This window comes from Haliotis asinina, chromosome 4, assembly GCF_037392515.1.
Source record: "Haliotis asinina isolate JCU_RB_2024 chromosome 4, JCU_Hal_asi_v2, whole genome shotgun sequence".
In the NCBI taxonomy this organism is placed as follows: Eukaryota; Metazoa; Mollusca; class Gastropoda; order Lepetellida; family Haliotidae; genus Haliotis; species Haliotis asinina.
The window spans coordinates 25991088-26135266 of NC_090283.1; the positions used below are offsets into that span (position 1 = coordinate 25991088).

General features: G+C 40.4%; 1 protein-coding gene and 1 pseudogene across 1 annotated transcript; both read right to left on the reverse strand.

The window, feature by feature from the left end:
* Window positions 1-5143: 5143 nt before the first annotated feature.
* On the reverse strand, window positions 5144-5808 carry LOC137280885 (fibronectin type 3 and ankyrin repeat domains protein 1-like; annotated as a pseudogene).
* A 1669-nt stretch (window positions 5809-7477) lies between these two features.
* Window positions 7478-88204, reverse strand: LOC137281423 (uncharacterized). The gene is made up of 16 exons (XM_067812638.1): window positions 88047-88204; window positions 35138-35286; window positions 28282-28412; window positions 23364-23496; window positions 22898-22966; window positions 22092-22186; window positions 21349-21430; window positions 18564-18731; window positions 14377-14463; window positions 11476-11570; window positions 11011-11094; window positions 10623-10791; window positions 10045-10109; window positions 9365-9436; window positions 8686-8855; window positions 7478-7786 (listed from the first exon to the last, which is right to left on the reverse strand). Exons 1-16 carry the CDS (start codon window positions 88165-88167, stop codon window positions 7569-7571), a joined length of 1908 nt encoding a protein of 635 aa, XP_067668739.1. The 5' UTR covers window positions 88168-88204; the 3' UTR covers window positions 7478-7568.
* Window positions 88205-144179: the final 55975 nt, after the last annotated feature.

The window sequence follows — 144179 nt, forward strand, 5'->3', positions numbered from 1 at the left end:
TGGTTGGGCGGTTGGTTGTTTAACCCCACACATAGCAATATTCCAGCCATATGGGGGCAGTTCGTAAAGAATCGAGTCTGACCTGACAATCCAGTGATCAACAACATGAGCATTGATCTATCCAACTGGAATACAATGACATGTATAAACACCTAATCCCGTTAGTCTCCTCTAACGACCAGTATGGGTTGCTGACGATTAATTCTACTCTGAATCTTTACAGGTACAGGTCTATGCTGCAGTGATGTGAACTATACCGTTCTGTAATATACCATGATGCAGTATATTATTTAATGGGTATGAGCCATGTCATCATATGTATACGTTATCAACGCTATGAGATGCATGGCAAACCATCCAATGAGACGTAATAAGTTTTGAGCCTTGCATAGAAAAACACAAAATATTGGTATGAACCACATTTATTTTTCAACATAGTCCCCTTGTGAGTCAAGACACTTGTTCATCTTCTCTGCCAGGCGCCATTTTGGTCCTCAAACCAAGCCTCAGTAGCAGCAATAAGCTCATTATCATCCTGAAATCTACGACCACGCAAGTGTTTCTTGAGATTTGGGAACAGATGGTAATCACTTGGTGCCAGGTCTGGAGAGTAGGGGGGATGCGGCAAGATTTCGTACCTGCATTCATGGACAGCAGCGGCTGCAACGCCAGATTTGTGTACTGGAGCATTGTCTTGATGCAGAAGGATACCTAGTCTGATCTTGCCCCAGCGCTTCTCCTTGATTGACTGTCGCACTTGCATCCACAAGTTAGCGTAATATTCCCCATTCATTGTTCTTCCTTTTGGTAAGTAATCTATGTGGATGACGCCTTTGCTATCCCAGAAGACTGTCGCTATTATCTTCTGCACTGATCTGGAGGCTTTGAACTTTCTGGTCCTGGGAGAAGTGACATGTTTCCATTCCATAGATTCATGTTTGCTCTCAGGATCATAGTGGTGGATCCAGGTTTCATCACAAGTTGCTAGCCTAAAGTGAAAATCTTCTGGATTCTTGTTGTATCTGGTTAGCATGGAGTTGCTTATGGTGACCCTTGTTTGCTTCATTTCATCTGTAAGCATTCTTGGTACACATCTTGCGCACACCAAAGACATGACGAGATGTTCATGAAGAATTGTCTCGATGGATTCGTGTGAAATGCCTGTGGTCTCCTCTAACTCGTGGAGTGTGATTCGACGATTTTCCAGCACAAGTCTATGCACTCTGTCAATGTTTTCCTGACTAGTGCTTGTTGTTGGGCGACCTGGACAGGGGTCATCTTCAAGACTCTCTCTACCATACTTCATTGACCCATCGTTTGATGGTAGCAGATGAAGGGGAAGACTTCCCATCAACTGCTGAAAGACTTTCTTCAGTGTTCTTCGCCGAGTTTCCTTCAAGAACTAAAAACTTAATTACTGCTCTATACTCAATTTTATTCATTTTCACTGCCGTGAGGGGGGTCTCTTTCTGTCAATGTGAGCTGTTCAATACCTTCTGAGAGTAGGATACCAAAGCTTACATATCGCATCAGCTACACCCCAAGGTTCAATGTCGCACCATAGGCTGTGACACCTGGGTATGGAAAATGCTCAAGGCTCAAAACATATTGACATTCCCTCGTAACATACAATGAACGTTAAGTTACCCCGTTGCTACTGTCAGTGTAAAACGTCACAATCTCTTTCTGTCATCCCAACTGTCTAATCGATGTGAACGGATCCTGAAAAGGATTTTACATAATTCAACTGAACACCAGTTGCAAAAGTTCATGAATTTGCAACCCTCTAAAACGAGTTTGCAACAAGGGAATATATTCTCGCCTATGGACCAGATGTTTTCACCCAGGGGCAAAGAACAAAGAAAAATTAAATCAGAATATATAATTATTATGTATCACACCATGATATCTTTGCATGCCAAGAAATTTTGCCAAGTTGTTTTTCAACTTATCATCCTTAGTATATATCAATCGTCGAATAAGAAATGAACAACGTTAAATCAAAGTAAATTGATGGCATGCCATGATACTCCTCGACATGATTTCGATTAATTGTTAGCTGAAAGACTTTCTGAGCATGCAAACGTTTCCGTTTTCGATAAAATGTTACACTCGCTACAGACTAGATATATCCATGTGAAAATCATATTGTATTTCATAAGACAGAAAGTTTAAGAATTGGACAAATGGGTTTGTAGAATTTCAATTGTGATGTGCTAAGATATCTTACAATAAATGTTGTTTGTGTCACTGATACATGTATGCAAAGCGAGGTCGTTATTTTCCTCAATGGACTGGCTTATACGAGCTTCAACATAAAACTCTCAGGTCGGAGATGTCTGTGTTTGACAGCCAGTAACACCTCAAAGCACAAGTGACACTTCGTTATTGACAGTTATTGTGCAGCTCATAATACAGTATAAACAAGATCCGGTTTTCAGAACCACGAGAAGAATTTTTTGTGAAGGAACTGTGCACAATGCTGATTCTTCAGTGCCGACACACGTGGACACTTGTAATTGAAAATGGTTTGTCAAATTCAAAGCGTAAAATTTATTGAGGCATTCTTCTGCAAGTATGAATATCCTCTAGTCTGACAGGAGTGTTGGTTGTGCAAGAGGTGGTTAAAGGTTTTGCTCGTTCCGCTGAAATTCCGGATTTAGTTGAGACATAGTACAATGTGCGATTATACATAAACATACACATACTCGTAGTAAGGTATACATTCCAGTAGTTTTGAGTTTCAATCTTACAATGAGGCACCAATTACAGAGAGGACGACAAAGTACGCTGTCTAGACAATCAGTTGTCCGACGTCCTTGTTTATGGAAGCCTCGAAGTCTGCCCTGACGGGATCGTTCACTAATGTGCTGGTGATTGGGAGTTTCACTCTGTGGATGGCGGCTCAAACCCCTTGGATTAATATACCATTCAAAAAGTAGGGGATATTGGATTACACGATTTATAAAATGCAAATGATGAAGCCGGAGGGAAACTGACGAGGACTAAAAAATAAGGGAAAATGTGACAATGTATTCCTTTTCTTTGGAAATGTTTCGTCTGTTTCAATATATATTACGTCTTGTCATATGCATTAGCTATTGGTTTGCTTGCAAAATGGAATATTCACTACTTTTTAATGGTATGTTTCACTGAGAATGTGTAATCCAAAATATAACATATGATGACATTAATAATGGTTGAAACTATCAGATTTGTTCGGGAAAACTTATAGATATATGTTGTCAGACGAGTGTGTTTTGGGATGGTTGATGTTCTGCAGTAGGAAAAATCCTATCATTTAGCAAGCCTTGGCGAGCTAAATACATAGTGTCTATTCCTAATACAGGATATTAACCATCTCCAAACACCCTCGTGTAATGAGCTATTTTATCATACAATGGATAGTGTTCTCGGCAGGACAAAGCCAAAAGGACATTTTAGGTACCGGTTGGGATCTTATATAGATATTGCTGCAAATTAAAGAATTTTCATGTGAAATTTTACTGACTACTTGTACAGAGGGAACCAAAATGGCTTCAAGAGTCGGCGAGTGTGTCCGCATTGACGACCGTCGATAAGGTACCCACCGACTGTCCGTGTTAGTTAGAGAACGGTACAGGAATCAAGGTCACCGATCTTGTGACGTCACATATTACTACGAACATATTTGTGACGTCATAGATATGCGGCACATCCCACAAAGTTTAGTTTCATGAGCTGTAGGAAATGAAATCGCACTTTTTTAATTATAAAACAAGAATGACGCTGTATGATAAATAGGTCCTCACCTTCGTGTGTTGTTCCGATGGTTAATATCCTGCATTAGGAATAAACACAATGTTTACATTATTATACAACGTCATTCTGATTTAAAACAGTGATGTCAAAAGCCACAAATCATAAAACTAAACTTAGTGGAATATCTATGACGTCACAAACAGGTGCGGAGTAATACGTTAAGTCACAAGCCGGGTGACACATTTTTTTCTCCTGATCACTCAGCTGACTGCGTTAGGTCATCTAGTTCCCAGTAAGCGTTTATGTTAACGCAAGTATTGATGTCAGCAAATCTTAGCATACGTTGAAAAATAACAACAAACTCAATGGGAATTTCAATAACCTTCTGTTATCCTTTTGAACAATAAATACCGTTCGCGTGACATTGTGTACCTGGATTCCTGTGTGTCCTCTCGCCAATGCTGACAGACGGTCGAGGAACTAAAGTTGTAATCTTCAAACGCCTGTGAATTTCTCTCTTAGCTTTGTAATCTACTTATCTATTATTATTCTCAGATAAAAGCACTGACAGTACCGTAACCATGGTCGTCAATCCGAGCACCACCGCTGATCCTTTACACTGCGAAAGTAGTTCCTAAAATTTGCATATGACCGTTGTAAATTGCATTGATATCCTTATATGAATGACCCCAGCGGATATAAAAAATATCCACCGACTTTATCCTACTGAGAACACAATCCCTTATATTTAACATACACAGAGAGTTAAATATGCATGATAAAACTAGAGTCCTGATCAGCTGAATACTGATTAATGAATAATGGGTATTTATAGCTATACCACAATGACAAGTTGAATTAAAAGAAACGCATTGTCTCAACTATTTTCAAGAATTGTGAAATGTGATTGTTTGGTTTAGTATACCATGAAAATAATGAATCGTGGCGTCAGTTGTCTAGTTACAAGACATTACAACACTTACTGAAACTGAGACAAGGTTCAGCGTGTTTGCACACAACATGGGTGTATATTAACGTGTGGACATAGAAGAACTGACACATATCACCCTTTGCCAACGTCACTGAAGAGGATATGGGTGGTCCATTTGTCACATTTCGTATTGCATGGTTGCGTCCCTTGGATACCCCAGGAATATATGATTCAAATATGGACTATTTTTAGGTTTGTCAGCACAATACACAAACTAATCGGTTTCTCCAAAGGGCATTACTTTAGACATTCCTTCCATATTGAGTCGGGAATCTGTGATGCATCTGGAATACTCTTTCGAGGTGCTAAACTCAACTCACTCACTCGGTAGCACCAGTTTCCCATATTAGCCAATACAATATCGTCGTTAAATAATGCCTCTGCACACACAACCTAACCATCACAATGTCCTTATAGTGATTTAGCTCCTTTGTTCTGAAGTAAGTTCACCATTTCTCTGTGTCTTTGAACAGTTGCTTCCATCAGTGCCGTGTTTCCGAAATGGTCTTTGCTGTTGATGTCGAAAATATACTTGGACAAGACACGCTTCACAAGTTCCACATTTCCTCCACGACAGGCGAGATGCAGTATGTTCCTACTGTTAGTGTCATATCTCCTCCTTTGCTTACGACTAAATTAAACACTTGCTCATGACCTTTGACAGCTGTCTCCATCACTGGAGTCCTTTCACACACTCCTCGACAGTTGATGTTAAAACAAGTCATGGAGAGGACATATCTGACCACTTCAATATGTCCTCCCACACATGCCCACTGTAGGACGTTGTCGCCACCATCATCAACCAAGGACATATCAGCCCCTTTGGATGTAAGCTGCTGTAACACGTTTAGATGCCCTGCATATGCTGCCTCCATAACTGGAGTCTTCTCATAGTTGCCTTTACCATCGATGTTCACAAGTGTGATGTATCCATCTCCTCCAACACAAGCAAGGTGAAGGATGCTGTCATCACGACCATCAACCAGACCTACATCAGCTCCTTGACGCAACAGAAATTCTAATACTTCTCTTTGCCTCTTCCATGCTGCCAGCATCACCGGTGTCCTATTCAGCATTGGCACCCAGAAACAAAATGTTTTTCACTCGTTTTAGATCTCCCGTCAGCCAGGCGAAATGGAGAGCAGAATTTGTCGGGTGTGTGCCTTTCAAAGGTTCTATTGCTGACTAAACAGACAAACACATGACAGTTCCTGTTGAATAGTTGTATGTTTTCAGTAACAAAGGCACACTGCGCATACTAAATCATTCTGAGATAGCCGTCATATGTCTTGTAGATTGTGAATGTAGATTTCTTGTACATTCGCTCGTTGAACCACTCGGCAAACCGATGAATTTGATTTGAGGGGTTGACTACAAATATAGAACAGTGTTGATATATGTACGGAAACGTAACGGAAATTGTGTTTATACATCAGAATATCAATCAGATGCGAATTTATTTTATCATTTTGGATTCTGGCAACACGTTTATATTTTCAGGGAACCTATTATTCATGTTATGCAGGGTGTCTCCAAATGTTCAGGGAGGTACACATGGAAAGGACAATGATAGGAAATCGGTAGGACACAGGAAAGTTTTATCCATAAACATAACTCCCAGGGCACAAGGTCCTTTCAATGAATATGGATACACATGTTGAATATGGCAGACTGAAACATTGGTTCTATTCCTCGTTATGGGATCGTCTTTTTCACTGAAGCAAGGACTATGCTACCTTTAAACTAAAACGACTTACCCCTGTCGGCATGGGTGTTTCTACTGACGTCCAACGTCGTGTTACAGACGCCGATCGTAAAATGAATGGCGTTAACCAGTCACACAGGTTGTCCTTACAATGGTTCCTTTCTCCTACTTGTAGACATTTATGTCGCAAGAGAGTATAAAGACATGTTCCGATTATTAATGTATTCTGATAGTTGTTAAGAGCTCCAGTCACCAACATGCCAGCTATATGCCAGTCTTGTGATGGCTGGTAGGAGCAGGGACCCCGAATTCATGTGATTTCTGAGTGAGTATTTGGGTCATTATACATTTGTTAATTTTATGTGATTAACGTTCCTGGGCAATGATTTCCTTGTTTCACCAGAACAAGTCCCTGTCGACATTCGCCTTGACAGAACGAGGTACACGACTATAATTCATAGAAAATCCTGACAGCTATCAGGACACAAACCTAGACGGAGTTTCTTCTAACGAATATTTCAACGTAAAACACCTAGAAGATCCCTTCACTGTGATGTCGAAGTAACGGGATCCCATTTGCATGGAAGTCTTCCTCAGGTTGGTTTAAATGCGTCTTTACTACCTGTATCGACAGACCAGTTAGGTTCCAGTGGAACAGTAGAACACCCGTAGGTGGTGGAACAGACTTCGCCTGTTTCGAATGAGAAGTCGACATTTTAAAAGTACTTAGACTGACACTACTTTTTCAACCAAACCTTAAGTTGAAACAAACTGATGAACTTAATTTCTGTTCACTTCGGTATTAAACCTAACCGACGCACTCCCTACTTCTCTTTGTTCTTGAAAAAACAATTATAAACAAAACCATGGTATACAGTGCGATAAGAGTGATCACTCTACACTGGGGAAAATCTCGCAGGGGGAGACACTGAGACTTGACTTCTCAAATACAATTCAAGGTAGAGTTGATCCTTCCTTCTGAAGAGGAACACCTCACTGTAGCTGTAATACAGATAAATGACAACACAGCAATAATCTTCTTACACAACGGACACATTTTATTTACAGCAGACAAAGACTCTCTACCATACAAAACACTGTACACTACACAGAACATATATATCATAAATATTATCTTCTTGCAAGCAATAAAACTATTGTAAAAGTAGCCATGAGGACATTATTATATATACACTTAATGGCGGACGAAAAGACAGGAATGGTGACTATTTTCTCTTCATTGAGCTCGGAGTCGATCCAGTCATGAACTTCTTCCTCCAGAATGTCAAGCGGAACACTCCCTAGTTTTAACACCACGTGATGAAAATCCCGGATGTTGAACTTTCGACCTTTAAATAGAAAATACGTAGGGGCGTGTAAATATTCGAGGACCAGAGTGAGTGAGTGAGTTTAGTTTTACACCGCACTCAGTAAGATTCCTGTTATATGATGGCGGTCTGTAAATAATCGCGTCTGGACCAGACAATCCAGTGACCAACAACATGAGCATCGATCTGCGCAAATGGGAAACGATGACATGTGCCAGACAAGTCAGCGAGCCTGACCACCCGATCCCGTTAGTCGCGAGGACCAGGCAATCGAGTGCCTGACATTATGAGTTTCAGTCTTCCCATTTATGAAACGATGATCATGAATCACTAGATAAGTGAGTCTGACCATTCGATCCGTTAGTCGACCCCTACAACAAAGACAGGTTGCTGACGACCAATTCTTCTAACCCGGATCCTAACTACATTATAGAAACACAAATCACTGAAAGCATGGCCATATTTCTTCCAAGTACAAGCGTTGATGGCAACATGGAGTGTTAGGCTAAGGCTGGAGGACGCCCAAAACAGGTGATCTTTTGCTAAATAATGAGTTTCCTATCATGTAAACATGAACACTATCCGTTAGGACTCGTGACGGAAACGTACGCTCCGAACAGCTCAATGAGGCAGTCCCCGTACAGCCTAGACAACCAGTGACACTCTTCAGACCTACTCCTAGATGGAGAGTTATTGTGTCAGGTACTAGCTTGTCTGATCCAGGATTGATTATGTACAGATGCCACAGAGAGCTGGACTATGGCAGATCATGACTTTGATGGAGCACACATCCATGTAGGATCGTAGTATTTCTGGAGAGTGATGACATCAACTGTTTTCAATGAGAGATCTTTGAAAGAACGTATACATTTTAGGCATGTACCAAACTGGACGCGATTCCGTCACGACTAGTCACCTACCTAGACGTGTTTCTGCTTCCTGCCTCAATTTCTTTATTTTGATCTCCCCGACCTTGTAGGAACAAGCCTGGCCCGGCCATGTGATATACCGATCAACCTCGGACTGGATCTGACTGTCTGGAAAGTCGCTGTAATTGGTCAGGAAGCGGATTGCGCGATCACGTGACCACCTGTCAAAGAAACTTCGTTCCTTTAAACTGCCACAAACAAAGAGAGTTTGATAGTTCTAAGTCATGCAACACCTGAGGCTATAATGACATGGTTTCTGGGGGATCATCGCGTGAGTGAGTGCGGGAGGGAGGGAAGGAGGGATGGAGGTTAAGTTTTGCGCTAATTTAACAACAGTCCACCAATATCACGGCGGTGGACCCCAGAAATTTGTGGGTCTGTGCAGATTACAGAAATACTGTAAGCACTGTGTCATCATCCGCAGCTGTTTGATTATAATTACTTATTCATGATGAGATGTACCAACATTAATGACCGACGGATGGGTTCTACCATTGGCGTAAATATCGGGAGAGCGCACCAATCAGCGAAACGTCCGTAAAATATACACAATTACTCCTGGTTGGCCATTTTACAATGAAAGTTTCAACGTGAAATCGTCCTGAAGGAGAGGTTTCCCTGGGGACTCGCTACATTCATATCATATTTCCGTTTACTGTTATCAACTCACCCAAACGCGTGAATGCCGGTATCCACCACAAGACGACACGCACGGAATATCTCGGAACAATATCTGCCAAAGCTGCAAATAAGAATACAAACGTTTAACACAACCTCATTTGCAATCATCACGTCGGAGAATGCAATATACGGCTCAACGTAAAAGCCAACAAAGAGACAATGGATTATTACAAAATTGTATAGAACTACACTAACATTATATGAAATGCTGAACTGAGTAAGATATTTCACGGGTGTGTTTTCAGTTTCAAATATTCGATGCTATAATGCATATTTAAAGTATACAAGTCTTGTGTTTCGTAAACCTAACGATGACAGTGTGTATCAAACAGTCTTGAGGAACACGCTTTCATTTGCAGTGTTTCATATCAGGGGAGATAACTCCTATGGTCTTATGGGGAGAAATGTGGTTTTTGTTCGGGAAACGATTCCCCTGGATTGGTTCGAAAAATATGAGAGGGATAGCTAATATACATCAACGTTCCATGAGGTGCTCGTACAAGTCATGCTCTAAAAATGAGGCGAATCAGAAACCAGAAAAGGAATATGGCTTTCCAAACCGAACTATCCAACGATTCCTAAACAGAGTTATTTTGCAGTGATCGCTTGTCATTTTTCTGTAATGAAATGTTTCCGTTATGCCTGTGGATACTTTTATTTTGAACCTACAGATCATAGGGCGAGTCATAGAGGCCCATCTCCTCGCCGAGGTATTCAGCATACAGCGCCCAGCCCTGCAACAAGAAAATGATCACATGCAGGTCTGAATACGCCGAAATATTAAACAAAGCTTCAGATTCGTTACGTCAGAAGAGTGAGTGAGTGAAATATGGGTTTTACGATGGTGTAAGCAATATCTTGTCAATATCATGGCGTGGTACGCCAGAGATAGGCTTCACACATTGTACCCATGTGGGGAATCGAACCAGGCTTTTCAACATGACCTTACGCCAGAAGAGGATCATAGTATCCTCAAGCACCGTTAGATCAGACAAGAGTGATTGAGTAATTTTACGCCGCACTCATCATGAGCATTGATCTGCGCAGTTGGGAACGGATGGCATGTGTCAACCAAGTCAGCGCGTCTGACGACTCGATCCCGTTAGTTGTCTCTTACGACAAGTATAATGAGACATTTCTACTATTTATTTGAAAAAATGTTCGTATCGCTACACATCTTGTTGAATATCAGATCCTTAGATCCCGATAACTACAAATTCGTCAATATGCTAGTTAGTGGAACTCACCTCTGCGTATGCGCTGTACAAGGGGAAATGGAATGGTACCGAGTACAGTTTGCTGTTGAGTGTTTCTGCTCTGTAGGGGGGGATGCCATACAGGCTGGAGTAGGCGTCCTGGAAGTGATGCCCTGGATCCGTCTCGTGCAGCGCTAGCGGCAGCATCATGAACGTCGATCTGCAACGGCGAGTGAAGCCATATCAGCAACGGATCATGCAAACTTAGGCCAGTGACAAGACCTTGTATTGAACTGTTGTTAAGGTTGTTTTTGTTCTGATTTGTTTTCGGTTATCTTTATATTTTTTTAAGTGACAATGTACCATGTGTGGTATGGACAAGTCGCAATTAGCTAAAGGCTGGGGGTTAGCACGATTCATCACTCTTAACCATCCTTACCGTTTCTGAGGTTCTTTGAGGTTAGCGTAGAAGACATTCTGTCCGTAGGATCCCCATGGACCGTCCGTGTCAACAGGCACAATGCTGAAACAGAATACGTCCTACGATACAGGTCATGTCATAGAATTAACAATTACAGCATCCACTTCTATCCTTCCGTAAATCATTTCACAACTACTTTTCTTTTTATCTATGACAAATACCAATGTTTGATCGCTTGTATCTTATACGCCCGCATCTAAGATCACTCATCAGTTCCACTTATTTGCTATGCTTAAGCCTCTGTCTTTATTTCACTACGCGTTTTCAGTAATTAGTTGTTTGAGCTAAAATTTATTGCTGAGAGGAATGAGATGGCTTTCTATCTGAACAAATTAAGTTCTATGTGAAGAACACCGCGATCTGAACTCTATTGATCTGCACAGCAGGGTTGACGACGACATTGCTGTGAGGAGCATTACTCACGTGAGTGCCGGAAGTGATATGTTTCTGAACATAAACTGAAGTCGAGGCTGAATCTTCTTATGGATGAGGAAGTGATATCGATGTAACAGCCTTTCCTGTTGAGACGAAAACAGACAGAGATAGAAAATGTCTCCCTTGTTCCAGAATTAGATATATCTACGACAGTGTAAGTGGAAGATAAGGTACATTATCGGACGTTTAGGGGTTTAACAGTATTTTGGCCGAAGGGTCCCATTACCAAAACATTTGTCGAAACGGTTCCTTACCGCATTGCGCACAAAGATTACAGTAAAATGCGTTTAATAGCTGTTCTTCAAAACAGTTCTCTGCAACATTCCATAGGTCTGTGAATACTGAATTCTGATCCACTGACATGCAGTCGGACAAGTCACCAAACCGTTATGGCGGCTCTTACCACAAGAGGATATGGCTAGTAGAATATCAAAACAATATCTTTATATAATGTCAGAGGTTCATGAGCTCAACAACAGGAGGCGGCCTTTAAAAGTCTTAAAATAGAACGGAGCTACATGGCAAAACCAAATGAAGTCAATGTGGTAATTAGGTGAGATTCATTTCCTCGTAAATAGCGTCTTCTCCTTTTTCACATGGATTTTGAGGTTCCAACTGTTAATATCAAAACAGATGAGTGTATATTTCCAAAAATGAATATTTACTAAGTCTGAAAGTGAATTGCTATTCATGTAAGAAACAAAATGATTTTTTCGTGCACACTTGCCCTTTAACTTCAGACAAGGTGTTTCTGCTGGTACAGTTAGATCCAAGAAATTAGAGACAAATGCGTTTTCTTTACACCGGTGAAGATCAGGGTTAGAACTGATTTTCAGTAATACACGCTTATCATATTAGACAACTAAAGGGATTGGGTGGTCAGGCTAGCTGACATGGCTGGCACATTGTCATCGTGTCCCACTTCCGTAGATCGATGCTTATGCTGTTGATCAGTAGAAGTTCTGCGACAGACTAGATTATTTACAAACCGCCGACATAGAGCTGGAATATTATTGAGTGCGGCGTGAACCCAGACTCACTACTCACTGTGTTCATTTCACATATAGTGTACCGACCCGTGAAGGTCCCGGGGTAGAATAGGCCTTCAGCAACCCATGCTTGCCATAAAAGGTGACTATGCTTGTCGTAAGAGGCGACTAACGGGATCGGGTGGTCAGGCTCGCTGACTTGCTTGACACATGTCATCGGTTCTCAATTGCGCAGATCGATGCTCATGTTGTTGGTCACTGGATTGTCTGGTCAAGACTCGATTATGTACAGACCGCCGCCACATAGCTGGAATATTGCTGAGTGCGGCGTAAAACTAAACTCACTCACTCACTATAGTGTACCGTGTTGTAGGAATACCACTATGAACAACACATGGAATACAACTATGACCAAGACTTGAAACACTACTATGAACACCAGGAATACAACTTTAAACAACACCAGGGACACAACTATAAACAACACCAGGAATACGACTGAAACCAACACAAGGAATACAACTTGAACAACACCAGGAATACATCTACGAACAACACCAGGAATACAACTATAAACAACAGAAGGAATGTAGCTGTAAAACAACACTTGAAAATTGCAGGAATACCACTTCATACAACACTAGGAATACAATTATATCAGCACTAGAAATACCACTATAAACACGACGAGGAATAACATTACTTCATATACAGTTCTGCAAATGCGTATGGCCATGGATATGACAAAATAATCAGGAAGGGAAATTGCGACAGTTATTATTCATAACAATAACCCAACCCACGTCCGCCATATTGGACGGGAGTGCACTGCAAGACTCGCAGCGTCTCTGTATACGTGTGCCTCCAACCTTTCTACTCGAGATATTCACCAAATATTATGCCATTAACCTGAAACCACTTAATGGCTGAGATCACTGGGTTTTCACCTCTGGTATCTGAATCATGGGCAAGAACATAATTACCGGGAATAATTGATGTTGGTAAACCGCCGCGCGGCTGCCCATTGCATGACTGAACGACTCTACCAATAACTTCAATGGCAGGGGTATAATGCAATATACAGTGACATGAATAACGGGAAAGTGTCAGGATAGATAGATCGTGATTACATGATTGCTGTGCACACAAATCTGGTGACTTCATTTCATGTTTCAAATATTCAAGGTGGGGGCTTTCATGAATGATTAGATTACGGTGGCTTCTGATTACGAATCTGAATGTTTAGACACGAAAGAGGCTTTCAGGTTTTCAATAATTTCAGTTAATATCTCTTGATAGAAAATGCAATGTGCTTGAATTCAAGGCTGACAACCTAGACGAGAGAGTTTTCAGAAGTATGGATACAAATCAAATACTGTTATTATTAAAATATGGAATAGTCTTATAGCCTCCAGCTTGAAGACATACGCCAAGACCTAGTATATTAGAAAACCACAAGGAACTACCAGCCTGTGAAATATGCACACTTTACACTCAAACTGCTGAAGCGCATACAAACAAAGACGCGTTCGCAAGACAATTCCAGTCCAGGCACTGTATCCCAGAAAGGAGTGAGTGAGTATAGTTTTACGCCGCACTCAGTAAGATTCCAGCTATAGGGCGGTGGTCTGTAAATAACCGAGTCTGGACCAGACAATCCAGTGCCTAACAACATGAACATCGATCTGCGCAATTGAGAACCGATGACATGTGTCAACCAAGTAGGCTAGCCTGACCACCCGATCCCGTTAGTCGCCTCGACAAGCATAGTCACCGTTTATGGCAAGCATGGGTTGCTGAAGGCCTATTCTACACCGGGACCTTCACGGGTCACCAGTGAGGCGCAGATTAAAGCGCATGAAACGATAACTTTTCTATTTACATATGTGAAAATACTAACCTTCGTGTGATTATAAAACTTTGGAATGTATTTGACGTATTGAAAGAATGACTTTAAGTCACCATGGAAATCGACACTCTCCATCACCTGAAAATAGAAAAATATAACTTGCAAGCAAATCGTGTGAATCTGTTATGTTATTTGTTTCAGTTGAAAGAATGAGAGATACATATTCAGTTTCGGTCAAGTAAATGAAGTGATTCATGTAAGCATTATACAGGTTGCTCTGATATAATCTGGTCTTAACGTTGATTTTTACCGCATTTCAGTTACCTTGACTACGAACACAAACCCATACACATAACCAGGGTGACGAAAACTCATAATGACAGGCTCAAGGAAATGTACCACAAATGAGTGATGCTCCGTTAGCTTCTAACTGGATGAACACCTTGGTTGGAGACACACATTCCTTTTTTAACTGCAGATGATAAAGTAAATTAATACTAGATAGGATAATTTCCGTTGACTTGTGAAACCCATCCAGCGAGCTGTTCATTTCTATAAGAATGCACGACACGTTGGTTATAGGTATCCAGCTGTATGTTGTGAAACAGATAATCAACCCTTCAGTCCCGCTGTTTCATCAACACGTGTGCGGCTGACAGTTATGATGTATGAGCAGAAATGATGGACTGGAAACATATCGCAGAGCGCGTTCTGACTCAACGTCTACCCCCCTCCCCTTGCCACTCACACAAAACATGATGGGTGAGGTGGTTCGGGGGAATGGTTGAGTGTGGGGCCAGGAGTTCTCCCGTCTCCTAACCCACCTTAACTCACATTCTTGCATCCTTCGTCCATGGCCACGATGGACGTCAACAAACACAGTATATTATATGATAAATAACACTTAGTCGTGAGGGTACAGAGAGTATGAAGTTCATTACCTAATGCTTTAGTCAAAAAAGATTATTGTCATCCAAAACGCATGTTATAGTTCCAGTCGGATTCATTGAACTTTCAGGAAATACCCTGCAATCGTACTCATATGCAGAATCATCCACGCAAGATATAAGTAAGTTAGTTTTACACTACACTCAATAATATTCCAGCTATATGGTGGCGGTCTGTAAATAAATGAATTTGGACCAGACAATCCTGTGATCAACATGAGCGTCGATTTGCGCAAATGCGCAAATGTCGTAACGGGATCGGGTGGTCAGGCTCGGTGACTGACATTTCATCGGTTCCCAATTGTGCAGATCGTTGCTCGTGCTGTCGACCACTGGATTGTCTGATCCAGACTCGATTATTTACAGACCGCCACCCTACAGCTGGCATATTGCTGAGTGCGGAGTAAAACTAAACTCACTTACTCACCTGATCCACCTCACCCACATCCCTAATCCACCTCACACACATCCCTAATCCGCTTCACCCATCTACCTAATACATTCCCCCCCACCTTATCTCACTGAACCACCTCCCTCATCCCCCTAATCCATATCACCTATCCCCCCTCTTCAACAACCTGCCTTAACGAGCCCCACTGCGCGACGCCACTCCTCTTAACAGTCTCTGATTACAGGGAGGTATTTTGTGTTGATGTTGTTAGTGAACTAATTAGCCACGTTAAACGGTAGGTATGGCTAACGAACATATAAACCCTTGAAGTATTCTCAAATGACATCCAGAGGATCCAACATATGTCATATTTGGGATTTCACTTTCTTAGTAAAGTAAAGTTCTTTAGTGGAAGTCGTGGTGGTTGAGCGGGCTAGGTGGCTGACCTTGTGTGCTGGCGATTAGGTGCCCGACTCTGAGGGTGCAGGTTTGAATCCCGGATGGGACTCAACCCCAAAAAGTACTAGAACTTGTACTTTACTAAGAAAGTGAAATGCCAAATATGACATAATTTATTTATTATAACAGTTGCATTTGACTACTTCCTAAACGGCATTGTGCAATCATACCCTGGGGATCCGCTAAAACTTGTCCAGAAACATCTTGTTCCCCAAATTCGAAATTAAGGGTGAGGACAGGTTAGTATGGAAGAGTTTCAACTGAAATGTACCCATCGATACGAGTAAAGTGTGGCGAGACTATTACTTCTTCAATGAAAATGAACAATTTTGTATCACAAGGACTCTCAAATCGTCTCAAAAGAAATTAATAATTCGTCATTGACCCTATAGTACTCTTTATAGTTGAGCAATCATTTGCTTTGTACTAAAATTTTAATGGCTATCATATCCTCACAGACAATACAAATACACCCCCATGCCTCCCATTGTGTGTACGAGGAAATAGAGCATGTGCTCCCAGCTGGCTGCAATCAAGATCTAAAGAAACGACTTTCTCGTGCTGCACGTGTTGTTTTGACTATAAGAGTGATGCCACCCACCATTGTGTAACACATGATCAAAATTAACCAATCGGCGATACATCAACAATTCTGAATGAGAACATGAACTGTATTCTTAAGCTGATGTTTGGTATAACAATATCATTTCAGGGAACTCATTCATATTGATTTTCTCCTTTCATTATCAACATATTATTTATTATTTGACACAATTATGCATCAGTGTATAAAGAATCGACATTAAAGAGCAGAAAATTCGTTTCAGAACGCTACGCACTACCATAACAAAAATCCGGTTTCTCCAAATAGCATATTTTATACGTCTGTGAGTAGGGTCTTTTGATGGCACCGGAACTTGCACATTTGTTCAAAACTATACGTCTTTTGACGGAGAAACATTCTCGTGTAAAGATGCGATCATCAAAAGACAAGGTGTGAGATCAGATACATTTTCCCTACCACTATTTGTCTTCCCTCGAGACCATCACACGTTCTGTAAGGGATGGATGCCAAGCTAGGGGGGAGGGGGGTTATATGTTCTTATCCTTCCATCGTGCACTGTCACTGTGCTTAGAATCAAAACCACACTTCCCTATCTCGTATTATATCTATTAATAGCATGTTGCTCATCTAGTCGAATCAAAGTGACTTAATTATTATGTTCTCATATCACCTTTCACCATTAAATGCCTGCTGCTTGTCTTTAACAGTTCTATTTTTCAAAATCCGAGGAATCAGATAAACATCTTAAAGGTTATCACATTGGTTTCCTTTTGGGATTCTTGTTCACTGTGTTATTTTATCGACAGGGGTCATGTTATTCTTCAAGACAACCGAAAGGAGGCAGATGCACCGGTTTCATCGATTGTGATGAAATATGAAATAATGGTGGGATAGACTAAACACAGATAGGTACCCCTGATTAATCGCGGCTTGTACAAGAGAAGAGTGATCTGATATAATAAGGAACGAAACTGGACCGAGACAGTGCTGGAGCTTGGGGCTGTTCACCTGTTACACTTCTTTCATGAAGCAACCTTTGCTAAAGTTAAACTTAACTCCCATAATTTAACATTGCACTAAGGTTACCTTGTGACTAACGATCACCTTAGTGCTTCATAAAAAGAGGCCCTGTTGGGGTGAAATCTATGGTCACTTAGGAGTGTTAAAACAGAAACACCCTCCTGTTTGTGCCGACCACCTGGACAAGTGTTCAGGTAAACAGGACCAGGTGGTGGTCAAGAGGGGCCAGCGTCTGCAGAGCAGACGAGCACTTGATGACCCCCGCAGGGCTGGCTTGAGGCACAATTTAGCCTCATGGGAAATGCAACATGACTTTTGATTCCGTTGCAGGGTGCATATTTTATACCACAGGCGGAAAACAGTACAAATACATATATCTTTGATAACCAGATGATATATAGCTTGAACAGTTTTTTCTGCCGTTTTTCGTGAAAGTCCTGCTATGGTGAGCCAAGTCGCACACGGTGAACGTCCAGTCTGGATGAGGCAGTTCTCACGAATGGCTGTTTGAGGTAGACATTCAAGCCACCAGCCATGGTTCCTTTGGACTTGGAATAGTGCATGATGCTGGAGTGAGTGAGTGAGCAGGGTTTCACATCGCATATACCTATGTTACAGTAGTATCACAAATGGACTTCAAACATTGCACCTATGTGGGGAATCCAACCCTGCCTGACGAACGATCGCTACAAGCTTTATGTTATTCCACAGCCCATATTACTGCCGGAATATTGCTGAGTGTGCGTTAAATTGGCCCTTCAACGTAGACGGCCAAGATGGCGCCGCCATATAGATGTAATATTGCTGAGTGCGGCGTAAAACTAAACTCATTCACTCACTCAACCAAGAAACTCACTCTCTTCATTTGCCGCTCAATCCTGGCCACTTCTTTGACTCCAAGCTCAAACACCTCTTCCGGAGAAATGTCATATCCAAGGTACCATTTCAGGCAGGCTCGGTAATACTGGTTTCCGTTCGCCAAAGTGTGGACGCCCTCTACTGGCCGAGTAGCCTTAAGATAATCCTTAAAATAAACAGCAAGATTAACGTGGGATGCCTAATTATGGGATGCAGGGTGTTTTACACCTCACAATCGTATCTAAGAAAATGAGAGACACTATTTCAGGCAGTCTGATCTATGAGTTATTTCACTTAGATTTCCGGATATGCTATACTAAATAACCTGCATGCATACACGTTGTAATACGCTACTCATGAGTAAATAAATTTAACTAAATAGATGTTTAACTTAGACTCCTCGAAATGTCAATGGGACTGACTGGTTTCATTATGGAAACTGACTGTAGACATTAGGGAGGTTGATTGGAGAAATAGAGGAGGCTCATTGGCGGTATTGTTGGGACTCACTGGCGGTATTACGAGGCATGACAGGAACAACTAGGGGAGACTGACTGGCGGTTTCACGGAGATTGGCAGACGAGTTTACGGTAACTTACTGGCGGTATTGTGGGGGCTCGCTGAAGATACTACGGTGTCTGGCAGACGAGTTTTCGGTAACTTACTGGCGGTATTGTGGGGGCTCCCTGAAGATACTACGGTGTCTGACTTGGAAAATTGCAGGCGATATCACGGGTACTGGCATGCGGTATTACGGGAACTGACTATCGTATTGTGGAGACTGATGGTATTACCGAAACTAACATGCGGTATTGTGGAGACTTACTGGCGGTATAACGCGAACTGACTGGTGGTATTGGGGGAACTAACATGCGGTATTGTGGAGACTGGTGGTATTACGGGAACTGACCATCGGTATCGTGGAGACTGGTGGTATTACGGGAACTAACATGCGGTATTGTGGAGACTGGTGGTATTACGGGAACTGACTATCGGTATTGTGGAGACTGGTGGTATTACGGGAACTAACATGCGGTATTGTGGAGACTGGTGGTATTACGGGAACTAACACGCGGTATTGTGGAGACTGGTGGTATTACGGGAACTGACTATCGGTATCGTGGAGACTGACTGGCGGTATAACGCGAACTGACTGGTGGTATTACGGGAACTGACTGGCGGTATTGTGGAGACTGACTGGTGGTATTACGGAACTCGATGACATTACTGGAACCAACATGTGACTGGCTGACGATATCACAAGAATTGACACACTGCATAACTTGGTCTGTGTGAGTTTATTTTACTCCGCTTTTAACAATATTCCAGCAATATCACGGCAGGGAACACCTGAAATGGGCTTTACGCACTGTGTCCATATGGGAAATAGAACCTGGGTTTTCAGCGTGACGAGCGAACGCCATAAACACTTGGCTACCCCCATCCGTCCGCATGACGTGGCGATAGGCGATACTATAGCGAGTGAATAGTGGTACTTCTTGGACTGACTCATGGCCATATACTACAAGACCTGAATTGTGTCTTACTGCCGGTATAACGGGAATGTCTGCACATATACTGGGAACAGACCACCGATATTACGATGACCAAGTGGTATTATTATACAGAGACTGACCAGTGATATATCGAGACATAGCTGGCTGACCCAGTATGACATCGAACCCACACGGTTTGAGTAAAGACTGACACCATCAACCACCTGTTTATCTAATCAGGGTCGGGATACCTCTACGGTTCACTCACTGTGGGAATGCTAAACCCTATTTACAAACGACGTCAGACTGACTCCATTGTGCCAAGAGTAACACAGCCACGTCAGCAATCACGTTTACACAATGACGGTTCTAATCGACACATCGGAGTGGGGTCATGAGAAGGAGTGATGAGAGTGAGCTAAGAGTGTGGACCGACCATGCTTGAGACCGGCTCCCTGTGGAAGCAGATCGCTGCTTCCATTCAAGACGCATCACCATTGCCAGGTGTTCGGAAGATATCGTGGGTCACGTCTTAAGGGTCCTGCTGCTGCAGCCTGCTTTGAAGTCTCCTCGCATTGTGAGAAGGTGACGAGAATACGGTGGTGTGTAAGTAGAACCGTGTGTGAGGGGCGTGGTGAAAACCTGCCATTGTTTTCCGAGAGGCTATAGTTGTCGGGAAACAGAAGTAGTGGTGTCTGGGTGTAACGGCCGACTATCTACCAAGAACATCACGTCAAGCTGTGACACGCTGTATGCAATTGTTAGGCTATATATAAACATGTTCTTGTTTCTCATTACCGCCCGACTCAAAATAGCGACCCGACCTTAAGATTTGTTTTTATTTTTTACACGAGAGAAAAATCTGTTAATTTTTGAATAAGTGATGATAAATAAGAATAAATTTTATGTGGCCTCGTTGATGGTGTGATATACAGGTAGTGTAATATCGTGTTTTAGGCGGATCTTAGCCAAAATAATGTTTAAGCTGTTTCTCGAAATGGCAGCCTTTCATGCGGTGTTTGTGAATTTAGTCATAAAGTGGACTCTGTGCCATATATGATTATTAAATTGGACGAAAACACACCTTTGTCTCCATGACAGATGACGGGTTGAGAATGCTATACAAAAAAAGAAATCTAAAAATTAAAGATACTGAATGTCTGATGCCAAGTGTTTTCCAGACACGGTGTATCCCTATAGAGAGCACCTGTCCCCCTAAATGTAGTGCACAAATTGTGACCTTTCCCAAGACACTGACAAATATTTTTTCAACAAATAAACACCCACCGTTTCAATGAATTTCTGCAGTTTTCTTATTGCTGCTGAAATATTTGGGAGACTCTCCTTTGCTTTGAGCAGAACCAGCTCTCTGAAATATCAAAGGGAAGTGAATGAGGGCGATGTGTTCTGAGGTGTTTAATGTTTTAGCTACAGTAGCAGACTGAACACAGCAGAATGTTCAAACTATAAGATGGTCTGAAAATTACGAAGTCTGAACCAGACAATCCGGTGACTGATCGTTTCAACCAATCCTTTTGTCATCTCTTACTACAATCATTATTTGCTGAAGAACCGGGATCGTTACCTTTTGGGATGTCTATAGGGAGTCCTCTATATTCCCATTTGTCCAGGGCAGTGTTAAGATGACATAAGGATTTATATGTAAATGCAAAGCAGTGCAGGTTTCTGTTTAGGGGCACAAGAAGTTTGATTTTAACGCCGCTTCGGCGTTATGTTATGCATGCACTTCACATTTATCACTTTCCTCAGTGAGGGAGTTTTGTTTTACGCCACTTTTAGCAACATTCCAGCAAAATCACGCTGGCGGGATATTAGAAATGGACTTCACAGATTGTACCCATGTGAGGAATCGAACCCGGTTCTTCGGTGTAACGAGCGAACCTTTTTACCACCAGGTCATCCCACCTCCCCGTTGAAACTGCCGAGTCAGGATATGGTGCCGACTGACCAAGGATCGTAATCAGGACAAATATGGGATTCGAACCCACATTTACAGACGTCACACTCACTTGATGTCCTGAGGTACCAGTTCCAAGGCAGTCTGTATGGGCAGCAGGAAGTTCTCCTCAACATCCTCCTCCTTGAGTATATCTGGGACGCGATCCTGAAACACGAGCGAGCGTCCGTTAATTAGTGCGTGACTGAGTTTAGTTTTAAGCCGCCCCTTTTGTTAGTTTTACTACACTTACATAGCGGCGGTCTGTAAATAATGTAGGGCAAACAATGCAGTGATCAACAGCATGAACCTCGATCTGCGCCACTGGGATACAATGACATGTGTCAACCAAGTCAGGAACCCTGACCACCTTGGCCCATTAGCACGATTCGTATCTTTGGACAAGCATGGTTTACTGAAGATCATTTCGTTAACGGATAACCTGCTCGAGGGAATCAACGATTTCCCTGTTTGTTTCCTCGTAGATTTATTTTAGTGATCCTTCCCATCCAATACAATACCGCAATACATCAAGTCACCGAACCTGATCCAATCTTACAGGCATGGCTCGTCACTCATGCTATCAACCACAAGTTGTCCCAGTCAGGAACTGATTGTTCACAGTTCGCCGAGAGACGGCGTGAGGAAACTCTAGCAAAGGATTTACGACGGTGGGCTTGTTCTCACATACATCCTTACTGCTCAAATTCTGAATAATTACGCTTGCTTCGAATATGTATTGGAACAGAACTGTGAAATGCAAGGCTACTGAACCCGGAAGTAAGTTACAGTAGTAAACGTAGAGCAAGGCTACTGAACCCGGAAGTAAGTTCCAGCAGTAAACCTGGAGCAAGGCTTTCCGTGGCTTCTACAACTTACTACTGAGACTCTGTGATTCGTTCTTTTCAGAGTGATGGCCCGCCGCATCAGGGCGATCATTTCATCTATCTGGAAAAAATAGGTTCGTTATAAAAATGTATATAAATCACGTGTTCTTAATAATACATCGGAACTTATACTTATACTGTAGGTACAGTAAAGTACAACGAAAACCTGCAAGTTGTATTATATTATTTTTTTTAATTTATAGATCCAATAGAGTTTAATTAGTCTTTAGTTTGGGGTACAAGATGTGGAATACATTCAAGAAAGGTTGCTTTATAAGTGCGTAAGTGGGTTTGGTTTCACTCCGCTGTTTTTTAGCGATATTCTAGCCATATCACAGCGGAGAACATCCAAACTGCGCTTCACAAAATGTACTTTTGGGGGAAATCGAACGGAAAAGGTTGATTAACAGATGACTGCATAGTCGTGTTTTCGTGATCGAAAACCTGCTGATACATACCTGAACTGGGAACGCCGACAAACGTTTGAGGTATTTCTCAAAATCATCCGCCGTATCAAACTTAGCATCGAAGGTCCAGTGGCTTCCCTTGGCTATACCCTCCAGGAAGTTGACGGGATTCAGGGCTCCATAGCTGTGGACACGTGAGTCGAGTGAGTGAGTTGAGTTATCATACTGAGAACTGACACCTCAAACTTACTCAGGTCCTACAACCCTTACTATTCATCATAACTACAGTATTGTTGATGGAGCAAACGTAAACTCAATTTGAGGTTCTTGAGAGGCATTTAGAAGTCGGTATTCCAATATACGACAAAATGGTATGAATGTCAACGTCTTCTTTATTGTTTTCACAACATTTCTAGGCTATTCCTTGCCCCTTCGTCTACGTTTCTGGGCTATTCCTTGCCCCGTCGCCATACGATTCAGTGATCAACATCATGAGCATCGATCTACGAGTACAAGCTTAAGTCTTTGAAGGGCATTTAGAAGTGAAATGCATAAGGATGAGGATTTTATGGATATCAACTTCTTTATATGAGAACACAACTTTTCGGAGTTAATGCCACCTGATGAAGGAGTAAGCATTAACTCCGAAAGGTTGTGTTCTCATATAAAGAAGTTGATATCCATAAAATCTTCATCCGAGTACAAGCTTGACCACCCGACTTCTGTCACTCTCCGTCAAGCACGCGGCGCTAAAAATCCATTCTAACTCTGGTCTTCATGGATAACGTAAAGTGTTATGCTGTTAATGCTAAAGTAATAATTTCAATGGCGTACAAAGCTGCAAGGAGACCTATTTACGCCGACACACAGATCATGTCTTGTAGATAGTCATCCTTCTCTGGATAGCATTGAACAGGTTCGATTGTCGACATATCAAAATCTCTGCACGCAAGTCCATCTATTTCTAAGGCGACTGTTCCTAATGTTTCACAGGACGACCTTTAGGATGACTGCGTCATGTTTTCAATACCTAAAGACATTTGATGACACAACGCTACTTTGTATCCTGACGTTTACGGCTACACGTGGTTCTAATTAATACAGCTGACTCACTTCAGTGGAATATACACAAGGGAAACCCCGCGATCAACATTACAAATATCACACACGATTTATGATAGACAGGTTCCTCATGGTGCATATACGTAAAGGTTTTCTTCCAGAACGCTCCAAACAAACAAACAGAATTAAGCACGTGATTATTGTGAGAACTAACCGAAATTCTGAGAGGAGCTTTAGTTTATTTTCATAACAGAGCATTGTTTGAAGAAATGAAACGTTTATGGAGAATAACTTTGTTATTGTTTACAACGACGTTTCCGTCCTCTTGTGCCCATAGAGCTACATTTTTTTTCTCCTTTTCACTTAATGAACAGGCTAAAAGTAACTTGAGATTTATCTGGAATCAAAACAGTGCCACTGCTCGGCAATCCTAAAATGAATAATTTGTAATAAAAAATGTTCACATTAATTTAATCAACATTATCTTCGAACTTTAATATGACATTCAACGCTAAACTACTATTAAATTCTTTTCGTCTATTTTGGTGCCGTGATCAGTGAAAAATGAGCACCATCTATACAACGTGCACCTGCGTGATAATGGTGTTCCGCTATATTCCTATTCGGAACTGCCCACGTTGTCTATCACGCCCATTTCTAAATCTCCCACAAGAAAGTCCCATCTGTACAGTCACAACAATAATAATACATTAGCATTAATTCAAAGAGGTAAAGTCAGTTTAAATGTTTCATCCGGACCGCATATGTGTATACAGAAAATAGCAAAGTTATACCGGTGGAATGCTTTTTAACTAGTGATTGAAAAAAATGACTATTTTTCATATAAACATGTAACATATAAATGTGTTTCACGTGTGGTTGGTACATGGTTGCGTTTTTCTTGAACAGGAGCATATGTCAACCATTGCTAAAGCATTCGTGTTAGAATTCATACAAATATCCCCACGTGTTGATTTTCCAAAAACAGATCCCCGACAAAGATTGCAACAATGAAATATTCACTGTAGTATAATTCTCCTGTTTCACCTTATTTTGTTATGAATGGATTAAAATATTATGTCATAATTTTCGCAACACATTGGCTTTTCTCAAGAGTGCATGAGTTTAGAGTTTAATGTTATACCGTTTTAAGGAATATTCAGGGCGTGGGATATCAGAACTGAGTTTCACACATTATACCCATGGGGAAATGAAATCGGGTATTGACGAGTGAACCCTTTAACCACTAGACTTCCTCATAATCCCTTTCTCAAAAGAACAAAATATTAATATTCAACTTGTGTAGAAGTAAAATAAACATAGGACAAAGGATTTCGGTTACAGTTTGTTGAATGATACATGTCTGAGTGAGTGCTTCCGCGGGGACTTGGCTAAGAATGAACAATCCATTGACCAGCTGCTGCTTGTGAGATTGAAATGTTTGCTTGCCATTTAACTCTACACTTAGTAATATTCCAACTACATGACGATGGTCTCCAAATAATCGAGTCTGGACCAGACAACCAAGTGACTGACGCCATGTGCACGTTATCTACGTTACTGCGGGATGACATACATCAAAGAAAGTCAGCGAGCCTGACCATCTGACTCGGTTAGTCGCCTCTTGCGACAAGCGTGGGCTACCGAAGATCAATTCTAATCCGGTTGAGATTTAAACAGGCACGTGTTTCTCTGTGATATTGTTGATTTCAGGGTTTTTATTCATTGTCTATGGCGCCACTGTAAGACTGGCCAAAATTCAAGCACGAGAATCTATACATAACATTCAATAAAAGATGGGGATATTTTGCGAGAATACAACGCCAACGCTTGTCAGGAAAAGTAAATTTCATACAGATGAAACATCTCCAAAGGAATTGAATAATTTTTACTTGATTCCTCTTCATCATCTGTTTCCTCCTTGGCTTCACCATTATTATCATTGTAACGCCTGTACTCCCTCCTTTATTATATACATCCCTGGATCTCAAACAGGGAGTGAGTGAGTGACTGAGTTTAGTTTTACGCCGCACTCAGCAATATTCCAGCTTTATGGCGGCGGTCTGTAACTAATCGAGTCTGGACCAGACAATCCTGTAATCAACAACATGAACATCGATCTCCACATGATCCCGTTAGTCGCCTCTTACGGCAATTATAGTCGCCTAGGTCTTCTATGGCAAGCATGGGTTGCTGAAGGCCTATTCTACCCTGGGACCGTCACGGGTCCTCAAACAGGGATTTTTAGAGAAGGTTACAAGCGTTGTAAAACATTTTACACTAAAACGAATAATTAGTTTTGTATTCTTTCCGAAAGTCAGCATTCTTTAGGAGCAGCTTGAAACATTTTCTACTTATCACGTTTACGTTGAGTGTATTTAACGCCATGTCGAGATAGCACGGCACATGCTGACACTGTAAGATGGAAATAACCCGTAACAGGATATTCTCTGCATGATTACACCATCCCAGATAGTGATCACCCGGTCATCAAGACGTACCTTTGTCTATAAATCAAGAAACAAATTACTGCCACGCAAAATACAAGTGAGGGAATGAGATATGGGTACTGCTTGAGTCTTAAAACATTTTACCGTCGCCCGTTTTAAACATTTCAACGTTTCCACGAAACTTGCTTGTGACGACTATCAAGATATACTTTCGTCTGTTGACCAAGAGACAAAATAATGCCACACGAAATAAAGATGAGACGAATAAGAAGTGGGTAATGATTAGACCATAAACCATTCAAACTTGAACTATGTTCAATGGTCCACACAGAACTGGCTTGTGAATCGCGAGTGTTTTGACATTCGTTGACGCTGAGTAATGATTTCCACGTGCATACGGCGCCGATGTCAATTTCAGTCCGTGCAACACGAGATATGTGTCCTCGGAAAAGTTGCTTGTATGATGAAACTGTTTTAACACTTGACATTTCAAAACAACGAACTGCACATGCACGTGTCAGTTTAAGAGCGTGCATTGCATGACCGATGAGACTTTGGGTGATGCATGGGACGTGTTTGGTAGGAAGCCCGCAAAAATGATAACTGTTTGTGTGAAAAAGTTATTTAGGAAGTACCTGGTTTATGAATTACTGTGCGAAAGAATTTGTAACCATTGTTTTCCCCTTGAAACCCTCTGGGAAGTGCTCAAATAAAAACCTACTGCTAGAAACATATTAGATGATCCTGCGCACTAAACGCATTTGTGACAAGAGAGGCGGCACAACGAAATGGGCGGGTACACTTGGATGCTACAGGTAGCTTGACGATTATGCACGTGCTATACATGCTAACCGTGACATGAAATCAACACCGCATATTCCTTCGAATGATAAGACTGCAATTTCAGGCATGAGATACTGCTATTCCACGCTAACCTTTAGTCAAGACGAAGACAAATAGATGATTGGGGCATTGACAAGCATTTTAGATATTCAACAATTTTGTTAAAAAAAACACCAGGAAAATGTCATTTGCTTCGGTGGTCCTAAACATATTTGCTCAGTATATTGTGTTGATTCAATTCGTTGGGATTGTACCTGTTCCCAAATCGAGTGTGCTATAACAATTCATGCGTGAAAGGCACGGGGAAAATGAACTTCTCGATATTTATCAGACAACCTGTCTCCCTCTTGTTTGAAGTGGATCGTTCTGTGGGGCGTTCCCAAGTATGCAAATTGGGGTCATTTGTCAGGTCGTGGATCATCTTATATGTGTTTACCAGTAGCACACTGACGATATCGGGTATCAAACGTATGTGGAAACCAACAGTTGCCGTATAGTATTTTATTTTGCTGTGATTAAACCTGTCTGTTTTTCTGCTTCTTTACAACATTGTCTGGTCCAGACTCGATTGTTTACAATTTACAAACCAACACACATATATATAGTTAACTTACTCTCGCCACCTGTAGCCATCAATGTAGGCAGTGAGGTAGGACTTCAGTATTCTCAACTCCCGCTTACTTCCCTTTGAAAGCTGCGTCTCATCAAGGTCGTTTGTCTGTCGTAGAATATCCTCGCAATTGTCCTGAAAATAACACAAATGTACTGCTGAATACACTGTGCTTGTTACCTAACGTAGCCTAATAGCTTGAGTTGGTCGCGTTTGGAACCCAGAGCGAAGTTTGTGACACCTCTAACAAGCTCCGGACCCGTGAAGGACCCCTGACCCGTGCACAGATCGATCCTCATGTTGTTGACCGCAGGATTGTCTGGTCCAGACTCGATTATTTACAGATCGCCGCCATATAGCTGGAATATTGCTGAATGAGGCGTAAAACTAAACCCACTCGCCAAGAGGCTCCGTGGGAGCCATATCAATTTACAATTGTCTCAGGGATACACAAGATTTTTGTAGAAGTCGCGGTGGCTGAGTGGGTTAGATGGCTGACTTTTTGTGCGTGCGACCAGTTGCCTGACTCTGAGGGTGTGGGTTCGAATCCCGGTTGTGACACAACCTTAAAAGTACAAGGCCCTAGATTTTCGAAGCTCTCTTAGCTCAAAGATACTCGTAACTGCCACATCTTATCATTAACTAGGACCTGTGCCTAGGTTTGGAGAGCTGAGGCCCTGGAATCCGACATAGTGTAATCCCAGGCATGTTCCACCTCCACGCGTGTTTTTTTTTATTAAAACTGCATCACAGAATATACTTAAACCAGTCATAAGACATGTTCCGGTCGACGAGGTGTGATAGGTTAATGCAAGTGTTGTAAATATATACTGGATATACCGAGACTTTTGGGTCACGTGGGGTGTTAATACATCTCGTTCGTGTGAAGTGTCTTTCATTTGCTCCAGTAACCCATAGGATTACGAGAAATCTAACTAAAATACATTCGCAGGTATAACAAGAGGGACACTGTCAACATGGCAATTCTTCATTATATATTGCAATCGCTGACATCATAAGCAATGCCGGGAAAACTCCATAATCATAAGCTATTTTCTTGAAATTAAAGTATCATGTAAACTTTCCTAACTATTTTACCCTTTACTCGATAAAAAACAATGAAGTGATGTTCTAAAGCCTTGTTGTATTTCCAAAAAAAGAACATTGAGAGTTTGAGAGGATCCCCAGGCTGTGGTAATTACGCAACATCTGTTTCCAGCATCTCTGTTTATCGTGGTGTCATAACCGCTAATCTCACCGGTATAAAAGTCAGTCAGCACATGTTCATGCAGCTTCACACACTCTTACCATCTGGTTAATTCACGTCCCGTCGTCTCCCACGTGCAAGGCAATAAGAAGCACAAAACACAACAATTAAACACAAATTCCAAATATAGACCCCATCCCTTTGGACATTATTATTCTATGAGAGAGAGAGAGAGAGAGAGAGAGAGAGAGAGAGAGAGAGAGAGAGAGAGAGAGAGAGAGAGAGAGAGAGAGAGAGAGAGAGAGAGAGAGAGAGAGAGAGAGAGAGAGAGAGAGAGAGAGAGAGAGAGAGAGAGAGAGAGATCTAAAATCCTGGATCCGCACCTGTAGACCATCATGTGTTTTTGACATGTACACGCGAAAACTTTGGGAAACTTGTAATAGCAAATTATGCATGTTGAATGTTTTATTTTATGTTTGTTTTCTTATTTTACGACGCATTCATCACAACTGTCTCGTAATCGAGTCTTGAACAATCCAGTGATTGATATCATAAGCATCGGGATAAGGCAACATGCTTCGATCAAGTCATCATCCCTCACCACCCGACCCCTCCGAGTGCCCGTTTACGACAAGCATAGACTGCTGTGTCTAGATTTTCGAAAGCTCTCTTAGCGCTAAGATAAACGTAAATAAAAGTAAATGTACGGCACTTGCGACTATCTTAGCGCTAGGACAGCTTCGAAAACCAATCTTTACGGGTCTTTGTGAATTATAACCTAATCTGTAAGCTCATAATGCATTATCGCTGGCACCACGTCATCGTGGTCACACATGTTCGCAACATCCAACAATGACTTTTTAACAACCGTCAACCAAAACCTATATGCCAATGTCAGTTCCAAAGTAACAGAATATACCTATTCATTCGTGGCGGTTTGACCCAATTCCACTCAAAGCACTTAGCGTAACTAAGTAGATCTTTTTGAAGTTTCAACGAGTTTCCGGTATCATCAAACCCACAGCTAACACGGGTAATGCAAAGTGTAGCCATTAGAAATGCATGTTCCAATTACATGCAACAGACAGAGTCTACCTATTTCCGGGATATTTCTTATGAAACATTCATATAGTAACTTCCTCTCATATAAATACATCCTCACGCACTAAAACTCTAACACTTAATGTTGACTTAACAAGATGACTCCAGTCGAGCATTCAACATTATTCGGGTCATGCCAAAAGAACCCAAAAATTTAACTTCAAAGTAAGTTTGTCCTAACTGAAATATGCTATGCTATGAAGTCCTGACTCTTGTCAATAAGGCCTTATATCACTACTTCAAGGATCGTTGGTACAAATATCCGAGAAACCTTTTGTCCATAGGGTCCCACGAAACTCATTTTAACATATAAAACTAAAATCCTTTGATTGAGTACAGCGTGACCTTGTTACTTTCGATCTTAGTTCTCCGGTTAATTAGGAACCAACTATACGCCCGAGTTAACAGCGAATCCATCAAACGCGATTTCACACTTGCTGGTCTTCGTTCACGATTAATACCCAAACTTTCGCCAACAGCAACCACTTGACAAGACAACAGTTAATTTCGAACCTTTTACATGCTACCCTATCTATCTGGAATTTCTTTTCTGCCAATCAAAAGACGCATCCGTCGCCCACTTGTCATGCGCAATCACGTGTAACATGCTAATTGACCAATCGAATTCCTCGAGGTTTATCGTGCACCGTTTACGGCAAGGTAAGTAGGCTATTTGCGGTCGATGCTATACTAAGTGGCTCTGTTTGGGTCATGTTTCTTGATCCTTGGCACCGTAGGGTCGGTTGAGACGGAATTCTCCAGAGTTCAAGACATTCAGACAAAACATTACTGTGGAATCGGTATCAGTATGATAAGAAAGTCATTTGACAACCCGCCCTGGCTGAGCGGGAGTTTGTGAGACAATATTAACGTGCTGAATTTTGTTGTTTCAAACAAGTTTTATTATCTTCACCAATGACATATGTGGTTAAATACATCTGTTTGTAAATTTAAAAGTAGTGTTCAGTGTTGGCATTTGTTTTCTAAACATATTTTCTTATTCCGAAAACTTGTAATATTTGTAAAATATATGTTCTCAACACCATGTAGTCCCTCGCCACACGGACATGTACATACAGTACAAATCTGGATTCAGATCTGACAAAATAACAAGTTCCGAGGTATTTGTTTTTCCTTACACCTGATTTAGTGAATTGTCTACTTGGCGCATTAGAGACTGGCCAAGTGAAGTACTTGCATGCTTTGTTTTCTTTTTCACTATTTAGAACTGTTTTTTTTTGTTTTTTTGTTTTTTGAAAGATTATCATATTTGTCCCCATTACAACAATTATTTGTAGTTTCCAGTAATCAAACGATTATAAGTTTCAAATTATCAGTCTCATTAGAGTGGTCTTCACTATTTCCCTGCAAGCATAATTATGTCAATCAAGACAACCTAGTGAGTTGGCGACATATGTGTCCATATGCTTCATGCACTCATTCATGCCGGATCAGCTTTGTGGTTCAATTGTTCATTCGTCCCTCCACCCATTGTAACGTTACTGTAATAATTTCAAAAGCGATATATAAACCACCCACTCACTCTCAATATCCCACTGAATATTTGCATTTTAGAAATAGAATACTTTCATTTTACTTTCATGCAGTTGATGGCGCAAATTATATCAAGCATCACAGCCGTATGTATGTATCGATACTTCAGTGAGTACTATTCCCCCAAAAGTCAGGATCATTCTCAATGTCAATCTAAAGCCATATGACTGACACTTGACTACTTGGTCAAAGGTCGTCAAAGGTCATCCAGACATGACGTGATCTCAGATGTCTGAGTATCCGGCACTGGGTCATACTTCCAGAGAGCGATGATATGAACAAAGCGAACGAGCGAACCCTTTTACCACAAGGCCATACCGACGCCCCCCTGAAACAGCCGAGTTCCGATATGGTGCCGATAACCAAGGATCATAATCAGGACGAATACAGGATTCGAACCCACATTCACAGACTCCACACTCACTTGATGCCCTGAACTAAGAGTTAAATATCGATGAATGGGTGAGTGAGTCTAGTTTTACGTCGCAATCAGCATTATTCCAGACAAATGTCAGATGAAAGGACATCACGATGTCTAACCACTACTGTGGCCATATGATACCGTGACGACCAGAAGTTAACGTTGGGATACAATTAGCTCAGGAATCCCTGGAATGTGCCAAATTAGGATCATTACTCAACATATATTAGTTTACTATATAACCTTATGTATAGTAGTTATAAAAGGCGGTCCAGATCCACTTAATTAATCACTACAGCATAGTTGCTTAGCACCTCATTCTCCTTGCAAATTCCAAGCGCCGTGTCGGTACCAAATATATCATGTATTCTGCCACTATGAAACAAGGCAACCTTTCATAATCATTATGTTTCAATTTTAGGAACCTCTCTCCGACTTCAGATATCTTAGCCTTATAATTCGTGTTCAAGTAGGGGCGCTGGAGTAGCCTGGTGGTTACAGCGTTCGCTCATTAAACTCAAAATCAGGGTTCGGTATAGCTTAAATTTGCTAAAAGCGGCGTAGAACCCAAGTCACTGACTCACCCATTTTCGAACAGCTCCCAGGGACACTGGCTTAACATATAACCGGGGGACATAGAGCAGGGTCTACAACATGACCAAACAAGAATTCTGCCCTCCATAAAGTAAGCCTCCTTACAACAGCACAAGACTTGGTTTCATCAACACCGTTGTTCATACAACTCACAAATGTTTTGTTTGACAACACGATCATATGCAGCTGTCATAACTCAGTGATCAGGAATATCGATCCCCATGTGTAGAGCTAAGTGACGCAGGTCCAAAGACCACGGCGATCAGCACCGTTACCATTCGTATCAAGCGCCAGACAAGGCACTACCAACACTATCCCACGCCATACCAACTAATGCCATTCTTACCACACGCAAGACAAGTCATTGTCACCACTATCCCACACCACACCAATCACTACCATTAATAACATACGCCAGACAAGCCAGCGATATCACAAGACGACGTCGTACCAACCAATATCATTTGTACCCTACGCCAGACAAGTCATTGTCACTATCCCACGCATCACCAACCACCACCTTTCACATTCTACAACAGCCAATTAATACCATCAATAACACACGCCACATAAGCCATTGCCATCACCATCCCATGTCACACAAACCAACATTCCTCATGCCAAACGCAAAACAAACCAGTGCCAGCACCAGCATCAGCACCATCAGTATCCCACGCTTCATGACAACACAATGTTCCTGTCCAAACGTCAACCCAAAGTATCTGAGGCTGTCCATAATCTAAGACACCATTACTCATCCTCTGACCACTTGTCAGTGTTTAAGGTTCAAGCATTCCACACTCACCATCGAGAGGACCACAGCAAATGCTGCGCATACTTGTGAAGGTGTTGGGCGCATAGTAAGCCTCATTTATTATATTTGAGCCGTCGCACTACATCACTTACCGATATATCAAGGTCAGATGAGTCTTACGGGAAAAGCTAACATCTGCAAAGGTTTCTGACTAAGCACTTGTGCATCCTTTAGTATAATCAAACTCATGCTTTCCAGACATTGAGTCAGATGTACTAGATAAAGAAGGAATATTACGTTTTAATATGTGGTGAGTTGGTGCCCTAAACAGTCCGATCTGATATCCGGCAGTTCCTTCTCAGCAGGACAGGGGCATTAGGAAACGATTGAATGCTGTAATTTCATTTTTTATCACTTTTATGTATTTTTGAGAAGGAAAAGTAATTTTGATAAAACTGCTCTCTGATATTGATTCGGTTATTGCCGGTATGCTGGAATATGTGAATTCCGAGGAATAGGAAAAATCTGCATGACTCGCTTACTTCCGGACTGGAGGAAGATGGCAAAGTTACGTGAACGGCAAAACTTTGCATAAATCCATGTTATTACTCTGCTTACGTAACAAAGATGAATGATTGAGTAATGTCTAAGGTAATACAAGATAACTAGTTTTGTTTACATTCACAAACATTGCAATAAATATATACTGTCAAAGAAAACGTCATAAAAGTTGCAAAACAAAGATTTGGCTGGCGAACTGAAGGTAGACTCATGGTACTTAGAGACCGATCTTTGAATAGAATATTGCTAAACGACACACAATAATTTAGTCAAAAAGAAGACCCACAAAGTTATCAGTAGATCCAAGGGGGGTGAAGTACCAAATTCCCCAAAAGCGTCCGTTCATTACGCTGAAGATTAGGGTTCGATCCTCCACACGGGTACAATGTGGCGTCCCTGCTGGGGGAATATTGCTTAAAACACTCACTCACTCTCATTTTAACTGGAACGTCAAAAAGGTATCCAGGACATCCAAACAAATATTTTAGAAGTTAAAATAATGAAAACTCATCTACAAATGCGAACACTTTTGTCAGAATTCACCGAGCGTTTTCAATACAATTATATGGTTTCGATCCTTGAAGTTCCTCCCCTGTTTGTACTGAGGTTCACCAATTAGGCCTCCATAAGGGGTGGTCACAAGTCACTGGCGTATGAGCAGCCCCTACCTTTCTCCGTTTAAAGGACTCTAACGTGAAGGATTCCAGGATATCATCGTAAGCATGGTGACCAGAGAAGGTGGCGTATTCCGGGTATTCTTGCCATCTCTGGTCATACACTGTCTGCTGTAGGCGCTGTAGAGTGACGGACGGGTGCACTGAAAAGTGAAATGAAATAAAACTTATAAAAATTCTATTATGAGTTATAATATCCACGTAATAAACTGAGATTAAGCTATATTCTCCATCAACTATTTAAGGCTAAACTACAACTGATTCTACTAAAGGTGACTAATTAAAAAATGTACATATTCAGCCTCAACAACGACTGCCAAAGTAGGTATTATTAAATACAACTGACACCTGAAAATATGATAAAACTCTAAAGACGTTTCTTCTTTCAGTCACTATTATGGGAATCACAGCTTGGCGATTCCGGGACTAAAGCGTCCCAGCATCATTACAGGTTCCGTCTCAAGTATTGTGACGTGGCTGTTTGTCATTATGCCCATGTGGTCAGTATCAATGGCTTGACTGTGTGAGAAACCGTCATAACTGGACTATTGCACACTAAACACAACCACCAACGCAATGGATAACTTACAATTATTCCGGAGGTGGTGTAAACTAATCCTGAAACTAATCCTAATCAACACAACGTTGTAATTGATGTTCTTTCCAAGGCAAATCTGCTTCCTTTGTTTCGTTTGCTCAAGCAACCAGAACTTGAGTTAAGTCAGCAATCTGTCTAACAAGATCCCATATCGTAATTATCTCAACCAACTCAGACGCAGAGCAGTCAAAACATGTAATTCACCTCTTCCTTTTCAGTAACCGAGTAGAACCCTTACCACCAAAATCAAGCAGGTCTCACATCTTAGGTCAGAAGGCAAGCCATTCCTTGACAAGGTCTCTTTAAAATTACCTCAAGAGTTGCATCCAATCATCATTAAGAGCGTTCTTATCTTCAAGCTTCAAACATCATGTCCATAACAATAACAGTGTCTGGAGCTCTGATAACACGCGATCGCAGGAGCCATATTGAAACCCAAACGTGGGGAATTTTAAGTTCAAAGAAAAACGTTTGACGCGAGGCCGGACAAATGTACATCTTCTTGATTCGTGATTTCAGAAGTTTGTTGATTTTGAAAGCTGATATTTATCAGATGAATCGTTCCTGCGACTTCGCATTGCATGTGTTTATGTAAACTCGTCAGTTCTAGGATGATTTAAGCTACTGCAATATGGTAATTTGAAAAGAGACCTTGTTCTTGTTGGCGTGCAAAGACAACAAATTCAACAAGGTTTACCGAACGTTCCATTTTGGCAACAATGTGTCCTTATAATTTTTATCACCGATGATCAATACTGATTTTGAATACAAGGCAGGTAATACCTTTAAAATTCACATAAGAGACTGTAGGCGAGTGAGTGAGATTAGTTTTACGCCGAATTCAGCAATATATCAGACCTATCACGGTGGGGAACACAAGAAATGGGACTCACACATTGTACCCGTATGGGGAATCGAACCCAGGTCTTCGACGTGACGAGCGAGCACGTTAATCATGAAGCTACCCACCGACCCAGGAGGCTTAATGGATATGACATGTGAGAATTAACGGGCTCAAACATCATGTATTGACAGTCTACCACGGTGTTGTGAGGCCCTATCTGGTATCTGCATGATCAGTGCAACAGCAGAACCTGTTTAAATCAAGGTGGGTGGTCGTTTGTAAAGTGGGATAGCCTTGGAGGCAGATACACCTCTTCTGTCTGGGTAAGGTTACTTCACAAGGACCAGCCTGGATCAGCGGCGTTTTTTCTCACAATGTAGCCTGTCTCACAGTTCCTGAACCACATTATTTCCAGTACAGCCTACCATAGTCTCTAAAGCAAATATATCCAAGAAAGCCCATGCAGGTCTAGAAAATCTGGCAAGTCTAGATTACCTTAGCTTCGGGAAAATGAAGAAAGTCTCAGAGCTCCAATTCATTGTAATATTCTTTTTTACTATGAACTATGTTCATTTCAGAGACTAGTTGTTAGTCTAAGCCTAGCCCTCCCTGCAGTGCTAAGTCGGTAGGTTCACTGGTCTCCCTTAGGCTCCTTTTCAATTTATCTGGGTTAGTTTGTTACTGTCAAAATTGTATATATTCAGTGACTAAACACTGGTCTACCTACAATACTGCGAACAAATGAAATACCATCCTTTATAGTTCTGTCCAGATAATTACTTATAGATTTGGTATCTTTAGATACTTGGATGTATTAACATGGTGGAAATGCACAATATTTTATAAAGATTCTATGACAGAATATTTTATTGAAATATCGAAATGCTACACGTGCCACATCTTCAGTCTGCCAAGGGTCACACTGATAACGAAGGTCCAAGACCATTACCTTGTAAGTGCTAACAGATAGAGATAGGCTAATCCAATTTATCGTGTACTTCACTCGTGGTCACACTGATATCGAATGTCCAAGACCAATATCTTGTATGTGTCAGCAGATGCATCATGTCTTTCGCTTGTCAACGCCGTTGTGGTCAAATACGTTATGAAAATCTTTATGTAATTCTGACAGATAGAGTAACTTAACTTCGCAGTAGGTACGTTATCGGTAGTCGAATTAGGCAATAGGATTTAGATACAACAACTTATCAGCAATATTATCAGTAAACCCGATTAGCTATGACAACTGGGAAAGGGTATAAAACAGGGACGACCACAGTCACAAATCATCCTGTGACTGTGGCGTAATAAACTCCTTGTTTATTTACTCAGGTAAGACCCTTTACTTTCTTCTACCTTGGCAAATCGTTACCATTACTGTTCAATGTTTTCTGCAATACATGTTCGCTATCATGACCACATGTTAAGATCCTTGGCAAGGTCGTTATGTTATGTGGAACGAGGGTCGTTAATATATTTTAGACTGTTTTACTCTCTATTGCTCTGTTCAGGAGCGGCTAGGTACCCTAGTGGTTAGAGCGTTTGTTCGTCACGCTGAAGGCCCGGGTTCGATTCCCCACGTGGGCACAATGTGTTAAGCCCATTTCTGGTGTCCTGAGCGATTGCTGAAATATTGTTAAAAGCGCTGTAAAACCCAAATCGCTCCCTGTATTGCTGTTCATGTTTTGTCTGTTTGATAATAGTGGTTTCGTGGCTGTCGTAGAGCGTGTCGTGTATTGTTTCAATTATTGTATTATTATTATTATAATTATTGTGAATATCTTCCCGTGTTGAATGATACTGGTATAATGTATAGAGTGTGTTCGACACTGTGTAGTTCATTATGTACTGCGTAATGTTGTTTTGGATATGCTAGTATTATATTAAGATGTATGAACGAAAATGTGTTGATGTTAGGTGTTAGAAATGTATCTTGATTTATGTAGTATGTGTCGTGTACATCGACGTATGATGATTATGTACTTTGTATAGCAGCATGTAATGATAATGTATCTTGGCAACTGATTACTGATTGTCAATATGTTCTAATAATTATTTGTACCTAATTATGTAAAAATGATCCTGTGACTGTGGCGTAATAAACTCCTTGTTTATTCACTCAGAGGGTCCCGTGTGTTGTGTGGGTTGGTTGTGCCACTGGCACCTCTGCTGAGCGAGTTGAAACTTCAGCTCGTTCTTGATGGGCGGCGGAGGGCCAGTGGTGACCATGGCGGCTCACCAACCCACACATGGCAACAACGGACGCAGGACCCAGACGACCCACCCACAGACGACCCCCTGACTCCACCAAGAACCGGGTGGAACGGACAAGGCACTGGAGGATCCCACAACCCACTGCCCCGGGCCCCAACACTACAGGAACCCCTCCAGTCATGTATGTGGGTATTACGTCTTACATTGTCCACTTCGCAGTGAAGCACCGGTAGCTGGCTGACATGAAGGACGACAAAGACAGCGTCACCTCGATCGTCATCATGGATAACAATAGCAGGAGACCAGACGCAGGAGCCGTTACAACCCAGACATCATCAAGATGTCAGCCGTTTAGCAACAAATCATCAACTCCTTCTGGACCCAACAATCAAGTGAGTGAATCAACGTTCAAGATCAAGTCAACTTCGGCATACCTCAAGAATCATCTCTAAGTTTCTTCCGATGTTTGTGACCATATCTGTGAACTTTGGTTCTGACTCTCACCGTGAACTGTGTACGTGAACTTCTGAAGGACGTTCTTGTGTATGCGAGGTATGTTAGTAGTTATGCTGTATCTTCACCGGTCACTGAATTGTCGTGTTCACGTTTGTCATGGTTTCATATACTGAGTACGTATTGCAATCTATGTGATGTTATCAGACATACATTTTTATCAGATGAAGTTGTTGAAATCGGCTAGGTTCTTACTCTACGGTATGATATGGTTACGTCCTACGTCCTACGCATTTACGCATTTAGTGCAGATCAACGTTATCTGCGGGATCCGAGTCTTACCAAACAAACCAGACTCCCGGTTTCAAGGATTTTTCTCATACGTTGTATGTCTATACCCATCACTTTAGATAATAGCTTTCAAGAAGTTATTCAATACCCTATTTCATGCTTACATTTTCATATCGTTCTTTTTGAACATGTGAGCGTCAAATTTATAAGTACTCATTGTGGACATGATATATTCGTGCTTTATCATTAGCTACATGTAAACGTATACATATGTTGTGAAGACCCATTGCTTGGCATATTCCACGAGCTACCTATAAATATCTTCAGATAAAGTAGATCACGGGGATTTGGGATGTGTCCTTCATACCTAAATTTAATTATGTCAATACCATCTAGATCAAACATAGTTCTAAAGTGCTGGAAATTGTCCGGACAGTTTCACCCAAACCCTACATGTTGTTCTATTTGGTGTACACATTAAGTAACTCACATTTTCTTGTGTTTTGTTTTAAGGAAGGGGGCCCATCTTTAACATCCTCTGTATCCTGATAGTCGCCATTTCCCATCCATTGTTTGTCTCACCACCGCCCTTTGAAGGCTCCGTACATAACAAATGGTCCCAAATGCATTTTCATACCCATTGCCCAACTGACCAAATGCATCACGCAATACAACATAGAGGCTCCGGTGAACATCACCAATCTCCAAATAGTAGGTTGGTTTCGTCCTAGATTATATGTCGACATGACAGGGCTTACCATCACTGACGTTTCTTTAGGTAAGGCTGTCACCTTACCTTCTTCCTTTCTATTGCCATTCAGAATTGCCTCCTGTTTGCATCCAATTTTAAAGCGGCCATTTTGTGCATATATAATGATAGATCATCATGGGTACATACTGCCAGTCGGCTCTGTGAAACGTGCAGGGACACTACCTGCTATCTCTATCTACCCATCTCTGGTTGCGTAAATCTGGATAGCGTCATTCTTCATGCAAAATTTCGGGACGAAATTTTAAAACGAACGGGGGGATATTATTAACATGGTGGAAATGCACAATATTTTATAAAGATTCTATGACAGAATATTTTATTGAAATATCGAAATGCTACACGTGCCACATCTTCAGTCTGCCAAGGGTCACACTGATAACGAAGGTCCAAGACCATTACCTTGTAAGTGTTAACAGATAGAGATAGGCTAATCCAATTTATCGTGTACTTCACTCGTGGTCACACTGATATCGAATGTCCAAGACCAATATCTTGTATGTGTCAGCAGATGCATCATGTCTTTCGCTTGTCAACGCCGTTGTGGTCAAATACGTTATGAAAATCTTTATGTAATTCTGACAGATAGAGTAACTTAACTTCGCAGTAGGTACGTTATCGGTAGTCGAATTAGGCAATAGGATTTAGATACAACAACTTATCAGCAATATTATCAGTAAACCCGATTAGCTATGACAACTGGGAAAGGGTATAAAACAGGGACGACCACAGTCACAAATCATCCTGTGACTGTGGCGTAATAAACTCCTTGTTTATTTACTCAGGTAAGACCCTTTACTTTCTTCTACCTTGGCAAATCGTTACCATTACTGTTCAATGTTTTCTGCAATACATGTTCGCTATCATGACCACATGTTAAGATCCTTGGCAAGGTCGTTATGTTATGTGGAACGAGGGTCGTTAATATATTTTAGACTGTTTTACTCTCTATTGCTCTGTTCAGGAGCGGCTAGGTACCCTAGTGGTTAGAGCGTTTGTTCGTCACGCTGAAGGCCCGGGTTCGATTCCCCACGTGGGCACAATGTGTTAAGCCCATTTCTGGTGTCCTAAGCGATTGCTGAAATATTGTTAAAAGCGCTGTAAAACCCAAATCGCTCCCTGTATTGCTGTTCATGTTTTGTCTGTTTGATAATAGTGGTTTCGTGGCTGTCGTAGAGCGTGTCGTGTATTGTTTCAATTATTGTATTATTATTATTATAATTATTGTGAATATCTTCCCGTGTTGAATGATACTGGTATAATGTATAGAGTGTGTTCGACACTGTGTAGTTCATTATGTACTGCGTAATGTTGTTTTGGATATGCTAGTATTATATTAAGATGTATGAACGAAAATGTGTTGATGTTAGGTGTTAGAAATGTATCTTGATTTATGTAGTATGTGTCGTGTACATCGACGTATGATGATTATGTACTTTGTATAGCAGCATGTAATGATAATGTATCTTGGCAACTGATTACTGATTGTCAATATGTTCTAATAATTATTTGTACCTAATTATGTAAAAATGATCCTGTGACTGTGGCGTAATAAACTCCTTGTTTATTCACTCAGGTTCTCGTGTTGTGTGTGGGTTGGTATAGTTACACCTCCTAGCTGCCAAGCGAGCTGATTCCCCAAACTCGCGAGTTAACAGATGTGTGCCTATTCATGAAATTCCATAAGCTATGATTCCGTCCATAGCCCCATTCAGTTCAGTTATTCTCAGAATTCAAAAGGCTATTAACAAACTAAGCCTGTCACAGACCACATAATGCTCTTATTCATACACCTAATGAACAATAGAAATATGTTCCTGTGAAGGAAAGATGTGCATAGTACGACTCAAATAGACTTTCACAGATCTTGGCACGAACCGTCCGTGCAGTTTGATTTAATTACAACCCGCCTTCCTCAATACGCCCATGTAACCGATTTATTCCCAACTAATTATAGACAGTTACAGACGTTGGCAAAGATCGCTAGCTTTACAACCTTAATTGCTTTATAGACAATATTTCACACCACATCTCTCTAAAAACATATGAGTGCATTTCCCTCATTAATACTATCAGACCCCAGGGAAACTACCATATAATTTATTCCAAGACCATAAACGCATTTAGATTAAAATATGAAATTGAGACGTTCCAAAGAATTCATGAAAAGTGCATCTAATAAACTTCCGCGCCCTCAACCGGCCGAACACTATTCCTAGCGAACTTCATAGAGTGATGTCCCTTGAAGCGTTCTTTACGAATATCCTACACATAGCTTGAAATATACCAACCAGTTCGGCAAACACCGACAACTCCGCGTGTCCGCCGCAACTGTTTGCATTCCGTATATGGCAAGTGTTCTCTTTTTGGAAGTGGTTCACCTCGAAGTTTCAGCAATCAATTTCAGACATATCTTTTATTATATCAATATGAAGCTAAAGTAAGTGGCTTTACCACAATATATGTAAACAGGCAAAACTACTGTCGAAAATGGCATTGTGTCTTTAAAAGTGAACCCGGCAAAAGAAAGCATGCACTCGAGTTCGATGATGGTTAAACATAAAACCAACAAGAACTGGTTATTCTGTGGTGATGTATACAGTATATATGACCGTGACTTCATGGATGTGTGGTGAACTTTGGTTTGCAATGTTTCGGAAGCTGTTTTACCATTTTGGAATAATTTGGTTCAATCCACTGTTACACTTCAAATTTTCTTTTCAGGAACTAAGATCTGTTTCATATAGCAAAATCTATACGATACACACAGACGCTGTCTATCATACCAACCCTGAAAAAAAAGCAAAGCAAGTCTAGAATTTGTGGCAAATCACGATTACCACAGTTTTAAGTCTCTGGGCTCCCTTTCATTATAATATATTATTATAGTTCAGGAACTGTTTCCTCTATTAAACATGCTCAGTTCAGAGACTAAATGTTCGTGTAACGCAAAGACTGTAGTTCACACGAGTAGCGTCCACGGGCGAGCATACGCACAAATGTACAATGAGGTGTATGCGAGTGCCATATTTGCTCCGCAGGTAACAATTCTGTAGCCATCTCTCAGCTTATCGGCATACACTGTGCTTTGACTGTTGTAAGACAAAATAGTCTCTAAAGTTGGATCGATCACATGCACAAGCAATGTGCTTTGTCCCTATACTTTCGCTATAGAGCTATACATACTTGTATTTCAAACGATGGAGTACGTAAACACCGTATGTTGTGTTATCAGGGATATGCTCGTCTACGGAGCAACAATCAACAATGTATTTTTCATCTGATCCATTGACAAACTTGTCATATTTGACCTTCCACATAGTTTGCCTTGACCTTTGACAACAGCATGACCTTGAAACCCAAGGGGTCGCTGATGACCTTTATTGGATTGTTTCAAGTTTCAAATTTTGAAAACAAGATGCGCTTGGTTGATATGTTTGCAAATAAATCTGAGGCTCCATATCCTGGGGGAAGGTGTGTTGGCGTGTTGCCTTTCACCCCTCAGCCCTCGGGCAGAGGCACTTTGCCCCGGCCTGGGAAACACATTCGAAGGTTAGGTGCCTGTATCAGAATAACAGCAGATTTCTCTTACAACGCTTCTAAAATGAATGTTGCGAGTTTGTTTAATTGGTAAACTAACCTCCTTTCGAAAACGTACACGGAAACAAATCGCAAAAACTATCCTTTCGTTACTTCTACATGTAGAATTATGGTTTTGTTGGGTCTTCAGTTAGTTGTCAGATTTCTTATGTTATTTTATTCTATTGTCATCCAACCTGAGATGGAGATGTGGGGATGAAGCTGGGAAAGGGGAAGGCGTGTGGTTGGGTGGGTGCGGGTGTAGTGGAGCTTGCTTTGCTTTGTATCGGAGGTTCGGTGTTTGGCGGGATTATGGCTGATATGAAACTGTTGGATGTGTTTGTTTGTAGTTGGTAGTTTTTGTCGCACTCGGCAATAGCTCAGCAATATGACGCCTGTATAAAAGTATAACCAAGTCTTGACTTGGATGTCAAATGAGTGACTAAGTTAGGTTTAACGTGTATTCATAATAAAATAATTATATAAAAGACGTGGCGTTGAGCTCTACAGTCAAAGTAACTCTATTTCCCAACGGCTTACACTGACTGAGTTGAGATCGTTAACCGACCCACAATCGAACCACCGAAGATGTCGCCTTGCCTAGGAAAAATGTATCCACTCGTTATAATCACAAACAGTTATATGCCTACGACAAACGTTATACTGGTTAGTTCCGTCTTTACAGAACGGTGACATATTTCAAGTGTCGTTCACTCACAGTCCTGATCCATCTTTTTATATCAGAGATAGTGTCATTTTTCTTTACTTTCCCAAGTGGTTTGATAACGGAATCGGAACATAAACAGTCACCACGTAACCTTAAACACGCCATATCACACACAAACACTCACAAACCAAGCCGGATATTTATTATCACACATATTTTGTTTTGTGTTATCTCACAAGTTGCTTTTTCAGTCTATGGTCATCTCGTTCCAGTGTCCTCCATTCTAACATGACGTCTGTTCAAGATGGCGCCGGCTGATGAGCCGTCCAAAGAAAACGTTGTAAATAACTCACCAAAACAGCCGCTTTGGGATAACTTGCGCCCCTCGCCATTCTCTGCATGTCCGATAACCTCGCCCACAGAGGGGTTAAGGTTACTGATGAGCCTTCTAAACAGGCGTTTTTGTCAACACAACGTCAATTGCCGTGAGATCGCACGGCATTATGATGGTTTTCGGCCTAATCGGATACCGTCAGTCGTCACGTGACGCCCGCGGAATTCTTCAATGTTGTTTTGTGTCAGGTGAAAGTTGGGGCAATAACATATGGAATGTTTAAAACAGAAGCGACCTCACATGACCGGTATGAAACGACTGTTGTGTTTTCTTGCAGTTAATAACGTACACTTGTGCCTGGGGGCGCAATGTCTCCAAAAGAAAATGTCACTCTCGTGAATACACAAGGCTACGCAAATAGAAACATGTTATGACAGCTTCATCTGAAACCACGGTCAGAGACAGAATTGATGTATTACCGTCAGCTATTCAGAGTGAATACGTTCTAAACCATTTCACATGCATCTCTCCTCAGATCTCACATGCAGCTCACATGTCGTACAATCCAACTCACCGCACGTACCCCATTCGCACCAGTCATATATGTCACTCACGCACAACACACATAAGGCACTCATGCACAACACATATACGGCACCCACACACGACACATCTCGCACAACACATATACAGCACCTACAAACGATACATTTAAGGTAAGCACACGATACACGTAAGGCACCCACACACGATGCCTCTTAGGCATCAACACACGATACATTTAATGCACTCACACACGATACACATCACACGCATAGAAGACTCAGGCATCATAAAATAAGGCACTCCAGCACAACACATGTATCATACGGACCACACATGCATTTCACTCACAAAAATATCTCACTCATGCAGTGCACATTTATCTCTCATGTACACATATATCTCTCATGTACACATTTATCTCTCATGTACACATATATCTCTCATGTACACCACGCCACCTACTGAGACGGGGCCTTTCCCGAAGCATCATTACTGATTCGACGACCAAAAAACAGATGAAAAAAAACTAAAATTATATTCTGATAAGATAACGCTATCAGCTGTACATCTCCCACAGCCTGTATCGTCCCGTGAAGCAAACGACAACAGCCTAATCACACACGTCGCTATTCGCTGGAAATGGCGTGACATTAGTGGAGAAATGTGCCAATAAAATCCTGGTTCGGATCAGTTCCTCCAGCAAGTGATGAAACTCTATTGCCAGGAAGCGCACACGTTTAAGTCGTGGAAATGTGGAAACGCCAGACTTACGTGAGTGTTTGTTTCTTGTGTAAGGTCGTGCTGCAATAGTCCAGTTGTATGACGGCGATCAATAAATAATCGGGTCTGGACCAGATAATCCAGTGATCAACAACAAGTACATGCCTTGACATGGGTCAACCAGGCACTACATAAGTGAGCGTTACCACCCGATCTCTTTAGTCGCCTTTCACGGCAAGCAAGAATTGCGGAAAACGAATTCTGACCGGGATCTTCGCGGGTTACGTGAGAACCTTATACTACTCACCATAATCATTATCTACTTGTAAATGCGTGGTATTGGCTTTCAGTTGATATTTGTGTATTTGCACATTCCTCTTTAAAAATATTACTCAACACATTTTAGGCAATATAAAAAAGCCCAATCACATTCACAATGGGAGGTTGACATTACACTCGAAAATACGCTACTATTGTATGTCTTCCGATTACAAGTATACAACGGAACCCCGCTTATGAGGAGTCCAGGTAAGCCTCTGTTTCGCCTGTTTGTCATTAATGTGTAAAGGGTTTATCTGAAATATGTGCGGTTGTTCACAAATACTACTTTGTTTTTAACACCGCACTTTCAACGGCGACAATCGAATCCAGACGATCAGGGTTTTGTTGCTCAGAGCAAGGTCCTACACAGTCATAACTACTCGTGTCATTCCGGCAAGCCGTATGGCGACAGTTACCCATCTCGTGCCACCATTGTTGGTAATAATATTACGGGTCTTCTTGTAGGTCACGCAAAGAGACGAGTACTTACGCCTGGAGACCCGTGACGTTCCCGGGGTGGAATAGGCCTTCAGCAACCCATGCTTGCCATAAAAGGCGACTCAGCTTGTCGTAAGAGGCGACTAACGGGATCGGGTGGTCAGACTCGCTGACTTGGTTGACACATGTCATCGGTTCCCAATTGCGTAGATCGATGCTCATGTTGTTGATCACTAGATTGTCTGGTCCAGACTCGATTATTTACAGACCGCCACCATATAGCTGTAATATTGCTGAGCGCGGCGTAAAACTAAACTCACTCACTCACTCATTTACGCCTGGATCCTACAGAGTCTGGTGCGATGACACGTTGTCGAGAAGACTCTCATGTTCCAACATTAAGCAAATCTTTTCTTTTGTCATCCCCCAAAGGTGATTTTAGAGACTAATTTAAGGGAAATCTTCTCGTTAAGTCGCTTCTGGGTAACAGTTGCCCGACTATGACACATTTCGATTTAGTTCACCTATTCTAGTGTTCCACCAAGGACCAGACAGTCGGAGCCGTATATTGATATGGAGGAACGTCCAACCATTATCTTATTAGACCATGAACTTGTTTTGATGTCGTTTGTCTCCAGCAAAGTCGGTGCTGTTTGAGATAAAGACCGTCCGTCCAATAAGACCAACAGACCATTAGAGCTGAGGATTTGTCAATCGGCAAAACATGTTCTTGTTTACGAAAACAGACCACCAAAACGCAAAGTCTACCCAACGATGACATCCAAACTCCGCTTTGTTTTATCGTAACTGAAGTAATCTGTCAAAGTTACATAAACATGTGTAAACACAGGGGCGGCAGTGTTTCCAAGTAGGTAACATTGCAATCCCATCCTCACGTATGAACCATGATAACATTTGGTATACGGGTTGTGTGAACTGCAGAGACAGAGCTCTTTTTACGTTCTCATCCGATTATTGACGCTAACGGACTGACCTTTAACACTGCAACACAGTTATCGAGAAATGAAACCATTCTGAGAGAGAGTGAGAAAGTACAGACGCTGACAACTATGGGGCTATGACAACTAATGATCAGCAAATCCTGTGTAGTCTAAGAGAGGTAACTCTACTGTGATACATATGCTCTTGAAAAAAATGAGAATACCTGGTTTTGTCGCCACTATTGATGTAATGTAGGAACTATTCCGAGAACAGACGTTCGTCTTGACGTCAAATGAAAAGTTTTATTTGTAACAAATTAATATTCGTCTTGTCTCTAGCGACAAAAGCCTTCCCAAATTCGTAAGAAATCTGTGCCAATCGAGTGTACATTTGTGACTACATCATGAGCAGATATTTGTTTCAACAGTATTACAGCGATCATATTCTGTGGGAAGACATTTTAGAATAGATGAAAAAGCGTAGCAAGATTTGAGTCCGAAACAGACAAATGATAGTCTCATTTGCAATTCGTGTTCCCTGAAAGCAAGATAGGAAAAAACCGACAAAAACTAATGGTTTAAATTTGGCAGCATGCTTAATTATATTTCAAGTTCAGTGAACGCATCCAGTACACAACATCTCCTAGAGCCACCTTTCTATCTTACCCGACAGCAGTACACAAACCTAGCGCATGATCATTATACGGTTTCCAGATGGACTATATTTTTGCACATTCGTAAAGGAAACATTTGGTTTTCTGCACGAGCCTGAAATATCGTATTAGATTGTTCCGTGCTATACGAGAAACACGTGTCTGAGTACTGACCCGGATCTCGGTTCCTGTTAATGGGTGAATGATACCATTTCGACTATTGCCCTTGTACATATGTTTGATATGTAACTCATAAGAGTAAAATCAGAGCAACATATTTCTTGTCGTAATGGTAATCTGCGTGGCTTTTTTAACTTCAATAATACAGTGCATTAGCCTATGACTAGGGAAACCAGTTTATCGACTATCCTAGAGCAGATGGGAAAAAACCCACTAAAACCTCGTAGTCTGCATTCATGATCAATATCATCGTTGTAAATATTGATGTTATTATTCATTCCCTCGACACAAACTGTAAAGACAATACAATTCGACAGTACATAATATCGGAGCATGGTATAATGGCAGCAATATAACAGCAGAATGTGATATTTTGTCAGCAATATAACAGCAGTATGTGGTATAATGTCAGCAATATGACAACAGAGTATGGTACATGAATATTTTCTGCAATATAAGAGCAGAGTATGGTATAATGATAGTAATACAACTGCAGAGTATGGCATATTGGCAGCAAGATCAGAGCAGAGTATGCTGCAGAGTATGTCAGCAATTTAACAGCATAGTATAATAATGTTAGCAATGCAAGAGCAGTGTATGGTATAAATGTCAACAACATAAGAGAGTATGGTATAATGGCAGCAATATACGAGCAGAATATCGTATAATGTCAGCAATATAACAGCAGAGAATGGTATAATGTCAGCAATATAACAGCAGAGTATGGTATAATGTCAGCAACATAAGACCAGAGAATGGTATAATGTCAGCAATATAACAGCAAAGTACCACAAACCAGTGAATGGCGGTCATTCCTTTTTCTTATAAATATACGTGGGAAGCAAACCTGGATCTTCTGCAAGATGCGTGCACCTTTCATCCAACCCGTAACGTTTGACAAATCAAACACATTATACGGGCACGTCTCGTTTATACAAATATATCTATCAGGATATTGACCTACAGTTGTTTCTACTGAAATGCAAAACCACATCCATAGGCTAGCTGCACATATATTTTTAATCATTTTAGTTTCTTTTGTCTTATGAGTTTATTTGCCTCTACTTCGTTACATGCACAAACAAAACAAACAAAAAGCTATTGCCTCGTTTTGATATGTGCATGTTGGCACGCCTTCCAAACAGTCGGGGTAATTCGTAGCAATAACATATATCAAGCAAAATGCACGACGAGAAAGTAAGAAACATATTTGGTTGGTCGATGGTCATTAAAAGGTAAAAACTTCATAAAACATTTGTACTTGTGACGGTTTAACAACCATACGCCAAAATACTGTACTCCAACACAGCCGTGCCTCAACTTACCAATAAGTGAGTCTGCGTGTTGCTTTCGGGCGTGGGACTCCTTCGTTTCAATAGGACATGGGTAGTACTACTAAGAAGTATTGGATGGGTCAAGGTTGTACCAAATCCGTAAAGGATCCATTCATCGAGATGTTGTGTGTCTTGTAAATTATCGTCAGCAACAGTCTCATGATATCTAAGTCTCTGAGAAGTCAAACCCTTTGTCTCTGAAAAGGATAAACTCTTCCAACAGCTATACTTACTCCAAGAAGCCCCACTGAGAAGGGAGAAACCTAGCCCAAGGCTGAAAATCTAGACTTGCTTCATTCAGACTGCTTTACATACAGCACTGGTTTGAAGTTCCTAAGTTCAAAAATGTAAATTGATTACAGTTCTTTCCTTAATTAGAAAATTGAACCCAACCTTTGCACTGCACCTCTCCTTCAGACAAAGAAGCGGTTTTCTAACTTGAAAACATTTTGACTAACCTAGTTCCAGTTAATAGTTGGGCTACGTATTCATACAAACATGTAAGATCATAATCAATCATTTGCGCTGTACGTCTCCATTAGAAGGTGATTCCCAAATATGAAAACACCCCAGCGATAGCCAAAACATTATCACTCACATAGTAACACGTGTAATCTCTTGGGCTTGAAGGGGCGGTGGGGCAGCCTAGTGGTTAAAGTGCTCGCTAGTCATGTCGTAAGCCCGGGCTTGATTCTCCACATGGGTACAATGTCTGATGCCCATTTCTGGTGTCCGCCGCTGCGATATTGATGGAATATTTCTAAAAGCAGCGCAAAACCGTACTAAGCCTGGGGGTCGGAACCCAATCTTTTCTAACCAACTTGTTGGATATGTCTCTCCATGAGTGACTGACACTAGTGCCTTTTACTAGCTAAACTATGCATTTCTTATCAAAATGCTTATATCGAAAATGAATTTACGGGGATTCAGTCTTAACATCTGCAAGCCGCGGGTGACCATTTTGTTTCATAATTGTGTGCCCTTGACTGCTGGAGATGCTCACTGTACTGCCGATGTAGGTTCGCACAGGTACACGGTAGATGCATAAGTATGAGTGTATAGAAAAGAACAGATCTCGTCTATAACCGCTGTTTTACCTTCACCGTAGAATAGAAATGAATCACAACGGATGCACATGTTACATCATCATAAAGAAATCAACGCCATAATAACACAAGTTAAGTACTACCATTGCTTTCTCTCATGCAGATACAAATTAGAACACTTTTTTTAAACAAAAACCAAAATGACTTTTCTCGTATATAAATCATGAAACGGGCATTAAGGGTAATATCAAAGCACCGAAATACACCATATGTATTCTTTCTAATATATTTTTATCAAGACGATACGTTTCAACCTGTCGGCACATGCATTTAGGTCGAAGGCACGCGGCATTGTGTTTCACGTTCAGATGGAGAACACGTCATCTACCGCCAGGTGGAGTTGAGTAGTCTTTCTGACTGGGCTCCTGCTTACAACTTACGTCCTGGGAAGCCATTTTACACAGTCCTCTATATTTTCTATTGTTGGTAAAACTGATGTCTTCCCGCACAATAGGGCTATCTCAAAGGATGATGTACAGGTATAATCTGATCCAAGCCTTCCAAAACTCACTTTTTCAGACAAATATAACGGAGACTTCGATTCCCTGTCCTGCGTATGTTGCTAGATTTGTTGCCAGTATTTTGACTTTTTAGAGGTAAAATGATACTCATTCATCGAATGCCGTTAAGAAAAAAAACAATGTGATCTTTTCCCAACATCAAACTTCCTGGTATTGTTGGCTGACGAGAGTTTCGGTCTACTCAAAATGCGGTCTACTCAAAATGGCATCGTAAAATGCAGGTTTTCAAGAACACTGAAACAGAATTGTCCATCTTTTCAATATTTCTAAACTGGCTCCAGCGTTTGAAATAACCGCCGGCCCGGAGGCCCAGAGCCGGTTGTTACTGTATCGGCCCGGCAGTTACAATACGTGCAGGCCCTTATGGCCTTCAGTAAATTATTGGTGGTACTCTGCCCTCTCTGCCATCAGGGGTGTACCATTATAACAAAGCCAGGGCTTACACAACATTATTGCTAGAAAGGTTGGACACGCCCTCAATACCATCTAAATACAAAGCTTTCCAGTCTATCAGGCTTACACGAAAAGAATGGCTTGCTACCGGCCTGGCCAAAATGTTCACGTCTCTCCAATACAAATAAAGCTACATGTTTCTGTTATCATGTAACTGACATTTACATGTACGAGTGCCACGTCCTCCTTACAGTCACGTATGAATAATAATGTTTTGTTCCTCCACAGTGTGGAACCAGATATGCATCAGACTGTGATCTCGTATGTAAACGGAACAAACTTCCACCGCAACAATAGCGGGTGTTAGTTACTCTGACTAAGGGATGGTTTGTTACCTTTCTGCCACACACCATCGCCTTGCGTAACACGATAGGATGTGGCATCATGGTAGCCAATGATATTGTCACGTGACATTCGGGTCTCACCTGGTGGCAGGTTGGCCCCCAGGATTGCAAGGTAAGTGATCCGCTAATCACTCGTGCAACAGAGGAAAGAAAACATGGTCCGTAGACCATAGCCGCACCTCGCCAGTGGCGGTTCCGGAAGTGTGGTTGGCACAAGTCCGAGTGTTTGATGGGAACAGTATGTGCACTTTATTACTCAGTGCACATTACATTAAGTTCTGCTTTGTACACCCAAAGCACTCAACAACAAGAGAAAGTCTAAGAATCTGAGAGATTTGTGTTGAAGTTTTATGAAGACCATACATTCTAAATACACTTTCTCCTCCTTCGTACTGGTAGTAGAAGTAGCAGTGGGTAAGTTTAGTTTTACGCCGCACTCAGCAATATTCCAGCTATATGAGGGCGGTATGTAAATGATCGAGTCGGGACCAGACAATCCAATGATCATCAACATGAGCATCGATCTGCGCAACTGGGAACCGATGCCGTCTGTCAGCCAAGTCAGCGAGCCTGACCACCCGATCCCGTTAGTCGACTTTTATGGGAAGCATAGGTTGCTGAACGCGTATTCCACCCCAGTCATTCGTAGTAGTAGTAGTAGTAGTAGTAGTAGTAGTAGTAGTAGTAGTAGTAGTAGTAGTAGCAGGTTCTTGCTGAATGTCTCTGAACATAGGTTGCTGAAGGCGTATTCCACCCCAGTCATTCGTAGTAGTAGTAGTAGTAGTAGTAGTAGCAGCAGTAGTAGTAGTAGTAGTAGTAGTAGTAGTAGTAATAGTAGTAGTAGTAGGTTCTTGCTGAATGTCTCTGAACATAGGTTGCTGAAGGCGTATTCCACCCAGTCATTCGTAGTAGTAGTAGTAGTAGTAGTAGTAGTAGTAGTAGTAGTAGTAGTAGTAGTAGTAGTAGTAGTAGTAGTAGTAGTAGTAGTAGTAGTAGTAGCAGGTTCTTGCTGAATGTCTCTGAACATCACTAAACACACCAGTACAGCCGAAATGGCAATGTCAGACACCATTGCTAACGTCTTTTGACGGGAATCTGACTATTCCCGTTAGAATACACCAACGTTAACCTCAACAAAGCGTGTTGGAATACCAGCATATTCACTTGAACAGCTGAGGTACGAATATTGAGACATATTTCCATGGCTGTTGCGTCATAAATTAATCATTCTTCAAGTAGAATAAATCCCAAATGTTCAGAACGCTTTGTCTGGAAGGTATTGCTCAAAGGAAATATTTATTGCTGCAATTACGTCATGTGTGGCGTCCGTATCACGTGGCGCGATAATGCATGTGTCTTAAAGGAACAATGGTAGGAATGGCATGTGCCAAATGTAATCTCGAGTTCTGTGACGTAACGCCAGTGGGTAGACAATACGGAAGTGCAGCGGCATGAAATGTAGATAAATCTATTATACCACGACAGAACCGGATTCCACATGCTGTCGGAAATTATCGGCAAACAAAAGTCAGATTTAATGTAAATAGCCATACAGGTCACAAAAACGTCTCTCCACACTGATAAAACTAGCATCTGTGTTCTCCCCGGCGAGGTAAGATTAGAATCAGAGTGCATACTGATCCTATGTAATGATATCATACGCTTAAAACTGGCATACGTTGTGGAGGATTATAGCGTTCCTATAATATGATTACAAACCATGTTCATCACTCTCATCAGTAATGTCCAACATTATAGCTCTTGCGCGGCCGACGACTTATAGCTTCTAGTCTTTTGAATCAGACCACTACTGAAGCTAGGCCAGAGAATGTTTCTAAGGTATAAAGGGACGGTGGGGTGGCCTAGTGGTTAAAGCGTTTACTATTCACACTGAAGACCCGGGCTCGATTCCCTGTATGGAAGCTCATTTCTGGTGTCCCCCGTCGTGGTATTGCTGGAATATTGCCTGAGTGAGTTTAGGTGTGCGATTTTAGCAATATCATAGCGGGCGAAACCAGAATTAGACTTCCCAGAATGCGCCCATGTGATTAGCCTAATCCAAATCTTGGGCGTGTGAAAAGAAAGCTTTGACCACTAGGCTACCCCACAGCGTCGAATTGGTTATGAAACGATAGATGGGTCTTATATCAACTTATGACGTATAGGGCGAAAACACGTCTTGCACATCACGGAAATGCAGGAAGTCGAATGAGACAAAGTGTACTTAAACAAAATTCAAATGGAAGGCATCGCACATTTCTACGACACTATCAGTATTACGTTTGCCATACGATCAGTACAGGGCAATATGTCAGGGTGGCGCCCTCGGTAGGTAATGGGGAGACTACTGGTTCCCATTAACCTTCTGTGAACATGAAAGGGAAGCAATGTCTCCTCATCTGATTATTGTAATTCGGAGATAAACGATCGTGAGATCCCGTTCTCATTGTACCAGCACAGGGTTGCGGTAGGGAGTTTAAAGACAGGACGATGTTTGAAGTTGTTCATAGTGGCCGTCTTTGTTAACGTTGATGGATGGGGTGGAGCCGTTCTAAATGGTAAATTATGTTACACGTGCTCTCGATTACAGGAGGCTGAAATTTTGATACTTAAAAGTCTGCAAATAATTTTTAAGGTTTTCTTATCGCGAGGTAATTGAGCCAACGGTTTAAGATATCCCGGACGTCGGCACGTGTTGTTCCGCTGTGCTATTGTTTGTTGATATGCGAGTGAATGTGTCTATGATCCAAAGATATACGCAGGAGGAGATATAACTTACACATGACGTATGTTTCAACGTAACAGAAGAGAAATTCATTGTTGGATAAACACAGCTGTAAGTAAGGGCGTGAGTGAGTTTAATTTTAGGCCGCACTCAGCAATATTCCAGCTATGTGGCGGTGGTTTATAGAATAATTAGAATTAGAATTAGAATATAGAGTCTGGACCAGACAATCCAGTGATCAACAACATAAGTATCGATCTGCGCAATAGGGAACCGATGACATGTGTCAACCAAGTCAGCAAGCCTCACCACTCGATCCCGTTGGTCGCCTCTTACGACAAGCACAGTCACCTTTCATGGCAAGCATGGGCTGCTGAAGGCCTATTTTACCCCGGGAACGTCACGGGTCAGAAACAAATGAAATCAGTTACTGCCGCCAGTAACCCAGACTGTCTCATAGCGTCTGAACCACACTATCTTCCCTGCTGACAAGCCACTCTGTAATACCATAACCTCAAAAGTAGCAAGTCTAGATTTCCCAAGGTTCATTTTCTGAATCTGTGGTCTCCCAGAGCTCCTTTTCAGTTTATATGGGTTAGTTTGTTACTATCAAAATTCTATAAATTCAGAGACTAAGCATTAATCTACTTATAGCCTTATTCTAGTATTAAGACATGGGATGAGTGTAACTGACAAATTTTATCCTCATAAAGAATCAAACCCGAGCTCTTGTACAGATAGCTCGACAGTTCTGCAAATTTCTGAAACGGGCAGGTAGGTTTAGTCTTGAGCAGACCGTGAAACCGAACCTCGTAAACATACTGAAACCGCACTGCTGTTCTACTACACGAGGGCAGTATTATTATTTCTCGCCTGCAATTTTCTTTCACTACAACATCGCCGACTCGAACCTAAAATATGCATAATGTTTATCTACTAATCAGTCGCTGCCAGAAGTCCAAACAGAGCGTGAAATTGAAATAAGAGTTTCAAGAAATGAGAATCAAGAACATTATTCAGACAATTTTGTCTTTATTAGTTTATTTCCGACCCATGTTCAGAAAGTGGTGGCTACGTGGAACAGATAAAAACACATGCCGCCATGTTAGAGAAGAACTGCCACTGGTCGACAGGTGAGATGCCTAATCTCTCTGGATCCGCTTGTGGGTAAGCCAGGTCCCCCAACCCCATGTCATATGGTCTTCCACTGAAGATAATACCACAGTGCCAAGAGGCCAAAGCAATATGAAAACAGCGAAACTGTAGCAATATTTGGGTTGAAGGTGTGTTCTCTTCCTGTGAAGCCCCGCGTGGCACCACACCTGCAACTCTATGCCTACAGTGGTGTATAATACTCTGGGATGCTCGGCACATGATGATGCCCTGTCACTCACATGTCGGCTCTGCATCCTTCAGTCTGTCAGGTTACAATGTTAGCAGAATACAGCAAGGACATATGAGTACCACCTTTACACTGTGAGACTGAAAACAATCAGACAGTTATAATCTAAAATTCACATCGAAACACATTTAACGTGAGTAAAATGTGCAATATATTCTTTGAACATTACAGAGCTGGGCTTCATTTCCCAAAGCAGTAAGGTGGTCTTATGACACAAAGATAACCTTAGTGCAGTGTTATACAATGGGGGCAAAGGTTAAGCTTGTAAAGGTTGCTTCATGAAAGGAGCCCCTGGACCATATTTACAGAGCTTCAGCCTACAATCAAAGATCAGTACACCAACGAGTTTGAAAGTGAGTTTGGTTTGGCGCCGCTTTTTAGCAATATTCTATGAATATCACGGCGGGGGACACCACAAATGGTGTTCATACACTGAATCCATGTGGGGAGTCGAACCCGGGTCTTCGGCCTAAGAGCGAACGCTTTAAACACTGGGCTAACCCCAGACACACTTACGAAGCATCGTTTCAGCATGTCAACATTTTAGTACTACCCAGGAATTGTTCTACAACTGTTCATTTCTTGGCTGAAAACTCTTTAATCGCTGGTACTGTATTTTCCACAGGGGCGATGGGTAGCCTAGTGGATAAAGCGTTCGTTCGTCCCGTCGAAGACCCGGGTTCGATGGATGCAATATGTGAAGCTCATTTTGGATGTCCCTCGCCGTGACGTTGGTGGAATGTTGCAAAACACGGCGTAAAATCATACTCATTCAGTCACTATTTTTCCAAACATTGGTTGGCAGTTGTGAAGCTATGGGATACCAAGTGGATCGGATGGTCAGACTTGGTCTGGCTGGTCGTTGCTCTCAGTATCAACCTCTGGTTTACACCTGGCAGATCATTTATCCCTGTGTGATTTGATTAAAAAGAAGTTGCCAACATGAAGCTGACACATTACTGACGCCACTTTTAAACAAAAAACACACCTTGCAGTTGTTAAACTATCTATTTGCAACTATTAAACTTGAGTGTTAAAATGTACGCTGAGGCAGTGTATAATAATACATAGCCCGTCCCACCGTCCTTGACGGTCTGTTTTGTGCAGGATGGTGTACTGGATAAGTAGGACGCCCTTAGGAAATATTTGATAAAATAAACTTAACTTTTTTATTATTTTATTCTGTTAGTTTATGGGACTGGTTGCGTTTGTTCAGGATCGGTCACTTTCTTGGACAGGCCACATTTCTTATATTCTTATATATCTTATATGTGGCCAGTAGAAAGACTGCGACGATTCCTTCTTCTGGGTTACATACGGCCAAGGTGAAGGTCACCCATGGGAAACCAGAGCCCTTATAGTCTGAACGTTTCAGTAAGTTCCTAGATGACCCTGTTCTGTTTTACGTTCAGTTCAGTTGAGTGACTTTGTGCCTCATTGATGTCGAACACGACACTTTTAGCTTCTAAACTGGTTTACCATTCGGACTGGGCTTTCGCGCCTCCGCGGAGAAAGAGGTGCGAAATGCACGTTTCATATTACTAGACTGGGCCCAGTCCACCACCACGCCACTTGAGCAAAACCTGTTCCGCTCGAGCTGCCAACACAAGCTCGCAGTAAATATATTATCAAATACGTTTTCAAGAAGACAGCATAGCTTAACCTGTCGGTAATGTCGAAATTTGACACTAAACGATTTTACACGCGTTACCATACGTTTGATCTCGACCCGTTACACATATAACCGTCACATCTTTGATGTTCAGGGTTCGGAGGGTATCAGGCCAAAATGCCTGACAGAGCAGGAAATACGTTGTGTTACAAACAGCTTCAATGGACATCGCCATGAACCTGTTTGTAATCTGGTTCTTGATTTCAAGTAAAGTTAATTGCATTTTGCAGTATACTGAAACTCCAGCCCTAGCAACTGAGCAATGTTAATACACTCCAGATACCAAAATGCTGTCTGTAAAGCATAGTTAATTGTAAAATTATTCTTCAGAAATAGCGAAAAGAACGTTTAAATCCGTTAATTCTAGGAGTGGAAACGTGGGAAGGATATACGCTTTGGTAGCCGGAAAAGCACATGGCAGTAGTACTAGAGTTAATGTTTTATTAAAATATATGCCCTAGGGTATACAAAAGAGACCAAACACGCAATCGCCAAATTCGGCCAGGGTGAGGGTCGTCCAGCTGAAACCGGAACTAAGATGACCTTATACAGTAATAAGGTTATGTTCTTTAACACTACACATAACGACATTGATGTCAAAATGGCCTTCTTCATATGCTAAAAACCTTTTCCCCATTTTTGTCCACAAGCACAAGGCTGTTACTACAAAGGAAAAGCATTTATCAAGAAATAGAATTTTTTCTCCATATTAACTTGAATGGTTGCATGTACTGCGTACACGAAAAGGTCGTACCGTACATAATATAATAATAAAACAATCATTTTATGAAATATGACCATGAAGTATGCTTGAAGAGACTCGTTGGGACTAACAGCGGTCCTCCATGACGGTTACATTTACTGCTAGTATGATGTATTTATAAGTTTAACCTTAGTGAAGGTTGCTTAGTGAATGGAGCCTTTGGACCACATTTAAAGAAGTTCAGGCTACAGATTGTATAATAATCCAAACATCGATCAGTACACTCACCAGTGGGTGAGTGAGTGATTTTGGTTTTACGCTGCTTTTAGCACTTTTCCAGCAATATGACGGCGGGGTAGGCCATAAATGGGCTTCACACGTTGTACCCATGTAGAGAATCGAATCGGATCTTCGGCGTGACGAGCGAACGTCTTAACCACTAGGCTACTCCCGCTCACCACATCCGTCAGTGAATAATAGAGTCTGGACCTGACATTGATACAATGAGTTTGAAATCCGTTAATACGAACATCATTAACTCGATGCGTCGTTAAATCATGTGACTCCTGACGCTGACTCTTACATGTGGGTCCTTCAATGCTGACTCCGCCATTTACAAACACCTCCCTGCAGTTTCAGCAACAGAGGACCTACAGTTAACTTTCAAGATACAAAACATAAAGTATTCATTTTATTCCCTATTTTGAAAACTACGTAAGAGTTAAAACCCCCGACTCCTGACGTTAGAGACGGAATACCTAATTTATCTGTCGACAACCTGCTCTTAACCGGAAGGAAGAAATTAATTTCCGCCGGAAGCGGAAGTGTAAAGAAATGATTAATCCCGTCATCCCCCGACCAGCGAACATGTGCAGTCGACAGATAAATACAAACATCCTGAGAATGGTTCTTCCGAAGAGAAAAATATGAAGAGATGTGATTACTTCGAAACCCCGTACGTTTACAGTCCTCACTGTGTATATATGTCTGTCATGATTCCCTCGTTCTCATTCTTGTCAGATCGAGAGAAGAGTTTGTGAGAGTGTGTGTGGTTTTAACTCCACTTGGAACAGTTATTAGATATATTACGACGTGTCATCCTTATGAATCCGAATTTTGTGAGGGAGCGCTGCGACTAACATAGAGCTAAATTAAAAATGTAAAATGTTTCTCGGGCATCAGCGCGTCACTTTTACTTGTGCGCGTAATATTTATTGCCATTTTAAAAAAATAATTTTGTCTTTGCCGATCGTCTATTTGTCAACTATAAGAACGGGTGTTTGCAAGAACAATATGAACAAGTGTGACTTAATTTACAACTCAATAACACGAGCCAAAAAAGAGTGTGCTCCTCCCTCGTCAATTTTTTTCTATCAATATTTATAAATTCCTATTTTGAAATAAATGAACTCGAGATAAATGTAAGTTTTTGTATGCGGCCTAAGTCTACGTTACAGTTTAGTTTAGGGCTCGGACGGGTACTCGGTTATAGCTGGAATCTAGTCGTATTTCTAGGAATCGAGTATCCGGGAAGGGAGAGAACTCTGTAATGGCAAGGGCATATAATAACTTTGCTTTTTCACTACTGACACACTTATCGTGGTATTGTCCGATTAGTGGAGGTTATTATTAACGATTATACTTTAGTTATCTGCGAATGAGCAGTGAGTAGTCAAATTACAGTACCAGCATTTACAAAAACTTCTGTGTTTTAACGAGAAATGAAGGGAATGGTATTACCCTTTATATTGATTGGTCAAACAGACGTAAACTAAACAGCCTTAGATGATCAGTCTTATGTCTTATTGTCACCCTTTCAATGTTTCTATAATAATCTGTTAAGTCGCGATTGAATATTCAGAAGGTTTGCACGGTGCAGACAAACCCAAAGACATAAAATGAGATCATACAGAGAATCGAACCCATGGTAAAATCGGTCGTCATAGGTTTCTGGCACGCCGAAGGGCCATAACTATGAACAGTGAAATGCTGCCCTTAGAAGTCTCTTCCACATGTGCCCCCTACCCACAATCTTACATTAACTGTCCTCTTTACAGGGCTAACACCTTATATCGACGAAACCATAATATCTAAGTACTCCAATGCAAAATGTCATTGATACATGAAAATTACGATTTATGACGTATTTGCTTCCATTTATCACAGAAATCACGCCAACATTTCGATTTGCACGTGCAATTACTTTGCTTGCTGTTTGAATAGAGCTTATTATCTTTGCCCATTACATGTGTTTAATCGTAAGAGTTGCTGAGCTAAAAGTCCCAGCGTAAAGCACTACCCCCTAATGAAAAACATCTTGGTACAAAATTGCTCCAATTATCAAGTAAATCCTTCGAAATTAGGATAAACGCAAAGTCAGACAGCGTCATATAAATCAATCAAGACCGATGAAAAAACTCCATGAATTATCTTTCAAAGCCTGTTTCAACATAATTAAATTAATTGCAGACCGATTACGCCATGTCACCGTGGTTGATGCACATCAAAATGGATTGCCTTTCTCCAGATCGGCTGACGACCATAATTGAATATCGTAGATACTTTTCCATATCAATATCCACATGTGTACAGATAGGTCGATAAGGAATAAACTGCAGTGTAATAAAACTGATGCTTTCTGCCCGCAGAGATGACAGTAATAGCCTCTGTTCAACGTTTACTGTTGCAGCTGCCATACGGACATGGACAAACGTGTTTGATATGGACGGCTTCAGGATGTCGAAGTCATTAATCGTCGTTGGATAGACAGCATCAGTGATTGGAAACGGACAGCATGCATACATATGCGTGAACATTTGGCTTCGTGTATCCGAATCAATTCACGATCGAATTGGTTCCCATCCTAATCAATCTTGAGTTCAAAACAGTTTCAGGCTATAGGCGCCGTCTTTGTAAAGTATTTTGTCTTGTTTTGTTTTTCTGTTGTTTTACGCCGTACTCAGCAATATTCCAGTTAAATGACCGAGCCTTGTCCACGCAATCCAGTGATCAACAGCATGAGTATCGATCTACTGGCTTTGTGAACAAAGTGCTAGGGTAATGTTGTGGCTTGAAGGTCAGAGTACGTAGATGCGGATTGTGTGATACGGGCGAAGCAGGGTGAAACTTGGCTGGCATCATAAGGTGCGTCCCACACAGTTGGGCTACGAAATTATGCAATCAGTCAAGTGGGGGGGGAGTGAAATAAGAGTACTCTTCATCATTTCTATTGTCACTCACGTCTAACTTGCAACAGGCTAGTTTTGTAATGTATTTTTGAGTAAGTGATACATTTCTGTCATATACTACTCTCACAATATGTATGAACATAATCATTTTCAACAGGAAGAAGCGAGAACAAGTAGTCGCATCTTACGAAACGGCGTTAACTGCAAAGGAACCGGTCGTCAATCACCGACACCAATCCTAAATCTATTCTCCACGGTCTGGTCCCCATTTCAATGCTAAGTCTAGACAGTGGCATCGATGCTTTGAATGTAAATGACACTTTGCCCCTAAATATTCAGGTCATTCGGTTACTGAGATAGACTTCGTTTACACCGTGGTCCGCAAATGAATGGTGGGTTCCTGCTAACTACCGACGGGTCACGAAGGTGTTTGGATATTTGGATATTCTCAAAGAAACATACAGAAAAAAGATACCCATGGTATCTCAAATGGTTATACTTGATAATCCAGACATCTAGGATATTCTGATCCCGAAAAGGCATTTCCGCCATGTTCTGACGTAGCCATGATGTCTTCTCAATCAGTTACAGATTTCTTAAAAGAAGACAAATTTAATAAATGGAGGGTATGCTACATTTGTTTTCTCCAAAGAAAGGTAATATATATAATGTAATAATATAATGTAAAACACCATCTGGTAATTGTGTGTTACAACTGGCCATCAGCATCCTGTGCTTGTCACACATGTCAGACTCAATGAGTCAGCTTTCTCAGACATGGTCACTTGAAATTCGTTTTCGTGCGCAGGACTTTGTTCATTATATCGATCCCTATTTTGTCTTATCCACACTCGATGATTCAATGCCTGCTTTCAAACATTCCTGAATACTGCGTTGAATATACAATAAAGAAACAGAAAGAAACGGGAACCTAACAAATTGTAAATGAATTAATAATAATGAATATCCATGTGAAACTATCTAATTATATCCTAATGACCACATATTACGTAACCCGTGATTAATTAACCAATTACTGCAATTATATATTAAAGGTCAAGTAGACTGTGAAGACGTATCGCAGGCTGGAACCATGCTCATAAACGACCCCCTACCTCGGGAGGCGGCCATTTATTTGGATCAAAGTGAAAACATGGGTCTCATTAAATATTCCTCCCCGTGGGTCATGATGGGGGTCAGCTTGCACAGCATACGGCCCGATACCCGTATCACTTTAATCAGCTTCCTCCCGGTGTCATTATTGAGACACGCATGCGCATCAGCGTCCGTCTTGACGTGTAGACTTATTAATCATAACTGTACATGCATAAATGTCAGTCACTGTCTCCGCCACATGTAAAGCTCATGCATGCACGGGGGGCTGCCATTTAGCCGGGGGTAGGGTGGGTGGGGGATATAGGGGTGGGGTGGGGTGTGTGTACGTAATCGGCCGCAAGTATTATCCTCGTTCTGCAAAGATTAGTCCCTAAATGAAACTTATCTTTGTTTTAAGTTTCAATTTGAAAGTAAATATATTTGTTTACATTACATACATACATACATACATACATACATACATACATACATACATACATACATACATACATACATACATACATACATACATACATACATACATACATACATACATACATACATACATACATACATACATCCGGAGACTAAACGTAAGTGTAATCAGTTTGCACTAGAATCAATAAACTCCCTAATTATGTGCGAAACTTCAATGCCATACCCCTTATTATTGGGTTTACAAAAGTGATAAACGCTCTTGTATCATTTTGGACTTTCCTTCATCGCTGAGCGACAATTCTAAATTAATATTTTCTTCACTCAACGCTTACGAGCTGCTTCCTCGCTCACTCGCTCGCTCACTTACTCACTCCACTTTCTCACAGCCCGTGTCATTATGTCAAGTAATCGATAACAACATTCTCTGATATGTATGTTTTTAAAGCAGCCATACACATTTGCCTTAAAAATCTATATCAAACGATTTCTTTATAATCGCCTGTAATAGTATTGTCCAAAAACATTCTCGCAATACCACTTTAAAAAACATCAGCTATGTTTATGTTCCATAAAGGAAATTGAACTGGGACAAGACTTTGGCAAACTGGAAGTCCCAATCCTTATGTTTTCATCTATATAGTTATTGATCACGATAACTGCATACAAACGCAAATGAGCCCCGAGACATTACTTATTGATCCCAATTTAAACTCCAGCGTTTTAAAACACGTCCATAACACGTCGTACATCTGACGGAAAGCAGTGTTTATCTTGCTAGACGATCATCACCATGATCAGCTTGTGTTGCATATGTAATTCCTTACATAATGAAATCCAGATGGACAGCGTTTGGGGTTAGTGTCAAAAGTACGCACGTTATGTTCAAACGTAAATATTTAATCTGACCACCCGTCCTCCAAGCAAACAGAAACCACTAACAGAACCGAGCGTTTCATCTAATCCACATTAAACAATTTTTGCAGAATTTCATAAAGCACTACCTCGAGCTCACAATTCCCTTGTATACTGCTCAACAAAAGTAGAGGAACACCGCATTCTTTCTTGCTGCCACAATTTCACAGATTCACGAAGTAATACGGAAAACTAGGGCGTTCCTTAACCGCTTCCGATAAGTATATCACATGAAACTCGGGTTTGTCTATTGATTTCCTTTGATTCTATTTGTTGTACACGGGGGTACATATGTAATCTAACGTTTAATGTGAAAACGAAAACTCATTTTAAAGCAATCCCTCTCTGAAACTGTTGAAGAGCTATTTTCGCCTGTGGGCAAATGGAAATAAGATGAACTTTTCAACAGCATTAACACGTAAACGTTTGGAAACGACGAGTTTTACAACCAGTATCTCTGATGAAAGGGGTAACCGAATTTGGCACGAGAACATTACGTCATGACAAACGACATAAAGTCTTTGAACAGACATTAAGACATGCAATAAACGAATCAATTTAACGTTGAGAATTCGGTGCCTATCTCAATAAATGCATTCTTTAAATGAGCGTCCGACATCACTATCTCTCAGACATCAACAATTAGACAGCGAAGACGACTAGATCATAATGCCGCCATGTTTGCTAAGTATGCTGTTGGCAGTATCGCCATCTACTGGCCTAGTTTCACAGCAGGGAAGGGACATAAACCCTCCTGGAACTAATTATCTCTTTTGTAAGATAACATTGGGCATTTATCCCTCTGATAAACAGAAAACCCATGCTGGGCTGGATTATTTCCGCCGTCTAATTTCGAGGAAGGATTCATTGCTGATGTCAAATGAAGTTTCCCAGATCACATTTATCAGGCATTCTGCATCTTATCGTTATCAAATGTTCAACAACATTTCTGTGCAATTGCGCACATGGTTTCAGTGAGGAAATGAACACTAAGCGTTTCATTTCACAAATAGATGTGCTGATTCCGACAGACCCGAGCATCACTCGCTGAATAGTTTATACAGAGCAGCCAAAAACAGCAAGTTTCGAAAGAAACGAAATCTCATAAAAGTAAGCGTTCATGTGTGTGTCTTGTGTTTAGAAACTTGACTTGAGCTACGTTTCTTTTGCTGTTCAGTATATGTAATCCAATTCTACTTCGAATGTAATTATTTGTGAAGAAGATATGAAAAATATCAGTTAGGTTGTGGTGAGCCTCTTTTTCGCAAGGGTCTATTAATATTGTCTCCATTATTCAACCTGAACTGATCAACTGGCCGGTTAATTGTATTTGTAGTCAAAGTACCAAAGCCGAACAATTTCATCACTGAACCGTGAAAATTGTAAAGAATGAGTAAGTGAGTTTAGTTTCATGTCGATTTTAGCACTACTGCAGTAACATGACGGATTGGGACAACAAACATTCACACATTGTACCCATGTGGGCAATCGACCCCACCGCCCCCACCGTGTGCATTGCAACTATGGCCACACCAATGCCCGGACCGAGGTAACGAACCTCGCGAAACGTGGACAGGTTGAGAATGACAGTTATGCAACTAGACAACTAGAATTCACTTTATTTAACCAGAGCAGCATATCCATTATATATTCCATAAAGAAAAGGTAATATATGGGTCCCGCACCACATTCGCATATAGTCCTTTACCGGCACTTCGGTCGTCACGAACTACGGGTAACTCAATGTGTATACTATCATAACTATTCTATGCTTAAGACGAAGCTGCACTCAAAACATCCATGTATGCAGAATTCATAGGTAAGCAACAGACGAATGTGGTTTGGTCTGTCGTTTAACGCGGCACTGAGAACTATTTCAACTATATTGCAGCGGTCTGAAAATAATCAAGTCGGGACCAGCCAATCCAGTGATCAACATCATGAGCACCGGTCTACGTAAATTGGGTACGATATCATGTGGCAACCAAGTCAGTGAGTCTGACCACCAGATCCCGTTAGTCGCCTGTGACAAGTCACTGAAAACCAATCCCAACTCGGATGTTCATAAGGTGGGGCTCATACTTTGCACATTCACTGCTAAAACACGGACTGTTGAACCGATGCCCCATTCTGCCAGTTCTCTGACATCAGTACTCTCCTTAGTACGTAAAGCTTCATGTACCACACGTCTCACTGAAATGTCAGAGCATCACACACCACGTTGCCCAGAACGCGCAACTGAAAAAATAGCCCGCCAAACAAAACATGTTACTGTTTGTAAAGAATTAGAGGGGTAACTTTAGCCAATGATTACACCGGTTTATCCTCAGTACTACTTTCTTGAGGACTCCCATTACTGGTGTTTCTAGTGTAAAGAGTTTCAGGTTTCGTGTGACAGTATTCCCAAATAATAGAACTAGCTTCCTAATGACTGCCATCACTGATGTTTGTAAAATAAAGACCCCCAGCTGGTGCTGTACTGCAGATACCATACTTGCGAGTTATGATTGCAAACGGCAAACAGTATTGACCATTATTGTATAAGCCTTCAGTCGGTAAAAGTAGACCTAGAAACAATATCTTCGGAAGCGATAAGCCCCAAATAAATAAATAATGCAAGATAACATCTCCCAGAAGAGGAATATGGCGTATATCACCCACCACATGTATCACTGAAGGGGATTATTAGTGTGTGTCTTACCCCATATGTATCACTGAAGGGGAATATGACATGTGTCTTTCCCCATAATGTATCACTGAAGGAGAATATGATGTGTATCGTCTATCGTCCTGACATGTATCCCCGAATCCTTGGGCTTGAGGTGGGTGGGGTTGGAGTGTGGTGGTGGTGGTGTCTTCAATACCTTGCGCTTGTTCCGACAGGAATTCTTCATACACATTTCTAAAGTTGAAGTCGTGAGAAATGTCTCTGCTATTTTATCTTGTTTTCCTATCAGTGAAAGTGTTGTGACATTTGCGCGAAAAGTGTCATGATATCTTAATTTTCCCACATAGGCAGGGGAGTAAGAGGGCTTTTCAAATGCGATTGCTGAGTAAACCATATAACCTGGGTATGTAAATGTCAAGAAACAATAAATATCACTTGCCCAAAAACCAAAGCATCAACATCGACATCAGCAGGAGCAGCATTAGCACTGTTGTGGTCATCAACATCGACATCAGCCGTAGCAGCATTAGCACTGTTGTGGTCATCAACAGCATCAGCATTTCCATCATCATATATGTCATCATCGTCACTCTGTATTTGTCTCTTCATACGTATAGATCGGTCGGAACAGCGTCCTTCAGTCATCCGTCATGTCGGATCTAGCGAGAACGGGCATTTTTACGTGCAGTTCCAAATTATTCCACTATTCTTGGAGTAATGGAATGAACTAAATCATAAAATCCCATCTCCATGTCTCCTTGATGTTTTATAATTAGAGCAGTCAGATATTTTGTCTTTGATGATATTCATGGGGACTAAGGGATGTAATGAAGAGAGATATAGATCCGCCTTTTTTAACAGTGGGAATCTTGTAAAATCTCGTCTTTTTGCAAGACCCAAATCATTTTATAATGTTGCGGCTCTGTATCTTGCAGGTAACATACGGTCGTGGTTCGAACCCAAGATAACCAAAATTATTATAGCACACGTGAATTAAATTAGCTGAGCAAGCGGACAATTCAACTTAGTGACCCAGTCTCCTAGTTAATTCCTATTGGAATCTGCTATTACCATGTTCATTATTTACCATATCCGAATACCTGTCACGCGATTTTAAGATAAATCTCGAGTGTGCTTTGCGAGATCTATCATGTTGCATGTCCGCTGTTTTCGAACACAGGCCATTTTAGATTGGTACAAAAACACTTTCTGACCGCGGATGTCCGTGACTTTGGATAACAGACAAATTGTGAATTGTATGTGAATGATTTACATCGTAATAATCTATACTACACAAGCAGTACTGTCGGAAACAGAACTCCGGCAAGACAGGCCAACAATATGAACATTGACAAGGGTGCATAAGCCCAATGCCACTAAGTCGCCTGTTTTATGACTAAGGTATGTCGGCTGTGGGACAATAGGTAAGGTCCGTTTGGGTCAAAATGATAAAGATGAATCACAATCTCAAGTTTTGATCCGTTCATGATCAAAACTTAATTTCAACGTAGAATGTAATGAAAACATGAGACCATTTACTTAAGAAACCATCAACATTTTGGTTCTCCGTGTGACGTTTTACAAGCTAAAAAGGAACATTAGTACCATTCAGTAGTTGTACCACTTCAACTTGCCGAAAGGGACATAGGAGATAGAGTTGATGTCCCTTCAGTGTAGGGCGGTGGAGTAGAAATTGTGGTTAAAGCGCTCGAAGACCCGGGTTCAATTCCCAACATGGGTACAATGAGTGATGCCCATTTCTGGCGCCCCCCGCCTTCATATCGCTTTACTATTGTTAGCTGCAACGTAAAACAATACTCATTCACTTCCTCGGGGTTATCTTCGTTCCATCAGATCCTTATTTTAGTCACACCCGGAATCACCAAGAATCAGCAATCAGGATGGGGTTTGGGGAAGGGAGGCTGTAGCCTACATTACAAAGACACAACAGTTCGGGCTGGTACTCGCGATGTTACAATTCTAAACAAAAAAAATGTGTAAAACAATGACCTTTTTCCTTGTATAAGCGTTTCATTTTCAAAAGATGAAACAAAGAAAATAACATAAACCATAAACAAATATTCTCCATGAATAAATTGTGCAGTCGCTGTCAACGCTTCTTGTCACTATAGCTGATTTATATTAGTACGTTGCAGTTTTTGCTCCCCACCAGTTCCCTAAATCACGCGTGAAGACACGTTAATTGCCCGTGTCTTTTATTACGGTAACATCAGAAAATCTGAACGGTAAACCGCTATGTGTGGCATGTGACACGGAATGGTTCCTGCTTGTTACAGCTCTGTGTAACTGAAAACCATTGCCCATTCAGATCAACTCCGGTCGCTCGGAACGAACCTAGTTGGAAGCTGTTAAACGCTGCAGTTCAAGTTTGCGGCGTCATATACGCTCAAACGACACACTTTCGGTTCGTAGTGGAACATGTTAAGAAAATCGAATTATTGATACGTTTAAACGTTGAAATAATAAACGACAAACTTCAAGATAATGGATGATGGTCGATATTGTTCTTGTCTGAGTCACGTGTTCTGAAGAAAATATGCTCCCTCCGGTTAGGCTTAACGCCAGTATTGACAATATTGCAGTTAGTCATATTTCAGTGGATTGTAACGTTTAAACGTATCATTGCTACCTTCAAGGTCAGGGTGCGATGACACATTACCGCGGCTAGAATAGTCAGAACTACATTATCTTTACTACTTAGTCCTCCCGACAATGCTAAAGCTAAATCAAGCAAGTCTAGATTTCCTCAAGTTTAGGATTTCCCATCGTACTAGGGCTTTTTTTCAATTTAAATAGGTTTACTTGTGACTATATTAAAACGAATGTCAGCCTTGAACTAGGGCTGAAAGCCGTTCTTCCAAGGTAGTGCGAGAATGCAATATCAGACATAAAACGAGGTTCTTGCGAAATTAATGGATGCGGGCCTGTAGAGCCGGTTAAACCAATTTTAGAAACATTTTACGGTCTTAAGAGAAAGCATAAATCGTAATGAAGATGAATCTGTGATTTTAAACCAAGATCATGGGATTCTGTCACGCGTAAGGCATGGACCTCTGCAGCCGCCATGGCCAAGAAGAAGAATTTGCCAAACTAATTAACAAGACAAAATACAAGTCTATCCAAACCTTCAGTACTCGTATTGACATGTGGACCCGGCTTAGACTTACGCGCCCGCAACTGTCTCGGGAAAAGCACTAATTGGAAAAACAATCGTCTGACATCTTCTTTAGGCTTTTAGCCAACAACTCACTATGTCGAAATTGATGTAATGATTATAATGTTGCTGATGGTGATTATGTCAATGCTGATAATGACGATGAATCATGACGAGAGTGACTACAACGATGCTGCTACTGCTGCTGCTGCTGCTGATGATGATGATGATGATGATGAGAGTGATGACCAAGCGCGTGCGCTACCCTCTGTATTTTCTGGAAAATCAGCGTCAACGTTTACTTTTGCAAGCCAACCGTAAAAGTGTTCCAGGTGGTTAAACCTGTCTCCCGTTACAGGCAGTATATACTTTGGAGCAGAACATTCACAAGCGTGATCCTGCCCAAGATCAGCTAAGGCTAGATGCGGGCTGTTTCCTTGCCGTTAGCCACGGATAATGAATAACCGCTGTGGGGCAGAGCGCTGCTAAATTGCCTTGGTGCTGTTCGGGAAGAATGAGCTCTGATGTAATCTCCTCACAAGATGTTAAGTAGCGTTTTAATGAGTTTATTGATTCTCTTTATTTCCATGTAAGAAAAGCGTAATTCACGCTGCCTTGCTCAAATTTATTTTATCTTACGACTACCACTTGCAAGATTGTATGTGATAAGCTGAAATTAGTTCGCACCCATAATATATATGTAGGACTCAAAGGTTATCGTATACACGTCATCAACTCTTGGCGTACACTCCCTTACGTTGTGTATACACACATGGGTGCGTGTATGCGCCTTGCCCCACATCCACATAAACAACAAGAACAACGACAATCTCCTTTCACCAGGAAGAGTAAGAATAACCATTTTCACAGGCGAAGATGTATCTACCGAAATGTAAAGCCCACTGCAAAACGTTTATCAACGTATAGAATAAGAGTGAGTGAGTGAGAGAGTTGAGTTTTCCGCCGCACTCTGCAATATTACAGATATATGGCAGCGGTCTGTAAATGATCGGGTTTGGACCAGACAATCCAGTGATCAATATTTTAAGTCTTAATCTTTGCAAATGGGAACCAGTGTCAGCCAAGTCAGTGATGCTGACCACCTGATCCTGCTAGTCGCCTCCTATTACAAGCATGGGTTACTTAAGGTCAGGTTTAACCTGGTCTTATACGTTTCTGTGTTTTGACATTGTTAAGGGTACAAATTTGTATACAGAAACAACTGGGGTATATGTTGAGTACCTGTGCTGAAAACAACACCTTCAGCATTAATATGCAAGGGGTAATATTGTTTATCTTACCTCACACATGAATGTCTGATTGGCAAAGCGCTATTCTATTATTTTCAATGTACCCCGCTTATAGGCAATGTATTATTTTCAATGTACACCGCTGGGAATGCAGTGATCAACAACACGAGCATCAGTCTGCACAATAGGAAATGACATGTTTCGGCCAAGTCGGATCCCGTTAGTCGTCTCTTACGACAAGCATAGTCGCCTTTTATGACGAGCATGGGGTGCTGAAGGCCTATTCTACCCCGGACCGTCACGGGTTGTACATAATAAGTCTTATATAACAGAATAAGAACAAGCATTAAGGCAGACGTAAATCACTGCAAAACTCATATCAACAAAACATATCAAAGTATATAGGAAAGCCCTCTTTTATAACACACAATATGAATCAGTGGTCAAATGTTAAAACTGGTCTTATAAAAACGACTACAAAACTCATTTCATCGTATACAATAGGATGGTCCTCATTGCTAACACTGAATAAGAATATGCATTCAAGTAGACAAATGTAAAACACATTTCCACTTAACCTCACAACCATGCACCATCGGTACACCCCTTTTCCGCGTCTTGCAGAAGCTCTGGAAACACTTCGGTTAAATCATTCCGAAAAAACACGGAAGGGTGCTTAATTATGAATGTTTACACAGAGCTCGAGGGCCAACGCCATGTTAAACGTATTGCCTTGGCGTGTGTAACTTAATGCTAGATCGCAAATAAATCATTTTCCCTACGAAGAAAAACATAGCAGGGAGATGAAACAGCAATACCTGTGAGTGAGTGTTTTTGCCAGCTGCTCCCCCCGGCTGGCAGCATAGGTCATCACTCAAACACCGCTCAAGGTGCGCCAACATGCACGGCCGTTGCAGTCACGATAACATGTTTGTCTAAAATGCTTCTGTTTCGTGTTGATGGGTGGCATGATGGACAACGCATAGTCGACTAGTCACATTCGCCAACAGTAGTTTCAACGAATAGTTTCTCATAACTAACAATCGGTTTAAATCCACTCTGGTTTGGGGGGTGAGGGGGGAGGGGGTATTTATTTTGTTTTTGTTTTTCTTTTCTTTTCCAATAGGATCCAACGTAGTGCAATATTTCAGGGTTTTATGCGTTCAGTGGTGCAAATATATAGAATGGACGTAAACGTAAATAATTATATATTGGCCCGCGCGGGTCCCACAAACATTCCACGCGTGGAGATCCGGGTTAGAATTGGTCTTCAGTAATTCATGCACACAAGTCTCATTTGCATAGATCGAGTCTGGACCGGAAGATCCAATGATCAACATTACGAGCACTGATCTACGCAGAAGGGAACCGATTCTGTTTATATATCCCGAAAAGCTATTCTGTCTCCAAATACAGTTTTGTCACACACGGTCTGTAACTTCCATACTCTTCAACCAAAAGAAATGATGCAGGCATGGTAAATTCTTTACACACCTACTCGGGTTTGGTTTGGACTTGAAAATTACTTCCTGCAATAACAAACTGGTAGCCTGTCATAAACAGCAGCCCATGTTTCATCTGCGCATTTCCCGTTATTTCTGAAATATTTCGTGTATGAAATTGACTTTACCAATATCTTTGATGTTTGTGAACGAGTGTGTATATTTCTGTCCAAGGAAATATGTTTTTGTCGAGTTTTCGTTTAACACTTTTGGGGAATCTTTCCCTTCAACTCGTAGATTATACGTTTAGTCTAAGAGTATATAAAAACTTGAAACAGACAAACAATTCCTTTTAGATTGATAGATAGTCCCAGGGAGAAGGAGACAGTTCCTGCTGACTGGGTTTCGTCCTATTGCTCAACCTAGTACAATAACCAGTCCAGAATTTAGACCACTACGCTTTCTACTCCTTGCAAACACGTCGATGGTTCGGCGGCCTGGTAATATTATATCAGTCACATTGTACGTGTAGGATGGAGTGGATTCATCCCACAGATGACATCCCTGTCAGCTTGCTGACGGGGTTAACTCCTTTGGTTATGGGGACAAGGCGTCCGACTTCGGATCAGAATGGTTCAACATTTTGTTGTACAAAGTACACTTAGTAAGCGCAAAGGACACATAATTGGTGTAACCATTGAGCCAGATGAATTGTGAATCTTTGTACGACCTCTTCAAACAAGGCCAGCCTGTTATTGATCCCCGGCGAAAACTGGACTTTTTATAATGTACTTAGTCACGTGAAAGTACAGAGTTGCGTTACATGCCAATCGACAAGAACGAAGAAATGTTTGTGTCTCTTGCCGTAACACATAACAAGCATTGCTGTTAAATCAGATTTTGTTCTCAATAGAAAATACTGACATCTGCAGTTTTACGACAGAAGCCTAAACACGTTTCTTCCACAGAGCTGCGAAAGCAGTTTGGGTCAGATATCAGATCGCGATCAGATTACGTCAACGAGCACCTGGCACACGTGCTGCACGAAGAGCACAGGGTAATTGCCCGTGTCGCGGTGTCATTTCGGACAACTAACAAGTGCAAACACACGGATTCAGGGCTTGATATTTGGGTGACAGATTCCTGTCTTTAGGTTGTGGTTCTTTTACTGCTTATCTATCCATCCTAACTTGTAATGGTGTTTGTTTGCATGATCTGGTATGTTTATGTGTAATTTACATATATTTACTCGCGTGCTTTAATCCTGTTTTGGGTTGACCCACTTGTAGAACTTTTTTTGTAAGTAACGGCAGAATGTTCTTGTGTTCAAAACTCTGTAACTCTGGCGTTTTGTCAAGTTTTTACTTGACGCTTACCTTGATGACATTTCATTCTTTCGAAACTTGCGTTCCTTTTACTGTTCAGGTACATGATCAACTGATGGTAGAAAGGTATTGACAAAGGGAAGCAAAGACAAGTGAGTTGGGTGTGATGCTGCAACGTGGAGCTACGTTGAAGTCAGTGAGTAGGTTTTACGAATATATACAAGCGACAGATTTCTTTCCATTTGTTCACAGAAAATTAATGCTTAAATCGATGTCGACAGTTTACAAACAGATGAGTAACTGAATGAGTGAGTTTAGTTATTCCAGCCGTGATGACAAATGATAAAAGGAATAGGCTTTAGTGATAGATAGACTCCTGAACATTGTAGACACCCAATAACAGAGACATGGATGGGGAGATTCGCTCACAAGCAATTGACAAGCACAACAGTTGCACATATACGTACCACCATGAACATATAGACAGCGTCTTTACTTCACCGGAACTGTTGTGCAGATCGATGTGCATCGTGTCAGTTTTGGAAATCGCTGGATTGTCTCGTCCAGAGTGGATGATATACTGACCTCCTCAGTCATGTAGCTGGGATGTGAAAAGCTGAGTGCCGCTTAGTCCCACACAAAACAGCATGAGAACATTCACGAAAAACGTTACAAATGTTGTTACAATTTGTTAAAAAGTAGTTGTTTTTCTTGGCAGCTAATGCACTTGGATTTCCGGGACTCATTGGACCCTTTGTCGCAAACACAAGCGTTCTATTATTTCAGCCGGCGAGACTCAATTGAGCTTAACAGGCTTGCTAATACGCACCATTTGAAAAACGTCTCTGATTTCGTAATTGTTGGAGATTTTGATGACACAGAAAGCACTGATAAAGCTCATTTGGCTCTTTCTGACCTTCAGGAGAGATTAATATTTCCATATCATTTTACAGTAAGAAAAAGTAAAAGTTAATTAGTAGTTAGGAGGAATCTTCAAGAAAAGAACAGAGCTTAAAAGACAGAAGGCGAGGTAGGGTAGCCTAGTGGTTAAAGCGTTCACTCATCACATCAATGACCCGGGTTCGATTCCCCACATGGGTTAAATGTGTGAAAACCATTTCTGGTGTCCCACGGCGTGATATTGCTGGAAGGCGGCGTAAGACTAAACTCACTCACACACAAAACACACAAAGACAGAAGTGTTGAACACCACACTTAATATGTTGCGTGGTGCCCACTAAATGTTCAGATATCCTAACACACCTGACTTGAGGCATCTGTATATCCAGCCTTTCCAGGACTTCTTTCGCATATACGAATAGTCAACACAAGTGTGTTGCAATGCCGCTAAAAGAGCTAAGACAATAGAAAACTGAGTCAAAACCCTCAAGCAGATCACGATAAACAAATCCGGCATTTCACAATCAGAATCCCACCCACAAGTATGTCGGCAAAGTGTATCATAATACGTAAACATGCATAAATAAACAAATAGTTTGCCTTTCAGCAACTACAATGATCCTGACAACGTCAACACGTGGTGCGCATCGTCTTCTCGGCTGCTTCGACTGGGGGTATCCTGCCATTTCAAGATCAAATCAACATGTAGGTATAATTAGGGCAACAGGTGTTCTTGAAGTAGTTGCCACTTTAAGGTAAGCATTGTCCGTGAGGTCCGTTTCGAGTAATAATGAGAGATAATTAATAGAGCGAGTGAGTATGGTTCTACGCCGCTTAGAAATATTACGATGGAGACACCAGAAATGTGCCTCACACACCGAACCCATGTGTTGAATCGAACCTGGGCCTTCGGCGTGTATCACGAGCGAAGGCTTTAACCGCTGGGCTACACCACCGCTCAGATGATTAAGTACAGTCGTGCCTCATTTATCCGAACGCGAGTTCACACATAGAATATCAATTGCAAGAACTATCGTTCATCGTGCCAGAATGAGACGGTGGGGTAGCCAAATGGTTAAATCATCCACTCGCCACGCCGAAGACCCAGTTCGATTTCCCACTTGAGTTAGATGTATGAAGCTCATTCTGATGTCACACACCGTGATACTGCTGATGTATTGCATACATCCATACTCGCTCACTCACCGTGCTAGGTTGTTTAAGGATGTTGGAAAAATGGGTCACAAGTATCACATGCTCTCGATTGAGCGGACTATTGGCACAACAGACACGGAACGGTGTTCTCATTTCCAGTCACCGGTGCGCCGGGTCAAGACCATCAGTAACCAAGGATTGCTGTAATCAGTGACACCAATGGTCTTCTGAGGGAAAGGCAGATGTAGTGAGCATTGTATTTTTTAAATTACCAGGTCTTTTTAATAATTACAGTCGCAAATTAGTTTCTGACTGTTTTTAAGGTGTGGAAAATTCAATTAAAGTGTTGAGATAAATGCTTCACGGATCTTATCAAGATTAACAAATATTCGAACTCAAATGCTGCAAAAAGAAGACATCTTTTCAGCTGTTCGTCATATTTAGTTAATAAATTTATTTTCGGCAGAATGTTAGGAATGGATTTGCAGTGAACTTATCGGATACACTAGTTCGTGGGGTGCACGATCAAAGCCCGTCAGTTTCAGCGTTCTCTGGGGACGGAGGGGGTCGCTGGATGGTTTGTCGCATACCGGCGCATGCTCTGTACGTGTAAATGACAAACGTGGTTTAAAGGCAAGCTTTGTAGTGGAGAATCGCTGCTACGTGGTTTCATTTTGGCGTTGATTGACGCTGTGCTGTGGTCTGGTTTTATATTCTTTTAACGTCTTTCCGGGGTTCGCTGAGGTATGTGTGCGACTTGGACTGGTTTATGTGGCAGCAGTTGTAACACGAGGAGAGACGGGGGATGGGGTACATGTTGAGTTCACTTCATGTCTCCCTCTCGTCATCATCATGAGCATTACTACCACCATAAGTGTCGTCCTAGATCATTCGTGGTGTTCCAAATAAACACCGGTCTTCTTATTTGCCCTTTTTTCACGTCTACCACTGCCCTTTGACATACAGACACCATTGTCAACACTGTCGTCATTAATACCACAAACAATACTACCCTACATGAGGCTAAGGAAAACCTAGTAGTGAGTGAGTGTATTTTTACACCGCTTTTAGCAATATTTAAGCAATATCACGGTGGGGGGCACCAGAAATGGGCTTCACACATTGTACCCATGTGGGGAATGGAACCCGGTTATTCGGTGAGACGAGCGGACGCTTGTACCACTAGGCTACCACACCGACCCTCATTAAATATGACATGGCAGCCATATATTTTATCCACATGAGGAAACCACTACGTTTTACAGACACAGACAGACATATACATCTGGAAATCTAAATATAAAAGTATTTTGCTTTAGAGGATCGAGCAAGTCAAGCTTGCCCTTACGAACCACACAACCACTGCCTCCTTCCTGTAAACGTAAACTAAGACGACGTGGCTAACACGCTCTAAGCCACGAGGCATCAAACCAAACAACGACGGATGTTTCATATTATTTACAGCATTAAAGCCCCAACACATGACCCTACATTTACGCATTAATAATCATCCCATCATCCCATGTTATTTTCGGCTCTGCCATGTCCCTGATCTCGCGATGTTGTTGTATACCTAGCCTACAACATAATCCCGCCTTACACTCAATTTGTCTGTTGTGTTGTCTGCAGAGCTTCCAGATTACAGATCTGTCCGAAAATGCGCGAGAAGCATTCCCATGACTGCTACACAAAGATATGTATCTAATAGCGCGTTACTTGCTGCGCATGTGAGCGGAGGAACCAGTCCAGGGGCAGTGACGGCGAGTCATCTGTTATGATGTGTTAAGACAGTAATCAGGTCGTTAACGCCAATTTATGTCATGGTCATTGTGGTTTAGTGTCCACGCTAGGCCAGATGTGGTCAACAGATGGCCACTCGAAGGATGTTTCTTTGAAGAGGATAACAGAAGCTGCACGAGTGGACGCCTTTATGAAGGTTTGGAGGTTGCAGGTCGATGTGCTCGTAAACCAAGCATGAGGTGCTATAAAATAAGACATCTAAGAGCAGTTGTTAGGAAGAATGAACAGACAGGGTAGGTAAAGATGGTTGCTTACAACACACGTACAGGAACAAACAGTCGTAGCATTAATATCAGTAATGGTGGTAGTGACATCTTCGACGTCGTAGTATCTGAAGTAGTTTTGAAGCAGTATGTTTATCCCCGTTGTTAACGCTGAAGGGGTCGTTGCCGGCACGGGTGTGTACCCCAGGTACGTACCCTAGACAAACCCAGTACTGAAGCATACGCAAAGACGAACCCATTCCGCGAGGTGCCGTTTTCTGTCACAGCGTCTATTACATGCACTTGACAGGATTATATAACAAACAACCACACAAAGCAACTAATATTTCGCGAAGCAAAATACCATTCGATACCAGTTAAACGGAACCAGCTTCACGCCGTTTCGGGATATATATATATACAGGATTATATAGCAAACAACCACACAAAGCAACTAATATTTCGCGAAGCAAAATACCATTCGATACCAGTTAAACGGAACCAGCTTCACGCCGTTTCGGGATATATATATATATATATATATATATATATATATATATATATATATATATATATATATATATATATATATATATATAAAGAAAGTCATGAGACTATGTTTCTGAAATAATTACACGACACGGATCTCCTACATGTTTCAGTTGCATCTTCAGGGAGACGTGGAAAAGAAAAGTGGGAGGACTAAGAATATATATAGTACCAGCGACGACATCGACCCCTTCAGCCTTAATGATGCTTGATATTGGAAAATGTCAGCTAGTTAGATACCCATGTCCAAATAAGTCGACAATATTAGGATGATTTCAGTATCAGTGACAGAGAGTGCATTTAGATTTTAGTTTTCGCCGCACTCCGCAATATCCCAGCTATATGGCGGCGGTCCGTAAATAATCGAGTCGGAACCAGACAATCCTGAAATCAACAGAAAGAACATCGATCTGCGCAACTGGAAACAGATGACGTGTCAACCAAGTCAGCGAGTCTGACCACCCGATCCCGTTAGTCGCTGCATACGAAAAGCATGAGTTACTAAAGGGCAATATTCTAATCCTGTGATTTCAGTATCAACTATAAACGAAGACGACGAAGTGGCCGCAGCTGGCAGCAGTTGTAGAAGCACTACCAGCAGGGATCGGCATGAGCAGCTGTAGTTACAAGTTACCCTTGATATATCTATTATTCACCTACGACCATACATTATACAGCCATACATAAGTGACTATTACATTACGCTCCCTCGCAGACCACCACAACCAGCAGAGATAACCCATATCGACTCTGGAGAACTCCGTGCAGCATTAATACAATATTGTATTTCTCATTGAGAGGAAAATAATCCTGTAAAGACTTCCTTTCGCCCATAACTCAATACCCTAATCTTAGCCAGTCCAGAAGAAAATGAGCTGTTTACTCCGGCCATTACAGTCATATTAACTGAAGGAGAGTAATTCCGACTGCAGATACACCGTTGGCAGTGCGTTCAACATGGGCCTATTCTGTGTCATAGAGCATCTAGTCTACGAGGCTCTTGGTAATGAATTCTGCGTGACTGAAACATCGGTTGTTATTGACTTGGTGATTTAGAGGCAGTAATGGTTGTTTCCAAGTCTGAGTGCATCCTTAAGCCAACACAATTGCTTGCGGTGCTATGCTAATGTGAGGGGTTATTGGAGGGGGAAGACGTAGAGAGACACGAACTCAAGAGAGAGACAGAGAAATACAAATGGAGAGAAAGAAAGTATTAACGACAAAGAATCGTATTTGCCGCGGCCCGTTTGTTTGATCACCGACTAATTATGTGTCTGTCTGTACATGAGATGGTTTACTTTCTACTAAAGTGACAGTGTAGATGACAATTGTTCATTTGACTGTCTGACTTATAGTTAGCAACACTAAGCAATATATAGCCGGTCAGATAATCACTGCGCCCGGACCAGACAATCCAGTGATTGATGTAAAGAACAACCATGACGCGATACTTAATCGGCTATCCTTATAGCTACTTCAATACGACAGGTACTCCTGGCTACCTTCGTGGCACTTTCTCTCAAAGTCGGAAAGTGCGATGATGAATTGCGGTATTGTCTTAAGGATCGGTAGATCTCGCTTTCGTGGTCTCTAATCGCACTGAAGACCGGGATCAACCACGTATTTGCTCTTGTACTCTCCGCGAAGTTTCCTGATACGAATTTCCGTTTGTTGGTCACACGTATTTATATTTAAAAATCTAATGACAGATAGTGCAACCTACATATTTCCATATCAGCATCTCACAGAACAAACATTTAACCATAAATCTTATTCACATTTCAGTCGCCCTAGCTGTCAGCGTTAACCGGAAGTACTAAAGGAGATAATGTCAGCATTTCTATAGTCTGTCTCAGGGTCCCAGAACCACATTATTTTGCCTAATACTAAGCCTTCTCTGCAGTGCTAAAGCCTTAAATGAAACAAGTCTATAGACTTTCTCAGGTTCTGAATCTCTGGTCTCCCTGGGGCTACCTTTCAATTAAGATGAGTTCGTTTGTCACTATCAAAAATATATATAAATTCAGAGACTAAGCCTTAGTCTACCGTTTCTATTTCGAACGTCCCAGTATGTTGTCCCAGTATGTTGTCCCAGTATGTCGATGACTCTGCTAAAACATCAGACTGGTAGATTATTCGTCTGTTCCAACAGTCAAAACACAGACGATATTGAAAAAGCACAATTAAGACGCGATTCCCAGAGTCGCGGACAGGAGTACTGCCAGAAAAATACTTCAAAGACTTTAAGATAGGGATCTGGTCTGGCGAATATCAAGAGCCTTCCTCTTCATTTTCGAGCTGCCATTGTCCATACATCAGACAGGGACTTCAGAGGTCGAAGTTACCTTGATACCATGGTCCGAAACCTCACACCCTAGCAACAACATCTGGTTGGCCTTCAGCATCACATATCACTTACAGTTCGTAATTCGCGACGTGTTTCATCTTGTCACTTGTTAGTTGCGAAGTTACGAAGTAATATCGTTATTCCCGTCCGTTGAAACAAATACACACCAGATAATTCTTGCAAGTCTAAACTGTTAACTTCTGTGATGTGAGAGATTTAGATCTACGCTTAGCCTCTGGATATATATGTAGGGTTCATATCTGTTTCGGGTCTCTAATCATTGGCGGGATTCCTAATCCGTGGCAGGTTTGATTGTTCTATTGTTACATAACGTGTCATGTTTCCGAGTCCTACATATATACTTTTGATAGTTACAAGTAATTCATTTAAACTAAAAAGTCTTGATTCAGAACCTGTAGATTTCTAGACTTGCTTCATATAGAACTTAGAATTGCAGTAGAGAATATTGTGGTTCAGGGACAGTGAGGCAGAGTGTGTGTAATTCTACAGGCTTGATGTTGTTATATATTAATATAATGTTTCTAACGAAACAAACCATACCATACGTTCACGTCAGCGACTTCATGTTAGTCTTGATGTATAGGAAGCCGGTCCGATGCTAGTTATAGTACTGCGTTGGTCAAAGCCACCAGCACATGCATGAATCTGACGATCACCGGATCCCGGTCTAGAGGCAAGCGGATCCATACACATCGGATTATGGATCATCAGACAAATAAGCGATCCCTGGTCTCTCCTGAATTTCAAGAACGAGCATCTCTTTGTCGTGACATGGGCTCTCTGCACTAAAATAAATACCGGGAGAAATCGTTGCGGTCAGTGTTTCAAACGAACGGTTTCTTTATTACTAACAGACGATAAAATCATATAGGGTTTAATCAGATTTACCTCTTCCAGATATAATGTACAATCGGAGCATCTTCATATTAAAGAAAACAGTCAAAAAATGCTTTATTTCGAAAATGACATGTTCTTTTAGAAAAGCAAATCTTAAAATCTAACCCTACTACTTCACTACTACTCCTGTTTTGAATCGGAAAAAACATGTTTAACGATGATACCTTTCACAAAACATGTAAAAACTTTACAACGACAATCACAGTCGTAAAGTTTTATCTAAATGCCCCCTACAACAGTTCCAGAAGCTTCTATCATGGAATTGAAACACCAATGACCTTCATGAGACACTGTAAGGTATAGATGAGTGCCATTGCACCGGTGTATCACCGTTTTAACTCCATGTCAGCTTGACACGTGAAGAACCGGGTTAGAATTGATCTTCAGTAGCCCATGCTTGACGTATGAGGCGACTAACGGGACCCGATGGTCAGGCTCGCTGACCTAGTTGACACGTCATTGTATCCCAGTTACGCAAACCGATGGTCATGCTGTTGATCACTGGATACTGGATTGTCTGATCCAGATTCGATTATTTACAGATCGCCGTCATACGGCTGGAATAGCATTGAGGGCGTTGTGAAACTCACTCACTCACCCCATATCATCTTAAATTTGCTTTTTGTATAATAGTAAACCTTGTGTGGGATATCTTAAATATCTTGAGTCCTCCGGATCAAAGAAAGCACAATATACTCGACTCCTCAACTGCATGGTCTACGTGTATCTGATTAGTCTGGGTAGACCAAGATTTGATTCCCCGCATGGGTAAAATGAGTGATGGCCATTTCTGATGCTGCTGGAATATTGCTAAAAGCGGCGTAAAACCAAACTCACTCACCCAATGTGACCTGGAATGATGCAAACGTCGAGCTCACTGCAGACCTTTGTGCTGCTTAAGCAAAGTCACTTTTAGTAATGAGTTTTCTTTGAGTAAGTTTTGACGTGTACCACTTTGGGTGCCCAATGTGAGACAGTGCTGTCGAACCAGTAGTTGTGATCAGGATCGCATGGGATATGAACAAACCATTGAACGGTCATTGCATTGCCAAGGGTCGCAACTCCGCACTGTGAATTGTTACGACCCGTGCAACGTAACCACCCGCAATCAATTTAATTGAAATTAGTTACGGTGATTGATAACGAACAGTTACACCCATCATAAGCACCACTAAACAGCTACGGTTATGCACCAATGAAAACTAGTTAGAATATCAAGCAAACGACTTGTGAGAATGAATAAAAACGCCTACCTAGGATACGCAAGAGGGAGACAACTGGGATCACTAGTAAGTAGTACAAGAGACCCTAAGTGTTCTGCTTGTCTTCAGGGGCGATAACAAGCTGTACAAAGCATATCCACTTTGGACACTTCCAGCTAGAGTATCACATTTGCTTGCGGTGTGTAACTTCGCCTACAAGATTTTAAAGATAGTGTCACTCATCGATCACGACCAATCTTCCTGTTATTATCTGCATGTTATTTTGTGACAGATATGCAGATTTCAAGATAAAACTGAAATACAACGCTAGCGAGAAATGGAAACTTAAGTCACAACGTCAGATGCCTTCGATGAAATCTCCAGTGCTGTTGACTTTCTTGTTAAAACTCCACATGCGTGAAGGCTTCATTTCATTTGAAACGACCCCTGCTGACTGCAAATGTGAATGTTTTGTAAAATTATCTTACCTTTCAAAATTTAACAGCAAAACAATAAACTCTCAGCGTTTCCATGTCAAATCTAAGGGCAATGTTACAAATATGCGCAAGGTCGATAAACCAGTCAACTGCGATTGTGAGTTGTCCGTCTACATGTCATGCTATAATGATTATTTGATACATGATCTAAATATATATTGAAGGCTTTATATAAGCGGTTAATTCCAACGCCTGCCGTTTCCGGAAATTGATCCCGAGACACGTTCTACTTGGCAAGTTGTACAGTTCACGAAGAAACAATTCGTGTCGATTGTTGAAAGTCAATACCTTGTGAAAGGTGAGTGAACACCATTTGACCAGGTATTGTAGGAACGAAAACGCGATCGACACTTTCCATTTAACTGAGTAAGGCCTTGGCATTACAATGTCTTGTAGAAAGGATACTGATCGTGGGAAGACAAAGCTTTATCTCTGAATATATCATATGTTTGTTAGTTACAAATAATCCCAGTTTTAATTGTAAAGGAGCCCCAGGGAGCTGGTAGATTAATAGCCTGGGGAAATCTAGACTTGCGTCATTTGGACTTTAGCATTGCAGGGAGGGCTAGGCATTGGGGAAAATAATGTGCATGGTTCAAGGACTGTGAGACAGACAATGATCATGGACAAATGAAGGGCTTGGTTGGGGATGGTGTGCTTTTTCCTCCGTTGCTCGTTGTGTTCGTATATTTATTTTCATTCCTCACTAATGTTTATGTGATCGGGTGGGTGTGGAACTGGAATTGGGTCACATCCTCCAAGACATCCCGGGCCTCTCTTCTGACGACCAGAACCTATTCCAATATTAACTGGACGATTACGATTTCCCTCTAACGATTTGAAATAAATCAACAGTGGAAACAGTCGCTTTAATCGTACCATGTTTTAAGACATCCGCACGTACATAGATCCAAGTGAGTAAACGAGCCTCTTTCGTCCAAACATCCACACATGTTGATATAGATGAAAGTTGCCGGTGTTTACATAACAGCTGCACGGACAGGACGCCTCTTTCAGCAGGCGCGCGATGGACATGGTGACAGATGTACATCCCCAGGTGTATGGCGGCTGGCGTTCAGCCTCCACAAACCAACTACAGCTCCCTCCTCCCCATTCCTTCCCCTATACTTTCAGCTTCGCTAGCTAAGTTTACATTTTTCGTAAGTTCGAGACTGTTGTGTGATAAATGTCCTTCACGGCTGATTGTTTCAGCATGCTTGTGGCACTGTGTTGATAAACTTTCGTGGTGGCGAAAGACTAATTGGCACCAACGTTTTAGTAGACACTAGCCTTGTGTATAGCTGATCTAAACACGGCCGTACGTGGCCCCCATTGGGGCGGTTCCTGTCCTGGGCAGTGGGGTAGCCAAGTGGTTAAGGCGTTCCCTCGTCAAGCCGAAGACCCGGTTCTATTCCCCACATGGGTAGGATGTCTGAAGCCCACTTCTGATGTCCCCACAGTGATATTACTGGAATATTGCTAAAAGCGGCGTTGTGAGAGTAGTCTTTTAAGAAGCAAACTTATTGATTTGCTCCTTGTTGTTTAACATTCAACTCTGCAATATTCCAGTCATACGCAGCGGCCAATACATAATCGAGTCTGGATCAGACCAGTGATTGATAGTGTGAACACAGGGACAGGCAAGTTATCACATGGCCATCTGATGTATATAGTTTTACGCCGTCTATACCAGGGGTTACTGAGTGCTAACCATACGGATGTATGGTATTTCTATGTTTCAAAGAGACAACTAGATAAGCGGACAATACAGTGTATTGACCCCAGACTGTTTTATGTCTTTTTTAGAAATTATCAGTTATACTATCAAGTATTACCATAGAGACGTGTGCAGTCAATGAGACCCTGTGAACACCATGTTTCGGTACTTGGTACAACAGGGCTTACCCAGAAAGGACTGGGCATAAGGGGAATGTGTTTCAGGGTTAGGATGACAGCCTGTAATAGCTATTAAGTTCCCCATACCAATTAACTGCCACGACATACGTGGATGGTGGATGATTACTGTCTGTGTACCGCGCGTAATTTAATTTCTGGCTTATTTTGTGGACTGGACATCATCACGACGTGCAGTAGTTCAAGCGTTCGCTCGTTGCATAGAACGTCCGTGTTCGGTTCCCTACATTGCTTTAAGCATGTAGCTCATCTCTGATATCCTCTGACGTGACATTGCTAAGCTGTAGGTGAAATGCCATACTTACTTATGTATCAACTAGTTGTTTGAGTGAGTGAATGTTGCTTTCGCCCAAAGTGCCAACATTTCAACACGACTGCCTCCATATAATCAAAATGTGCCAGTGAGAGACCAGTGTCAGAACGAGCACCTACCCATAACATCAGAATATGACGTGCCCTTATTCCATGGTTGTACTGAATGTTGAGCTCATGCATGTATGGTAATTCTATCATTTAAATAGGCAAGTCTAGGTAAGAGGACATAATTTCTAAGGACTTCAGTCTGTTATTTATGGCATTTAGAAATTACCATTTAAACTATTAATGTATATCTTAGATACTTCATCAAGTCTAGATATGACTAAACAGCAATGGTTTCCATTCTCAACCGTGCAATGCCCATGTATTTTCGCCTGAAACTACATTGTTTTCCCAACTACCAAGCCCTCCCTGCCATGCTGAAGCTCTAAGTGAGGCAAGCCTAGATTTCGTCAGGTTCTCATATTAATGGGTCTCCTTTTCAATTTTTATAGGTTTATTTGTTGCTATCAAAAGTCTATATATGTTCAGAGAATGAGCTGTTGCCAGTGTTTTTACCAACCCACCAGTTGGAGAGGTTGTGTTACAAAGAGAACCAACGTGATTGATTCATAGAAACAACAACAAAACGATCGTCTCCGGCACTCGGGGATTTTATGGAGGTTGTTGTTGTTGTTGTTGATGATGATGATGTTTTAATAGTTTTTATCATCACATAAAAGCTACAGATTGGACGTAACTCTGGCAACAGATTCAGAAGAGCATTACATTGGGAGCTTGAAATTCACCGCGGGTGTCCAAAAGCCTCACACCAAGAGAAGACGACATAAATGTTAAGGGCTGCACAGGGAGATTTATGAGAACAGAATTAAGTCTTATGCAATCTTGCACTTTCATTCATATGACCCAGATGGAGGAATTGGTTTACTGACGCCGATGCTTGCAGAGGATTTTATTATTCAATCAGACAGACGTTTAAGTCTTTTTATGTGCATGATGATCTATCACTCTGACAATAATGATTCGTCTTGCATTTTATTGATGGATCCTTAACTATTTCATGTATATTTTGCGATCTTTAGAGCCGAATATGGCAAATTTCGAGATCCGAAGTTTATTGATTATACAGTGGCATGAAACACACCCGTCCAAGACAACAGTGTGTTAAAGAACACATTGGAAGTAGACGCAATGTTAATAAGCTGCTTATATTATGGTATGTTAATTCTCAGGGGCTTGTTACGCAAAACACTGGCATCTAAGGCAACTAATGTCACTCACTGGGGCAAAAAATATTATTAGATAGTCTTTAGACCCCGTCAGGGACAGTATATACCTTGGTGGTAGTTTTTAACGCCCATTGACACAATCATAAATATCTTAGTCAATGGTAGTTTTGTATTCTAACAGTGTATTAATACATAAGTAAATATTTATCCGTGTTACTTAAACAAACATTTGTTATTTCAGTCAAGGAACTGTCATAGAGGAAATGCATCACTGTAATAACATGTCTGTGCACTAACCGTTGTCGAAGACGTGTTTACATGTGCAACACAAAGCGTTCAGCTGAAAGTGCCATTTTACAACAAAATCCATATCTACTCTTTGGCGCTAATTGAAGCACAAAAAAATGTCGACATTATTCCGATATCCGCAGGCTTGATGCCAGCAGAGGTGAAGTGGGTGCACAACGTGTAATCACCGCTCCTGCCTCAAACCACATGGTTTAATGTAAACGTTTGCACGAGGCTGTAGTAGCAAATTTAGAAGAAGCGAAATGCAGATGAATCACCTACCTTTCGCTGCTTGCACAGTCTGTATTAGCAAGGTCAGTAATACTGTTACAAGTCCACACGGAAACAATCCTTGTCTTTCCATCGCAGACCGTGTCCGAACTTTACAATCACCGAATACCATTTTGCCTTCATTCTGCCATCATCCAAACTACACGTTTGCCAATCGAGGGGCGGGTCTTCCAGCACGTGCTGCCTGTCAGTTATAATTTCAACCAATCAAATTCAGTTTTCCATGCGAAACGGGTAAACGAGAAGTTCTCGCCCCTCCTTCGGTTAGGCCATGCGTTTGCTTCTTGTTCAAGAATATCGGCGCTGAGCTAAAAATATCCCTCCTCTCGTTTCATTCTGTTGTTGCGAAGGATCAGATATCGGACATGTGTCGGTGAAGCTTTCTCGATGGGGCTTCTGTCTCATCTGCTCCCCGCACAAGCTGGTTTCTCGAATTCGTTGTGACATTGCTAATGAGAGCGCACACACACACGCGCATCTTGAACCCAACAAACACAGTTATTTGTGTTTATCAGCTCTTTCTTCTCATTTGACACAAGAATTTGACCGTTCCATACTTTTCTTTCCGACCTGATGACAGTTTGTCTCAGTTTTGTGTGATTTAACGATGTAACCTCATGCTAGGGTATGTTGTTTTCCCATCTTTTTGCCTTTTAAATAGAAAAGACATAAACATAAAAAGAAATTCATTCATCACTGAGAGAAACATATGCACAGAAATCCACAGTGACGTCTCATTGGTTCTGACGTTTACCATATCATAGAAATGTGTAACTTAGGAAGAACAAGACAACATGTTAGCACATCAATAAAATAGCACTGTCGTCCCTCACACCATAATTGATTCTTAATCATGAAACATGAAACAGATGGCTACACAAATTGAATCAACTATAACCCAAAACTGACATGCGTAAATATTTCAACATTAATTCCCGAAAAAGTGAATTATTAAAACATTATTAAATTATGTTATTTGTACAAAATGAAAATATAAAAAAAAATAATTTAATAATCAGAAACCTATTTAAAGGTAAACCGAATTCATATGAGATGTCTGATTGGCATTTTAATTAGCTTCACCTGATGATGGGGCCGGAACGGACCCCGAATTTTTTATCAAAGAATAAATAAAATAAAATCCAGAAAATTTTCTACCTTTACGAAATCTCATCGTCGAAAACTGAATGGCTGATTTGACTTCCGCGAGTCACTGTTCAAAGTAAAACAGTCGCAAATCCGAGAGGACATGTTTTCAATTTAATGGTCATTCCTTTCGTGCTGGCCAAGTGGTTCGGTGTCTCGTTGTCTTCATAGTTCAATGACACACAGTTGTGAAAGCATGGGAAGTGAAATAGCGACCTTAGACCTTTAGTCATTTATTTTCCCTTCCCCGAACACATTAAAAGTGACACTCAAAGCCTTCATGAGTTGCTTGAAAAGTTGGTTCCATATGTGAACATGTTTTTGTAAACCCTTCTCCGTATCCAAGGCGCTTAATGTATGACTGTTGAAGTTTAAGATCCACAGGGCGAGCAACATGGCACTGACCCCACACCCGTGATATGGAGATAAAAGGATATTGAAATAACTTCTGATTAATGTCTCGTACGCGGTGCAGCGAACATTATATATTTATTTATGACTACAAACTTGATATGTATGTTCCTATTCTAGATTGTAGTACACGACCCCGTCCCAAATGTTCCACAAAGCGAAAAACTCTCTCTCTCTCTCTCTCTCTCTCTCTCTCTCTCTCTCTCTCTCTCTCTCTCTCTCTCTCTCTCTTTCTCTCTCTCTCTCTCTCTCTCTCTCTCTCTCTCTCTCTCTCTCCTGCATATATAAATATATACTATGCGTACCCCCTTCTCTGTGTGGGGTTAAGGGTGTATCTAGGCCTAGGAACAACTATTGCTGCCTCCAAGTCAATGACAGCCAGTGTCAGTCTTACATCATGGGGAGCACTTTTCACCATGGGAGACACAGAGAATATTACGGTCGTATATTTTGAGCTGTTGTAACCGTAGTGTAGTTTCATAAACGATCTGTTTGACTGGTACAATACTTTATGGACAACACCTTCTATATTTCTATGATGCGACGTCTCGTTGTAGCTTCTTATACCTTGCTTTGTAACTGTATATGAAGCTCTTGCTTGACAACGGTATAAGAAGTCTTTGCTTGACAACGGTATAAGAAGCCCTTACTTGAATACGGTATAGGAAGCCCCTTGCTTGATAACGGCATAAGAAGTCTTTGTTTGATAACGGTATAAGAAGCCCTTACTTGAATACGGTATAGGAAGCCCTTTGCTTGGTAACGGCATAAGAATCCCTTGCTTGGTAACGGTATAAGAAGCCCTTGTTTGATAACGGTATAAGAAGCCTTTGCTTGATAACGGTATAAGAAGCCTTTGCTTGATAACGGTATAATAAGCCCTTGTTTGACAACGGTATAAGAATCCCTTGCTTGGTAACGGTATAAGAGGTCTTTGCTTGATAACGGTATAAGAAGCCCTTGTTTGATAACGGTATAAGAATCCCTTGCTTGGTAACGGTATAAGAGGTCTTTGCTTGATAACGGTATAAGAAGTCTTCGCTTGATAACGGTATAAGATATATATAAGATATAAGGAGTCTTTGCTTGATAACGGTATGAGAATCCCTTGCTTGATAACGGTATAAGAAGCTATACCGAAACGTCGCCTCATAGAAAATAAAGAAGTTGTTATCACTAAAGTATTATACTGTTCTACTTTTCAAATTTCATAAATACCGTGAATGCTTTCGACATGCTGTATTTAACACCACAGTCGCAACCTCTCTTACATGTACATGAAGAACAGATTTTATCTCCTCACTCTCGGTTTGGGTGGTGGGTTCTTTCCGAAGGATTTCATTCCCCACATGGAAACAGGGTGTGAGTGAGTGAGTGAGTTTAGTTTTACGCCGCACTCAGCAATATTACAGCTATATGGCGATGGTCTGTACATAATCGAGTCTGGACCAGACAATCCAGTGATCAACAACATGAGCATCGATCTGCGCAATTGGGAACCGATGACATGTGTCAACCAAGTCAGCGAGCCTGACCACCCGATCCCGTTAGTCGCCTCTTACGACAAGCTGAGTCGCCTTTTATGGCAAGCATGGGTTGCTGAAGGCCTATTTACCCCTGTACCTTCACGGGTCGGAAACAGGGTGTGACGCACATTCCTGGTGTCCGTGTCTGATATTGTTGGCATATTGATTACTACGGCATAAAACGAAAGTCACTCTCTCAAACCGGAGCTTTGGTTAGGAAAGGGTCCAATTTCCCTTGGACACCATGATAACGAATAAAGTTCTCAGGAAGACAGAGAGATAAATATTTTGAGAATCGAACCCAATACAAATGCTCATTTTCCATATGGCGTGGTCAATACATTGTAACAGGATTTGGTAAAAGAACATCTTTGCTATTGCTTTCTGAGAGGTTATACATACATGCATATATATCGTTAGCCAGAATCCCTTCAGGCGACACAAAATAGTGATCTCAATGCTGTGGGATGTACAAACGATTTAGTTGTAACTTTGCTTATTAAAATTGACATTACCAAGATATTCAAATCTCCCTCCGTTAGATCCCAATAAGTGCAGTCGGCTCGGTAATCTCCGAACGCAAATCGAGGAAGATATCTGAAGTCAGAATGCTGTCTTATCGTGATATTATTCCTCCGACTGTTGATATAACTGATGCACTGTGTTTGGCTTCAATCCCTCAAGCCTTATGGTAATTCATATGTTTGAAAAGATAATTGGGCTGGCCAGAGTGGCAATTGGAGGTTCCGGAGACGCCAAAGACACGCATGGATCGATCTTGCATATCTGTGCGGGATTTGGAACGGTGGAGATTGATCTGAAATCTTTGTTTGGTGAGATTGGTTGTGGGAGAGAGGAAAGGGCAGTGAGAAATAGAGACGAAGAAGAAGAGAGAGAGAAAGAGGGGAAGACGAGAGACAGAAAGAGAGGAAGAAGAGAGAGGGTGGAGAAAAAGACTGGGGATGAGGGATAGAGATACAGTGTGGAGCACAGAAAAAGAGCATTCGTTGAGAGGGACAAAGATACACAAAGTCAAAGAGAGACAGAGACAAAATGCATAAAGACGAAGAGAGGGAGATAAGCACGGGAGATAGAGAAAAAGATAACAGAAACATGACAATGAAATTAACATGACAATATACATGTAACAGCAACATCGCTATGAAGCAAGAGCAACGTAACATCCAATAGCATGTGGCCATATAACAACAGAATCATAGCATTCGATAGAATGTGACCTTGTCATAACAGCATCAATGCATTCGATAGCATGTGGACATAACAACAGTATCATAGCATTCGATAGCATGTGGCCATATTACAACAGCAACATAGCATTCGATAGCATGTGACCTTGTCATACCAGTATCAGGGCATTCGATAGCATGTGGACATAACAACAGTATCATAGCATCCGATAGCATGTGGCCATATTACAACAGCAACATAGCATTCGATAGCATGTGACCTTGTCATAACACTATCAAGGCATTCGATATCATGTGGACATAACAAAAGTACCGTAGCAACCGATAGCATGTGGCTGTGTGCCAACTGGGACATACTAAAGAACAGCAGCACCATCACAGTATTTAGCGACAGTGGCAACGATGATAAAACAAAGAATGATGACAAAAGTACACCATACCGAGAATTAAACCAACAATAAAGTTATATCCAAACGTAACAAAATAAACAATAAGAAGAATGGTATCATCGCCAGTGGAACGTTCCACAGACGCTGTGAAACCATGTCACAGACATATGTCACACAAACCCTGAAACGAACCGTTCTCACTCAGTTCCTGTATAATATGTGACAATGACAAAAACAATGCACCATGGAATAAAATACGATACATCACACTTATAGCACCATAAGACGAACAAGGTGCATATACATAGCACATAGAGTTCGCAGAGGCAAAACAACTCTAACCATCATTTCGGAGCCTAATACTATATGGTACACGAGTTTTTAAATCTGTTCGTTTCAAAAAGTGCCGCTGAGTAACTCCGGTCGGGTGGTAAGTGGGTATATTCAGGAAATAAAAATGTGAATATCGTCAGATAAAATTCTTCTTTTTTTAATAACCTTGGCCTTATAGTAACCTTTTTAGGGTTATATGTGGCCTAGGATAATTATAATACCTAGAACTGTTGTCGGGGAATTAGCCTGGGACCGCAACACCTTCAAAATAACCAAGAGAAGCATCGTCTAGTGGCCAGTCTTTATTCGGTGCATTTCATGAGTCATTACATAATAAGACATTAGCAATATTTCAGGGTTGTACGATTAATACATATGAAAATCAAGTGAATTAATAATTACAAAACCGTACTGACAAAATACCATAAAATGGTCTTCTGTAAATGATACTTCCCAACAGAACACAACTTAAAGGGAGTAATATGAACACACAAATAATATACACATCAGTGTGCTAGTTGAATACAAACTGGATCGTTTAGTTCTATTCTATAAACGCAAAAATATTTATGTAAGACCGAGGAAAATATGGCGTATTTTAGAACTATGATATACCCGTGGGCGTCGTGGAGCTTTTGTCCTCAAAAGCCTTTATGTTGAGAACAGTATACATCATACAAAAGAAGACTATGCGAAATAAAGACATGAATGCAAGACATCAAATCACATCAACATCAGATATCTAAATGACTACACAATACAATAGATACACAATGTAATGTATTGCTCAGATGTAATGCCCACACACAGTGTTGCCTACGCCATGTCTGTCTTACCATGGACATGATAGAAACTGCTGTGGACTTGTAGAATATATGCACTAAAAGGCAGTGATAAAATCTTAAGGAGATGACGACCTTTAAAAAAAGATATTCTTATGTTGTTGGGGGTGACAATAAAAGTTGTTCACTGGTCACGAGGGGTCCATGGGCTCATATACCTCGAGGTTTGTGTATGTTCCCCGAGCCGCAGGGACCAGTGAACAACGTATTTATCTTACCGAACACCCAAGTTTTAATATCGAGCTGTTTGAAGCACTTCTGATGAATGCGAGACGAATCGCCATTTTGCAGACGACACAAGGTAAACAGATTTAGAGTTATCATCCTTTCATCGATTTTCAATCGCAAAACATAGGTAATTTCCGTGCTTGATGCGTGATTCAATGTTATTCGAGTTAAAAAAAAGTACTACCATGAAGCACCAGAAGAGTTCGGAATTCCGAGCGGTGTACATTGAAAATAATACATCGCCTGTAAGCGGGGTACATTGAAAATAATAGAATAGCGCTAAGCCAGTCAGGAAGCGACATTCATGTGTGAGATATACAAAGATAATGGAAGTTGCAGTCAGGTTGTTTGTAATGGTGAATCCTGGCCAATCTACAGACAGTGTAGGGAAGAAATGACCGAGATACGAAGGTTGTCAATGGTATAAGATGGCTGAATGTTCCAATAAGAAGGGCAAAGAGTCAAAGACATGACTGGGACGGTAACACAATCTGGACCTGTAGTGAGTTCTAGCCAGAGACCATTCTGAGAAGCGGATCCTCGGCGACAGAGAATGAGCAAGACAGAAGCAGTTGCTACAGTGAGCAATCCTAAAACGATAGACACGTGATAGTCAGCTAGATCCCGAAGCACAAAGTCAGACGCACCTTCACTAGGAGTAGTTGAAGCAATATAACTGAGATCTGGAGGCATCACAGCTTTGACAGGGGCAACCCGGGTGACCAACATAAGGGCAGCAGTAAGTGTACGAACTTTAAAGAACATCCACAGGGCCAAAATAAATGTTATACCAGAGACAGTACTAGCACAAGTAGCAATGAGGAAGTTTGTATTCAGCCATGTGGTTTTAACGGGAATTTTTCCATCAAGAAGAGGTTCGGCTATTGTTTGAAACATAGTTTCCTCTCTCTTGACACTCTCTGCAACATGCTTGAGACTAAGACGTGTCTTATGGTCATTTGCCAAAATATCGGACACCTTATGTGAATATACATTGCGCGACTTGCAGAAAGAGATAGTAAAATCATCAACTTAAACACCTGAGATGTTCCTGGCCAGTATGAAGACGGAATTTACATTTAGCATTTCGAGTTCCGTACCAACATCGTATAGTAAAAGTTAAAACACTTTCAACAAAACAACGATAAAACAAACAATATACCATGGCATCTTTGCTAACATTAAAAGAGCTTAACCTACGCATGAAATATAATCTCTGTTGGCATTTCTTAAATATCAAGTCAGTATCAGTAGTCCATTGTAGTATGTCATCAATGATTGTGCCGAGATACTTGTGTTCAGTTACAGTTTTCACAGTTTCATTTTTTTAATCTCCAGAGGGGATGGCATATTTTGTTCTAAAATCTATAAAAAGTTCTTTCGTCTTATTAACATTCATGTGAAGTGTGTCATTTCTGTCAAGAAGTAATTGTATAAGTCTGTCCTCTGCATACGTCACTGTCAGGCGATCTGGGTGTCCATATTGATACAAACGGTTACCGACAATGTGTAAAACTCGTAATGTAAAGGTTAGACTAGCATAAACAATGCTTCAACGCTAAACCAACCGACGCATAACTCAGATCACCTCACAACAGGAACAGCAGAATATGGTATCATCGTGGGGAAAGACATCACAGTCTGGTGGGTGGAAAGCCAGACGTCTCTGACATGTGTATTAGTCATATAGTGATCTGGCGTCTCGTATTGTGGGCTAATTTCCTGCAAACGAAGGATGAAAATAGTGGACTAATTGCTTTCCACGTGGATAGCGATTCTCATATAACAAATGCCGTTTCTGGGGGACGATATATTGTCTCACTAAAATACCTTGATAGAGTTCACACAATACTCATCAACGAGATGGATACAAGAGAATCACCTTGGAGATTCCTTCTTGGCCTGTTTCGAGGAGATGTAGGTGTTTATTTCTATACGTGTGGATTTTTATCATCACCCGTTTTCATTTATAGGATTTGTGATTTCCTTTTATTTTATTTCACAATCCTCGGTTTATGATACTAGACTTAACAAAGTATAAACTCCAGGAGGTAATCGAAAGATATGGCTATGAGAATCCGTTTCTATAAATTATAAAGGTGATCCAGCGCAAATGCTGCCACAAACCAGTCTGCATGGAAACCATGCCATGGCGACTGAGCGAGAAATGGTGCTGGCAAATCTGCCTGAACAAACAAAGAAAGCTATCCTGATCAGTAATGTCGGCAACGTCCCGAGCTGTCATGATAAGAATACACGCAATCAACAATATCTCCGTGGTTAACCTCTTGATCTGGTTTGTCTAAGGACAAGCTGCTCGGAAACTGTAACCATGACAAACTGGACTGAACAGATCTCACGAGGCGCTACTTCCGGTACTAAGCTGGCTCCTGGCTGCCTTTTGCATGCGTCAATTGCGATATGCGAGACGGGGCACAGCTTATTTCCGGTACCAGATTCCCGTTGACAAGAACCAGTTCTGGTTCCAAAGTGCGCTACCGCCAAATATGACTTAAATACGGGCGAGCGCACACGCACATACGCAGATTCATTTAATCGCTCGCAGACGTGTACGCACACGCACACATACACGCACACGCACAAACACCCACAAAGACGTGTGAGCTGTTTATTTGTTGTTGAAAACTCACTGTTTCACCTCGAGAGAACCATCTGTAACATCTACTCACTCACTAAGTCTTACATGGCAGCCCTCAAGTTTAACTTCACCGAAGCTGCATGGCTTGGACCAAGCTGATGATTGTGTGGACGCTTCTCCATGCCGTTACCCAAATATTCCTGGATTTAATGTAAGCTATATGATGTGTTTAGCTACCACATGCGAAGGAATAGCATTAAATGTGCTATGAATGCATCAACTTTCGTTGTGAAAGCGGTTGAAAGTGGATGTACTATACAGCCGCTTTTGGAACCTAAAGCATCGGCAACCGGAGGTTTTCGGTCATCAGGGGCGGTGGGGTAGCTTAGTGGTTAAAGCGTTCGAAGACGAAGCCACGCTGAAGACCCGCGTTCGATTCCCCACATGGGTACAATGTGTGAAGCCCATTTTCTGGTGTCCCCTGCCGTGACATTGCTGGAATATTGCTAAAAGCAGCGTAAGACTAAACTCACTCACTCACTCACTCACTCACTCACTTAGAGCGTGTTAGCCACATCGTTTTAGTTTACGTTTACAGGAAGGAGGCAGTGGTTGTGTGGTTCGTAAGGGCAAGCTTGACTTGCTCGATTCTCTAAAGCAACATACTTATACATTTAGTGATATTGCTGGAATATTGCTAAAAGCGGTGTAAGACTCTCAGGCATGTCGATAGATTCCATATTTCGCCGATCAACGCCAGCAGTTCCTGTCCTCACGGTAATAAATGCTTGATCTCGTCACTATATGACTGGAATAATGCCTCACCTCATCAACACCGTTAGTTACCTCTTACAACAGGCACGCTTGCTGAATATCAGATCTAACCAGGACCTTCACTGGTCGATATTAAACGGAACAGGACATGGTTAGCGTCAGCCAGGACAACATGTCCAGCACAAATCGTTTTGCGATCGTTTGACCACAGTGAGAAATGTAAATGGATATTATCTCAGCTTTTGGCCAGACAAACTCTCTGAAATTAGCTTTTAAAAGCGATATTGTGTCTTTTTTTACTGTGGACTGAAAATACTCGAGTCTGGACAAGACAAGCCAGTGATTGATAGTGTTAGCATCGATATACGCTGAATGTTCCCTGAGGGTACGATGACACCTGATCAGTTACATCACTGGTCCAGTAGGTCTCCATATTTGTTTACTAACCTCGAACCCCCAAAGTCCTCAGTCAAAAGGCTTTCTGAAGCATAGTTCAAGTAAACAATTCATAAATACAGCTCCAAACCTAACAAACGTTTTTCGCATCTTTTTTTTCATAAACGACTTGGTTTTTAGTGCAGACCAAAGACACGAGTTACATGCTAAGTGGGTTTTCGTGAACGCGTTTTAATGCATTTGAGTCCCACACCACAGAAAGCACACACTGGGATAAGTCTAAGTGCATGTGTATTTGTAGACGCATTGTTTCGATGACCGCTGACCCGGTCCATGCCGTAAACAAATGCATTGAGTCAAAACAATGGCCGTGATAGACTGACTGGACACAGAGTCTTTGTTTTAAACGAATTACGCCCATCTGTTTCCTGTTAAGCAGGGTCAAGGACGGTCACGTGGGAGGAAGTGTCTATTTCGGAAAATTGCCGTTCAACACAAAACAAACTGACTTTAAGTAAATATCCGAAGCTTGTTTCTCAGAGGTTAATAACAATGTAAGTGCTATGGAATTCTCCAAAATCATTTTGAGTCAAGGTTTCCAGATTTCACAAGGTAAGACGAAACATCCTGTTCCTGACCTGTGTGACCTTTTGTACGTTTTAGGTGCTCATTTTATAACTCTCACGAAGTCGAATATTTTTCTCTGGATACGACAATTCCACAAACCTTAATTAAAATGGGTGATTGAGTGAGTCACTTTTAGCAATATTCAAGCAAGATCACGGCGGGGGACACCAGAAATGGGCGTCACACATTGTACCCATGGTGGGAATCGAACCTGGTCTTCGTCATGGCAAGCGAGCACTTTACCCACTAGGCTACCACCGGTGTTTAAAATTTAAAACCTGGGACCCCTGATCCATGATATGGATTCATATACATCCGGGGATCGTTAAGGCATCACTTGTAAAAGACTAGACTGGCGACAATGTCATCTGTTTATTACCTCAGTACAGGTACAGACCTAAAAAAAATTGATCAGTGTGAAGGCCAACATTATAAATAACACCAAAAGAGTGAAAGAACATGTGGTCTTTCTATGTGGCTCTGGTCATGGCATGGCCGACTTAAATTGTCGGCCGACAGACATCAACGTAGACATCAATCTAGTGATCAACAGCATGAACATCGATTTGCGCAGTTGGGAACCTATGACATGTACACCAGTTTAGTGAGCATGACCACCCGATCACCTTAGTCGCCTCTTGCGACAAGCATGGGTCATTTGACAGACCACATGGTTGTTGGCATTTTGCAATGCACCGCCAACACGTTGTCTTGAATACCATTTTACGCCCGTCCTTCTTGTGCATGTTTCATACCATCGATGGATATTTCTTTGTTCTCTTTTCGCTATTTTTTCTAATACCCTCCAATTTTCATGGGGGACTTTGAAATAATTTCGATACAAAGATCCGTTTTTAATAAATATTGTGCATATCTTTGAAAGGGTTATGAGAAACCAAATACAAAAGGAACAGAAAACGGTCTTGGTAAATACCTCAGGTGAGGAACAAGGTTTGGTTCCCACATGACATTATCTGCAAGTAATATTGGTTTTGATTCATTCATCATTCATTAATGTATTTGTGGCGATGTTTGATAACGCATTGCGATGTATACGTGCGTGCCTGTCCTGTCCACTTGTCCAAGATCGGTATCAATGCTTGTGCTAGCCCACTGGAGAGTAACAGAGCACGACGACCAATGACGAGTGCCAGCATACTTTGGTGTGTTTAAGTATGATGCTGAAGGCACCGCCGAGATTTTGCATTGGCATACTCCTTCCTCCTTCATATCTGAACAACCCGGATGAGAACTGGATTCAGCAATCCATGCTTGTGATCGGCGACCAAAATGAGGTCACTGACCTAGTTGACACGTGTCATCGTATCCCAATTGCGCAGGTCAGTGCTCATGCTGATATATTTTCTACTCTTGTATTTGTTGATACATGAATTAACAGCATTAGCAACAATATCACAGGGAATGACCCCCACATCACCATTTTAATCTTTACTCGTGGAGATCTGGGTCAGATTTGATCTTCGTTAACCCATGCCACAGGGAATGGGGGGGTCAACCTCGATTACTTGCTTGATTCATGTCATCATGTAATTGCGTGGATCGATGCCCATGGCGTCAGTCACTAGATGTCTAGTCCAGAGACCGCCGCCATACAGCTGGATTATTGCTTGGTGCGGCGTTAAATAACAACCAGTCGATCATACCTTAACCAGATAATGGTTGACAACAAGATGACAAGTTACGGGCTTGGTGAGAAATTATAAGCATCACAGCACAGCTTTCTCAATGGCACTGCATGGGAACCTATTCTGACTTGCACTAGAGAATCAAAGTGGCTCAACGATACATTGTTTAAATGCTATATTAACATGGTGGAAATGCACAATATTTTATAAAGATTCTATGACAGAATATTTTATTGAAATATCGAAATGCTACACGTGCCACATCTTCAGTCTGCCAAGGGTCACACTGGTAACGAAGGTCCAAAACCAGTATCTTGTAAGTGTCAACAGATAGAGATAGGCTAATCCAATTTATCGTGTACTTCACTCGTGGTCACATTGATATCGAATGTCAAAGACCAATATCTTGTATGTGTCAGCAGATGCATCATGTCTTTCGCTTGTCAACGCCGTTGTGGTCAAATACGTTATGAAAATCTTTATGTAATTCTGACAGATAGAGTAACTTAACTTCGCAGTAGGTACGTTATCGGTACTCGAATTAGGCAATAGGATTTAGATACAACAACTTATCAGCAATATTATCAGTAAACCCGATTAGCTATGACAACTGGGAAAGGGTATAAAACAGGGACGACCACAGTCACAAATCATCCTGTGACTGTGGCGTAATAAACTCCTTGTTTATTCACTCAGGTTCTCGTGTTGTGTGTGGGTTGGTATAGTTACACCTCCTAGCTGCTAAGCGAGCTGATTCCCCAAACTCGCGAGTTAACAGCTATATGAACGCACAATGTAAATAACCCATACTGCTTCTCTCTGTACAGGTGGCAGATATAAACTTTAAGTCATTTACTTTGGTTTGGACAAAAATCCACGTTTTCATCACGGTAATACGTATGTAATTCCTTATCTTTAATCGCAAGCAAGAAGATACAGATTGGCATTTCCTCTGACTGAGAATACTTTCCTCAGCAATGATACTTTTTTATTAGGCATTTTCAAAATTCTAAAAATTCTACATTCCCACATAGTTTCATAAAAAAATTATCTATATCAAAAAAAAAGTATAAAAAATCATCCGGACATGAAACTGATCACTGATCACTGATCACCATGATCACTGTCTCCTCTACATACAGGAAAGCGGAGATGTAAATATCCGTGATAAAGCGGATGGTGGCACTGGAGCAACTAGCATGTCCCATCTTGGACCATGTGTTCAGAAGGCGATGTCTGAATAGTACGAAAACGTTAACACCACAATACATACAGATTAACATTTAACAAACGTGACTGGTTGAAAATATTGTTTATTACAAATATCTGCCGACAAGCAGACGCGGCTCGGTGAGAATGAGAGCACATCGCGCTCCAGCAGGAGAGAGGGTGCGCAGTAGAACAGGAAGTGAGGGGAGGTGTCAAAAGCCTTCACGTCATTTTCAGAGAACGTCAATTAATCCCCTGGCGATACCAAATTCTACAAACCCGTTTCACAGAAACTTTACTTTGTATTGGCAGTAGGTGGTTTTTCAAAATGAAGGTTCGGCTTTTGGTATACACATATACATGTATTAATTTTCATATTTTTTATGCACATATACACCAACATTAGCTACACACGATCAAAAGGAAATATTACATGCTGTTAAATAGCAACACATAAGAGTTGAGTGAATCTTGTTCTACGCTGCTTCGAACATTCCCTCAGCCTCATTACATGTCAGGTTGGTGAGGGTGGAAGTGATGCAAGTCGGCGTTTACCTTGGAGAAACCTTCGACTACTACGGCCAAAACAAAGGAAGATCAATATAGGATTCGGATCCATGACGATCATAGGTTTCTGTGATCATATGGTTACTGATTCGGATCCATGACGATCAAAGGTTTCTGTGATCATATGATTACAGATTCGGATCCATGACGATCAAAGGTTTCTGTGATCATATGATTACAGATTCGGATCCATGACGATCAAAGGTTTTTGTGATCATACCATTACAGATTCGGATCCATGGCGATCAAAGGTTTCTGTGTCCATAGGATCATAGCCGCTAACGACAAAGGAGCAACTTAGATGGCGGAGCCCGCTGTGCCCCATAAGTGTTAGAATGAAAACAATTAACTTCATCACACAATTTTACCCTCTCCTGCACAGAGTTCCATGCGGCAGGCCAGCATAGTATCTCTGCCACAGGCCAGAAAGATGTGACGATTCCTCACATCTTACACAGTTCATTCGATATAACGTACGAATTTCAAAAGAGTTTCATTTCTGATGAGTCTACACATCTAATTAAACATCTTTGTTAAAATTGTTTAGTTTCACAGAGAAATTACCCTATAACGCGTAACACTATTTCGATTTGCGTTGATATACTTTGTTTATATGGGTTGTACGGCTCCACGTTCTGTCGTCGAAGCCTTATCGAGAAGAAACGATGCAGCTGGCTTGAAATTTAAATATGTATTGTCATAAACCATATTGACGTAGTTATAGAAGAATATTTACGTAAAATAATATGAAAACCTCGCCGAATTGCTTGCATTATGCCAGTCTCGAATATGCGCATTTGTTTACAAACAAGAAAAAATGTCCTATCACGTGATATGCAAATTAGCCTGTGGCAGTGATGTTATGCTAAGCCATCGCTGCGCCGAAGTGTGACAATTTTACAAAACGGTTTGGCTGACATGCAATTGATATATGAGCTCAAACAAAATGAAAACAGACATCATCCACACCATCTGAAGTAATTCACAATTGAAGACGAGAGTCATGTATCCAGGGACTAAAACCTGAACCAGTCACAAAATAATGTGAGTGAGTGAGTATGGTTTTATGCTGCTTGTAGCACTATTCCACCAATATCACAGCGGGGGACACCAGAAATTGGCTTCACACATTGTACTCATGTTGGGAATCGAACCTGGGTCTTCAGCGTGGCGAGCCAAAGCTTTAACCACTAGGCTACCCCACTGCTCCACATAAAGTAGTGCATATACTGAGGGAAGCAAATAAAGGAACATCTCCTAACTGCAGAACTCGTGAAGGTCCCCGGATAGAATAGGCCTTCAGCAACCCATGCTTGCTATAAAAGGCGATTATGCTTGTCATAAGAGGCGACGACTAACGGGATCGGGTGCTCAGGCTTGTTGACTTGGTTGACACATGTCATCGGTTCCCAATTGCGCAGATTGATGCTCATGTTGTTGATCACTGGATTGTCTGGTCTAGACTCGATTACTTGCTGACCGCCGACATATAGCTGGAATATTGCTGGGTGCAGCGTAAAACTAAACTCACTCACTCACTCACTTAACTGAGGCATCCCTTAATGTATTCAGTTTTTTGTTGATACAGTGCAATACAATGCTTGTGAAGAAACTGAAATTCAATAACATAACATTCATATAGTCATGTGTTCCCTTACTTGTTTCTGTCAGTATAGCAACATCTCAAGACTTCTGTTAGACAGGGTGATTCCATATACATCACATTCAAAAGGTTTGGATCAGGATTCTTGAACTCTTGTCTGAATGAAATGGTCACAGTTGTCAGTTCCAAAAACTGATCAATCATTTAGTCAAAATGCCTCACTCCCTGTCAAACAAGACGAATGTACCTTTGCAAAATTCTCAAATACAATTACATCAAATGAAGAAAATTCTTAATACACATTGTGTTCATGTTTCAATATGTCCTTGGAATATGGTATCATAGTTTCAAAACAGTTTCATGTTCAAAAGAATTTTAGGTTGGTCCACCTGCCTCCAGAGACATCTCCATAGCAACAAAGTATTGCTCTGACCCAATCCCTTCTTTCATCACACAGATATGCGGAAAAGCCTAAATATTTGATTCAAGTTTGTCATATCAATTTTCAAAATTTACAAAGGGTTATTAAAATCATTTTTCAAATTTGAATTTATTAATTGGGTTATAATCTTTAAGTGTCCAAACTATATTTTTCCTTGGTGTCTCACACATAATGAATAGCATGTCATGTTGAAACCATCAAAAAGGTAATTAGAAAAATTGCTTCTCAAAAGGGTCTTAAAATACATTAGGGGTAGGCTGGGAAGGTGCAGTTTAAATGTGGGTAAGTCATTATGAACTAGTTAGAAACAAATTCATAAGAATGTTTTAATGATGGAATGTGAAAGATGTGATATCGACACTGGTTAATGTATAGTATTTTGGCTGAAGAGAAGGCTGCAAAGTCTGCAAATCACAGGATTTACTTAAACAGTATATTACAGAATTGGTGGGTTTAACAAACCTTTTAAAAAGATTTTTTTTTTCATACATTTACCTTTAATTTTGATCATCACACACTTTTTGTGCTGGAGAAAAAATAATTTGGTGGTCAAATCTGACCATCTGTAAACAAGTGCAATATATTGATTGAGAACCAATTTAAAAACAGAAAACTTTCATGTTTAAAATCATGGGATTCAATAAATACAGATAACTTATCAACTGTTTACAACCAAGGTCTCCTGTTTTTATCTTGAAAATTACTTTTCATGAATTTTCTTTTAATCCCCATTTACCCACTAGCTTTACTGCTTTTTTTTCTTGTATTTCTTAATATATTTGCAATAATTCTTCATTGTTTCAGAAGTGCTACATCCTGTTTTTCATCTTGAACTTTTGATAAAGAGAGTGAGTGAGATGAATTTAAATCAACTTTGAAGATTACTTCAATTGTCATGTCAGCTTCATGTGAGAGGAGCACACAAAAAGGCACAAATCTAAGACATTACCAGTTTGGTAACCCTCAACCACATGCATGGTGCCTAAAAACCAAGAACCAAATTACAGGGAATATGGCATTCAAATTGTCTTGGATTCTGGCATGAACAAAGGACACAACCCCTAAAACAAAAATGAATCACATGAGAAAGCATGGTTTTACATAGTTGTTAGCAATATTCAAGCAATATCATGTCTGGAATCCCATAGAAATGGGCTTCACACATTGTGGCCATGCAGGGAATGAAACCCGGATCTTCCACATGACAAGCAAACGCTCTAACCACTAGGCTACCCCACTGCCACTTGAATCACATGACACGTTACAAGCATCAACACAGTGTGGAAAATTAATCGTGTCTCAGTGTTAGTAATTACATTAATATTTAAATGAAATAATTTGACTATACATAACTTCATTACAACACACATATTCAAGTTTCAAACAAACAAACTAATCACCATTCAATGTTTTGCATTCCAGTGTGACATTTGTCATAATACCATTAATTATTCGTTGAAGCTGAAATGCATACTTACACAGACGCTAAAGCTGTAAATCTTTAATGCCTCCACAGTGTTACACATTATGACCATAAAATTAAGTATTTCCAGGCAAAATAGCTGATTTGACATCTGACACATCTGTTCTGTGAACACAATGTATCTATGATGAATATATTCTGTGCAAAACCCAACACTTTTCACATAAACTATGAGATGCAATAACAGGACATTTAATCAAGTATCACTCATAGCACAATAAAATGACTACAGTCTAGTAAGTTTATGAATTCTGCTCAGAGCCATGCACCAATAGAGTCAAACTGTCAATAATTAGGGGTGAAACGGTACCCTCTTACCATGGAACTGCCGTACAAAGCCCTTGGTTCAATCTGCTTCAGTTCAGTATGTGAGACATAATCATTATGTAGAAAATTGAAAGGAGTCAATGCAAATTGTAAACCAAAAGTTACTGTGTTCTGTAATCTGATTGGTTGAAAAACATGATTAAATGGTATTAGATTCCCGGAAACTGAAAGACTATTCACCGCGTATTGAAACGTAAACAATTGTTTTGTTGTGTCATCGACAGTGGTGACGTCATTCAAATCATATTGTGACGTAAAGTTAGAGTGACGTCACAAATGAGCAACTCCAGATGCTACCATGAGAACCAGCTGAAACGGCCAGCTGATGACACTTCACTGCTGTGTCCGTATTCGATGTAAACGAGTGCAGACACTAAAACCCTTTGGTTTACTTTTGTGTTTACAATGTCGATAAACATCATGTGTTGGCCAATTTCCGGGTGTTATTGAGTATTTGAAGCACGGGAATATTTCATTTGAAACCTCCGGCTATTTGAAGCACGGGAATGCATTTGGAACCGACATCGTCAGCCGGAGGTTTCAAATGAAATATTCCCGTGCTTCAAATTCTCGATAACACCCAGAAATTGGCCAACACATGATGTTTATCTCCTAAATGATTCAATTTCTAGACATCTTAGAAAAGGTTTAAAAAGCTAATGACGCTGTTGTATATCAAACCAAAGACAAAATACTGTGGTTCTGCTAATACCATGGTATACCGTTTCACACCCATCTATTCAAGTGTGTTTTACAATCAGTTCATCATTAAACAAACCTGACAACAATCTGTAACTTTCAAAAGCAGGATCTGAACAAACCTGTGCTTGATGTAATGAACACACACCCCCTTCAGCCCAATCTCTGTACATTTTGTCATATAACCAGATAACTTCTTTACTACTTCAAGGAGGTCAGTAATATTGAGTGCATTCTGAGGAATTCTGTTATAGCATGAAGATGGTCTCTGTACAATTTGAAGACATTATCACAGTAATTTCAGACTAGAGAGAGTGAGTGAGTTTAGTTTATGCCTCTTTTAGCAAAATTCAAGCAATTATCATGGCAGCTTACACAAGAAATGGGCTTAACACATTGTACCCATGTGCGGAATCGAACTCAGGTCTTATACTTGACCAGCAGACACTTTGACCACTAAGAAAAGGAATGCTTAAGCCTGCAGTTACAAACCAACAGACAATCAGCTGGTAAGAATTACAACTAACAGTTTCCTGTGTCACAAGGCGGTGATTTCAGTCACGATATTCACAGATGTTAAACAGCATGAAAACATTCCTATTACCAGTGCCAAATTACATGACCCAATATGAACCTAATAACAAACACAATCCACAATCCACAATACAAATACTACCCACAATGCAAATATCTAAAAAATTTTATAAAACTTAATACCAGAATGTAACTATATTACCAACAGGAGACAAAACTCAAATTTTCCATCTGTCAAATAATACATCACACAGCATTAATATTTGCATAATAAATACATCGATTATATAAAGTACAACCTAGTAAAATAATTAACCTCAGTCACCTAATGATAGAATAAGAAAGAATAGAATAGAATATTACGATCATATACATGTATAATTAAACCATGACCTACTTTGCAGTTTTAAACTGCAAGACGAATATGACACAAAATACTTGTAAATACTTACAAAATAATGAATTTATGAATTAATTCCATCAATGAATGTCTTCAAGATGTATAAGGTACATTAAAGATTTACCTGATAAGACCCCCTGTCAAGACATACATTCTACAAATTCATCAAAGGAACCACATCCTATACTATCTGAGTGACTTGTAAAAAACTTAAGAATCTTGGAAACACAGAGTAAAAAAGAATTCTAACCTGAATCAAACCCAATGGTTAGAAGAAAATAGCATACAAATATTCATTTATCTGAAACACTGATACATCACACAACTTATTGGTGTTCCTTTTTCATGGATGAGGATGAAATAAACAGAAGCAACACTTCTGCAACACTTTCCAAATCAGATCTTAATTGTTCCTTGATAATCCAGAGACCAATATTATTGTTGCCTCGTGAAAGGTGACCTGAACCTATTGAATACGATACAAAGATGTCAACCTTTATTTAGCCCAGTAAGTATTTTGGCCAAAGCCTGACGCAAAATTAGTTTTTTCTTGCCAAAATTAGCATTAACTTTTCCAAATAAGTTTCCGATTTAATAAAAAAATGTATAGATATTCTTAGGACTTGTTAACAACAGTGTACTCATCTAAATCAGTAGTAAGTATCCACATGTAGCTTGGGACAGAATAAAATGTGCTTGAAATTTATTGTGTATAGTACGTATGCTATAAGATAATTCAACTTAATTCACTTTCTAAAATATTTGTATGTTTTTAATTTTACTATCATAGTTGCATATTTCACATAACTTTCCCCACAGACTACTGGCATCTCTGACCACAGTACCCCTCGATAAGTGATTTGAGTCATGTGACGACTATTCTAGTTTTCTAATGACATGACTGAGGGTACCACAAGGAGATTTGGTCATAGTGATGTTACTTCAATTCGAGAGGTTACTTCAAAAATAAAACCTTTGTTTGTTTGAAAATGTGTCCAGTTTTTTTTTCAAGATAATTGAGGATGAACCATAAAAAATGCAAAGACTTTGACCTACCAAACCTGTTTCATAAAAGCTAATTACTATGTATATCGTTAAAAAGTATAAGAGGCAACAGCTTGAAGACCTTTCTAAATGACGTGTACAGAAAAAGATCACATGAATACTAATTTTGATTTGGACAGGAAAAGCCAGGTAAACTGCAAGCTAATTATACAAAAACTAAAGATATTTGAAAAGTGTGCATGTAGTACCTAGCTAACTAATGACAGGCAGTTCTGAAAACAACTATGGGCATGTAAAAGATTCAATATTTACAATATAATAATTAAAACAATGGTGCAAATTCACCTCTTGGATCTGTTTCATACACATACTGAGAGACAACACTCTGAAAACTTCATTCAAGGGGAGAACACTCTCAAATCTGTACTTTAAAGGGGGAGAACTCTCAACCTATTCTTCAAGGAGGACACTCCCACTGCACACTGTACACAGTACAAAGTTTTTCAAACTAGACAACAATCACAAAAACGTGCGTTAGTTTATACATGAATGTTTCTCTGCAATGGGACTGTTGTGTTTCACAGGATAATATACATTTTTGCATTTCAGAAATTACTGCCTAAAAATCACAAAGCTGCATTCTACATATGCTCATTGACAATGCAAAAGTGCCTTTCATACATGGATTAACAACAAAAGCAGCAGAAGCTGACACCTTCAATGCCATAACTGCATGACAACAAGTAACTGTGAGTTTGGTTTTATGCTGCTTTTAGCAATATACCAGCATTATTACAATGAGAAAGCCAGAAATGGGCTTCACACATTGTACCCATTTGGGCAAACACTTTCACCACTTGGCTCCTACATCTCCAAAGGCAAACAACAACAAATCAGACACGTGTCCACAGTAAATATTTCTAAGTATCACAAGAATTGGGACAAGCTGAAACAGACAACTCATTCTTCAATTATTGAATATTGTTAGCGAGTGGTTATTCATGTGGCACTGTAGCTACTAGTCCTCAGTGACCGTGGCAGAGATTCTACTCGTCCAATACATTCTAATCATCTCTGGAACGCATGTAGTTCTGTCTGACAATTTACTAACTATGTCCAAAATAATGTTACATTGAACACAATGGATAACACAACAATTGCATGACTCGGATCACTAAGTTCAGTATTCAGCTTCCTTACATTCACTTCTATTGTATGTATATACTTTGAAAAACTCAACAAAGAAAAGATGTGAGATTGCACAACGAGATATTATTAAATCTACAACTGATATTTGCCAAAGGGCTCCACCAAGTAGAGTAAGATGCACTGTTTTTGTGAAAAAACAACATCTATCAGAAAACATAATGGGTAATTTCTTAATTCTTTAAACACAAAATTTGGATTAGTTTCATTCTATGCCATTTTCCAAAATATTCCAGCAATATCAGAGGCAGGGACACTAAAAAATGGGCTTCACACATTGTGCCCATGTGTGACATTGAAATCATTCAATTTATGAAGCTTCATGTGAATGCTACAATCATATCATTTCCATGCCTCTCACACATTTTATGATTGTGATTTCTACAGACATATATGCTAATTCAGTGTAGTATAAATAAATTTCATTAATTTAAGCTCCAAGTCAAATTTTGCTGATTTGTGAGGAATCATCTTACCTATGATCATATAATTTCTATTTAATATTTCATTGCTTATTTATAGAAAGGCAACAATTTAATCAACATATGTACAGTGCCTTGAACGCCTTTAATATGGCGGCTTATGAGATTGCGCTTTGTGGAATCATGCTCAAGTTGATAAATGTGATGTCATTAGTTAAATAGTGATCAGAGAATCAAACTGAAATTATGTGCACAGGGCAGAGTTGATTTCATATCTGCCTGTTAAATTTTACAAAGATCCATTCTGAACTCACCTCATGAAAATTATTTATACTACACTAAAATAGCATGTAAGTCTATGGAAATTAAGTCACGTGTCTGAAAATAAGTGACACAAGTCTAAGTCTCCCAACATAATACACAACAAAAAAGACCAAGAAAACGAAAGAACCTTTTGACAAAATAGCTCAACAAAACAATCAAATCCTCAAAAAACAAGAACAAAACAGGATTTGCACCAATGAAAAGTCAGCTGGTTTGAAAGAACATAAAACATACACAGATGAGTCCAACAAAACGATCCTAATTATGCTTAAAACAGAACATCAGATAAAAAAGGTGTGGAGATTTTTGTGCTTTGGCATAGGCTGTGGTATAAAACAAAGCTGATGCATGAAAAAATAAATACTGATAAAATTTCAGTCAATCAGTGTCAATGTTGGTTTGAAACCAAATTAATATTATTCCAGGAATAACTAGATGTGCTGGTAAGAAAACCGAATCAACCCACCTTCAGTACCGTTAACCCGAAGTCACGTTTTAAGTGAGTGAGTTGGATTTTACGCCTCATTTAGCATTATGCCAGCAGTGTCACAGCTCGGGACACCAAGGGCTGGAAATAACTTTAAAATTGCTAGTGTACTCCTTTACAGTGGCACACGTCAAATCACTGGATAACTTTTCCACTATACCTCTATCTTGTTCATTTATTAAATAAACAGCATAATCAACACTGGAAAGTCAGCTGGACATTGGTACAGAGTGATATACCAATTTCCTTGCCCAATAGAAAGAAAACACTGGACTGGGGCATCGAGCAATGGGTTATTTCCACCCTGACACCAGAAATGGGCTTCACAAATTGTATCCGTGTGGGAAATCAAACCAGTGCCATGGGCATGATGAATGAATGCTTTAACCACTAGGCTACCCCAAGGACTTCTCATGACAAAAATGGAGTAAAATGCAAACATTCACTTAAGGCAGTCCTATTTCATAAGGTTTCTATTCAATGAATATTGACAGGTATAAATAATAAACTCCCCATCCCACCTCATCTTCAACATGCCCCTCAGATCCAGGCAAGTTAAAATCTGTGTCATATTCTCATCAAATCTTGTGCGATATTTCAGCTTAACCATCATAGCTCAGGTCATCCAACATGCGGTATGTTTCAGGGACTACATGGCTACCATGTATTCATCAACAGTTTTTACACTTTAAAACCTACTTACGCCTTACGATCTAAAACACACGACAATAGCAAAATCAAGTCTTACTGTCTGTGGGAAACATACATCGGTAATCTTCTTCTGAACTGTGAGAATCTACTCAGTATGAACACTGTAAACACAAGCTATACACAAAATAGGAATATTTAAACAGATTCACGCCACTACAACAGATAACCTTTCACAGCACTGTGCATTCGGGCAAAGAAAACTCCATTCCGAAGACTCAGTCATGGAATTCCTGTTTGCTGAAAGATATGGGCAGTTTTGGAATCTCAACAGACAAGATTTATCTCCCATAGTGAGAGTAATCTCCCCTTCTCACACCTTGTCGCCAGCTGGACCAGGCAGGTTTACTCTTAAGTTCATTGGCTGGCTATTGTGACCGAGTCCTAGATCATACGTTTCTGGTTCCTGGAAATAGAAAGACAACATTGTAGAAGTTGAACTGGTTGTGATTCCCATTAGGGCTGAAATGGTACACCACACTGTATTCATACTGCAGCATTTTGTTTTCGGTTTGATACAATGAAATTCACTTTGAAATACAGTGTGTTCGGTTTTAGTACTGAAAATATCATCTTACTCACCTTACGCACATTACAATAATTCTGTGCCGCTAAATTGTCAACAGTTCAAATGGATGAATGAGATCATGTAAAAACACTTCTGTTTCAGTTCCAATTCCAGGAAGATTTCTTCTTGAAACTCTAATCAAACCGTCAGGGTCTTTCCATGAAAACATTTATGCTGTCGAATTTCACTGTTAATGAACCACAACGAATTGTATCAAACAGAGAACTGTGTACCGCGATACCTACTAATCCATGGCATGGCAAACCATTGCAACCCTAATTCCCATTCACACACTCTACAAATAAACAATGAATGCATAGTCATGTGTTATGATTGTCACTCATTTAACATTTTAGCTCACTGTAGCCTACCTGGACCTGTCTTTAACAAAAATAAGATCACATGAAAATAAATTCTAAGAAGAAATATGCATGCTACGTTTGGAGTTCTGTCTGTCAATTCACTGAGACAAATCCATGGTAAACAAGGTAAAACATTCATACAAAAACATCGGTGGAAAAAAAAGTGGAACAGAAATGACAAACATATGGCCTTAATCTTTTATGTTTTAACTTAGCTCCAAATACCCCCCAAAAAAGCATCAAATTTCAGCATGGTCCAAACGCTTGCATATCACCACAAGAGAACATTTGGTTCAGCGCCATTGATATACCACAGTTCACTATTTGTTATGAGTGCAGAGAGAACAAAGAGAGAACTGTGTCAATATTTTAATGATAGTTTGCTAACAACTTTTTTATTTTTAGGATTTAAATTCTACAAAAGCCTCACGGAGTTGGTCTGATGCTTCGATTATGATCTGCGTTTCAATGAGTACTATATGTTTAGGCCAGAGCAATTTTATTTCTCATTTTATGGATCCAAATGCCATATTTTTTCAAGAATAGGAAAAACACAAAATCAGTATTTTCCCCCACTCAAAAAATAAAATCCTAATGTTTTCTTGGCCAAAAATGTAAACTTACAAGAAAACCTTTTTTCAGATTGGTGGTTTTTTTTTTTGTTTTTATGCACTTCATAAACTGCCAAAGTTAAAATACTTTGAACATTTAGAAGGAATATTACTTTGATTAGATATTCTTTTTCCCTCCTGCCATGGGGTTTTATGAGTGCAAAAATCTGTAAAACATGAAATAAAATTGGTTTGGCCTTATCACTTTTCATTTTAGACTGCTATTCATAGCTCCACTTTTGAGCCAAACGGACTGAAGGTGTCATCATTTGCAAGATCAAGCATGTATATTCTAATGTTCATTGGCCAAGCAGTTTCTGAGCAAATGATCTTCACAAACACACAGCAAACAAACAGGCCACAATACAAGTTAATATCCAGGTAAGATAAAGACGCTATGCTGCATGAATGTAGTAAGTTCATAATAAACCTTCTCCTCGTAAAAACAATATAATGCATGCATACAAGAATTTTCTTCATTTCGGACATAAAGAGTTTGAGTAATAAATTATCACACTAGAACAACCAATCAAATTGGATCAGTATCCAAACATTTACTGAGATATGGAGCAAATTATTTACCAACATGTGGTTGGCCAAATTATTGAAAAATATTCAGTGTATTAAAAACATATATATATTCAATGCATTAAAACAGCATCCTCAACCAATTTGTGTACACCACAACCCAACCTTCACCAAGACTAGTTGTGTGCCAGCAAGAGTGCCTGGATGAGTGCAGTGAGGAGTGCCATGAAACAGTCTTCTAGGACAGATGAAAGGAAACACTAACACCTGAATAAAACTCAGACACAGTGAAGAAGTGAGTGAGTTTAGTTTTATGCCACACTCAGCAATTTTCCAGCCATATGGCAGCGGTCTGTTAATATATCTGCGCAACTGTGAACTGATGATGTGTCAACCAAGCCAGCAAGCATGACCTCCTGATCCCAATAGTTGCCTCTTGCAAAAAGCATGGGTTACTAAAGGTCATTGTTCTAACCGACCCATGAACGTCTTGGGGTAGAATAGGCCTTCAGCAACCTATGGTTGCTATAAAAGGCAACTATGCTTGTCGTAAGAGGCAACTATGCTTGTTGTAAGAGGCAACTATGCTTGTTGTAAGAGGCAACTACTGACAGGATTGGGTGGTCAGGCTTGCTGACTTGGTCGACACGTCATCAGTTCCCAATTGCGCAGATCGATGCTCATGCTGTTGATCACTGGATTGTATGTTACAGACTCGATTATTTACAGACTGCTGCCATATAGCTGGAAAATTCTCACTAAGAATTCTAGCCTTGACCTCCACAGTGAAGTCGAATGGGCATAGTGGTAACAAACCTTACAGAATGAGGAGTGAGTGAGTTTAGTTTCACACCACTTTTAACAATATTCATTATCATGACAGGGGGCACCAGAAATGGGCTTCACCCATTGTAACCATGTGGGGAACGAATCTGGGTTTTCAGCGTGACAAGCAAGCACTTCAACCACTTGGCTACCCCAAATACATGATAAATATGCTGGAGAATAGTTCCTTGGTAGGCATTGTTAAACAGTGGATACATAATACACTTCAGACTTGAGGATGCTGAACTGTGTTTTCCAGGTATCACTCATGGCAACAGATATATATTTTATGACTGCTTCAAATTTACTGGCACATTTTCATACTGCAGTAACATGCACAGCTGTTTTTCATGATTACTCTTCACAAATGCCTTGACATAAATTTTATTCCATTCCCTAACTAGATCACCTATCCAATGTTCAGTGGAAACAATTAAATTGAAATGACTTCTCATTCTACAAACTATGTTACATTTATTTCATTCTCGCTTTCATTGATTTAAACTCCTTAAAGCATTAGTTTGCATTATAAACATCACCATGTCTGGGCAAATCTGACAAAAAAGCAGAATACATTCTTCTGTCACCCATGAACGATACACAGGCTAAGTAGGGTGGTCATACCTGTGTGAGTGAGAAGATAAAGCATCTAAATGAGTGAGTGAGTGTGAGGGTGAGTGAGTGAGTTCGTGGGTTGAGTGAATGAGGAAATGTGGGTAGATGGACAACTGGGTAGATTGGTAGGTAGGTGAGTGAGCGAGTGAGTGGATGATTGGGTAGGTGTGTCAGTAAGTGGACAACTGGTAGGTAAGTGGGTGAGTGAGTGAGTGAGTGAGTAAATATATGTGGACAAGTTGGTAGGTAAGTGGGTGAGGGAGTGTATGAGCGGGTGGATGAGTGGACAAGTTGGTAGGTAGGTGGGTGAGGGAGTGTATGAGCGGGTTGATGAGTGGGTAGGTAGGTGAATAACTGAGCAATTGAGTGTGTTGACAAGTGGATAGGTTGGCAGGTAGGTGAGTGAGTGAATGAGTGTGTGGATGAGTGTACAAGTTGGTAGGTAGGTGGGTGAGGGAGTGTATGAGTTGGTGGATGAGTGAGTAGGTAAGTGGGTGAGTCAGTCAGTCAGCTAGAGATCCATGTCGGGTATTGAACCCTTTGCATGCTGAACACTTAACCGCTGGTCTATCACTGTATCCCATAGCACAAGCATAGCCTAATGCAGGGCACTGCCTTCCTGTAAACATGGTAAAGGTTGGAATGTACTTGTCAGTGTCACAAGATTTTCACACAACATAAACACAGGCACTGTAGCTCACCCGACATTTCAAATAAATCAAGATGGTAAAAATAAAAATTTTGGCAAGAGAGGCATGTTTGTGCTGACAACATATCATGCTATGTGGTAAAACTACAGGCTGAAACAGTCTAGAGAACAAACAAGTGCTATGAACCGAAGCCGAGCTAAACATCAAAACCAAATATCTACCTCATGCATCAACTGCGTCCTGGAACAAAACAACAACACACGTTACACAAAAATCACTACAGGTTAGAATCAGCCACAGGCAGGACGCTGACACCTGTATCTTGTACAGTACTTCAGCATACAATACCAGCATAACCGCTGTTAATCTGTGACTTATGCTTGATGCATCTACTGTGTCTTTTCTGTGTATCTGTGATTTGCAATTCATGCATTTAGTGTCTCTTTTCTGTTTATCTGTGAGTTGGGATTCATTTATCCATGTTATGTATGTCTTCCACCTGTGAGAATATGTAAGTTGATTTTCATTCACTTTCTGTCTGAGTGTATGTCATAACTTTTGCAAACCTGTAAGCTGGGTAGCTTAGTGGTTAAAGCGTTCGAAGACGAAGCCACGCCGAAGACCCGGGTTCGATTCCCCACATGGGTACAATGTGTGAAGCCCATTTTCTGGTGTCCCCTGCCGTGATATTGCTGGAATATTGCTAAAAGCAGTGTAAGACTAAACTCACTCACTCACTCACTCACTTAGAGCGTGTTAGCCACATCGTTTTAGTTTACGTTTACAGGAAGGAGGCAGTGGTTGTGTGGTTCGTAAGTGCAAGCTTGACTTGCTCGATTCTCTAAAGCAACATACTTATACATTTAGATTTCCAGATGTATCTGTCTGTCTGTGTCTGCAAAACGTAGTGGTTTCCTCATGTGGATAAAATATATGGCTGCCATGTCATATTTATCGAGGGGTGGTGTGGTAGCCTAGTGGTACAAGCGTCCGCTCGTCACCCCGAAGACCCGGGTTCGATTCCCATCATGGATACAATGTGTGAAGCCCATTTTGTGGTGTCCCCCGCCGTGATATTGCTGGAATATTGCTAAAAGCGGTGTAAGACTCACTCACTCACTAACTTTCGGGCATGTCGATAGATTCCATATTTCGCCGATCAACGCCAGCAGTTCCTGTCCTCACGGTAATAAATGCTTGATCTCGTCACTATATGACTGGAATAATGCCTCACCTCATCAACACCGTTAGTTACCTCTTACGACAGGCACGCTTGCTGTATATCAGATCTAACCAGGACCTTCACTGGTCGATATTAAACGGAACAGAACATGGTTAGCGTTAACCAGGACAACATGTCCAGCACAAATCGTTTTGCGATCGTTTGACCACAGTGAGAAATGTAAATGGATATCATCTCAGCTTTTGGCCAGACAAACTCTCTGAAATTAGCTTTTAAAAGCGATATTGTGTCTTTTTTGACTGGGGACTGAAAATACTCGAGTCTGGACAAGACAAGCCAGTGATTGATAGTGTTAGCATCGATATACGCTGAATGTTCCCTGAGGGTACGATGACACCTGATCAGTTACATCACTGGTCCAGTAGGTGTCCATATTTGTTTACTAACCTCGAACCCCCAAAGTCCTCAGTCAAAAGGTTTTCTGAAGCATAGTTCAAGTAAACAATTCATAAATACAGCTCCAAACCTAACAAACGTTTTTCGCATATTTTTTTTCATAAACGACTTGGTTTTTAGTGCAGACCAAAGACACGAGTTACATGCTAAGTGGGTTTTCGTGAACGCGTTTTAATGCATTTGAGTCCCACACCACAGAAAGCACACACTGGGATAAATCTAAGTGCATGTGAATTTGTAGACGCATTGTTTCGATGACCGCTGACCCGGTCCATGCCGTAAACAAATGCATTGAGTCAAAACAATGGCCGTGATAGACTGACTGGACACAGAGTCTTTGTTTTAAACGAATTACGCCCATCTGTTTCCTGTTAAGCAGGGTCAAGGACGGTCACGTGGGAGGAAGTGTCTATTTCGGAAAATTGCCGTTCAACACAAAACAAACTGAAATATCCGAAGCTTGTTTCTCAGAGGTTAATAACAATGTAAGTGCTATGGAATTCTCCAAAATCATTTTGAGTCAAGGTTTCCAGATTTCACAAGGTAAGACGAAACATCCTGTTCCTGACCTGTGTGACCTTTTGTTCGTTTTAGGTGCTCATTTTATAACTCCGACGAAGTCGAATATTTTTCTCCGGATACGACAATTCCATAAACCTTAATTAAAATGGGTGATTGAGTGAGTCACTTTTAGCAATATTCAAGCAAGATCACGGCGGGGGACACCAGAAATGGGCGTCACACATTGTACCCATGGTGGGAATCGAACCTGGTCTTCGTCATGGCAAGCGAGCACTTTACCCACTAGACTACCACCGGTGTTTAAAATTTAAAACCTGGGACCCCTGATCCATGATATGGATTCATATACATCCGGGGATCGTTAAGGCATCACTTGTAAAAGACTAGACTGGCGACAATGTCATCTGTTTATTACCTCAGTACAGGTACAGACCTAAAAAAATGATCAGTGTGAAGGCCAACATTATAAATAACACCAAAAGAGTGAAAGAACATGTGGTCTTTCTATGTGGCTCTGGTCATGGCATGGCCGACTTAAATTGTCAGCCGACAGACATCAACGTAGACTTCAATCTAGTGATCAACAGCATGAACATCGATTTGCGCAGTTGGGAACCTATGACATGTACACCAGTTTAGTGAGCATGACCACCCGATCACCTTAGTCGTCTCTTGCGACAAGCATGGGTCATTTGACAGACCACGTGGTTGTTGGCATTTTGCAATGCACCGCCAACACGTTGTCTTGAATACCATTTTACGCCCGTCCTTGTGCATGTTTCATACCATCGATGGATATTTCTTTGTTCTCTTTTCGCTATTTTTTCTAATACCCTCCAATTTTCATGGGTGACTTTGAAATACTTTCGATACAAAGATCCGTTTTTTAATAAATATTGTGCATATCTTTGAAAGGGTTATGAGAAACCAAATACAAAAGGAACAGAAAACGGTCTAGGTAAATGCCTCAGGTGAGGAACAAGGTTTGGTTCCCACATGACATAATCTGCAAGTAATATTGGTTTTGATTCATTCATCATTTATTCATTCATTAATGTATTTGTGGCGATGTTTGATAACGCATTGCGATGTATATGTGCGTGCCTGTCCTGTCCACTTGTCCAAGATCGGTATCAATGCTTGTGCTAGCCCACTGGAGAGTAACAGAGCACGACGACCAATGACGAGTGCCAACAAGTCTTTTGGTGTGTTTAAGTATGATGCTGAAGGCACCGCCGAGATTTTGCATTGTCATACTCCGTCCTCCTTCATATCTGAACAACCCGGATGAGAACTGGATTCAGCAATCCATGCATGTGATCGGCGACCAAAATGAGGTCGCTGACCTAGTTGACACGTGTCATCGTATCCCAATTGCGCAGGTCAGTGCTCATGCTGATATATTTTCTACTCTTGTATTTGTTGATACATGAATTAACAGCATTAGCAACAATATCACAGGGAATGACCCCCACATCCTCATTTTAATCTTTACTCGTGGAGATCCGGGTCAGATTTCATCTTCGTTAACCCATGCCAGAGGGAATCGGGTGGTCAACCTCGATCACTTGCTTGATGCATGTCATCATGTATTTGCGTGGATCGATGCTCATGGCGTCAATCACTAGATGTCTAGTCCAGAGACCGCCGCCATACTGCTGGATTATTGCTTGGTGCGGTGTTAAATAACAACCAGTCGATCATACCTTAACCAGATAATGGTTGACAACAAGATGACAGGTTACGGGCGTGGTGAGATATTATAAGCATCACAGCACAGCTTTCTCAAGTGGCACTGAATGGGAACCTATTCTGAGATGCACCAGAGAATCAAAGTGGCTCAACGATACATTGTTTAAATGCTATATGAACGCACAATGTAAATAACCCATACTGGTTCTCTCTGTACAGATGGCAGATATCAGCTTTAAGGCATTTACTTTGGGTTGGACAAAAATCCACAATACATACAGATTAACATTTAACAAACGTGACTGGTTGAAAATATTGTTTATTACAAATATTTGCCGACAAGCAGACGCGGCTCGGTGAGAATGAGAGCACATCGCGCTCCAGCAGGAGAGAGGGTGCGCAGTAGAACAGGAAGTGAGGGGAGGTGTCAAAAGCCTTCACGTCATTTTCAGAGAACGTCAATTAATCCCCTGGCGATACCAAATTCTACAAACCCGTTTCACAGAAACTTTACTTTGTATTGGCAGTAGGTGGTTTTTCAAAATGAAGCTCCGGCTTTTGGTATACACATATACATGTATTAATTGTCGTATTTTTATGCACATATACACCAACATTAGCTACACACGATCAAAAGGAAATATTGCACGCTGTTAAATAGCAACACATAAGAGTTGAGTGAATCTTGTTCTACGCTGCTTCGAACATTCCCTCAGCCTCATTACATGTCAGGTTGGTGAGGGTGGAAGTGATGCAAGTCGGCGTTTACCTTGGAGAAACCTTCGACTACTACAACCAAAACAAAGGAAGATCAATATAGGATTCGGATCCATGACGATCAAAGGTTTCTGTGATCATATGATTACTGATTCGGATCCATGACGATCATAGGTTTCTGTGATCATATGATTACTGATTCGGATCCATGACGATCAAAGGTTTCTGTGATCATATGATTACAGATTCGGATCCATGACGATCAAAGGTTTCTGTGATCATATGATTACAGATTCGGATCCATGACGATCATAGGTTTCTGTGATCATATGATTACAGATTCGGATCTATGGCGATCAAAGGTTTCTGTGATCATAGGATCATAGGATCATAGCCGCTAACGACAAAGGAGCAACTTAGATGGCGGAGCCCGCCGTGCCCCATAAGTGTTAGAATGAAAACAATTAACTTCATCACACAATTTTACCCTCTCCTGCACAGAGTTCCATGCGGCAGGCCAGCATAGTATCTCTGCCACAGGCCAGAAAGATGTGACGATTCCTCACATCTTACACAGTTCATTCGATATAACGTACGAATTTCAAAAGTGTTTCATTTCTGATGAGTCTACACATCTAATTAAACATCTTTGTTAAAATTGTTTAGTTTCACAGAGAAATTACCCTATAACGCGTAACACTATTTCGATTTGCGTTGATATACTTTGTTTATATGGGTTGTACGGCTCCACGTGCTGTCGTCGAAGCCTTATCGAGAAGAAACGATGTAGCTGGCTTGAAATTTAAATATGTATTGTCATAAACCTTATTGACGTGGTTATAGAAGAATATTTACGTAAAATAATATGAAAACCTCGACGAATCGCTTGCATTATGCCAGTCTCGAATATGCGCATTTGTTTACAAACAAGAAAAAATGTCCTATCACGTGATATGCAAATTAGCCTGTGGCAGTGATGTTATGCTAAGCCATCGCTGCGCCGAAGTGTGACAATTTTACAAAACGGTTTGGCTGACATGCAATTGATATATGAGCTCAAACAAAATGAAAACAGACATCATCCACACCATCTGAAGTAATTCACAATTGAAGACGAGAGTCATGTATCCAGGGACTAAAACCTGAACCAGTCACAAAATAATGTGAGTGAGTGAGTATGGTTTTATGCTGCTTGTAGCACTATTCCATCAATATCACAGCAGGGGACACCAGAAATTGGCTTCACACATTGTACTCACGTTGGGAATCGAACCTGGGTCTTCAGCGTGGCGAGCCAAAGCTTTAACCACTAGGCTACCACACTGCTCCACATAAAGTAGTGCATATACTGAGGGAAGCAAATAAAGGAACATCTCCTAACTGCAGAACTCGTGAAGGTCCCCGGATAGAATAGGCCTTCAGCAACCCATGCTTGCTATAAAAGGGGATTATGCTTGTCATAAGAGGCGACTACTAACGGGATCGGGTGCTCAGGCTTGCTGACTTGGTTGACACATGTCATCGGTTCCCAATTGCGCAGATTGATGCTCATGTTGTTGATCACTGGATTGTCTGGTCTAGACTCGATTACTTTCAGACTGCCGCCATATAGCTGGAATATTGCTGGGTGCAGCGTAAAACTAAACTCACTCACTCACTCACTTAACTGCAGCATCCCTTAATGTATTCAGTTTTTGTTGATACAGTGCAATACAATGCTTGTGAAGAAACTGAAATTCAATAACATAACATTCATACAGTCATGTGTTCCCTTACTTGTTTCTGTCAGTATAGCAACATCTCAAGACTTCTGTTAGACAGGGTGATTCCATATACATCACATTCAAAAGGTTTGGGTCAGGATTCTTGAACTCTTGTCTGAATGAAATGGTCACAGTTGTCAGTTCCAAAAACTGATCAATCATTTAGTCAAAATGCCTCACTCCCTGTCAAACAAGACGAATGTACCTTTGCAAAATTCTCAAATACAATTACATCAAATGAAGAAAATTCTTAATACACATTGGTGTTCATGTTTCAATATGTCCTTGGAATATGGTATCATTGTTTCAAAACAGTTCCATGTTCAAAAGAATTTTAGGTTGGTCCACCAGCCTCCAGAGACATCTCCATAGCAACAAAGGATTGTTCTGACCCAATCCCTTCTTTCATCACACAGATATGCGGAAAAGCCTAAATATTTGATTCAAGTTTGTCATATCAATTTTCAAAATTTACAAAGGGTTATTAAAATCATTTTTCAAATTTGAATTTATTAATTGGGTTATAATCTTTAAGTGTCCAAACTATATTTTTCCTTGGTGTCTCACACATAATGAATAGCATGTCATGTTGAAACCATCAAAAAGGTAATTAGAAAAATTGCTTCTCAAAAGGGTCTTAAAATACATTAGGGGTAGGCTGGGAAGGTGCAGTTTAAATGTGGGTAAGTCATTATGAACTAGTTAGAAACAAATTCATAAGAATGTTTTAATGATGGAATGTTAAAGATGTGACATCGACACTGGTTAATGTGTAGTATTTGGGCTGAAGAGAAGGCTGTAAAGTCTGCAAATCACAGGATTTACTTAAACAGTATATTACAGAATTGGTGGGTGTAACAAACCTTTTAAAAAGATTTTTTTTCATACATTTACCGTTAATTTTGATCATCACACACTTTTTGTGCTGGAGAAAAAATAACTTGGTGGTCAAATCTGACCATCTGTAAACGAGTGCAATAAATTGTTTGAGAACTAATTTAAAAACAGAAAACTTTCATGTTTAAAATCATGGGATTCAATAAACACGAATAACTTATCAACTGTTTACAACCAAGGTCTCCTGTTCTTATCTTGAAAAAAACTTTTCATGAATTTTCTTTTAATCCCCATTTATCTTTGCATACTCCCACTAGCTTTACTGCTTTTTTTTCTTGTATTTCTTAATATATTTGCAATAATTCTTCATTGTTTCAGAAGTGCTACATCCTGTTTTTCATCTTGAACTTTTGATAAAGAGAGTGAGTGAGATGAATTTAAATCAACTTTGAACATTACTTCAATTGTCATGTCAGCTTCATGTGAGAGGAGCACACAAAAAGGCACAAATCTAAGACATTACCAGTTTGGTAACCCTCAACCACATGCATGGTGCCAAAAAACCAAGAACCAAATTACAGGGAATATGGCATTCAAATTGTCTTGGATTCTGGCATGAACAAAGGACACAACCCCTAAAACAAAAATAAATCACATGAGAAAGTACGGTTTTACATAGTTGTTAGCAATATTCAAGCAATATCATGTCTGGATCCCATAGAAATGGGCTTCACACATTGTGCCCATGCAGGGAATGAAACCCGGATCTTCCACATGACAAGCAAACGCTTTAACCACTCTTCCACATGACAAGCAAACGCTTTAACCACTAGGCTACCCCACTGCCACTTGAATCACATGACACGTTACAAGCATCAACATAGTGTGGAAAATTAATCGTGTCTCAGTGTTAGTAATTACATTAATATTTAAATGAAATAATTTGACTATACATAACTTCATTACAACACACATATTCAAGTTTCAAACAAACAAACTAATCACCATTCCATGTTTTGCATTCCAGTGTGACATTTGTCATAATACCATTAATTATTCGTTGAAGCTGAAATGCATACTTACACAGACGCTAAAGCTGTAAATCTTTAATGCCTCCACAGTGTTACACATTATGACCATAAAATTAAGTATTTCCAGGCATAATAGCTGATTTGACATCTGACACATCTGTTCTGTGAACACAATGTATCTATAATGAATATATTCTGTGCAAAACCCAACACTTTTCACATAAACTATGAGATGCAATAACAGGACATTTAATCAAGTATCACCCATAACACAATAAAATGACTACAGTCTAGTAATTTTATGAATTCTGCTCAGAGCCATGCACCAATAGAGTCAAACTGTCAATAATTAGGGGTGAAACGGTACCCTCTTACCATGGAACTGCCGTACAAAGCCCTTGGTTCAATCTGTTTCAGTTCAGTATGTGAGACGTAATCATTATGTAGAAAATTGAAAGGAGTCAATGCAAAATGATCCAATTTCTAGACATCTTAGAAAAGGTTTAAAAAGCTAATGACGCTGTTGTATATCAAACCAAAGCCAAAATACTGTGGTTCTGCTAATACCATGGTATACCGTTTCACACCCATCTATTCAAGTGTGTTTTACAATCAGTTCATCATTAAACAAACCTGACAACAATCTGTAACTTTCAAAAGCAGGATCTGAATAAACCTGTGCTTGATGTAATGAACACACACACCCTTCAGCCCAATCTCTGTACATTTTGTCATATAACCAGATAACTTCTTTACTACTTCAAGGAGGTCAGTAATATTGAGTGCATTCTGAGGAATTCTGTTATAACATGAAGATGGTCTCTGTACAATTTGAAGACATTATCACAGTAATTTCAGACTAGAGAGAGTGAGTGAGTTTAGTTTATGCCTCTTTTAGCAAAATTCAAGCAATTATCATGGCAGCTTACACAAGAAATGGGCTTAACACATTGTACCCATGTGCGGAATCGAACTCAGGTCTTATACTTGACCAGCAGACACTTTGACCACTAAGAAAAGGAATGCTTAAGCCTGCAGTTACAAACCAACAGACAATCAGCTGGTAAGAATTACAACTAACAGTTTCCTGTGTCACAAGGAGGTGATTTTAGTCACGATATTCACAGATGTTAAACAGCATGAAAACATTCCTATTACCAGTGCCAAATTACATGACCCAATATGAACCTAATAACAAACACAATCCACAATACAAATACTACCCACAATGCAAATATCTAAACATTTTATAAAACTTAATACCAGAATGTAACTATATTACCAACAGGAGACAAAACTCAAATTTTCCATCTGTCAAATAATACATCACACAGCATTAATATTTGCATAATAAATACATCGATTATATAAAGTACAACCTAGTAAAATAATTAACCTCAGTCACCTAATGATAGTATAAGAAAGAATAGAATAGAATATTACGATCATATACATGTATAATTAAACCATGACCTACTTTGCAGTTTTAAACTGCAAGACGAATGTGACACAAAATACTTGTAAATACTTACAAAATAATGAATTTATGAATTAATTCCATCAATGAATGTCTTCAAGATGTATAAGGTACATTAAAGATTTACCTGATAAGACCCCCCTGTCAAGAGGCAACAGCTTGAAGACCTTTCTAAATGATGTGTACAGAAAAAGATCACATGAATACTAATTTTGATTTGGACAGGAAAAGCGAGGTGAACTGCAAGCTAATTATACAAAAACTAAAGATATTTCAAAAGTGTGCATGTAGTACCTAGCTAACTAATGACAGGCAGTTCTGAAAACAACTATGGGCTTGTAAAAGATTCAATATTTACAATATAATAATTAAAACAATGGTGCAAATTCACCTCTTAGATCTGCTTTTATACACATACTGAGAGACAACACTCTGAAAACTTCATTCAAGGGGAGAACACTCTCAAATCTGTACTTCAAAGGGGGAGAACTCTCAACCTATTCTTCAAGGAGGACACTCCCACTGCACACATTTGTACACAGTACAAAGTTTTTCAAACTAGACAACAATCACAAAAACGTGCGTTAGTTTATACATGAATGTTTCTCTGCAATGGGACTGTTGTGTTTCACAGGATAATATACATTTTTGCATTTCAGAAATTACTTCCTAAAAATCACAAAGCTGCATTCTACATATGCTCATTGACAATGCAAAAGTGCCTTTCATACATGGATTAACAACAAAAGCAGCAGAAGCTGACACCTTCAATGCCATAACTGCATGACAACAAGTAACTGTGAGTTTGGTTTTATGCTGCTTTTAGCAATATACCAGCATTATTACAATGAGAAAGCCAGAAATGGGCTTCACACATTGTACCCATTTGGGCAAACACTTTCACCACTTGGCTCCTACATCTCCAAAGGCAAACAACAACAAATCAGACACGTGTCCACAGTAAATATTTCTAAGTATCACAAGAATTGGGACAAGCTGAAACAGACAACTCATTCTTCATTTATTGAATATTGTTAGCGAGTGGTTATTCATGTGGCACTGTAGCTACTAGTCCTCAGTGACCGTGGCAGAGATTCTACTCGTCCAATACATTCTAATCATCTCTGGAACGCATGTAGTTCTGTCTGACAATTTACTAACTATGTCCAAAATAATGTTACATTGAACACAATGGATAACACAACAACTGCATGACTCGGATCACTAAGTTCAGTATTCAGCTTCCTTACATTCACTTCTATTGTATGTATATACTTTGAAAAACTCAACAAAGAAAAGATGTGAGATTGCACAACGAGATGTTATTAAATCTACAACTGATATTTGCCAAAGGGCTCCACCAAGTAGAGTAAGATGCACTGTTTTTGTGAAAAAACAACATCTATCAGAAAACATAATGGGTAATTTCTTAATTCTTTAAACACAAAATTTGGATTAGTTTCATTCTATGCCATTTTCCAAAATATTCCAGCAATATCAGAGGCAGGGACACTAAAAAATGGGCTTCACACATTGTGCCCATGTGTGACATTGAAATCATTCAATTTATGAAGCTTTATGTGAATGCTACAATCATATCATTTCCATGCCTCTCACACATTTTATGATTGTGATTTCTACAGACATATATGCTAATTCAGTGTAGTATAAATAAATTTCATTAATTTAAGCTCCAAGTCAAATTTTGCTGATTTGTGAGGAATCATCTTACCTATGATCATATAATTTCTATTTAATATTTCGTTCCTTATTTATCGAAAGGCAACAATTTAATCAACATATGTACAGTGCCTTGAACGCCTTTAATATGGCGGCTTATGAGATTGCGCTTTGTGGAATCATGCTCAAGTTGATAAATGTGATGTCATTAGTTAAATAGTGATCAGAGAATCAAACTGAAATTATGTGCACAGGGCAGAGTTGATTTCATATTTGCCTGTTAAATTTTACAAAGATCCATTCTGAACTCACCTCATGAAAATTATTTATACTACACTAAAATAGCATGTAAGTCTATGGAAATTAAGTCACGTGTCTGAAAATAAGTGACACAAGTCTAAGTCTCCCAACATAATACACAACAAAAAAGACCAAGAAAACGAAAGAACCTTTTGACAAAATAGCTCAACAAAACAATCAAATCCTCAAAAAACAAGAACAAAACAGGATTTGCACCAATGAAAAGTCAGCTGGTTTGAAAGAACATAAAACATACACAGATGAGTCCAACAAAACGATCCTAATTATGCTTAAAACAGAACATCAGATAAAAAAGGTGTGGAGATTTTTGTGCCTTGGCATAGGCTGTGGTATAAAACAAAGCTGATGCATGAAAAAATAAATACTGATAAAATTTCAGTCAATCAGTGTCAATGTTGGTTTGAAACCAAATTAATATTATTCCAGGAATAACTAGATGTGCTGGTAAGAAAACCGAATCAACCCACCTTCAGTACCGTTAACCCGAAGTCACGTTTTAAGTGAGTGAGTTGGATTTTACGCCTCATTTAGCATTATGCCAGCAGTGTCACAGCTCGGGACACCAAGGGCTGGAAATAACTTTAAAATTGCTAGTGTACTCCTTTACAGTGGCACACGTCAAATCACTGGATAACTTTTCCACTATACCTCTATCTTGTTCATTTATTAAATAAACAGCATAATCAACACTGGAAAGTCAGCTGGACATTGGTACAGAGTGATATACCAATTTCCTTGCCCAATAGAAAGAAAACACTGGACTGGGGCATCGAGCAATGGGTTATTTCCACCCTGACACCAGAAATGGGCTTCACAAATTGTATCCGTGTGGGAAATCAAACCAGTGCCATGGGCATGATGAATGAATGCTTTAACCACTAGGCTACCCCAAGGACTTCTCATGACAAAAATGGAGTAAAATGCAAACATTCACTTAAGGCAGTCCTATTTCATAAGGTTTCTATTCAATGAATATTGACAGGTATAAATAATAAACTCCCCATCCCACCTCATCTTCAACATGCCCCTCAGATCCAGGCAAGTTAAAATCTGTGTCATATTCTCATCAAATCTTGTGCGATATTTCAGCTTAACCATCATAGCTCAGGTCATCCAACATGCGGTATGTTTCAGGGACTACATGGCTACCATGTATTCATCAACAGTTTTTACACTTTAAAACCTACTTACGCCTTACGATCTAAAACACACGACAATAGCAAAATCAAGTCTTACTGTCTGTGGGAAACATACATCGGTAATCTTCTTCTGAACTGTGAGAATCTACTCAGTATGAACACTGTAAACACAAGCTATACACAAAATAGGAATATTTAAACAGATTCACGCCACTACAACAGATAACCTTTCACAGCACTGTGCATTCGGGCAAAGAAAACTCCATTCCGAAGACTCAGTCATGGAATTCCTGTTTGCTGAAAGATATGGGCAGTTTTGGAATCTCAACAGACAAGATTTATCTCCCATAGTGAGAGTAATCTCCCCTTCTCACACCTTGTCGCCAGCTGGACCAGGCAGGTTTACTCTTAAGTTCATTGGCTGGCTATTGTGACCGAGTCCTAGATCATACGTTTCTGGTTCCTGGAAATAGAAAGACAACATTGTAGAAGTTGAACTGGTTGTGATTCCCATTAGGGCTGAAATGGTATACCACACTGTATTCATACTGCAGCATTTTGTTTTCGGTTTGATACAATGAAATTCAGTGTGTTCGGTTTTAGTACTGAAAATATCATCTTACTCACCTTACGCACATTACAATTCTGTGCCGCTAAATTGTCAACAGTTCAAATGGATGAATGAGATCATGTAAAAACACTTCTGTTTCAGTTCCAATTCCAGGAAGATTTCTTCTTGAAACTCTAATCAAACCGTCAGGGTCTTTCCATGAAAACATTTATGCTGTCGAATTTCACTGTTAATGAACCACACCGAATTGTATCAAACAGAGAACTGTGTACCGCGATACCTACTAATCCATGGCATGGCAAACCATTGCAACCCTAATTCCCATTCACACACTCTACAAATAAACAATGAATGCATAGTCATGTGTTATGATTGTCACTCATTTAACATTTTAGCTCACTGTAGCCTACCTGGACCTGTCTTTAACAAAAATAAGATCACATGAAAATAAATTCTAAGAAGAAATATGCATGCTACGTTTGGAGTTCTGTCTGTCAATTCACTGGGACAAATCCATGGTCAAAACAAGGTAAAAAATTCATACAAAAACATCGGTGGAAAAAAAAGTGGAACAGAAATGACAAACATATGGCCTTAATCTTTTATGTTTTAACTTAGCTCCAAATACCCCCCAAAAAAGCATCAAATTTCAGCATGGTCCAAACGCTTGCATATCACCACAAGAGAACATTTGGTTCAGCGCCATTGATATACCACAGTTCACTATTTGTTATGAGTGCAGAGAGAACAAAGAGAGAACTGTGTCAATATTTTAATGATAGTTTGCTAACAACTTTTTTATTTTTAGGATTTAAATTCTACAAAAGCCTCACGGAGTTGGCCTGATGCTTCGATTATGATCTGCGTTTCAATGAGTACTATATGTTTAGGCCAGAGCAATTTTATTTCTCATTTTATGGATCCAAATGCCATATTTTTTCAAGAATAGGAAAAACACAAAATCAGTATTTTCCCCCACTCAAAAAATAAAATCCTAATGTTTTCTTGGCCAAAAATGTAAACTTACAAGAAAACCTTTTTTTCAGATTGGTGGGGTTTTTTTTTTGTTTTTATGCACTTCATAAACTGCCAAAGTTAAAATACTTTGAACATTTAGAAGGAATATTACTTTGATTAGATATTCTTTTTCCCTCCTGCCATGGGGTTTTATGAGTGCAAAAATCTGTAAAACATGAAATAAAATTGGTTTGGCCTTATCACTTTTCATTTTAGACTGCTATTCATAGCTCCACTTTTGAGCCAAACGGACTGAAGGTGTCATCATTTGCAACATCAAGCATGTATATTCTAATGTTCATTGGCCAAGCAGTTCCTGAGCAAATGATCTTCACAAACACACAGCAAACAAACAGGCCACAATACAAGTTAATATCCAGGTAAGATAAAGAAGCTATGCTGCATGAATGTAGTAAGTTCATAATAAACCTTCTCCTCTTAAAAACAATATAATGCATGCATACAAGAATTTTCTTCATTTCGGACATAAAGAGTTTGAGTAATAAATTATCACACTAGAACAACCAATCAAATTGGATCAGTATCCAAACATTTACGGAGATATGGAGCAAATTATTTACCAACATGTGGTTGGCCAAATTATTGAAAAATATTCAGTGTATTAAAAACATATATATATTCAATGCATTAAAACAGCATCCTCAACCAATTTGTGTACACCACAACCCAACCTTCACCAAGACTAGTTGTGTGCCAGCAAGAGTGCCTGGATGAGTGCAGTGAGGAGTGCCATGAAACAGTCTTCTAGGACAGATGAAAGGAAACACTAACACCTGAATAAAACTCAGACACAGTGAAGAAGTGAGTGAGTTTATTTTTATGCCACACTCAGCAATTTTCCAGCCATATGGCAGCGGTCTGTTAATATATCGACTCTGCACACGACAATCCTGTAATCAACAGCATGGGCAAGATCTGCGCAACTGTGAACTGATGATGTGTCAACCAAGCCAGCAAGCATGACCTCCTGATCCCAATAGTTGCCTCTTGCAAAAAGCATGGGTTACTAAAGGTCATTGTTCTAACCGACCCATGAACGTCTTGGGGTAGAATAGGCCTTCAGCAACCTATGGTTGCTATAAAAGGCAACTATGCTTGTCGTAAGAGGCAACTATGCTTGTTGTAAGAGGCAACTATGCTTGTTGTAAGAGGCAACTACTGACAGGATTGGGTGGTCAGGCTTGCTGACTTGGTCGACACGTCATCAGTTCCCAATTGCGCAGATCGATGCTCATGCTGTTGATCACTGGATTGTCTGTTACAGACTCGATTATTTACAGACTGCTGCCATATAGCTGGAAAATTCTCACTAAGAATTCTAGCCTTGACCTCCACAGTGAAGTCGAATGGGCATAGTGGTAACAAACCTTACAGAATGAGGAGTGAGTGAGTTTAGTTTCACACCACTTTTAGCAATATTCATTATCATGACAGGGGCCACCAGAAATGGGCTTCACCCATTGTAACCATGTGGGGAACGAATCTGGGTTTTCAGCGTGACAAGCAAGCACTTCAACCACTACCCCAAATACATGATAAATATGCTGGAGAATAGTTCCTTGGTAGGCATTGTTAAACAGTGGATACATAATACACTTTAGACTTGAGGATGCTGAACTGTGTTTTCCAGGTATCACTCATGGCAACAGATATATATTTTATGAGTGCTTCAAATTTACTGGCACATTTTCATACTGCAGTAACATGCACAGATGTTTTTCATGATTACTCTTCACAAATGCCTTGACATAAATTTTATTCCATTCCCTAACTAGATCACCTATCCAATGTTCAGTGGAAACAATTAAATTGAAATGACTTCTCATTCTACAAACTATGTTACATTTATTTCATTCTCGCTTTCATTGATTTAAACTCCTTAAAGCATTAGTTTCCATTATAAACATCACCATGTCTGGGCAAATCTGACAAAAAAGCAGAATACATTCTTCTGTCACCCATGAACGATACACAGGCTAAGTAGGGTGGTCATACCTGTGTGAGTGAGAAGATAAAGCATCTAAATGAGTGAGTGAGTGTGAGGGTGAGTGAGTGAGTTCGTGGGTTGAGTGAATGAGGAAATGTGGGTAGATGGACAACTGGGTAGATTGGTAGGTAGGTGAGTGAGCGAGTGAGTGGATGATTGGGTAGGTGTGTCAGTAAGTGGACAACTGGTAGGTAAGTGGGTGAGTGAGTGAGTGAGTGAGTAAATATATAAGTGGACAAGTTGGTAGGTAAGTGGGTGAGGGAGTGTATGAGCGGGTGGATGAGTGGACAAGTTGGTAGGTAGGTGGGTGAGGGAGTGTATGAGCGGGTTGATGAGTGGGTAGGTAGGTGAATAACTGAGCAATTGAGTGTGTTTTGGCAAGAGAGGCATGTTTGTGCTGACAACATATCATGCTATGTGGTAAAACTACAGGCTGAAACAGTCTAGAGAACAAACAAGTGCTATGAACCGAAGCCGAGCTAAACATCAAAACCAAATATCTACCTCATGCATCAACTGCGTCCTGGAACAAAACAACAACACACGTTACACAAAAATCACTACAGGTTAGAATCAGCCACAGGCAGGACGCTGACACCTGTATCTTGTACAGTACTTCAGCATACAATACCAGCATAACCGCTGTTAATCTGTGACTTATGCTTGATGCATCTCCTGTGTCTTTTCTGTGTATCTGTGATTTGCAATTCATGCATTTAGTGTCTCTTTTCTGTTTATCTGTGAGTTGGGATTCATTTATCCATGTTATGTATGTCTTCCACCTGTGAGAATATGTAAGTTGATTTTCATTCACTTTCTGTCTGAGTGTATGTCATAACTTTTGCAAACCTGTAAGCTGGGTAGCTTAGTGGTTAAAGCGTTCGAAGACGAAGCCACGCCGAAGACCCGCGTTCGATTCCCCACATGGGTACAATGTGTGAAGCCCATTTTCTGGTGTCCCCTGCCGTGATATTGCTGGAATATTGCTAAAAGCAGTGTAAGACTAAACTCACTCACTCACTCACTCACTCACTCACTTAGAGCGTGTTAGCCACATCGTTTTAGTTTACGTTTACAGGAAGGGGGCAGTGGTTGTGTGGTTCGTAAGTGCAAGCTTGACTTGCTCGATTCTCTAAAGCAACATACTTATACATTTAGATTTCCAGATGTATCTGTCTGTCTGTGTCTGCAAAACGTAGTGGTTTCCTCATGTGGATAAAATATATGGCTGCCATGTCACATTTATCGAGGGGTGGTGTGGTAGCCTAGTGGTACAAGCGTCCGCTCGTCACCCCGAAGACCCGGGTTCGATTCCCATCATGGATACAATGTGTGAAGCCCATTTTGTGGTGTCCCCCGCCGTGATATTGCTGGAATATTGCTAAAAGCGGTGTAAGACTCACTCACTCACTAACTTTCGGGCATGTCGATAGATTCCATATTTCGCCGATCAACGCCAGCAGTTCCTGTCCTCACGGTAATAAATGCTTGATCTCGTCACTATATGACTGGAATAATGCCTCACCTCATCAACACCGTTAGTTACCTCTTACGACAGGCACGCTTGCTGTATATCAGATCTAACCAGGACCTTTACTGGTCGATATTAAACGGAACAGAACATGGTTAGCGTTAGCCAGGACAACATGTCCAGCACAAATCGTTTTGCGATCGTTTGACCACAGTGAGAAATGTAAATGGATATCATCTCAGCTTTTGGCCAGACAAACTCTCTGAAATTAGCTTTTAAAAGCGATATTGTGTCTTTTTTTACTGTGGACTGAAAATACTCGAGTCTGGACAAGACAAGCCAGTGATTGATAGTGTTAGCATCGATATACGCTGAATGTTCCCTGAGGGTACGATGACACCTGATCAGTTACATCACTGGTCCAGTAGGTGTCCATATTTGTTTGCTAACCTCGAACCCCCAAAGTCCTCAGTCAAAAGGCTTTCTGAAGCATAGTTCAAGTAAACAATTCATAAATACAGCTCCAAACCTAACAAACGTTTTTCGCATATTTTTTTTCATAAACGACTTGGTTTTTAGTGCAGACCAAAGACACGAGTTACATGCTAAGTGGGTTTTCGTGAACGCGTTTTAATGCATTTGAGTCCCACACCACAGAAAGCACACACTGGGATAAATCTAAGTGCATGTGAATTTGTAGACGCATTGTTTCGATGACCGCTGACCCGGTCCATGCCGTAAACAAATGCATTGAGTCAAAACAATGGCCGTGATAGACTGACTGGACACAGAGTCTTTGTTTTAAACGAATTACGCCCATCTGTTTCCTGTTAAGCAGGGTCAAGGACGGTCACGTGGGAGGAAGTGTCTATTTCGGAAAATTGCCGTTCAACACAAAACAAACTGACTTTAAGTAAATATCCGAAGCTTGTTTCTCAGAGGTTAATAACAATGTAAGTGCTATGGAATTCTCCAAAATCATTTTGAGTCAAGGTTTCCAGATTTCCCAAGGTAAGACGAAACATCCTGTTCCTGACCTGTGTGACCTTTTGTTCGTTTTAGGTGCTCATTTTATAACTCCGACGAAGTCGAATATTTTTCTCCGGATACGACAATTCCATAAACCTTAATTAAAATGGGTGATTGAGTGAGTCACTTTTAGCAATATTCAAGCAAGATCACGGCGGGGGACACCAGAAATGGGCGTCACACATTGTACCCATGGTGGGAATCGAACCTGGTCTTCGTCATGGCAAGCGAGCACTTTACCCACTAGACTACCACCGGTGTTTAAAATTTAAAACCTGGGACCCCTGATCCATGATATGGATTCATATACATCCGGGGATCGTTAAGGCATCACTTGTAAAAGACTAGACTGGCGACAATGTCATCTGTTTATTACCTCAGTACAGGTACAGACCTAAAAAAATGATCAGTGTGAAGGCCAACATTATAAATAACACCAAAAGAGTGAAAGAACATGTGGTCTTTCTATGTGGCTCTGGTCATGGCATGGCCGACTTAAATTGTCAGCCGACAGACATCAACGTAGACTTCAATCTAGTGATCAACAGCATGAACATCGATTTGCGCAATTGGGAACCTATGACATGTACACCAGTTTAGTGAGCATGACCACCCGATCACCTTAGTCGTCTCTTGCGACAAGCATGGGTCATTTGACAGACCACGTGGTTGTTGGCATTTTGCAATGCACCGCCAACACGTTGTCTTGAATACCATTTTACGCCCGTCCTTCTTGTGCATGTTTCATACCATCGATGGATATTTCTTTGTTCTCTTTTCGCTATTTTTTCTAATACCCTCCAATTTTCATGGGTGACTTTGAAATACTTTCGATACAAAGATCCGTTTTTTAATAAATATTGTGCATATCTTTGAAAGGGTTATGAGAAACCAAATACAAAAGGAACAGAAAACGGTCTTGGTAAATGCCTCAGGTGAGGAACAAGGTTTGGTTCCCACATGACATAATCTGCAAGTAATATTGGTTTTGATTCATTCATCATTTATTCATTCATTAATGTATTTGTGGCGATGTTTGATAACGCATTGCGATGTATATGTGCGTGCCTGTCCTGTCCACTTGTCCAAGATCGGTATCAATGCTTGTGCTAGCCCACTGGAGAGTAACAGAGCACGACGACCAATGACGAGTGCCAACAAGTCTTTTGGTGTGTTTAAGTATGATGATGAAGGCACCGCCGAGATTTTGCTTTGGCATACTCCGTCCTCCTTCATATCTGAACAACCCGGATGAGAACTGAATTCAGCAATCCATGCATGTGATCGGCGACCAAAATGAGGTCGCTGACCTAGTTGACACGTGTCATCGTATCCCAATTGCGCAGGTCAGTGCTCATGCTGATATATTTTCTACTCTTGTATTTGTTGATACATGAATTAACAGCATTAGCAACAATATCACAGGGAATGACCCCCACATCCTCATTTTAATCTTTACTCGTGGAGATCTGGGTCAGATTTCATCTTCGTTAACCCATGCCAGAGGGAATCGGGTGGTCAACCTCGATCACTTGCTTGATGCATGTCATCATGTATTTGCGTGGATCGATGCTCATGGCGTCAATCACTAGATGTCTAGTCCAGAGACCGCCGCCATACTGCTGGATTATTGCTTGGTGCGGTGTTAAATAACAACCAGTCGATCATACCTTAACCAGATAATGGTTGACAACAAGATGACAGGTTACGGGCGTGGTGAGATATTATAAGCATCACAGCACAGCTTTCTCAAGTGGCACTGAATGGGAACCTATTCTGAGATGCACCAGAGAATCAAAGTGGCTCAACGATACATTGTTTAAATGCTATATGAACGCACAATGTAAATAACCCATACTGGTTCTCTCTGTACAGATGGCAGATATCAGCTTTAAGGCATTTACTTTGGGTTGGACAAAAATCCACAATACATACAGATTAACATTTAACAAACGTGACTGGTTGAAAATATTGTTTATTACAAATATCTGCCGACAAGCAGACGCGGCTCGGTGAGAATGAGAGCACATCGCGCTCCAGCAGGAGAGAGGGTGCGCAGTAGAACAGGAAGTGAGGGGAGGTGTCAAAAGCCTTCACGTCATTTTCAGAGAACGTCAATTAATCCCCTGGCGATACCAAATTCTACAAACCCGTTTCACAGAAACTTTACTTTGTATTGGCAGTAGGTGGTTTTTCAAAATGAAGCTCCGGCTTTTGGTATACACATATACATGTATTAATTGTCGTATTTTTATGCACACATACACCAACATTAGCTACACACGAGCAAAAGGAAATATTGCACGCTGTTAAATAGCAACACATAAGAGTTGAGTGAATCTTGTTCTACTCTGCTTCAAACATTCCCTCAGCCTTACTACATGTCAGGTTGGTGAGGGTGGAAGTGATGCAAGTCGGCGTTTACCTTGGAGAAACCTTCGACTACTACGACCAAAACAAAGGAAGATCAATATAGGATTCGGATCCATGACGATGATAGGTTTCTGTGATCATATGATTACTGATTCGGATCCATGACGATCAAAGGTTTCTGTGATCATATGATTACTGATTCGGATCCATGACGATCATAGGTTTCTGTGATCATATGATTACAGATTCGGATCCATGACAATCAAAGGTTTCTGTGATCATATGATTACAGATTCGGATCCATGACGATCAAAGGTTTTTGTGATCATATGATTACAGATTCGGATCCATGACGATCATAGGTTTCTGTGATCATATAATTACAGATTCGGATCTATGGCGATCAAAGGTTTCTGTGATCATAGGATCATAGGATCATAGCCGCTAACGACAAAGGAGCAACTTAGATGGCGGAGCCAGCCGTGCCCCATAAGTATTAGAATGAAAACAATTAACTTCATCACACAATTTTACCCTCTCCTGCCCAGAGTTCCATGCGGCAGGCCAGCATAGTATCTCTGCCACAGGCCAGAAAGATGTGACGATTCCTCACATCTTACACAGTTCATTCGATATAACGTACGAATTTCAAAAGAGTTTCATTTCTGATGAGTCTACACATCTACTTAAACATCTTTGTTAAAATTGTTCAGTTTCACAGAGAAATTACCCTATAACGCGTAACACTATTCCGATTTGCGTTGATGTACTTTGTTTATATGGGTTGTACGGCTCCACGTGCTGTCGTCGAAGCCTTATCGAGAAGAAACGATGTAGCTGGCTTGAAATTTAAATATGTATTGGCATAAACCTTATTGACGTAGTTATAGAAGAATATTTACGTAAAATAATATGAAAATCTCGCCGAATCGCTTGCATTATGCCAGTCTCGAATATGCGCATTTGTTTACAAACAAGAAAAAATGTCCTATCACGTGATGTGCAAATTAGCCCGTGGCAGTGATGTTATGCTAAGCCATCGCTGCGCCGAAGTGTGACAATTTTACAAAACGGTTTGGCTGACATGCAATTGATATATGAGCTCAAACAAAATGAAAACAGACATCATCCACACCATCTGAAGTAATTCACAATTGAAGACGATAGTCATGTATCCAGGGACCTGAACCTGAACCAGTCACAAAATAATGTGAGTGAGTGAGTATGGTTTTATGCTGCTTGTATCACTATTCCACCAATATCACAGCGGGGGACACCAGAAATTGGCTTCACACATTGTACTCATGTTGGGAATCGAACCTGGGTCTTCAGCTTGGCGAGCCAAAGCTTTAACCACTAGGCTACCCCACTGCTCCACATAAAGTAGTGCATATACTGAGGGAAGCAAATAAAGGAACATCTCCTAACTGCAGAACTCGTGAAGGTCCCCGGATAGAATAGGCCTTCAGCAACCCATGCTTGCTATAAAAGGCGATTATGCTTGCGCAGATTGATGTTCATGTTGTTGATCACTGGATTGTCTGGTCTAGACTCGATTACTTACAGACTGCAGCCATATAGCTGGAATATTGCTGGGTGCAGCGTAAAACTAAACTCACTCACTCACTCACTTAACTGCAGCATCCCTTAATGTATTCAGTTTTTTGTTGATACAGTGCAATACAATGCTTGTGAAGAAACTGAAATTCAATAACATAACATTCATATAGTCATGTGTTCCCTTACTTGTTTCTGTCAGTATAGCAACATCTCAAGACTTCTGTTAGACAGGGTGATTCCATATACATCACATTCAAAAGGTTTGGGTCAGGATTCTTGAACTCTTGTCTGAATGAAATGGTCACAGTTGTCAGTTCCAAAAACTGATCAATCATTTAGTCAAAATGCCTCACTCCCTGTCAAACAAGACGAATGTACCTTTGCAAAATTCTCAAATACAATTACACCAAATGAAGAAAATTCTTAATACACATTGATGTTCATGTTTCAATATGTCCTTGAAATATGGTATCATAGTTTCAAAACAGTTCCATGTTCAAAAGAATTTTAGGTTGGTCCACCAGCCTCCAGAAATATCTCCATAGCAACAAAGTATTGCTCTGACCCAATCCCTTCTTTCATCACACAGATATGCGGAAAAGCCTAAATATTTGATTCAAGTTTGTCATATTAATTTTCAAAATTTACAAAGGGTTATTAAAATCATTTTTCAAATTTGAATTTATTAATTGGGTTATAATCTTTAAGTGTCCAAACTATATTTTTCTTTGGTGTCTCACACATAATGAATAGCATGTCATGTTGAAACCATCAAAAAGGTAATTAGAAAAACTGCTTCTCAAAAGGGTCTTAAAATACATTAGGGGTAGGCTGGGAAGGTGCAGTTTAAATGTGGGTAAGTCATTATGAACTAGTTAGAAACAAATTCATAAGAATGTTTTAATGATGGAATGTTAAAGATGTGACATCGACACTGGTTAATGTGTAGTATTTGGGCTGAAGAGAAGGCTGCAAAGTCTGCAAATCACAGGATTTACTTAAACAGTATATTACAGAATTGGTGGGTTTAACAAACCTTTTAAAAAGATTTTTTTTTCATACATTTACCGTTAAGTTTGATCATCACACACTTTTTGTGCTGGAGAAAAAATAACTTGGTGGTCAAATCTGACCATCTGTAAACGAGTGCAATATATTGTTTGAGAACCAATTTAAAAACAGAAAACTTTCATGTTTAAAATCATGGGATTCAATAAATACAGATAACTTATCAACTGTTTACAACCAAGGTCTCCTGTTTTTATCTTGAAAATTACTTTTCATGAATTTTCTTTTAATCCCCATTTACCCACTAGCTTTACTGCTTTTTTTTCTTGTATTTCTTAATATATTTGCAATAATTCTTCATTGTTTCAGAAGTGCTACATCCTGTTTTTCATCTTGAACTTTTGATAAAGAGAGTGAGTGAGATGAATTTAAATCAACTTTGAACATTACTTCAATTGTCATGTCAGCTTCATGTGAGAGGAGCACACAAAAAGGCGCAAATCTAAGACATTACCAGTTTGGTAACCCTCAACCACATGCATGGTGCCTAAAAACCAAGAACCAAATTACAGGGAATATGGCATTCAAATTGTCTTGGATTCTGGCATGAACAAAGGACACAACCCCTAAAACAAAAATAAATCACATGAGAAAGCATGGTTTTACATAGTTGTTAGCAATATTCAAGCAATATCATGTCTGGATCCCATAGAAATGGGCTTCACACATTGTGCCCATGCAGGGAATGAAACCCGGATCTTCCACATGACAAGCAAACGCTTTAACCACTAGGCTACCCCACTGCCACTTGAATCACATGAGACGTTACAAGCATCAACACAGTGTGGAAAATTAATCGTGTCTCAGTGTTAGTACTTACATTAATATTTAAATGAAATAATTTGACTATACATAACTTCATTACAACACACATATTCAAGTTTCAAACAAACAAACTAATCACCATTCCATGTTTTGCATTCCAGTGTGACATTTGTCATAATACCATTAATTATTCGTTGAAGCTGAAATGCATACTTACACAGACGCTAAAGCTGTAAATCTTTAATGCCTCCACAGTGTTACACATTATGACCATAAAATTAAGTATTTCCAGGCATAATAGCTGATTTGACATCTGACACATCTGTTCTGTGAACACAATGTATCTATAATGAATATATTCTGTGCAAAACCCAACACTTTTCACATAAACTATGAGATGCAATAACAGGACATTTAATCAAGTATCACCCATAACACAATAAAATGACTACAGTCTAGTAATTTTATGAATTCTGCTCAGAGCCATGCACCAATAGAGTCAAACTGTCAATAATTAGGGGTGAAACGGTACCCTCTTACCATGGAACTGCCGTACAAAGCCCTTGGTTCAATCTGTTTCAGTTCAGTATGTGAGACGTAATCATTATGTAGAAAATTGAAAGGAGTCAATGCAAAATGATTCAATTTCTAGACATCTTAGAAAAGGTTTAAAAAGCTAATGACGCTGTTGTATATCAAACCAAAGCCAAAATACTGTGGTTCTGCTAATACCATGGTATACCGTTTCACACCCATCTATTCAAGTGTGTTTTACAATCAGTTCATCATTAAACAAACCTGACAACAATCTGTAACTTTCAAAAGCAGGATCTGAATAAACCTGTGCTTGATGTAATGAACACACACACCCTTCAGCCCAATCTCTGTACATTTTGTCATATAACCAGATAACTTCTTTACTACTTCAAGGAGGTCAGTAATATTGAGTGCATTCTGAGGAATTCTGTTATAGCATGAAGATGGTCACTGTACAATTTGAAGACATTATCACAGTAATTTCAGACTAGAGAGAGTGAGTGAGTTTAGTTTATGCCTCTTTTAGCAAAATTCAAGCAATTATCATGGCAGCTTACACAAGAAATGGGCTTAACACATTGTACCCATGTGCGGAATCGAACTCAGGTCTTATACTTGACCAGCAGACACTTTGACCACTAAGAAAAGGAATGCTTAAGCCTGCAGTTACAAACCAACAGACAATCAGCTGGTAAGAATTACAACTAACAGTTTCCTGTGTCACAAGGAGGTGATTTTAGTCACGATATTCACAGATGTTAAACAGCATGAAAACATTCCTATTACCAGTGCCAAATTACATGACCCAATATGAACCTAATAACAAACACAATCCACAATACAAATACTACCCACAATGCAAATATCTAAACATTTTATAAAACTTAATACCAGAATGTAACTATATTACCAACAGGAGACAAAACTCAAATTTTCCATCTGTCAAATAATACATCACACAGCATTAATATTTGCATAATAAATACATCGATTATATAAAGTACAACCTAGTAAAATAATTAACCTCAGTCACCTAATGATAGTATAAGAAAGAATAGAATAGAATATTACGATCATATACATGTATAATTAAACCATGACCTACTTTGCAGTTTTAAACTGCAAGACGAATATGACACAAAATACTTGTAAATACTTACAAAATAATGAATTTATGAATTAATTCCATCAATGAATGTCTTCAAGATGTATAAGGTACATTAAAGATTTACCTGATAAGGCCCCCCTGTCAAGACATACATTCTACAAATTCATCAAAGGAACCACATCCTATACTATCTGAGTAACTTGTAAAAAACATAAGAATCTTGGAAACACAGAGTAAAAAAGAATTCTAACCTGAATCAAACCCAATGGTTAGAAGAAAATAGCATACAAATATTCATTTATCTGAAACACTGATACATCACACAACTTATTGGTGTTCCTTTTTCATGGATGAGGATGAAATAAACAGAAGCAACACTTCTGCAACACTTTCCAAATCAGATCTTAATTGTTCCTTGATAATCCAGAGACCAATATTATTGTTGTCTCGTGAAAGGTGACCTGAACCTATTGAATACGATACAAAGATGTCAACCTTTATTTAGCCCAGTAAGTATTTTGGCCAAAGCCTGACGCAAAATTAGTCTTTTCTTGCCAAAATTAGCAGTAACTTTTCCAAATAAGTTTCCGATTTAATAAAAAAATGTATAGATATTCTTAGGACTTTGTTATCAACAGTGTACTCATCTAAAGCAGTAGTAAGTATCCACATGTAGCTTGGGACAGAATAAAATATGCTTGAAATTTATTGTGTATGGTACGTATGCTATAAGATAATTCAATTTATTTCGCTTTCTTAAAAATTTGTGTGTTTTTAATTTTACCATAACAGTTGCATATTTTGCATTACTTTCCACAGAGACTACTGGCATCTCTGACCACAGTACCCTTCGATAAGTGATTTGAATCATGTGAAGACTATTCTAGTTTTCTAATGACATGACTGAGGGTACCACAAGGAGATTTGGTCATAGTGATGTTACTTCGATTCGAGAGGTTACTTCAAAATTAAAACCTTTGTTTGTTTGAAAATGTGTCCAGTTTTTTTTCTCAAGACAATTGAGGATGAACCATAAAAAATGCAAAGACTTTGACCTACCAAACCTGTTTCATAAAAGCTAATTACTATGTATATCGTTAAAAAGTATAAGAGGCAACAGCTTGAAGACCTTTCTAAATGATGTGTACAGAAAAAGATCACATGAATACTAATTTTGATTTGGACAGGAAAAGCGAGGTAAACTGCAAGCTAATTATACAAAAACTAAAGATATTTGAAAAGTGTGCATGTAGTACCTAGCTAACTAATGACAGGCAGTTCTGAAAACAACTATGGGCATGTAAAAGATTCAATATTTACAATATAATAATTAAAACAATGGTGCAAATTCACCTCTTAGATCTGCTTTTATACACATACTGAGAGACAACACTCTGAAAACTTCATTCAAGGGGAGAACACTCTCAAATCTGTACTTCAAAGGGGGAGAACTCTCAACCTATTCTTCAAGGAGGACACTCCCACTGCACACTGTACACAGTACAAAGTTTTTCAAACTAGACAACAATCACAAAAACGTGCGTTGGTTTATACATGAATGTTTCTCTGCAATGGGACTGTTGTGTTTCACAGGATAATATACATTTTTGCATTTCAGAAATTACTGCCTAAAAATCACAAAGCTGCATTCTACATATGCTCATTGACAATGCAAAAGTGCCTTTCATACATGGATTAACAACAAAAGCAGCAGAAGCTGACACCTTCAATGCCATAACTGCATGACAACAAGTAACTGTGAGTTTGGTTTTATGCTGCTTTTAGCAATATACCAGCATTATTACAATGAGAAAGCCAGAAATGGGCTTCACACATTGTACCCATTTGGGCAAACACTTTCACCACTTGGCTCCTACATCTCCAAAGGCAAACAACACCAAATCAGACACGTGTCCACAGTAAATATTTCTAAGTATCACAAGAATTGGGACAAGCTGAAACAGACAACTCATTCTTCAATTATTGAATATTGTTAGCGAGTGGTTATTCATGTGGCACTGTAGCTACTAGTCCTCAGTGACCGTGGCAGAGATTCTACTCGTCCAATACATTCTAATCATCTCTGGAACGCATGTAGT

Bases quoted from the DNA above. Each gene is read 5' to 3' on its own strand.
- LOC137281423 (XM_067812638.1), bottom strand. From the start codon at position 88,167: ATGGTATTCGGTGATTGTAAAGTTCGGACACGGTCTGCGATGGAAAGA. The intron at 11,095-11,475 runs GTGAGTAATGCT...ATTCTGTTTCAG, and splicing joins ATATCACTTCCGGCACTCAC to CATTGTGCCTGTTGACACGG. The intron at 7,787-8,685 runs GTAGGTGACTAG...TTCTATTTAAAG, and splicing joins GGAAGCAGAAACACGTCTAG to GTCGAAAGTTCAACATCCGG.